Below are 144,179 nucleotides of genomic sequence, written 5' to 3'. Positions count from 1 at the left end.
CAGTTCCCCACGTGTTGCAGGAATGCTTTTTGGCTACTTATTAGTCACAGCTGAGTTCCTCCCCAGGAAGTGCCCTCCGGGGAAGTAACTGCCTCACCTAAGGGGACACACTCGCCTGGGGGTGGCTGGCGTCTTTGACTCATCAGGAGTGGCATAAAAAGGCCCGGTTTCCTGCTTCAGTTCTGGGCCACTGGGTGGGACAGTCCCAACTCTAAAATTCCCACTGGGCTTGTTGGAGACCTTTGATAAGACTGCGTGATGTTGTCAGTTCCCCCAGTGGCCCATCCTGCTTCCTTCATTCCCTCAGGACCCCAGTAGACCTCCTGCTGCCAAACCTCCATCTCTGTCTGTTTCTTGAGGCTTCAACCTAAGATCATTGGTGCCAGAAACGAGCTGAAGAGAAAACTAGCGATGTTCTGGCAATGTTTAAGAACTGGCTTTATGGGGCTACGTGGGTGGGGTGGGGAGCAACTTAATTTGTAGCGTTAGTCAACTTCCATGGTATAAATACTCCCACCTTGGAAGATTTCAAGCTACCGACTTGACCTTACTGGATGGAGAGTCCAGAGGAAAAGCACGTCGTCCCTTCCCAAGAGAGGGGGTGAGCCAGCTCCAGCACTCTGCTGGGAGCAGCAGCCTCCCAGATAGGCCTGGGGTCTTGATGACTCACCATGAACAGGATGTGGGTGATGATGACTCCATCCAGGTGGTAGGTGAAGTGCTCATGGCTCCAGGCCTTTTGTGGCCCTGCAGTTATTATGCTCCCCTCTGCCCCTAACCCCTTGGCCAGCTGTGATGGGCTGTGGGTGGAAAGCACAGCAGGGCATTATCCCAGGCACTATCCCAGGTGTTTGTATGATTGGGGCAAGCAGTGATTGTAAGAACAGTAGAGTGTGTTGGCTACTCTTGAGTCCCATGGATGGACTGGAGAGAGAAAATGAGGAACTAAAGTGTATTTAACCCCTAGTTTGAGTAGAAGTGTGATCAAGCACCTCCTTGTCTGCATATAAAGAGACCTTCACCTCCTGCATCCTAAGAGCAGTGAAAGACCAAGTACAAGGCCAAGGATTGTTTATATTATGACTGTTCTATGGTGACTTTTGGGCTTCAGGGCAGAGATAAGCAGGCACAAAGAGGAGTCCCTATCCTGGCGAGGGCAGTTGAGCTGTTTACCAGGGCATGTTAAGGCGACTGCTGCACCACATAGGCTCCCAGTGATCTGCTGGGACATCTTTTGGTGGTCACTTCCTTGCCTGGTTTTGATTGGACACAGAGAAGTGCTATACTCCTACCTGAGCAAGCCATGGACTTCAGAAGCAGAATTCCCTCAAGGTTGAGGTTTAGGTCACCCCTCCAGATAAGCCACCTGGCCAAGTGCAGATGCTAGCCCAGGATATGAGAATCTAGAATGGGTAGTACAGAAGATGGTGGATGTCAGTATGGCCCTAGGTATAGCAGAAGGGGCTGGAGTTTGTTCTACTAACCTTTCTATTGATTCCCTCCCGCAAAAAGGCCAAACAGATTCTATGAGGAGTTCTTCCAAGGTGGGGTGCACTTACTATAAGGAGTAAATGAATTTGGTTTGATCAGAGCATGCTGGATAGAGTCTGTGGTGGAAGGTCCAGATGCTGGAGTGCTAACCTTCATTCCCCCCACAGCTGCAGGAATCAGAGTTGGCTGCTGATAACTCACTATGATTTCTTCCCCAGTAATGTGGCCTTAGCAGAAGGTAGCTGTCTTGCCCATATATGCTTCTTTCTTAGGGGCATTCTGCATGTAATAGCCGGTCACTAGAGGGTCATAGGGCTTAGCCCTCTTGCCTTAATCTGAGATAATTCTGTAGGACCATTTTTGCTCTACAGCTGCCATGGTGTTGGTTGAATCTTTTCTTCTGAATGCATCACAAACCAGTCCTTCCCTCATTCCCTCCTCGTTGCCATCCTGAGAGCCCTCTCCAATAAACTTCCCACACTCAAATCTGCACCTCAAACTGTGGAATCTGAACTAATACATGACTTAAGAAAATAAAATTTCTGGAATTATGCAGCCTAGGAAGTTCAAACGTTGAGGTAAATCTAAATTGGTTCTAAGACCTAAAAGAGTTAAGTTCAGTAGAGGAGAACAGAAGCTGATAATGCATGGGTAGTAGAGGAAACCTTATGGAAACACTCTAATGATTGCTTTTTGTGTCCTGTGAGCTAGGGGGCTGACAGGACTGGGGGGAGGAGTTGTACAGGTTGGAAGATCAGGAGAAGGTATAAAATAGTTGTCTAGGAAACTGAGAGGTACATGTGTACAGATGTAGAATGGACTGTTGGGGGTAAGCAGGAGTGGGATTTTGTCAAGAGAACATAATGAGGGACAAGGGATTGATCATAACTTTCTTAGTTATGTCATGAAGCTCATTGTAAAATTCTGCTTTTGTGATATTTGTACTAATTGAAATTTACATTGTCAAGAGGGACGTAATCTTTCATGATAGCTGACTGGGTTAATGGATAGTGGCGCTGAAACTGTACTGAGGATTCTGGAGGAAATAAACTGGAATGTTCTCAGAGTAGGATAAATTAAGTTGGGATTATCTAAGGATTATAGACATATATGACAGCACAGCCGATATATAGACATATATGTCTACATAGCCAACATATAGACATGTAGGACAGTGGGAGTGAGAAGATGGATGTAGAAAGATATTCACTCTTCATTTAGTAATAAACATTTATTGTAGACAAGATCAAGAAACTGAGGAGATTGAGTATTAAATCTGCCTGAATACTGGGGTTGGATATAGTGTTAGAGTAAGAGGCATCCTAGAAATATAAAGACCTATAAACCTTTGAAGAAAGCTTTTCCTAGCTTTATTGAGATATATAGTAGACATATAGCATCATTTAAGGTGTACAATGAGATGATGTCATATACATATTTATTGTGAAATGATTCTCACAGTAAGTTAATACATCCTCTCCCTTTTCTTTTTTTGTGGTGAAATCTTTAAAGACCTAGTCTCTTAGCAACTTTCAAATATAAAATAGTGTCATTAACTATAGGCACCATGATCTACATTACATCTCCAGAACTTATTTTATAACTGGAGTTTAGTAAAAACCCTTTGCGGACCCATACATATGTCCACAACCACCAGTGTCTTTGGTTTCTAGGGTTCGTTTTTAGATTCCACAAAGGATATCATATACTGTTTGTCTCCCTCTACCTTGTTTGACTTAGAGTAATGTCCTGAAGGTTCATCCATGTTGTTGCAAATACAGGGTTTCCCTCTTTTTTATGACTGAATAATATTCCACTGTGTATGGGTACATCTTTATCTGCTGATCCACCACTGGACACTTACATTGTTTCCATGTCTTGGCTATTATTAAAAATATTGAATGAACACTGAGATGCAGATACTTCCTTGAGATTATTTCATTCTCTTTGAATATACACACATAAATACAGAAGTGGAACTGCTGGATTGAATGGTAGCTCTAGTTTTAATTATCTGAGAATCAGCCATACTGTTTTCCATAATGGTTTCTAATTTACATTGTCACAAGTAGTATACGATGGTTCCCTTTTCTCCACATCCTTACTAGTGTTTATCTCTTCTTCATAGTCTGTTTATTAGCTGATACCGCATTGTGGCTTTGATTGGCACATCCCTGATAATTAGTGATGTTGAGCATCTTTTTGTGGTCCAGTTGGCTTTCTGTATGTCTTAGAAAAATCCCTATTCAGGTCCATCACACTTTTTACGTGGGATTATTCATTTTTGTTACTGAATGGTATGGGTTTCTTTTATATTTTTGATATTAACTTTGATATTTTCCTTTTTCATTGAATTGTTTCCTTTGTGCAAAGTGTTCAGAACAATGTAGTCCCACATGTTTATTTTTGGTTTTGTTGCTTGTGCCTTTGGTCCAAAAATTCATTGCCAAGACCAGTTTCATGGAGCTTATTCCTTATGTTTTCATCTAGAAGTCTGACTATTCCAGATCTTACATTAAGTCTTCAGTCTATCTTAAGATAATTTATGTGATGTAAGTATAGTGGCCCAGTTTCACTCTTTTGTGTATGACTGTTTTTCCAAACACCACTTACTAAAGAAACTATCTTTACTCCATTGAGTATTTAGTCATACATACATGGGTTTCCTTCTGGGCTCTCTGCTCTGTTCCATTGGTCTTTGTTTTTATGCCAGTAGTCTTGTTTTGATTACCACAGCTTTGCTGTACAGTTTGAAATCAGGAAGTGTAATACCTCTAGCTTTGTTATTTCTCAAGATTACTTTGGCTACTTGGGTTCTTTTGTGGTTCCATATACATTTAATTTTTTTTTCTATTTCTATGAAAAATGACATCATAATCTAGATTCAGATTGCATTGAATCTATAGATGGATTTGGGCAGTATGGATATTTTAAAAATTCTTCCAACCTATGACCCCAAGATATATTGTCATTTATTTGTGTCGTCTTCAGTTTCTTTCACCAGCGTCTTAAAGTTTTGAGGGTACAGATTTTTTACCAGCTTGGTTAAGTTTATTTCTAACCACTTGTGACCTCTATTAATGACCCTGAAATGTCAAGCTATGGCAAAAGGCATAAATCAATTGATATGAAATGTTTTAAGAGTGGAATTTTTCTTTCAATTAGATTTGTGACTGTAAACAGGTAGTGAAAAAGCATGAGAACTTCCTGTTCATTGTTGAAATTATGTACTTGAAAGCATATACAATCTTGGCCAAGTTAGAGTCAAAGTTATATTTTTAGAAAATACTTGAGCTCCTTTAATATTATCCTTTTCCATTTCTGTTTCTGTTTCCTCGTTAATGCGTCAATGTGTTTTCATGTATTTTCATATATAGTGTATTTAATACCAAAATACCATCCTTAAATAAAGTTAAAATCAGGAAACAACCACATGATTGACTCTATAATAATTTTTCAGAATCTTGGCCTCAAGTACAAATAGCACAAAATGTTATCTTTAGACTGTGCCTTTTCAATGAGTTGCTCTTCTCATCATTGAAAATATTTTCATTCTTTTAACTAATTAACTTCCATTTTTCAATAGCTGTTGCTTTTATGATGTGATAACCTCCACGGATTACAATTATTTTCTCATCTGGAATCCAGGTAGTTGTTTAGGTCTCTGTGAAAAGCTCATCATTTTCATCCCCCAAGGGCAGTTCTGCAGATGACTTGTACCTTGATAACTGGGTTGACATAGTCTGATGATAATGATAATCACAAACTAAAAAAACTGTGGGGAAAGTCACTTAGTTCAGGCACATGATGCAGAAGTATTCCTCCTTTCAAATGGCTTTCTCCTTTCCCATGAAAAAAGATGAACAAGAATGATCCTTTTGGAGTGTCTGCCAACAGTATTCTACTCTTCAAGTAAATTTTAGGTACTTGGAGATACACCAACATATGGAGTTACTCTACATGTTTAGCTTGCTTTTAGTCACAAGAATACTATGTAATCGTAGTTTCTACATGTAAATTTCCAATCGCGCTTTCTCATGTAAATTTTCCAATAGTAGTATAAACTTGGGGCTAACAATATGTTATAAAATCACTAATAATATGAAGTTTTTTTTTGCTTATGTCTTTGAAACAGCACCATTTAAAAAGCACACCGTAGGACTCTGCCTCTGGAAAGAAGCAGATCTACTTTCCCCTATTTCTCTCTGTAAGGATAACTAAAAATCATAACCCATACATAAAAAACAAACTCAGAAAAGTGGAGAAAAGCTAGGAAACTTGGGTCCCAAGGATTAACACAGGAGTGTCTCCCTTGGGTTTTCTTTTAGTGTCCAATACCCCAGACTTGGAGATGGCGAAGCTGGCAACCGCCAGCAGGTATGGACAAAACACCACCACCAGCTCAGTGAAAGTCTCCTCTCTCTAGCCAAAGGACCAGGAAAGGGGCAGCCTAGCAAGAAACCTTTTAGACAATAACTGCTCTACTCTAGCCAAAGACCACAGGAAAAGTTGTGACTCCACTCCCACAACTATGCCAATAAATGTTGAGCGGGCAGCCTACACCAGGAGGCATCATGGTATTGGAGGCTCAGATTCAGTACTGGATTTCCTTTCCTTCTAACAATTTTGTGAACTATTTAGTGGGGTCTGGGGCCAGCTCAGGTCTCCTTAAGAAAGTGAGAAAGCCATGGTACTCCTCTCTTTCCAACTTGGCATTCATAGCTACGGTACATTTGGCCAATGAAGAAAAAAAAAATAAAAATTCCAAATTTTATTTTAACTGTCTCCAAAACAAAAATCTCAATAGTCACAATACCTATACCTGAAATCACTATTACATATAAAAGAAGTCCAAAAATATATTTTTTTCTCTAAAAAATTGGTTGCAAGCCACATGAGGTGAAACAGAACAAAATGGCTGCTCATATATTCAGCAAATCCACTGGGGTTCAACAAGACCCATTTCTTCTTGAGTCATCAGCCCATTTCTAAAGTGTATTTGAAGCTTTCCTTAAAAGGTCATCATATATAAATCTTAATGTTGTGGTTTCTCAAGCTGTTATGGAATATCTGACATGTCCTCGTACATTATTTTCAAAAGATTCATGACAGTACTTGCTTGTAGATGCTCTCATACTAGCAATCTCAGAAAACCTTTTATTATTGGGAATTTTAATGTAACCACAGATAAAATCATTGTTATACTTGTGTGTGCATGGAGATCTTATTAGTGATATTATATTAAACACAGAAGAAAAAAATAAAGACTAAGAACTCATTCTAGTAACAGTGAAGTGAAGAGAAAAAGATCGGTTGGGTGGGCTTCTTAGGCAAAAATTCATCATTAAAGTCTCTCATTTCCCATCACTGACATTTCTTTGCCCTTCTTTAGGAAAATGAACTGTATAAGTGTATTATATATGCTGATCACATTTATGGGTAGTTGGAAACTTGAAATTTTATGCCACCTACTTTGCCTAAATTGCACTGCATATTCCTTTATTTTCTATAAAATCTGATATGAGTCAATGGAAAATCTACTTATCACCATTGTTTATTTATTATATGGGGGGCTTTATTCACTTATTTTAATTATGTTCAGTTGGCCAGCATACAGTACCTCATTAGTTTTTGATGTAGTGTCCAAGGATTCATTAGTTGTGTATAATACCCAATGCTCATCACAACATGTGCCCTTTTAAAGATTTTATTTATTTATTTGACAGAGAGAGAGAGTACAAGCAGGTGGAGTGTCAGGGAGAGGGAGAGAGAGACTCCCTGGTGAGCAGGGAGCCCAACGTGGGGCTCGATCCCAGGACCCTGGGACCATGACCTGACCCGAAGGCAGATGCTTAACCGACCGAGCCACCCAGGTGCCTCTTGGGGGGTCCCTTTAAAGATGGTATCAGGGAACTCCACTGAGGTAATAAAATGCCTAAAATTTGGCCCCACAACTTTGCCTAGCAACAAGTATTTTCACACTGTTTCTCTAATTACTTTATCCTTAGTCCTGAAAGTTGACTTGGGGGCATTCATTATGCATACTTTCTCTCTTTCACCTTCACACACTTCCCAAACTTAGTCCTTTTTCAAGTCTTATTTTCTTAGATGAAGTTACATAGAAATATGTACAAAATCTGTACAAAAGGTTCCCAAGACATTACTCCTCCATAAACTAATGAAACACTGAGCTTTCATGCTCTGTAATATTCATTCTTCCACAGCAGAGAAATCCACTCTTAAAAATTAATAAAATATTAGGGAAAAGCTTATAACTTACAGAATACCTCAAAGTGGTATTTTTTTCTTAGTCTTGTTGAATTTTCATTTAAAAGTAAATTTATGGGAGCTCCTGGGTGGCTGAGTCGTTAAGCATCTGCCTTTGGCTCAGGTCATGATCCCACGGTCCTGGGATCTACCCCCACATCAGGCTCCCTGCTCGACAGGGTGTCTGCTTCTCCCTCTCCCACTCCCCCTGCTTGTGTTTCCTCTCTTGCTGTCTCTGTCAAACAAATAAATCTTTTTAAAAAATTTAAAAAATAAAAGATTTATGAATGACAGCCTTGGCACATATGAAGAACAAATTATCACTTTTAACAAGCTGCCTGAGGCCACACAGTATTCTGGAAAGAAATGAGGAAGGTATCTGGGAATCCGTGTTTTAGTTGTGTCTCCCACACTTGCCTGAGACTGATCACCATTAAGTCAACCTTTGTGCTTCCGTTTCCTGGTAAACTTGATAATGTACACTCTGCTAATCTCCTACAGATTTAAAACAAATCAGTGCCTGTTGGTATCGTTGGCACCATTGTGAGTACTTGACATGTGTGGCAGCATAAAATTATAAAGACTAATGTGTTCCTCACTTCTCGCATTTTTAGTTCCTGTCTCCTTTCCCTGCCTGCTTCTCAAATTCAGGGAGCGGGTGTGTGGGTGGTGATGTGTGCTGATCTGTTCTTACTGCCTCAGGGTAGGATTCTTGTAGGAATACAAGGAATCTGAGGAGTTTTTGTTTTTTTAATGCAGACTTTTGAACCCTCAAGGTAAAGCACATGTCATTGAGGAAAACCTTTACTTGGACTTCCCCCACCGTCCAAGTTTTTATTTAAATTCCAGCGGGTTACCATACAAAGCGATACTAGTTTCAGGAGTTGAATTCAGCAATTCATCACGTACAACACCTGTGCCCATCACAGCAAGTGTCCTCCCTAGTACCCATCACTGTTAGACCCATCCCCCACCCGCTTCCCCTCCAGTAGCCACCAGTTTGTTCTCTGGAGTTAAGAGCCTGTTTCTCGGTTTGCTTCACTCTCCCCCCCCCCCCCGTCCCATTCTCTCTTTCCCCTATGTTCGTTGGTTTTCTTTCTTAAATTCCACATATGATTGAAATCATATGGTATCTGGCTTTCTCCGACTTACTTAGCTCAGCATAGTACTGTCTAGCTCCATCCACATTGTTGCACATGGCAAGATTTTTATGACTAGTGTTCCGTTGTATATACACACCATATTTCCTTTATCCACTCATCAGTAGGGCATTTGGGCTCTTTTCATAGTTTGGCTGTATTTTATAAAGCTGCTATAAACATCAGTCAGTATTTTTGTGTTCTTTGGGTAAATGCCTAGTAGTGAGTTTTAATCTGTATTTATTGAATCATAAGAGCCAAGGTTCCCGACCTAAACAATAAACAGCTTGCAGGAAGAGCTAGGTTGTGGCTAGGATTTTCCCCTGATCACTGAGATCATGATTAAGAGTCCATGGGCTCCACGAAGGAAGATAAATTGGAGATGGAAGAAGTGCACATTGGGGCTTCTGAGTAGCTCAGCTGGTTAAGCATCTGACTCGATTTTGGCTCAGGTCATGAGCTCAGGATCCTGAGATGGAGCCCTGTGTCAAGTTCCACACTCAGCAGGGAATCTGCTTGAGATTTTCTCTCTCCCTTGCCCTTCGCCCCTCTGGACTCTCTGTCAAATAAATCTTTTTAAAAGGGCACATTGAGTGTATCTATAGAGGAACCATCTATGTCCTTCACCTCCTCCCCACATTAGCCTTTCATGGCTCAGCTTTGAGTTGAGCAGATACAAGCTTTCAACTTCACAAAAGTGAATCAGCAGCATGTGGGTATTCCTGACTTGTGCCCCTCTCTTGAAGTTTGGAAAGGGAGGCATCACTTGTTGAGACAGAAAAACCTTGATCAAATCTATTTCTTCTGTGTTTCATCAACTGCTTCATCTCTGTGCTTCTCAAAATTCCAAAAAAGGATAGGATTGGCTGGAAATAAGGTCAAAGTCAAAGGAAGATGTAAGTGTAGAGTCAAAGTCAAGGAAGATGTAAATCACATTGACTAGCAGCCAGAAAATACTGGGAAGACCGCCATCTTGGCACCTGTCAGTATGTTTGGCTGATCACGTCCAAGGATTGGAAAACATAGTAATTCAGAGGTTTCAACATGAACAGATATCAATATCTGGGAACAGGTGTTCTCTCCTAATGCCAAGACGTTATGTAAACTCCTCATGTCTAAGATGTTACTTAGTTGAATTTAAAGTCAAGTGTGACTGAATTCCTCCATAGTTGGCCAATCTTTACTTTTGTCATCAGATACATATTGCCTCAAAAGATAAAATCATATAGAAAAATACTTCATTTTTGGCATTACTGAATAAATGGAATGAAATTCATGTCAATGACCCATGCATTACTTTAATGTCTGCAATAGTTACAAAGAAAATCTTATTCCCATTTTTAAATTGAGAATCTGGGACGCATTGGTTAAGAAACTTGCCCAAGTTCACATAGATCACATATGGCAAAACTGGGAGTCAAAATTAGATATGCCTAATTATGGAGGTCTCCTATTCAAAAGAAATAATGAACACGGTATAATTTTCAAATAATGTACTATAATATAATGTAAGTTAATCCCATATACTTATCACAAAGTTATTGAGGCAACCTGTGCCTCAAAGGACACCAGTAACAGGGGAAAGAGTAAACAAGGAGCCTACAGGGTGTTAGTTTGCTGGCGGTGCTATAACAAAATACTGGATGGCTTAAATAACACACATCTATTTTCTCACAATCCTGGAGGCCAGAAGTCCAAGATCAAGGTGTTTGAAAGTTCGTTGTCTTCTAAGGCCTCTCCGTGTGGCTTCATATGGCTGCCTTCTCTCTATGTCTTCACATGGTCTTTCAACTGTGTACTAATCTTCTCCTCTAAAAGGATACCAGTCCTGTCTCTAAATATGGTCACATTCTCAGGAACTACAAGTGAGGATCTATTGAGAATCCATTTCCTAACTTCTGTAGTGCTGAGAAAAAAGCATTAAACTATTTTAACTGCATTTCACAATTTGAATTGTATTAATTATTATACCATAACTTTGGGAATAATTTCATTGCCTTTGCTATATGTGTGGCTATCTTTCTTAAAGTATTAGCATTTTATATTGTCTAGTAATCTCAAAGTAGAAATCTAAGGAAAGCAAAGAGCATGAATCTCTACAGACTTGTAATAACTGAATTATTTCTTGAATGAATCTACATTCTTCACCCCCAACACCAATACAGTGGGTTTCCATGTGACTGAAATAGGAAAGGACTACAGGCAAAGAGTGACAGAGGAATTTGAGGGAATTGGTAAATGAAAGCAGACGAGTATCCCCCCCTCAAAAAAATTAAGAAAATTTATATTCTTTATTCATGTGAATCTAATTACTACTTGCCTGTATTCATCTTTAGTTTAAATTATGGTACATCTTGGGGTCATCCATGAAAACACAATTTTCTCACTACTAGATTCCCTTGCAATGGAGAAGTTAACTTTCAACTCCAGCTTGAGCTAGAATCCTACAGTTCTGTTGGGCTTAAGGTAACTTAATCACATATGTGCATAATTGTTGCTCTATAAGAAGCTGGTGGCAAGAGCATGCCAGATGCTTCTGTCTAGTTCCTGCTTTGTAAGAACATTCAAACATCATTTCTTGGCTTGTGAATCAGAGACCATGAATCCACAGAGGCGGCTGATATCCAAAAGAGATTCCCACACGTTTTACTTCCATGGATCCATTCATTATTCAAGTTTGAGACACACTAGTTGATGGCCAAAGATTTTTTTCCACATATCAAAACTGTTACTTTGATATCTTTCTCCAACTTCTTTTTTTGCCATAGGGATCATTTTAAAGATATCAGTATTTGTTTTGAAGAAACTTCCCTCTCTAGAATGACCCTCCTTTTTAGAATCTTTTCTGATTTAATTTATTTTAACAAATGTTTATCTGTGTATTCATATTCCTATAGTATAAATCTACTAAATACATTTATGTGACAATCCATTTGTTTTCTGATGTGAAACAAACTGCTATATACAGTTTAACAGAAAATTCACTAAGCTTCAGTGAATTTATTTTTATTCCAGTCATAAATAGGAAAAAGTTGTAATATACTACTGATTGTGTATTGCTTTATGTGTTTGCTTGTCACCCTCTGCCTTGAGGGCTTCAACGTAGAACTCTGTTGGGTGCTGAGATGTACACAGATTCAGAAGAATAATAGAACAATAAGATATGCAAAGATTTGTATTAGAATGTCTGTAATGTAGTTGCTAATGAAAATAGAGCTGATGAGATTTTGGAACAATAGGATACCATTTTTGAAGTATATACCATAACAAAATACAGTTTTTCAAGAATATTACATCAAAATGTTAACTCAGAGTAGTTGGCAATAGAATTAGTGTGAGTTTGAAATTTATTTGTTATTTTCTGAATGTTTGGTAATCAAGTTATAGTCCTTGTAACTTGGTTCACTATGAAAATAGTTTCTGTAGAAAATATGACCTTCCTCATAGAGGTAAGAGATCAGTAAGGTGAACAGGAATGAGACCTGTTGTCCCAAAAGGGGACTGGCACCAAGAAAGCATTGTGTTGGGATCAGTGAAGGAGTACTGGATATTGGGGGGGGGGTGTGGAGGGTCCAGTCCAGACTTACTGAAATCTGGAGAGTAGTAGAACATTCCTACTGGGATTTTGGTGGAAAGAGGGGAGAATTCTGCTCGTGATCTGGAAGGTAACACTGTAAATGCTTTGGCAGAGAAGACAGCCTAAGCAGTGTTTTAGGAACATTATTCTACTTTTGGTATTTAAGTTGAATTAGTGACAAACGGGAATGAGGAGGCTGGATAAAGTAATGCTCAGTTCTTTTTTTTTCTTTTTTAAGATTTTGTTTATTTATTTGACAGAGAGAGATCACAAGTAGAACAGGGGCAGGCAGAGAGAAAGGGGGAAGCAGGCTCCCTGCCAAGCGGAAAGCCCGATGCGGGGCTCGATCCCAGGACCCTGAGATCATGACCTGAGCCGAAGGCAGAGGCTTAACCCACTGAGCCACCCAGGCGCTCCTGCTCAGTTGTTCTTATAGGAATAAAAAATATTTGATGATGAACACAAACTAATTTGAGAATTAAGCCAGCTTTACTGAGTATAAAGAAGAAAAGTACCCATCGGGTATACTACAGTCTTCCTGAAGGAAAGAACTACGTGTTTCTCTGCATACCCTATAAAAAGCCGCTTATTTATAGATGAGTTAGTTTCTCTATACTAGGTCTTCCTTAAATAAAGACTTAGTCATCTAAACTAGTTTTAAGAACTGGTAAAACTTCCATATTAACTTTTTGATTGTCAAAACACTTTTGTGACTGGTACTTTGGCGTATTAGTAATTAGGCAGTTGAAATACAGCTCTTAGTCCAAGAGGAATGCGAAGTGGCTGGAATTCTTTTAGTGGAAATACATTGTGGTCAATTAAAAGAAGTGAGCAAAGCGTCAAAGGATTTGGATAAGGCGTACAGATAGGAAAAGCATTCCCATTTACCTCTTGTCAGCTCGTTTGAGACTTAATGAGTATGACCACTCAGTCTTTAAAAGGCCATTGATTTATTAGAGGTCATAATTCTGATTTTTAAATTCACCTACATTTCTAAAAGTTAGAAAATATCCAAGAATTCTTTAAACTTTAATGGTGGAATAAAATTTTAGAGTCCTCCTCAGTAGTGGATTCCCCCAATCCTTTAAGCTTTCTTTTCTTTCTTTCTTTCTTCACCCCGCTCGCTACCCTCCCACCGCTTGCCAAATCCTCCAATGATAGAAACCAGCCCCATGCTTCCAAATTTCTGGAATAGTTGCAGATGAGTTGATTTAAAATGCCAGCTTTCTCTTCTGGTCTCGTGTAATTATTTTGGTGGTAGTTTTGATACTTAGTGCTTTTGAATCCACTTGTGAGAGAAATGCAGCTTTTTTCACTTTTGCTTTTTTGGAGAAAATGCACTGAAGCATGGGAAGCTTTTCTGTTATTTCTTAGTTGTTTTTTGGTTTTTGATTTTTTTGTATCAATGGGGGAAGAAAACACAAAAATCCTGGAAACATCTGTTTTCCTTCAAGTCTCTGACTTTCCATGTCCATTCCTCAGTTATTACCAACAACTGATTATAAAGTGGGTGATTTTTTTCTAGGAAGCTCTGTACAGAAGAACAGGAATTTTAAAAAGCTTGGGGATATGATGTTTCTGAACCCATGAGATAATGCACTTGGGACTGACAAGCAATTCTCAGCTCTTAACAAACTGAACCATGACCTGGGTTAACTTGCTGTTTGGAGATGCTTTGCTCATTTCACTAAGCTGTCCTTCTGCATTTGGAGGTAGAAACATTTGGAAGATGTGAAGGTAGCATTGTGGTCCATGGCTTAGTATAGGACTTGGGTCACTTGTTCTGTCTTAGGAGACAGTTATTCTGGAATTTTCCTAATCCTGCCGTGAACTTATTTAACAAATCCTGAGGAACTATTGAAATTATTCTCAAATTTCATCTGCAAAATGGTTACATATACACTTATCTAAATCATTGGAATTTTCTGATCTGACAAATACAGGTAGTAGGAACTTTATAACTTAATAGAGAAAGAGATTTGATTAGTGCTGGCATATACGTTCCTTAGAAATAGGATTGTTATAAAATTAACAGCACTTTTCCAGAGCTTAATGGCATTACACTTGAAATCAAATGTGCCAGAAGTATATTATTTTTTTCTTGTATGTACCAGATTCGCCTACTAAATATACACTAACTGGTATAGCCCAACTCTATGAACACTGCTATACTCAGAATTTTCAGTGCTCTTCTGCTGGTGGCATAGCGCTCTTAGTTTGAGTATTGCAAAAATTTGACCTATATGGATTGTAAAAGGGTACTGAGAAATATGCTGAGCATCTAAGGTGATGGGGTGGGAATAAATTCTTATAGCCCACCTGCAATTTTGCAGAAGAAAGATAGAGTTTGGGGATTTCTTTTCAGTGCCCACTATGCACAAAGCATAGAACTAGATTTGTTTTACATTTATTAGCTCAGTTAATTCTCACAAAAACCCTAGGGGATGTGTATTGTTTTCTCCTTTTCCTTTCCAAACATAGAACTCGGGGTTCAGTGTGACAAATGGTGAGGTCTGTTGTCACAGAGTTGGTAAGGGGCAGAAGCGGAACTCTAAATTCACTTGTGCCTCTGACATCAGACCATGTTGAAGGCCATGTTGAAGCCATCTAAATAGGGAGGGATAGGGGATTTCTTATTTTTAGTTTTTTTTTGTTGATTTAACAATGCAGTTCCACTGATGTTGGCTAATCATAAGCTAAGTTCCAAGGTGACCTCAGTGACCTTCTACCACCAGTGTTCCTCCCTTGATTATGCTACCTTATATGGCAAAATGGATTTTTCAGATGCTAGGATTACTGATCATTTCACCTTAAAATAGGTTAAACCCACTCCGATCATTTTCTGATCATCTGACACTCATTAAGTTTCTTGACAAGGTCAAAGAAGAGTGAGTAAGTGCCAGAGGGATTCTTTGTGAGAAGAGTTCATGGCCATTAAGAGATGGGGAGTCCCCGAGGCCGGGACCTGCAAGTGGCCTCTGCGAGGCACTGAATTGTGTCAATGAGGCGAAGAAGCTTGGGAGCAGACTCTTCCCAGAATCTTCAGATGGAGTCTGCCTGGCCGACACCACGAGGGCAGCCTGTTAGCTCCTCACAGAGCAGCAAGCCTTCCAGGTTCCTGACCCATAGGAAGATGAGCTGGTCAGTGGGTGTTTTAAAGCTGCTCAGGTTTTGGTAATCACTTCTGTGGCGAGAGGGAACTAATATGTTGAGTGAATGGTCAACTGTGCCCTTGACACAGTTCCTAATCTTGACCTTGGCTGCGCACTTGGATAACACCATCACTTCCCCATCCTTCAGCCTGAGCAGATGCCCTCACATTGTCTGAGCAGGTTGACTTGTGCCAGCCGGAACAGTGAATCAGTTCTGCCCCCTGTTAGTCTTCCTACATGTTGTTCAAAGGAGAACAGGGTCTGGTCTAAAACCTGCACTTTCTTGTACGCATGAATAAGGAGCCCTGTTTTTCCGAAGAGTTGTAAAGTCCTACTGGAAGCCCAGTGCTGCCTGTAAAACACACACGCGCGTCTGTGTTTGTGGAGGAGACAAGTCACCACAGGAAAAGCATCTTGTGTACTCTTAAGAATAAAAAATGCTTTGAATCCATTGGAAAATCTGGCAACTTCGCTCTAAAGTCTTGTTTTTATTAACATGGTTTGGGCTGGACCTTTCTTTGATAATTTAAAATTCCTTTCCACTCTCCCTCCTCCCTGCCTCCAACCCCCATGCCTAAAACATTATTGGTATTTTGGCAAATCCGGCGGGCTTAGAAACAAACTTCTTGCTGACATTTTGTCAAGCATCTGTCTGACCCAAAAATATGTTGATGGGTCTGCTCTCCCCACGCTGCTCTTGGGCACGTACTGGGTTCTGCCTTGCAACCCTGAGCTGCATGTGGTTCGAGGAGCACTCACTGCCCTCCAGGTGCCTTTGCAGGGGCTGCCTACCCTCACGGAGGCCAACTGCTGCTTGCAAGCTACAGCCTCGGCCGTGGTGCCCTCTACCACCTCTGCAACCGTCTGGAGTCCCTCTCCCTTCGCTTGAGTTTTTTTGTTACAAGACCATCCATATTTACTACTGTGAGGCAGCAGTAATTGTGTTACAGTCACTGAGTCTATGGGTCAGGAGTTCAGATGGGGGGTAGCAGGGATGGCCGGTGTCTAGTGTGAGGCCTGGGGCCTCCGTGGAGGGAGTTTCAAGTGTCTGAGGCCTGGAATTATCTTGAGGCTCTTTAACTCACATGTCTGGTGTCTGGGTTGGTATGACTCAAAGGCTGGGCTCGGCGGGGACTGGTGACTGGCAGCCACTCATGACCTCCCTGTGTGGGTCGTGGTCCATGTGGCACCATGGCTGGGTTCTTTGAGGCCACAGCAGGGAGGCAGTGCCTGGAGTGAGTGTTGCGAATGACCAGGCCCATAAGGGCAGCACGGTATTCGGCCCAGGTGGAAAGTCCTAGAGTGTCCCTGCACTGTGCTTTCTTGCTTCAAGCCACCAGAAACCCACCTAGGTTTGGAGACAGGGCACAGGGACTAGATGGTGCTTCTTGATGGGAGGGTAGCCAGGCACACTTCAGTAAAGCATCTTGGACAGGATCTATGTAGCTGCCTTCTTTAGGAAATAGAGCATGCCCCTGTTCACCCTCGGGGACACAGCCATTCACGGTCCACGACACGCACCATAGTCACTGTCTCTCAAGACCCCAAAACTACTCCTCTTTTTAGTTTCCACCTCAGGCTCAAGGCCCAGCATCTTGTTGTCTAAATGGAGCAGCATGTAGGTAAGACACCAGGAATCCAGTTTCTCAAGTGTGGGGTCTCTCAGTTTGAACTGTGAACAGGAGAGACAGGTTACGTGCTCCCAAAGCTGCAGATATACAGTGGGTAAGCAGATTGGGATAACAGTAGCAGACTCTCCTAGGCAGCAGTAGACCTACTGTCCCAGAACAACTCGGAAATGGCAGGGACTAAGATACCAGTCCCTGGAATAAGGATTAGACGTACACCCTGAGACATGTTTCTATGACTTGTGGGTCTGTCCTGGGTTCTTTGTTCAACCCCCGGATCATACTTTCTCATAAACCATAGCTTATGTGCAGCTAAGCAGAGTTTTAGTTACTTTTGATTGTATCTTCTATCTTGTCTGTAGTTTAAGGATTTAAGTTTTGGGTTTTTATTTATTTATTTATTTTCCATTTTGTCTTGCCTGGGCAGTTTAGTCCCAATAAAGACAGTTTCTCTAAGGACTTTGTGGGTTCATTATATGACAGTTTATGAACTTAGCTCTTTAGATAGAATCCATATTCACAAATCTCTTGGAGACAAGCCCATTTCTACTTTGGGTTCCTTGTGTGACTTCTGTGGAATAACATCCTTAAGATTTTTAGAAACCCTGATTTTTCTTAAAAGTCTCTCTCTCTCTCTCTTTTTTTTTTTTTTAAAGATTTTATTTATTTATTTGACAGGGAGAGGTACAGTGAGGAAGGGAACATAAACTGTGCAAATGAAAGGGAGAAGCAAGCTTCCCGCGGAGCAGGGAGCCCGATGTGGGGCTCAATCCCAGGATCCTGAGATCATGACCAGAGCTAAAGGCTCAGGCTTGAGTTTGGGTCATGACCCCGGGGTCCTGGGATCAAATTCTGCATCGGGCTCCCTGCTGCATGGGGTGTTTGCTGCTTCATCTCCCTCTCCTACTCCCCCTACTCGTGCTCTCTCACTCTCTCAAATAAATAAATAAAATCTTAAAAAAAAAAATAACCCAAAACCCAGCAACAGACATCGATTCTCTCTCCGTTCAGGAGGACCAGTCTACAGTCAGTGTAACTGGGCAAAATCAAGGCGTGGGCAGGGCCGCGTTTCCTCTGAAAGTTCTGGTGGAGAACCAGCTGCTTGCTTCTCCCAGGGGCATGGCTTGTGGCCGTGCTGACCAGGGCCTCCACATGTGGTTTCTCCACGGCTCAGACTTCTCACAGGCTGGAAGCAGAGCTCCGGAAAGCCCCCTGAGAGAGGGTGTCTGGTCACCATGCACCCAGACTTAAGGGCCTGGGGGACAAGGACAAAGCGCAGCTGAGAGTCTGTGAGACGAGCAGTGTCACTGAGGCCTTCCTGGGAGAAAGCAGCGTGCCTCAACCCTGCTTCTGTGTCTGGGGAAGTGTTTACAGTATGTGCTGAATTAGGGTTTGGGTTTTTTTATTTTTTTTTCTTTTTGCCTGTTTCTGGGTCCCTATCTAAGGTCCACCTGTCTTTAGAAGAAGGGACAGAGGAGCCCAGCAGATCCAGCTTTCACAGTGAACGAAAGCTTACCTTCATTTGTAGAGTAAATCTAGGCACCAAAACAACGTGCAGATAGCTCATGGGAAATGACTTGAATCTACATTAGGGAGTCAAAAAAATATAGTGTATGTGTTTTTCACTCAACAGCTGGGTAGTTAACAATGAACTTGAGAGCCAGGGGCCCCGCGTTACATCCTCCTGATATCATGTATGATCTCTGTAGTTTAAGGAAGTTTGTTTAACCATTCTGTGCCTCAGTGTCCTCTTTTCTAAAGTGGAGATAACATTACCTACCTCATATGATATTGTGGGGATTAAAGTATTATCCATATGCAAAGCACATAGAACAGTATAAGAAGTAGCAAATAATTGTTTCTACTAAAAATGCAATTTTAAATATTCTTGTCACACATTGTTATGAAGAGACATACACAGGTAGCCTTCCCCAACACACTATAAAAGCCTTAAACTTCTATCCAGTACTTCCTGGTGAACCAAATAACTATGGAAAATCTTGGGTGCCATCATGAATATTTAAGGGCTAAGCATTCATAGAAGGATTGCCTGACATAAAATTTGAAAAGTCACTGAGGAAAAAGAAATATTTTATAAAAGATGTATGTATTTATTTGAGAGAGAGACAGACTGAAGGTCAGTGGGGGAGGGGGCAGAGGAGAGAGAGTCTGAAGTGGAGCCTGATGCAGGGATTGATCTCACAACCTAGAGATCACAACCTGAACCAAAACCAAGTTGAGTCAGACACTAAACCGATTGCACCACCCAGTTGCCCTGGAAAAAGAAATATTTTTAAAAATACCCAAATCCTATCCTTTTTTTGCCTCAATAATTTTCTACAAGGTGGAATTTTGGGGAGACCTGAATAACTCCCCAAGATGCTTGGAAGCATTTCCCCCTTCATTTATTCTTTAGAATCTTTTTTGTTTTTAAACTAATTAGTGGAATCAGCTTCCTGTTTTCAAACCATGACATGTAAGGAGGGTTGGAATGTTACAATACAGTTATTTGCCAGTTTGCATCTGCAGGAAGTACGTTGAGAGTTTACCGTGGAGAGAAGAGGGAAATAGATGATATATTTATTTGGAATATTGTCCTTCCTTGCAACATTGAAGGAATTCTCCCTTTACAGACTCAAATTAGAACCATCTTAAGAAACCATACAGCCTTTTTTGAAAATGAGAAGTGAAAATTATTCTGGAATATCACACGAATGGATTGAAGAAAAAAGTACAGGGTGGGAAGGGCCATGGTAAGCCCCAGAATTTCCAAACACAAGGACTGACTCTCTAAGCACTTAGATGAAGCTTTTCCTTTCATAGGAAGTTGGCCTCAGCCTTTTCTGGGTGTATTTTTGGACTGTCAAGACTGGGATGACTAATGAGTGGTTTGCTCATGGCTTTCGACCTGTGGCAACCCTGGCTGGCTCAGACTCCAGCACCCCCACAGCGACATGTTCATGTCATCCGTGCCCTTTCATGGAGGGATGATTCCCCCTCTCTCAGCGCCCCTGCCCCTGTCTTCAATATGTGAGCATCCTCCATATGGAAGTCTCTTGGTTGTCCCACAGGGACCGATTAGTCACCTTGTCACCCTCATAAAGACATGGTTGCCCAGTGAAATAGGTACAAAAGAGATCTGTGACCAGAGGTAGTTTTGAGACTTCTTGTCTTCATCAGTGCTGTCATTTTTGTCCGGTGGAGGATGCCAGGAGTGTTGTGTTTTCAGCCGGGGCTGCTTGCACAGTGCATCACGCCCAGGCAGTCCCCACCCCCTACGCGTGTTCTTGATTTGTACAGTATCTACGGACACATGGGTTACCGTCTCTGGTTGCCATGAGTATCACTATGGCTGTAAACTTGCTGGGTAGTGTGTGACCTTTGAGATGCTCCCTGTGGGCTTCACAGTTAAAACTCTGTGCAGCGGAAAGTGAACATTGTTTTCCCTGGTTTGTAATGGCATGGGAGGAAGATGAGAGCTCTCACATGATTATTCAGGATTTGGCAGATTCTTGAGCTGGATTTTAAGTGATTAGGGGAAAAAAGACTTTTTTGAGAAAATACTGCTTCATCATCCCTCGAATGCTCTCGTACTCTGAGCAGCTCTAATATGCATGTGAACGTATCAATGTGGTCAATATTTTTGAGCCGTTAGAAACTCTTATTTCTCTTTAGCTTTGAAAGGAGGTTGTACCAGGGGACATTTGACTTGCTGCCTGGATAGAAACCCCTAACCCTGAAAATGTTCTGTGCACGTCACAGTACTCTCTGTATCACCAAGGACAGCACTGATTTCCCTGCCTCCACTTTGAATGTTGCAGCCTTCCTAGAGGGAGCACAGTTGGTTATCTGTATCTAACTGACAAAAAATCCAAGATGTGGGAGAAATAATGAGTCATTTTGTCTTCAGAATATGTGCTTTTAACCATAAGCTTCTTGTTCTCCAAATCTGTAAATTAGAAAAATTGTAATTACAGTATGAGGATTTCTGAAAAAGTTTTAAAAAATTGTGTAAGGTGCCAAGTGGGAAGCCCTAGATATAGCAGGTATTGCACTTTAAGAAAGAAAGAAAGAAAGAAAGAAAGTCTGCAAAAACTTGATTGAGATGAAAAGGTGCCTGAATTTAGTAAGTTTCTATATTACCTAAAATGAAAGAATTGATTTGCCCCATACATACTACACTTTGAAAAGCCAACACAATTCTGGTTCTCTTCTCCTGAGTTCAGAGTTACTTACAGCAGGAATTAGCCCGTTACTCCTTACGTGGTGATTATGTGATGACATTAGGTCACTGTCTTTTACTGAACATTTTGTGTATATTATGACTGTTTCAAGGACTGAAGTTTCATGAATCAAATATATTTTTTTCTCTAAAATTTGGCTATGAAATGATGGTCTAAAATTACTTATCTTCTGCCCATTTCTACCTCCAACCTTTTTGTTGTTGTTTTTGTTTTTGTTTTTTGCCTCCAGTAGGCTAAAAGCCATGGTAATCTACAGGAAATAGAATGTAGGTAAGGCTTTGGCTCTTTGGGGATTCTGACACAGAGACATGAGGGATCTCTTACTTGTTGGCTACTCAGTTGACTGAACAGTAACATCTTAGTTTGGGGAGAAAGATTAAAAAGCTGAGCATGTTTGGGGGGTGCCTGAGTGGCTCAGTGGGTTAAAGCCTCTGCTTTTGGCTCAGGTCACAATCCCAGTGTCCTGGGATCGAGTCCCGCATAGGGCTCTCTGCTCAGCGGGGAGCCTGCTTCCCCCTCTCTCTCTCTCTGCCTGCCTCTCTGCCTACTTGTGATCTCTGTCAAATGAATAAATAAATAAATCTTAAAAGAAAAAAGCAGAGCATGTTGAAAATGGCCAAGTTTTCTGAGATCTATGGGAAAATCTGTATTAGTCCCATGTTACTGATCTGACTCTCAAAAGCCAAAAATGGAGCTGAATCTTCCTTATCTTGAGTTTAGGGAAGGTAAATTTCCTCCAGGTGTTTCTGCACAGACAACTCCCTACCTACCAATAGGAATTTTTTAAAAATGTGATTTCTCAATTAAACAACTGAGTAGATAAATTGCAAGAGAGAACACGATCACCTTTGAAGCTTAAATTATTTGACTGGAAGATCAGGTGCAAAAGTATTTCAAAACCCAGAAAAAAAATTTGAAAATTGAAAAAAATTTGAAAATCATGAGGGAAAAAGGAAACACATCTGAGATGATAGATTTGAGAAGACAAATATATTGCTGATAAGAATTGTAAAGAAAATATAAAATGCCAAAGACAAAATAATGTTGTATTAGATGTCCACTGCTGTGTAATTAATTATCTCTAAACTAAGTGGCTTAAAATGATTTTATTATCTCATAGCTTCTGTGCGGGGAGGCCAGGGAACCTTAGCAGGGTAGTATTATGGCTCAGTCTATCAAGAGATTACCGTCAAATCAGGTGTCAAGGCTGCAGTGTCTGAACTTGACTGTTGCCCAAGCTTCCATGTTCAAGCAAATTCGTGGCCTAGAGAGAATGAAAGAGTGGGCAAGTGCTCCATAGAGGAGCCAAAGTCTTACAACCTTATCTAGGAAGTGACATACCATCATTTGCACTGTACGCTGTAACAGAGATGTCTTGGCACAGTCTTTGAGGGAACTCCACAGGAGTGTGAATACCAGGAAGTGGGGACCATTGGGGGCCATCTTCAAGACTGCCTACAATGAAAATTATAGAAGGAAAACCTCTAGAATTGAAGGAAACTTGAATCTAGAATTTCAAAGCTCTCAGTCGATTACAGGCTGGTTAAGAAAGCATGCACGTATATTCTGCCAAAACCAAATGAGCGACAAGGTTAAACTCATTTATTACTACAAAGAGAAAAACATCAAACTGACCAGAGACTGACTTTTGCAAAAATGCAGACTAGAAGACTGGGGTCATATCTACAGATGAGTGAGAAAGAAGAAAGGACCACAACTCCAAAGTTGTAGATCACTAAAGTAGCATACACTTAAATAAAATAGGAACAGGAGTTTAGAATGTATATTACTCATTTATCCCGTGAGAAAAACAATTGAGAAAATACATTAACCAATAACCAGAGGAAGTATTATACAGAATTCAAGATCTGGGAAGATAAAGAAGAAAGGAAACAGAAACATGGTAGCATGCAGGGTCATGAGAATATGTGATACCAGTGGAAAGGAAGGGCTCCTGCAAGGGGAGCATAGAACACTCCGTAGTTTGGTAACAGCCTCCGAATTTCTGTGGTTTTCTACAATAAAAACTTAGTCCTCACTTGATTATGCTAATCCTCTTCACCTTGGATGACTCTCCCAGAGAGCTGACCTCTGTCAGGCCTTCTGATTTCAAGCCACTTCAGTTCTGGGACTCTACCATCTTAAGTGCTTTTCCATGATTTTTCGGGGAGAGGTAGAGAGAGGCTATAAAAAAGGGCACAAAAGCTTTCTGCTGACTCTGCTTAGAAATGCTCTGCATGACTTATACCTACATTTCATTGGGTCAGACATGTTCTGTGGCCTCAACGGAGTGCAGGGGAGCTGGAAGTGAAATCCAGAAGACAAAGGACAGCTATGTGTGGATGAGCTCGAAGCCGGGCCATGGTACCCTTAAGCGATCTTAGCAAACATGGGGGTAAGAAATGGAGGTCAATGTACCCCTGGGGATAGAAATATAGGTTTATAAAAAATTAAAAATTAAAAATTAAAAAAAAAAGAAAAGAAATGGAGGTCAAATGCAGTCATGGGAAAAGGCAAGAAAATGAGTAAGAGGTTAGATATAAATTATTTTAAAGTTGTCTTCTAATTGATAAGGGCAGGGGAATACTCTGTCTTCATTAAAGAAGGGAGTTTTTATCTTGCCTTCATATAAATGCATCTTCTCTCTATGAGAGCAGAAAAAGCAAAGCCTAACAATAAGTAGAACGGACAGTTGAACTGGATTTCGCCTGTTGTATGAACAAAAATAACCGAGTAAGTGACTATAGAATTAATAATAGAGCAAGGTAGAAAAATGAAATCAGTTATATAAGACATTAAATTAAATGTGAGAAATCAAAACTCTTACATTAAAAGAAAAAAAACCTATAGGCTATTTTCAAGAAACAAACATAAGTGGATCAAGAAATATTAAAAATAGAGAGGCGGTTATAAACTCCTCAAAGAGTGGAGATGACAATGTCAGACGATGTAGTTCTTTAAAAAGGCCAAACGGTATAAAGGGGATATTTGTGTAAAACATCCCCATTCCAGTTTACTAAAAATCACTTCCCTGTAATGGACAGAAACGCCTTCTTCATAATTAAACAAGTGGTGGAAATCAGTCATTAACACTGTGCATTGACTGTGTCACAAATTGGTGCCAGATGCTTGCATTGAACTTGTTTTCATCTTGCAGATGTTCTCATCCTAAGCGCTCTGATACCCTGGTGTGATGCTCTTTGACGTGGTAGATGGCTTGGAGTATGAGATTTCCCACATAGAAATAAGATGGCTGTTTTTGACCAGTATTTCAATGTACTCAATGCCATACATGATAAAAAAAATATACCAACGTTCTTCATTTGCCAAGTGTCTGGCTCTTGAACAGGACTTTAAACTGACACTCCAGTCCAGTGACAAAGGCCCTATACATCAGGGCTCAAGACAGTCAAACCTCCCAAATATGAACGGCATCCGTCCTTGTTTCTTCAGTGGTTCAGCTCTCTCGGACTTTCCATGGCTTGACCAGAAATTCAGTTGTAACAATTTAGTTGCTAATTGAATCAGACTTTGTGTTCCACACAATGGTTCTATGGGGCAAATGCATCGAAAACAGGAAACATTTAAAAGAAACCCATTCCATTAGTCTGCTGCAGCCGAGATCTTTTTTTTTTTTTTTTTAAAGATATGATCTCAGAAGTTCACTTGTTGAGTTTACTTGGCTATGGAAAAAACCATTGCAGAGAATATGAAATTACATGGAAATATCTGGTTTAATATAAATGGAATTGTGTGGTGCAGAAGCTCACGAGGCCATGGGGGATGAAAGCTGTTTTGTTACTGACAGGCAGACAAGGTCCGCAGGCCACGCAAGAAGAAGCCAAGTCCATCAGGCAGAGTGGGGGACTGACAGCCGGGCCGGAGCCTTGACTAGGACACAAGATGGGGAAGGTGTTGTCGGTGGTACTGAAAAGTACACCTGGCAAAACTTTCAGGCAGAAAATTCATCAGATTCCTTTGGCGATAAAGCAAAAAAAATGGCAGACTGCATTTAATATTTCCAAGTGGAATAAATTAACCTTTGAATATTTTATTTCTGTCTAAGGGACAAACACATACACACAAACTGAAATAATGGTTAGAGATGTATTAAAAATGGTATCTAAAAGCAAGCTTCACCCCTTCAGACCACTTGAAGCAGATGGGCGCGTGAAGGGGCAGATGTCTCGGAAGTTTTCATGGAAGGTTAAAATCCAAAAAGAAGACAACAAGGTAAGAGAGAAAAACAGAATTTGAGATCATTTCTGTTATGGTCCTTCCTTTCAAATAGGACTATTGTTCATAACATTGTGTGAAGAAAAATACGTGGAAGGCTGCCAGGAATAATGTTTTAGATTTGCTCCATTACCCACAACTTCTTTGACTTCTGTTTGGAAACGATAAACGGTATTGTAACCTGAAAGGCCATTTCTGGTTCAGAGAGGCTGGAGGCTGTGTTCCTATTCCTTTATTATTATTTTTTAAATTCCCAATAGCATAAGCTTCTACCAGATATCTTTCAGCTTTTAACCAGACGCATTGTTTTGAAGTCTGCTAGGGATGAGCTTAGAGCTGCCACTTTGGGGTTGAGATGGAGGAGTAGGGTCAGGAAAAGAGAAAAAAAGACTAGAGATTTGTAAACATGTGGCTTGATGTTTTTATTCTTATGTACTTAGGGACAGTCTTCTTGGATGTGGAAGAGTGACTTTTTAAAAAGTCATAGTCCATAGTTTGAAACCTTTTAAAAACACAGGTGTCTATTTTGGTGACCGAAAGAATTGCTTTTTTCAAGCTTATGCAATTATGTGATCCAAACTTCCTTATCTCAGCATTGTAAGTTACTAGATGAAATGGATGGACGCGTATTTATTCAGTGTCTCCTACTGGAAGTAACCATAATATGTGGGAAAATGAATATGAAATATAAGAAAACTGAATGTTTTGAAATTGCTCAGACAAGGAGAGTTAACTTTAAAAAAGTTGCCCAGGAGCATCTTGGTGACTTGGTTAAGCATCTGCCTTCAGCTCAGGTAATCATCCCATAGTCTTGGCATCTGAGATCCTGCTTTGGACTCCCTGTTCAGTGGGGAGCCTGCTTCCCCCTCTCTCTCTGCCTGCCACTCCTCCTGCTTGTGCTCTCTCTCTCTCTCTGTGTCAAAGAAATAAAATCTTAAGTCAAATTTAAGAATTTGTCCAATTAGGTCTGCATAAGCCAATGATCAATGTTTCAAGCTCCTATGAAATGTGGCAGAAGAATATTATTTTGGGGGATTGCTTTGCAAGTGACTTTAATTTCTCAATTCCCTTTAATGAAGTAAAAGCTAAAACAAAGCACTGCAGGTAATGTATATGCAGGAAAGCCAATAGTCGACTCCAAAGATAACACTTTGTTCTTGTAACAAAAGTCCAGTGAATTAGTGTACACGCACATAAAAAATTTATATTTAAAGCATGATTATATTCTTAATAATCTTCACTTTAACTTCTTCAACTAACCAGTAACCCAGTATGACTTCTAGTTATCTGTGGTAGGACTCTTCTGCTCCAGTAGATTTTAATCTTTAGATGCAAATTATACTACAAGCAGAGTTGAAAGACCCTTATTATTTTAATGTCTCTATTTTGGACAATGCAAACGAAAAACCTCATACATTCCATACCTAACGCTGAACTCCATGTCAAGGGACAAGTGTGATTTGACAAAGGACCTCAACTGAGATTTTGTTCCCGTTTGCATTCAGAGATGCTGTTACCACCCTCCCCGCCCCGCACTTAATTCTCCTTCTACCCAAACTGTTTTTTATTTTAACAGAGATTTTGTAATTTTATCTGAAGACCAATAACCCAAAATGCCATCAAAAGGGGAGAAGTTATTCTTATATTTTCCTTCTTAGAAGGCAGGTTCACAAGGACTCTTGAAGGGTTACCTGGTTGGTGACAGACAAGCTGCCAGTCCACAGGGTGGGAGAGATTGTAGGATGAGGCCTTTTTGACTGTGTTCCCATGAACATCACAGACTCAAGAGGCAAAGGGACTTGGGGATAAAATGCCACCTGCCTGGTGAGCAGGGCGCCCCTTCCTTCTCTCAACTTTGTAACAAAATTCTAATGAAGACCCTCTCCTCCCCGCTAGAGCCTCCCCCCTCCCAATCGATCCATGATGTGTAGAGTCTAGGAGGAATTTGTCCACACTAGAGGGTTGAAATAGAGCTTTTAAAAAGCTGATGATGGGCCAGTGTTTTGCTTTCTGAAGTAAAGCAGTGAAGAGGACCTCAGTAAAATGGCAAGTCCCAGTGTAATTCTCCCACAGTGTGACAGGTGGCTTGAGAGATCACCAAGGGCTGAGGCAGCTTTCCTCTCCTGCCTTGGTGCCAGGTTTGATGTGGGAACATCATTAGCGGGGCTAATGCTCTCTTCTCCTTCCATCTACATACATCATTTGGAGATTACAACTTCCAGAAAGTGCCGGTCAGGAGGTTGTGGGGTGATGGTGTCTTCAGAGAGAATCCCCGTGACTCCCAAGAACTAAAAAATGTTCAGAAAAGAAATGAAGGATGCTTGCTGTGCCTATCAAAACTTAAAAATAATTTAGGCTAAAATATCACAGCACTGATGAAAGAATCAAAAACAGATGGATTAAAAGAAGCAGATGGTCTTGGAAGCAATCAACAGTTCATAAGAAAATAAGGCATAATAATGCATACATAGGAAAAGAATGCCATAGCAGAACTCACATGAAGAAATAATTATTTAAAAGTATTGGTAGGGCAGTTGGGTAAATGTTTTGGGTAAAAGTTTAATTAAACCACACCCTATAATTTCTGTTGGTTTAGGAAATTGGATTTTGTAAATACTATTCAGAAACCATTAGTTTTATAATGAGATTTTAAAAAGAGGGAATGATTGGTATTTTATGTCCTATATTCTCTAGCAAACTTAGTTGTAAGTTTGTTTTTTCTCTGGATAATTATACTTCCTTAGGCTAGATATTCTACTACTCTATAGATTTCATATTCTAAGAATAGAGCATGTCCAGTATAATTCTCATTGGTGTTACTGTGTGAAGGAGACACAGAATGTGCCTACCAAGAAATCAAGGTCATTGTTGTGGAGAAGGAAAAGAGGCATGACAGGTTTGCCTGTAGACCTTTTCCCCACATGGAGAAGAGAGACAGGTTCATATCCCAGCTTCAGTCTTATGGTGCTTTGTAGATGTTCCTCTGTGATTAATGACACCATTTTCTCAATAATTGGCATAATTCTGAAATAAAGGGAAGGAGGCTATGCATAAAGGACATGAAAAATAGCAAATAGAAAAAAGGTTTGAGTCTATAAAATTTAAAAAAATACGTAAACTATATAAACTATAATAGTAGGCTAAAAACAAATAAAAATTTATGAACAAGTAGATAATCAAAATTAAATTAGTATTGCTATTTAAAGAACTCATACAATTTGATAAGTCAAGTAACCGAATAATAATTGACCAAGAATAAGATTGTCTTGGAGAAATAATACACAAAGGTGTATTCTATTTCACTATTGATCAAAAGAACTTCAGATCAAAATAACTTAAGGTATCTTTTCCACCTACAAATTAGCTGAGATTCTTTTAAAGATAACATTTGTCTGGTTGCAAGAAAACTTACAGCTCTCTCAGAATGGGAGCAGGAGAACTAAAGGCCACATCTTTCTAGAGAATGATGTTGGAACTATGTACCAAGATCCCTAGAAGATTAACAAATTTGACCCATAGATTTTACCAACAGGAATGAGCTTAACTAGTCTCTCTCTCTCAAAATAAATAAATCTTTAAAAAAAATAAAGCAAATAGAGACTAATTCTCAAAGATCTTGTGGAATTAGACTAAGCAAATCAGTCTTTCTGCAAAGGAGTAAACAAATATGGGGAAAAATGAAATAGGTTTTTATTTTATGATATGTTGAATTCTTTTTTTTTTTTTAAGATTTTATTTATTTATTTATTTGACAGAGAGAGAGAGAGAGAGAGAGAGAGATCACAAGTAGGCAGAGAGGCAGGCAGAGAGAGAGGAGGAAGCAGGCTCCCCGCTGAGCAGAGAGCCTGATGTGGGGCTCAATCCCAGGACCCTGGGACCATGACCTGAGCTGAAGGCAGAGGCTTTAACCCACTGAGCCACCCAAGTGCCCCAATCTGTTGAATTCTAAAATGGGACACACACACAGTGAGGTGTTGAATAAATGCTTGAGTGTCCTTTACATGCAGAAACCTTTGTTAGGGACTTTGTATACATTGTAGCATAGAGCAGCACTGACAACCAGGGTTCAGAGCTGAGGTTTAGAGAGGGCATATGGTCCCACAGCTTTGGAGGAGTGTTAGACTTTGAACTCTTCCTGCTAGCCCTAAGGAAATTCTGTCAGAAGAGCTCATTTTGGGCAATCTATTTTTGCATTTCATGTTGACAAAACAAGATATGTGAAAGTGCTTGGGAAATACAGTTTAAAACACTCCTATTTCCGCTATGTAGATATTTTCCCAAAATAAGATGGCTTATAATTTTGGATAGATATCTAGCCACCTTAAAACTGTGAAATCTAGCCTGCAAGGGTTTTGATAGTCTAATCAAAATTTGTATAGATGGAGTGTTTTATTCCAAGGCCAACATGTGGAGGGGGAATTATTATAGATGAGTGTTAGGTGATTACAGTAAAATAAAAGTATCACATGAAAGTTGAATTTTGTTAATGATACTTAGGCTTTCTTGGGCTTTGCAATATACGGAGAATGGTCCTATTTTACTTTTGCTTATTAGGATTTTTATGTTATATGTGCACACCCTTTTTGGTTTGATGATTTTTATAGTTTTATTTTTATTTTATTTTTAAAGATTTTATTTATTTGACAGAGACACAGTGAGAGAGGGAACACAAGCAGGAGTAGAGAGAGAGGGAGAAGTAGGCTTCCGCTGAGCGGGGAGCCTGATGCAGGGCTCGATCCCAGGACCTTGGGATCATGCCCTGAACCGAAGGCAGACGCTTAACAACTGAGCCACCCAAATGCCCCTATAGTTTAGTTTTTAAATTACGACCTCCCCCTTTCCCTAGGCTCGCAGAATTTTATACTTTAACCTGTAACCTTTTTCAACAAACTATGCTTTGAACTACACTGACTGAAACTTTTGTTGTTCATCTTTTATAAAAGGTACTCTGTATTTCAATAGATCTCTATAAATTTATTTTCTTTTGAAGAAAGAAAGAGTAAAAAAAATTAAATTCAAATCTTCTAGAAATACATGAGAATTCCCCACACAGCTATGTCTGAGTCATGGTATTTTTTTTCCAACAGCTGTTTAATAGTTACATCTAATCTTATAAGCAAGTTGTATGTTCAGGACACATTGTGGCCTCCTTTGTTCAGTGTAAAACACAGGAGCATTATGTTTTGCTCAGTGACATTTTCCAGATCCTATTGCTTTTAGAAATTGCAGTAAGAATTCTCTCATAGTTAGTGTTTGAAAATTGCTTACTTAAACTGAATTTCTCAGGTTTATGAGCAAAGTGCAGTTTCTTAACAATGAAGGAAATTCACACCAAAATGATAAGAGAAATTCTTAATCAAGTCGAAATTTGAATAACACATCTATTTCCAGTCTGGTGCCATTAATATTTAGATGCTTTTAAATTCTCTCACATTTGTTTCCTTTCTGTATTTTTAAATAAATTTTAAAGATTAAGTTAAAACTCCTTTATTCTCAGAATATTTATCTTGCTCTTTCACAGCCTCTAGACTTTGTGTGCCTCTTTACATATTAAAGGGGAAAGAGTTGGAATTGATGTATTTGAAGTACAAGTTTCATGACCTCATTTGACAAAAAGTATGATTGAATTCCAAAATGTGTTACGACATTGTTTTATATAATCACAAGTGGTGACGAATTAAGGTTCTAAAATTTGACAGTTGGTTGAGTCCTGACATTTACTCAGTTTGCTGTCTTAGAACTTTGTGGCAATTTGTAAATGAGGCTGAATTTCTGGACACTTTAATTCTGATTAAAAAGGATTTGGCATTTGGAACTTCCAGAGCTTGTGGGAATTACTTATTGAGGGCTTATTGTGGATCAAGCACTCTTCTAAACAGGAACATATTTGGCAGTTCTGCAGCCAGCAATCAAGGAATTAAAGAATTTCTCTTGGAAATCAACAACTGTGGCCTTGATTCTTGGTCCCAGTGCCGAATGGGGCCATGAGCTCACATCTTCTACTTGGAAAACCAGTTATAGATCGCCACGGTTACCACTTGAGTTCCTTCTGCCAATTTAATAACCAGATTAGCAATATATGAAAGCAGCAGGCAGCTCTGTATAAACTCACTACAGTAGGAAGCATCTTGATGTATCAGCTCTCTTGGCAAATAAATTTAAGACCCGTGCTGGGAGCAAAGTATATGCAAGTATTTTACATATTTATACATACAAGTATAAATACAGCATTTTGTCAGCTTTACTTTCAAGTAGTTTGTCAGTTTTACCTACAACTCAGTGGAGCTATCACTCAAAAACCCTCAGCTGGAAGTTCAAGTATATCTTGGATGTTCTTGAATTTGTTATTCTCTCGGAAGACCTTGTTTGCTCTGCTTGCCTACCAACATCCAGTACTATTCAGGCACTCTGCCTTAAAATAATTACTTTTTTGGTCTCAAAATGTTTGATTTGTATTTGACTCTTTCTTGCCAATTAAAATTTGTGCATAAAGAGGAATTTCAGTGGAGAGAATTATGTTCCCTCCGAATTTGTATGTTGAAGTCCTGACTCCCAGTGTTTGAAGATGAAGTCTTTAGGGTGAAGACTAAGGGTAAAAGAGGTCATAAGAGTGGAACCCTGGTCTGCTAAGGCTGGGTCCTCGTGTGAAGAGACACTAGAGATCTTGTTTTCCCCACATGTACACAGAGGAAAGACGGTATGAGGACAGAGAAGAGAGAAGGCGACCATCTCCAAGCGAGGCAGAAGTTTCACTGGAAATTCCCAGAAACAACATTGGTGGTACCTTGATGGCACTTCCAGCCTCCCAGAAGTGAGGAGATAAATTGCTGTTGTGTGGCCACCCACACTGTGTAGTGTTACAGCAGCTGAGCTGACGGGGACAGGGCAACGTGTGTTTCTAAGGGGATGAGCTTCCACTTGGCTCCTGACAGAGAATTCGGTGCATCTAGATGAGTTTTCTGTCTGCGGATTCCAAGTCTTTGGGAAGGTACTCTTCGCAAGGGGAGAGAGAATCGAGGCATATGAATTTGGTCCAAGAGTGGCAGCTCATGGCTGGAGGAGACGGGCTGATGATACGTCATGATCGCATGGCGCTGCGGCCTGGTCTGAAGCTATCGAAGAGGTCGTTGTTTCTAGCAAGGGACCATGAGAGAGAGTCTCAGGCAGGTTCCACGCCCAGCGCGGAGCCAGCCTGGGGCTCCATCTCAGGACCCTGAGGTCCTCCCTGAGCCGGAATCAAGAGCCAGACACTTAACTGACTGAGTTCCCCGGGAGGCCCTCAAGTAATTACCCCCCAAAATCGGAATGAGAATCGTTCCCCTGAATCCCGCTGTGAGCATTGCTTTGGCGGGGACATTTTGCCTGGGGGTCAAGACCTTTCCTCCTGTCCCGATGAGAGCGCAGGGACCACACGGGTTGCTGAACGTGCTTGTTTCCCCCCCAGGAGGGGCTCACGCGCTGCAGAGCTGCTGGCGCCGCCTCAGCCCCCGCGGCTCCTGTGGGAGACGACGGCTGTGGCAGAGCACGGGAGCGTGTTCAGGTAAGTCCGAGACGAAGCCGCCTCTTTGCTCCCGTTCCGGAAGTACCTCACACGCCGCGGGACTGGTCTGCCCCCGAGGCCCTCGCTCCCTCCTGATCTCCTCAGCCCGACGGCGAACGCGCGCTGGCGTCCGTCTGTGTGAGACCCCGCGTGTGTCCTGGCCGGTGAGTCGTCGCGGGGACACAGAGCGTGTCCGTGGCTCACACTCGGGCCGCGCGGTCACGGAACGTGTTACTTAGAAAGCAAACACGGTGAGAGTCTCAGGCGACCTGGAAGTCAGGCAACAGCATCTGTCGGAGAAGAGGAAAATCTCTGTTTTCCCGAGATCTTCTCCAGAGAGTCTCCCCCATTAAGCCACTGAGGTGGCCTCAGGGTGCCCCGCGCACGAGCCATGACGGACGTTCTTTCTTGCCGGACGGGGTGGTCCCGCGGACTCGGACGGGAAACGCCCAAGGGACCGTCGCGGTGGGCGTTCGTCACGCGCGCTGGGCAGCTCCCCGCGCCGTCCAAGGGCGCCTCAGCAGACCACGCGGCTTTGCGTCGGCCATTCCCGGCCACGACCTCAGGAGCTTCCCCGCGCGCGTCAGGGCCCACCCCGCCCTCCCCGTCACTGCCCCGCCGGCCCGGAGACCCTTCCTTTCTTCTCTTTTTCCTACAATTCTAGTGTGGCTGCTTTTTGTCGGTTCTTTACCTTTCTGATGGTTTCTCGGCTTTCTTCTTTTTTTGGGTTATGTTCAGTGAGCCAACGTGTTAGTGTTTGATTAGTTTATAGATATTCGCCAACCTCATTCGTTTCCGACGTAGCGCGCACCAGCCCATCAGTCGCACCCAGAGCCCATCCCCCACGTACCCTCCCTGATGCCCATCCCCCACGTACCCTCCCCGACCCCCCCCCCCCCCCCCCCCCGGCCACCCTTCCAGCCGCCCTCAGGTCGCTTCCTGGAGTCCGGAGCACTCAGGGTTGATGTCCTTCTCGGATTTGTCCCATTCAGCCTGTCCCTTCTGTTCTCGCCTTTCCTTGACTTCCCTCCTCCCTCCTTGGCCTGCCTCCCGTGAGCAGTTCCAGAAGCTGGTCTGCGTCTTCCACGTGCCGTGTATCTGCAGGGAGCGTCGGCTTCAGAAATAGCTGTTTTAAGACAGTGGCTCTTACTTGTGTAATCTGTCTGTGCAACCCTTGCACTAGCATCAGAGGAAGCGGGGGGTGTCTGCTGGGACACGCTCACCTGCGCGCTTTCCCCTGCCCCGACAGCTTCCCTGAGTAGCGGCTGCCGGAAACATGGGCCGCGCAGACATCCGGGCCGGAGTAAGGAACAGGACTTCCGGGTCACTGTTTCCGGCACATAGGAGAGAAAGGGGACAAAATAGTGCCTTGAGAAAAAGTCTATCCTAGAAAGGAGATAGGAAATATAAAGAATGGGACATATTAGAAGACACGTTTGCCACACACACAGCAGGGTAGACTTCGCAATCTTGATGGCAAGAAATCTTCATATGACACTAATACTGAAGAGAAGGTTTTTTTTTTTTAAATTTTAAAAAGATTTTATTTATTTATTTGACAGACAGAGATCATAAGTCGGCAGAGAGGCAGGCAGAGAGAGAGAGGGGGAAGCTGAGCCAAAGGCAGGGGCTTAACCCACTGAGCTGCCCAGGCACCCTGAGAAGTTTGTTTTTAACCTAAACATGTCAGCGACAAAGGTTTATTTGTGGAGGTGTGATGATAATCTCAAATTTCCACTGAATTCAAATATATACATTTGAACATAAGATTAATTTTTTTTTTATTAAAGATTTTATTTATTTTGGAGAAAGAAAGCAAAAGCAAAAGCATGGGGGGAGGGGCATAGGGAGAGGGAGAAACAAGCTTCCCACTGAGCAGGGAACCCAGTGTGGGGCTTAATCCCAGGACCCTGGGGTCATGACCTGAGCTGAAGGCAGGTGTTTAGACAATAGAGCCACCCAGGTACCCCAGGAAGATTAATTTTTAAAAAGATGTAGAATATGTGTAGCTGCTTTAAAATGAGAAAAAAATATCTGTGACTTCAACAGCACATTACAAATATTATTATAAAGTCATATAAAGTAGTGTTGAATATACAAGAAACATTTTTTTCTTTTAAAAGTATTTATAAATCTGGAGTTCGCACATGGGTCAGTCACGTCTCATGGAGCCCGATGTATACTCAGCCCCAGTGGGTGAGTCCATGAGCAGCATCTGAGAATTCTGAGCTGTGCACTTGTAGATAATGTGGACGCCAGGTCCCAGTGGTGTAGGCCCAGTACCTAATCAGATCCTGTGGTTGGAACTGCAGATGGCATTGACACTGAAGCCAATCTCTCTGTCAGTGGCTCTGCCTAGGTGACATAGGGTATTTGTGCATCTGATTGAGGTTCGGGACCAATGCACAGGGAGTCTTAAGTTTTGCTTTCTGGTGGAGAGTTGCTCAGTTTTGTTTTTTCAAGGTAATTACTCCTTTTAGCAGTAGAGACTTTCCAAAGTCTCCATGTGTGACTACCTTTGAGATGAAGAAATCAGGAATAATGCTGCTTTGAGCTATCTAAGTTACTTAGAATTTAAGTAGAATAAGAATTAGAATTATGGCATGAGGGAGACAGGATTTTTCATGTATAATTTTATACATGAAACATTAAAAAAAATTTCCTCTTAAGGGGAGGGGGGGTCACTGATTTCAAGAATAGAGCTTACTAAACATTTAAGAAATATTTTTAAAAACACTAAAAAAAAGTGTTCCTTTTAATGGGGTCACTAATCTCAAGAATGGGGCTTCCCTGAAGTTCTTAGAAATGTTCTATGTGTGTGTTTTGCCCCCTCTTATGTAGTTTACTATAAACTTTGTGACTTCAGAGGTGGGACTGCATACACAATTTTATTCAAGCCCTTCTTTCATAGGGCAAGAAATGGAGACCCAGAAGGTGTTGGTGATTGGCTTAGGGGCACAGCAGAAAAGGCAAGACTAAAAACCTGGCACCTAATTCCTAATCCAGTGCTCCTTCTGCTACAGCATGATTTTTAGGGCAGTGAGTTGTGAACTATGGAACAAAGTGAAAAAAAGAAAGCCGTGAAACGTAGGTTTAATTTTTGTTTTTCAAACCATCACACCCATTTGCACTTCCACAAGCTACCAGGTAGTCATTCCCCACTTAAAAAATATCCTTAATATATACTGAAACTTCAAATGTGAACAGAAAATGTCAGAATTACTTTATGAAACATGTCACTGACTTCCTTAGATTGTTCTCTGGTTACACGCTCTGCCTTTTAGGGGACACTACTAGATTTATTCAGAACTTTCTAGAATTCGTCTCTATAAAAATGAGACCTGTTCCTGTTCTTTCACTGTAGCAGAGTGAAATGACTTTTCTAAAATGTCCTTTTCATTTGCAGTGCAAAAGGTAAAGTCCCCCAAAAAGCAGCCTTTGAAAAGTCTGCCAGAGAAAGCCCAGATCTGGGGGGAGAGTGCAGTCAGGAAGGTGAAGTGAGGGCAAGAGGTCCTTACTCAGCTCTCTGCCAGCACCTACTCAGTGAACACGGAAGTCACCAGAGCAAGGAGTTTCCTGGGCTTTGGCAAGGTGCTAAAGAAGGCTGTGCATGAGCTCCCCGACCTGCTCTGTCTGCTTCTTCTCCCCCACTGTGAGCGGAGCAGGGACCTGGGAAAGGGGTAAGCAAAAGCCTGTGACCCTTTGTCCTTGCCTTAGAGAAGTGCCTTCTGGGCAGGCCAGTGAATGCCTCTCAAGGTCACCACTCAGACTTCTGGGATGAGTTATATGAGGACAAAAGCTATTTTTAGAAAATCTAACAATGGAATCTATTTCTCTCAAGCCCTTAGAAAATTAAAACTCCCTTCCAAAACAAAATGAAACAAAATCTGGAAGCTAAATGTTATACAATTGCCTTTTTTTAAAAAAAAAATTTTTATTTGTAAGTAATCTTTGTAGCCAATATGGGGGTCATACTTACAGCCCCAAGATCAAGAGTCACATGCTCTACTGACTGAACCAGGCAGGCGCCCCTTCCCATTAGTCTTTTAAACTGAATGGACAGTCTTTGGTATTCTAGACCTAACATTCTGTGTACAAACTTTTAAGATTTCCATATATGTATTAACTGTCTCTGGAGACATCCCGTGTTTTCTCATCTTTATCCTTGAGATTTGGCTGGGTTGGTATGTCAAGACTAATGGAGAGTTTACATTCTCACAGCATTTTTCTTTTTCTTTTTTTTTTTCAGCTTTTTGCTGAATCATGCTTGCTAACATTCTAAATACTTAGTCTTATCTCTAGTCTAAACTAGCACCACAGAATCTCAAATATTATAATTTAGTGAAGTGAGATTTTTTTATGGTTCACATAAAATTGTTTATAAGTATGTCTGGCAATGTATTGTTTTTGTTCATGTTACTTTTGATTTTGGCCAAAATCATATCTCCAGGGACAAATTAAGTGCTATTTTTCTGGCATGCTTCGTGATCTAATTTTTGGTTGAGTGATTTTTTTTTTTTTTTTTTTGGCTTACCCATATATTCTAAGAAACTAATTGTCAACACATACTTTAGATTTTTTTAAAAGCTGATAGTAGTCATTGTGCCAGGTTTTATATTCCTTACATGGCCTCAGGGGCCTGATTTGAAACTTAGAATACATTTTTTCCCCTAAATTTGATAAAAAAATCAATATATTCCCCAGTACCAAAACTGAAAGTGATTAACCAGATTGCTATAACAGATTATATGATGTTTGTTTGCTTACATTCTTGGCTCAAATGTGATGAAAAATGATTGAATTGAATCTCAACTGAATTTCATAGATGGTGACCAGCTTATGCCCTAGGGACTATGCCTCCCCACCAGGTAGAAAGATATTATTTTGATTCCACTTTTCTTTTGGTAATCATCCCTGAGTTAGTTCTTATAGACACATATTGATAAAGCCGTAACTTTGGTCAAATTTAGTTATCTTTTTTCTTTTGTGTTCTTACTATTATTATTATTATTTTCTACTGTGCTTGTGTTTGAAAATGACCTAGACTATGGCTTGAACATAGGATTTACAGTACATAAATTTTCTGCCTAGAGGCTTCAGCCATTCTTACTAAAAAATAGGAAGATGGTCTGTAAATGTTTAATGAGAGAATTTCAGAAAATCATTTTCCCCCCAATATTTGAAAAATCTGACTTTTAAAACTCAATGTTGAAGTTATACAGAGCATATTACTGGACTTCTCTAAACATTAGAGAAGTCCAGTAATATTACATGTAACATTATTTACATGTAATATTACATGTAACATTATTTTAAAAGTCAATATCAGATAAAGGCCTAGTATCCAAAATCTATAAAGAATTATTAAACTCAATACCCAAAGAACAAATAATCCAATCAAGAAATGGGCAGAGGACTTGAACAGACATTTCTGCAAAGAAGACATCCAAATGGCCAACAGACACATGAAAGTGCTCAACATCACTCGGGATCAGGGAAATACAAATCAAAATCACAGTGAGATACCACCTCACACCAGTCAGAATGGCTAAAATGAACAAGTCAGGAAACGACAGATGCTGGCAAGGATGCGGAAAAAGGGGAACCCTCCTACACCGTTGGTGGGAATGCAAGCTGGTGCAGCTACAACAGTATGGCACTTTCTCAAAAAGTTGAAAATAGAGCTACTCTATGACCCAGCAATTGCACTACTGGGTATTTATCCCAAAGATACAAATGTAGTGATCTGAAGGGGCATGTGCACCCCAATGTGTATAGCAGCAATGCTCACAATAGTCAAACTATGGAAAGAGCCCAGATGTCCATTGACAGATGAATGGATAAAGAAGATGTGGGGTCTATATACAATAGAATGTTATGTAGCCATCAAAAATGGAAATTGTGCCATTTGTGATGACATGGATGGAACTAGAGGGTATTATACTAAGTGAAATAAGACAATGAGAGAAAGACAGTTATCATATGATCTTGCTGATATGTGGAATTTGAGAAACAGGGCAGAAGATCATGGGGGAAAAGAGGAAAAATGAAATGGATGAAACCAGAGAGGGAGACAAACTATAAAAGACTCTTAATCTCAGGAAACAAACTGAGGGATGCTGGAATGGAGGGGAGTGGGAGGGCTGGGTGGCTGGGTGATGGACACTGGGGAGGGTCTGTGCTATGCTGAGCGCCGTGAATTGTGTAAGACTGATGACTCACAGACCTGTACCCCGGAAACAAATAATACATTATACGTTAATTTAAAAAATAAATAAATAAGAAATGGGGAAAAAAGAAGAACAACACTTAAAAACATTCTGGTACATGCAACCGTAGGAATGAATATCGAAAACACTGAGTCAAAGTGGCTTCTGTGTCAAAGAATACAAGTACTTGAGAGGACATATATGATTCCATTTCTGTGAGGTTCTCCCACTGGCAAAACTAATCTTGGGTGATAGAAACTGAATCAGAGCTTGCCTCAAGGAGCGAGGGACTGACTGCAAAGAAGTACAAGGAAATTTCCTAGGGTGATAACAATGTCTGTACCTTGATTCAGTGGTGGTTACACAGAGGGTATATATCTGTCAAAACATACCAATCTCTATATGCAAAATGTATGCATAATTACTCCATGTAAATTATACCTCAATAAAATTATTTATTTACTGGAGAGATCACAAGTAGGCAGAGAGGCAGGCAGAGGGGGAGAGGGAAGCAGGCTCCCACTGAGCGGAAAGCCCAATGCGGGGCTCAATTGATCCCAGGACCCTGAGACCACAACCTGAGCTGAAGGCAGAGGCTTAACCCACTGAGCCACCCAGGCGCCCCTAAAATTGATTTTTTAAAATGTGAAAAAAGAAAGTCAATACTGAAAACACTCAGGGCATATTTAAGCCATTGGTCTTTTAAAATATTTGTAAAGAAAACTATCTTACGGCAAAATATGGATACTAATATTCTAAGTAGTCACTGATACCATGTAAAAATGCTTTTGCTATATTTGCAAGCTTTAAGAAGCTCATCTTTATATAGCTCTCTAGAATTTTCTTCTCCTTTCAGGACTTACTGTGTGTATGTGTTGCTGTAGCTGTGTCTTTGTATGTCTTGCTGGTACTTATGCATTCTTTTTTGCTAGCAGCTGGATCGTACCAGCAAGTAATCTTCTATCAATAAGCAAACCACTCATATGGTTATATTTATGCAGGCAAAATATTTGTTCCCAGAGGAAAGTATTTCAGCGTGATGCCCTTTTAAACATGAGACAAGCACTTCAATTGAGTTACTGAAATGTTTCCTTTTTAACCTGTAAGAGCAATTAAACATGATTTCCAGTTTATTTTACATGTGCTGGCTAGGAGTTCATGAAAAGTATTCAGCTCAAAGAAGTATTTCAGGTGGCCAGAGGGATTTAAATACTGGGAAGGATTCTTTTTGAGTAAAATACCTTAAACCATCTTAATTTATACTGAGGGATATTAAATCAAGTGATGAGTCTGAATGATCCCAGGGCACTGAATAATTTCCATCACGTGGTCATGCTAAGCAGAGGAACTTATAAGTTATGTTCCATATTGACTCCCTTGGTTATAAATTCCAATGTGTCATGTGCTAAAACATTTATAATCCTTATATTTATTCAGAGATGAATTTCAATAAAATGTAATAGCAACTGTTGTCCCTCTGGAACTTTCTCTCCTAGGATCACACTTTTTCCTAATAGTCAAAATCTGACATCTGGTTGGAGGAAAGGAGGAAGGGCGGGAGGAGATGAATGTTTTCATATCATCAAGTTTTGCTGATTGTGGAAGATAGTAAGGGACTGATCTTACCAGTTTATAATACAATTTTCATTTTATTTTAAACATTTTGCATGATATAAAAATATTGATCACAGTGAGCTTTACCAATTGTTATTGCTATAAAAATGAATGCAGAAACAATATTTTTAGTGGAAATAAATTATATAGTCATTTTTTTTTTTTTTTTTAATCACAAGAGAAAAACCTCAGCTCTGGTCATTGGCAGAAAAACCAGTCATTAAAAGAGGTCCTTTGCAGACGAGCTCCAGTCCGTTTCTGTAAAGTGATCCACACGGGTCAGCAAACGCTGACTTCTGTCTTTGTGTCCATGGCCCCACAAAGGTCTCTCTGTTCACAGACAGTTCTAATGTGGCAACACAGTTTTCCAAGAGAGAAAACTGACAAACTGGAAAATAGTACAGTCTTAGTTCATATGTGGTCTTTTCCAGTATGAAGGGACACAGCGACATACTTCTTCACTAAATAGAAGTCCTTGGTCACAATGCTTCGGTCGATTTGCACACGGTCTTCTGTAACAACTAGGAAAATGAGGAACACGTTTTTGTTAAAGGCCAAAGCAATGAGTTCATTACGCTACAAATGCAGTTGTTTCCCTAAATTTAAAACAAGAACAAAGTTACTCATTTTATCATAAAATTATTCTTAGGTTTATGTCTTAGTGAAGTTAGTGCTGAGAATTACACAATTTAGGAGGAATGGAAAAGCCTAAAAGCAGTCTTGCTGATAGAACAGATGGGAGACTTGAGATGACGTGAGCTTTAGTTCTTTTGAAGGGCTCTCTGCTTCGAGGATGAAAGGAACATAAAACAGAAAATGTGAAAGTGAGTGTGCAAGGTCTACCGATGTGGTGTAAGCATAGCATCAAGGTCTGCCGATGTGGTGTGAGCGTAGCAGCATGGCAGAGTCCGCAAGCGTCTGGGACTTGCGTGGAACCCAGACCTGCTTGGAAGTCCAGCCATGCTGGCAGGATGTGGTCCTCTGCGGGGGGCGCCGCCCCCACCCCGTCCCTCTGCTGGGCCGGCAGGTGGCTGAGCCCGGGGGGTCCCCCTTCCTCTCCACCTGGGCTGCAGGTGAGAAGAAGGTGGTCTGGGGGGTGGTGGGAGAGAGAGAGTGCCTGCCTGTACCCTAGACTTCCAGCTTCCAGCAGTGGTGAAAGGACATGATCAAACAGCCCCATCGCTTCTGCAAGCAGGAGCTCTCTTTGAAGCAGCTGTGGGAGCGTGAGCGTGTCTGGTGCGAGAAGGGCTGGGTGTCCAGGGAGCCATGCAGGGTGACCCGGCAGGGAGATCAAAAGTGCACGGCAGAGAAACTGCCGATGTGAGTCTGAAGTTTCATTTCTTGTGCTCTAGTAGAAAATAAGGTATATCTAGTTAAAATGTTACTGAGTTTTTTTTTTTTACTTCTAAGTACAGATGCATTATTAGAAGACTTCTGGTATTCCTTTACTAAAAAGATGCAATTCTTAATCATCAGTGAAAGTTGCTGATTTAAGGCAGTGGACAAAAAAATACATAATCTGCCCCCTGCCCCACTTCTGGAATATTAAGAGAAAATGAGTGTACATATTTTTAAAATATTAAATTACTTTTTTTGTTTCAATATATATGTAAACCTGCAAGTATATCCTTAGAAAAATGAACACAGGAAGAGTTTCAGTAAATAGAAAGTCTTCATGAAGCAATGTATACTATTAAGAGAAATACAAAGATCAAAATCTTTTCTCTTAATATAAGAATTCTATAGAAAAATATGATGGCTGGTTAGTCTTATGTAAGCAAAAAATCAGGTATCTCATGGATGACGGCTTTTTCTCTCATTATTGCTTCAGAGTACCTTATAGAGATCCTTTTGTTTCCTTTTTTAGAGGAAAAAAAAATACACACACACACACACACACACACACACACACACATATATATGTGTGTGTGTGTGTGTGTGTGTGTATATATATATATATATTTGGATTTTACTTATTTATTTGACAGAGAGAGAGGAAACAGTAAAAGAGGGAACACAAGGGGAATGGTAGAGAGAGAAGCAGGCTTTCTGCTGAGCAGAGAGCCTGATGCAGGGCTCGATCCCAGACCCTGGGATCACGACCTGAGCCAAAGGCAGAGGCTTAACCAACGGAGCCACTCAGGTGCCCCTGCCCCTCCTTTTTGGAGTATTTTGAGCAACAACTGTATTCCAATTTTTCTTGCATATCCCTACTCGAACTACCAGAAGGATATTTCGAAAATGCAGAGTACTATATCGATACTAAATCTTACCAAAGATTATTAAATCAATTTGTATACTGAACCCTTCTGAGTGAACCTAGATTCAGGGAAGTTCCCTTATGCAATGGCTAACATGTTAGTATGGATGGGTCATTAGAGATAGAAATTGAAATAGGAGCACAAAAGTCATGAGGGTTAAAAAGATGAACATGATGAACATTATGAACATTAATGAAGGTACAAAACTGTAAATAAATTAAAGTCTCAAGTCTGGTGAGCGGTCCGCTGCTGCATGGGCATCTCTAAAGACTGAGCTTGGAAGAAGAGAGCCCGGTGGAGGTGATGAGGCACAGACCGTCTGAAAACTGGGAGGGCAGCCAGAGAAGGAAAACCTATGTCTGCCAAAACAAAGAGAGGGGCTTCAAGAAAAGGAACAGAAAAGACAGGTTACACGAAGACCAACTTGCCCCCCGGATTTGGCTGTGGAGTCTACTAACCCTTGACTAGCACGTTAGCCTGGCATTCTAGGGCCTAAACTCGGTCACAGCTGGTTGGACAAACGAGAGAAGAAAGGGGGGAATGCAAAGGCTGAGTGCCCGGGTCCTCGAGCGACTCTGAAGAGGACAAAGCTTCACTGCCAAAGTGTGTTCAGCACCACGGTAAGATGCTAATAAAACAGAAGTATAGGAACTCCCATCAAGTAAGGGGAAAGAGAAGTAGTTAAAGATGTCAAACGTATCGGAGAGAGAAGGCCTGGCTGGTGGAGTTGTGCTGAAGGAAATGCCCAAATCACAGAGCCCACCCAAACAGCCCACCTCGCAGTCCGATGAAAGAGGAAGTCGTTCAGGGAGTAACACTGGAAGTGTTTGAGGCCAGCAGTCTCATTTTGTTGGTGAAGAAGGGGGCAGAATCGACATTTCAGGAATGTGTCTTGAGTAATCTTTAAAATTACAATTTATTTCTCTAATTCCACTAAATACTTAAATGTTTTTCTAAATACAATTCTACATTTAGTGGCACTCTCCTATCCTCTGTAAATTTTCATACAATTTTCTGCACTTGGAACAGCTGTCTTTTTTTTTTTTTTTTTTAAGATTTTATTTACTTATTTGACAGAGAGAGATCACAAGTAGATGGAGAGTCAGGTAGAGAGAGAGAGAGGGAAGCAGGCTCCCTGGTGAGCAGAGAGCCCGATGCGGGACTCGATCCCAGGACCCTGAGATCATGACCTGAGCCGAAGGCAGCGGCTGAACCCACTGAGCCACCCAGGAGCCCCAGAACAGCTGTCTTATATTACGATGGCATCATAAGTTTTGGTGGAGGCAGGGATGCCATGTTTGGATGTTCTGGAAATCCTCCTCAAGCGACTGTCTTGTGCATCTGTCTCCCAGCCCATGTGAGCACCACCGCCTCAAACTCAGCCTCTGGGATGCGCAGGAGGAGCGCATTCCGGGCTTGGGTCTGGTTTTGGTCCCCAGGGCTCCTTTCACGAGCAAATACAGTCTCAAGGAAATTTCGGTGAGAAAATCAGAGAAGTCATCCTCCAGAACTGACGGGTCTCATTCTAAAAAGCCTCCACCATTTTGGTTGAGGAAACTGTCCTCAGTAAGAGAAAGGAACATACTTTATGAAGATTTCTTACCTGCATGTTTGATGTTGAAATTTCTTTCCTTTCAAGAGGCATTTCTGTGAATTTTCTGTACATTCACAGGCACATTTTCCGGGGTTTAGGGGTTGATGTCTTGGGCAGGTTCTTCTGCATACGCACTGGCATGTGGTTTCGTCAAATTCCCTGTTGGCCCCACAGGAGCTGGGTAAAAGTTTGTTTTTACAGACACACTGGCACGAGTTTCTGTCTAGTTCTTTGTGGGGTCCACAGCTGGAAGGTTGGAGCCCCCCTTTGCAGACACACTGACATGTTTCTTCGTCGAGCTCCTTGTTGGGTCCACAGATGTCATGGAATCCATCTGCAGAGTCTAGACAAAGACAGTCAGACATCTTCAGTATACCTTACTGGTGTGAAACAATTAAAAGCACTGAAAAGCATCTCTATGTTTTTCATTAAAGGGTGTGCACAAACATGAGTCTGTCCCTTTACAAGGAAGTTCAAAACAATAGCAATGTCAAGTAGACAGCATCCTCTCTGGTAGTCTCTTATTCCAGAGCGTAATCATCAGAATATTGTACATGTGGTTTTAATACTAAAATGTTAACCAAAATAGAGGCACTTGGCATTTTGTCTTCAAAGTATCATTCTGCTTAAAATAAATAAATAAATAAATATGATTCTGCTTACCATCTCCAGAATTTGAGGAAAAAATAAAATCTTGCTGAGCCAGGCATCTGCAGAGGTGATTATTCCAGAAGTAGTTTGTGGGGCAAGTCTTGTTTGCAGCTTGGCACCTTGGGAGAGACATAGGAGTTAGCAGTCTAACTGGTGCACAGAAGGCCTCCTCTCTTTTCTTCCCTGTGTATTACAAAGCCGGTACACGCCTGTGAAAAAGCTTTAAAGGGATGCGAGGATATCTGAAATGAAATGTGGAAGTTCCCTCTCCCGAATGTCTCCCTCCCCCACATATGTGGCCAAGTTCTAATCCCAGAGGTGACCACTTTGCGGTATGGTCTAGATCACTACACACTTTGATCTTGTTAAGGCAGGTACCTTTATTTGTATAATCACATGGTGGTTTAGTTGGTGCAAAAAAAAACGGGATAAGCCTCTTCTATTACTCTGAAGCTTCCTTCTTCCACTAAACAGTATATTGTGGATATCTTTGTAGTTCTTTGCAGGATGTCCTGCTTGTTAGTGGTACTAGCCCTCCATGAAATGAATGAGGAGTAATGTCCCGTTGGTCACTGTTGAAACTGCTTCCAGTCTGTGGCTCTTCTAAACAAGTCTACAGGAAACCTCTTTGTACTTTACCTTTCCTGACTTATTTCTGAACCAGAGATATCTATGACTATGAAGGATCTACTGATCCAAAATTTCCACTCGACACTGTGCCAGAAGGGCATCAAAGCCCATGCTTGATGTTACTGCTGCTCTAGTTTTCTCTCCCTTCCTCTCTCCTCTTACATTCTCTTTATCTGTTTTAGTAAAAGTTATGAACATATGGGCTTCCATCCAATACACCAAGTATTCCTCTGCTCCAGCCATCCGACTGCTGGCGCCTGTATGAAATGAGCCTTGTGGAGGACAGCCTTCTCTGTTCTCTGGGGTGAGCAGATGTCGCAAGCCTCATCTTGCCCATTGTCTCCTCTACACCTAGAATCAGCCATTCCTTCAAGAAGCCCTTGTTCTCGGTCGGGAAATGCCACTTGGGATTAGGTTTGCTCAGTGCCAACAGCTTACATGACTACTTAACCTTTTCAGGGCGCAGAGCTACAAAACGCACGTATACCCCACAGAAGGTCTTCCTAGTTGATGTTTGCCCACTAGAATTCTGGGCTCTTAATATCCTTACAGAGTATCTATACACCTCTTACTACCTTATTTTTCAACTGACGTTGCTGCAGGGGAAATAATTGTATCTTTCACACTCAGTATCATGAACAGTATGTGAGGGAAGAGTGCGGAGTTACGCGTCAGGTTGGTAGAACAGAACAGTCACGTGTAGACCTCTTCACAGGTGAACCGAGTGTAAACAAACAGGTCAGGTGCTTTGGATGTTGCTGAGAAAAGTTCCAGAGTCTTACTGTGTGATGACGCCATGCCATGCCTTTAGAAGCCCGCCTGATGCCTCGCATAGTACCCCGGGAAGGACTTTTTGAACCGTGTAAGCACACCTACGGTCGGTAACCACTTTTCCCTTGACAACTGCCCTGAGGATTTATGGACTTTCTCCCACTTGGCAGTCTCTATAGCAGCTCTCAGACCCAGAGAGTCTCTACTTATCCTGCTCAGTGGGAGAATTTGCCTAAAACGCACACCTCTCCACACAACCATGAGTCGCAGTGACTGTCTTCCCCTTATCCCTCCTCCCTTGTAACATTCTTCAAGGACCATGTCTTCAGTCTGATGAAGACCATCTCTTATGGAAAGTTTTCTTGATTTTATAACAAGTTTTTGAATGCTGTGTGTTATTTGCTGTCCCATATCATAAGCTAATAATTTCTCACTGAGCATGCAAATAATCCAAGTAGTCACACATAAAGTAGCCATGTGTTAACAAGCATAGAAATTGTTGGATGATCAAAGAAACAGTGTTTGAGCTTTTTAGATCCTATCACGGTAGCATGTTACTTTTCTACAGGTATTGTGTTTAAGCTCCTTGTAGGAAATGAGTTATGTTTGGGGTTTAATTCTTCCCATTTAAGACAATACAAATTTGTTTGGAATGTATATTTTTGAAAATAGGCTATTGATCTTAAGTAAGAGATACCTGTACATAGTTTAGGAGGAAAAATAAAAACCCAGTCATAGTGCGATTTCCAAATGTAATTTAACATTACTGGGTTTTAAACTTACTTCTTGACATCATACTAATAACTTCCATTAAAATTTTTGTTCCTAACAATCTTTATATTTGCTTAAGTATATATTAGGTATGCCTATATATAATAGTAAGATATTTGCCTCCTGCATATATCATATGCTTTTTTTATAATTTTATTTTTTGAAAATTTATGTGATTTCAGTTAAAATTATGAGAAAATATACATTCAGAGGAGTTCATTCTGATCCATGTCCTCAGCAGGCTGATCCTTTTTGCATTTTCTGGTTTATGTTTTCAGTGTTTCTTTTTATAAATAAAAGAAAATATGTATATATGTATATATCTTTCCCATTCTGTTATCCCAAAGATAGCCTCCCTTACATGCTCTTCTAAACCTTGTTTTTCCAGTTAGCTGTGGGCCTTGGGGAACATTATACCTCCCTAATAATTTTATGTATTCCCAAGAGCAAGTCTTTACTTACCACATATTTTGGTCATTACTGTTTTCTTGGTTAATCATTAATGTACATTGTTCCACAAAAAATTTAGACAGTACTTATCAATTCTCCAAAACCAGTATCATTTTTTTTTTCATTTACCTCCTATTCAAAGCTTTAGTCCCTTCCATCAAATAAGATGCTGTTAGGTTAAGTTATATAATAGTAATGCACTCAATCCCGGCCCAATGCAACTCAGACCACTCTTCGTAAATGAAGGTAGATCCGTTTGGGCTGTGTTGCAAGATTGACACACACATGATTTAAGCGACACACTCCCTTGCTGTAATCAGGAGGCCACAGGCCTATGGTGGCTGCAGAAGGGCGAGATCATTTTGCCAATATGTGATTTCTTCTGCCATTACCTCAGCCAGTGTTCTTCCAGTTGTTACTTGTAACCCATCAGTGGATCACGAAATCAACAATAATGGTTGGGAAATGCATTCATAAACTCAAAGGATGACATGTAATAAAAACTGCTAGAATGCATGTGATATGGATCGCTTTCTGCAGTGACAGTTCAGTTCTCTTTGTGCATATGTTTTTGTTATAAGCACATATAAACAGGCATGTATACGGCCTCACACATATAACCTCCCCGTCCCACATGTGGTGTATGTCTGTCTGTCTGTATGGTAGCAATGTCCAGTGTGTCTGCTTCTTAGTTACAGTCGTTGAAGTTGATAAGCATATCTAAGCTACTTATTTTCATGGGAAAAAGTGTTAAGAATGATCTCAATCTCTAGCCTAAGTGAGACTGGTCCATCCTGAGGTCTTTAACTGCAGGAGAACATGCTAATGTCTCTGTACTGAAGTGAAAGTTGGTTTACAAAATTGTTCAGCCTAAAGGGGTAGGAAAATCATGTCCTATTTCTCATGTCGTGAGGGAGAAGAAAGAGTTCTGTAACATCTCACATCCTTAAAAAGATAAATCCAAAAATATGGACTTTGTGTAGAAACTGATGAACGAATGCATTTCTGAAAATGTCCTACAAAATAACAAGGTATCTAGTGCCTAGTTTTACAGCATTCAGTAATCCCCTAGGATCTGGCTACACCAGCTCTTTTGGTTTTGCACACGCACGCTGAATAAAAATATGGCCTTCAGAATAACAATTTCAGTTGTTATACCTGACATGTTTTTGTCAACATGAACTTTACATTATGGACTAATTATGCTTTGTTCAAGGTGAACCAAATATTTTAATTTCTAAGATTCTTAAAACTTAAATTTCTAGAAAAACATCACTGTAAAAGCTTTGCCAAAACAAACTACTACTTATCAATGTTAACATTTTGAAGTCTTGCTAGATGCCATTTAATGAAGGATACAGATATTTACATAGGATGCATTTTCATAATTACTAAATGAGGTTCCCTGCTCTAAAAGTGAAAGGCAAGTTCTTAGCATAAATCTTCTCATGCAAAAAAAAAAAAAAAAAAAAAAAAAGACATTTCCAGAACAGTATCTTAGAATGAAAGAAAATGTTTCTAATGTGGATAGAAGGTAGCACAATATACTTATCTCCTCCATATTTTCATCTCCAAAGCATTTTTATCCTATTGAAATTTTTCTTCAAGTTCCAAATATTAGTGTGAACATATTAAAATTTTCAAAGAAATTATTTTTGTATACCGTCTTTATAAAATACTGATCCAAAGACGCATTTTGTCTGCAAAGCCATTGCCTATGCAATTATTTGTAAAGTAGATCTGTGTTGAGAATCACATGTAAATAAAGTTTCCTACTTTGCCTTTCCCATCCCTCCCCAGCAAACACAACCACAATCCTGTTTATAATACTTACAAAGGAAAAAGATGCTTTTCTAAGAATTATTTCATTACCTCATTCAACTGGTTAGGTAACTGTTGCTAGTTAGAACTAGAGGATAAAAATGTAAGGGCATACCATTCAAGAATGATGGATTTAATGATTAAAATGATTCTTATCTCACCATTTACCTTTTGAAATTTTGAAAGACTAGTATGTTCCGTGTGATTAAACACTACACACTGGGTAAGAGTTGTTAGCTTCTGTGCTCTGGACACTGTAGCAGGCTGTTTTGTCCATCGTGCTGTTTGGGTTCTTTCATCATCTCTCTACTTTGGCACTAGAGTTTCTACATGCTTGGAAATTCTCTGCCTCCCCTAATCCATATTTAAGGAACGCAGACACACTCCTACATTTTGTTTGGCATTAGTAAGCACTGAGTTGAATGTAATATAGTTTGTAATGTATTTCTCAGTGGAAAAAACCCTCTTCATCTGGATTTGTTTAACTATTTTTGATCCACTTTACTAAATATCTCTTAAAATATTTCATAGATCATTCAAAATGAATGCCAACATTAACTGAATACAAATTCAACTCCTAGCACTCAATGGCTTTTTAAAAATGCAAATTCTTTCTGTGGACATGAACTGTGCTATTAATCAAATGCTCTCATTGGCATCTCTTTTCATAAGGTGTCTCACAGTCACCCAGCTGATTAAAATTCTGCTGATCATTGGTATCTGTAGTACACAGCCCTTTTCCTCAAATAGCTAGCCTGCCTTAAGTCTCCCTAAATGTGGAATGTGATCAGTGATACGAGTCTGAAAGCCTGTACCATGAGCACTCATACATCCCTTCTAAGCACCTTCATATCATTCAATGATCTATCCAGTAAGATGATCTATATTGCATTAAGAAAACCTATACAGGGGCCGGATGGGGGAGGCAGACTCTGACCATGTTAATAGTATCGATAAATATCCGAGTGCATTTTTGATTCCCCAAGTGCCGACTGTTGATGTCATCTGAACTTTCACCCACTGTGATTAACAATCACTCAAACCTGTAATTATATTTTGAAAGAATATCCATCCAGACCCTCTGGCCCAAGACACTTGTCAGAATAGCAGCCGGAAGGGCAATGTTTTCTTTCATTATTAGAGCCACAGAGCCCTAGGTAAAATACTTCAACAGTTTTTTTCCCAAGGACTTTGAATTGCTGTGTTCATCTTGAGTTCCTCATGTATGGCCCTTGAATACACTTGACTCTCTAAGGCAAGGTGTTAGGGGAATCTGGGGAAGGAGGGTAAGAGGTATATGGGAATTCTTTGTACTTTTTGCTGAAATTTTTTCTATAGGCCGAAAACTGCTTTAAAAGGTCTATCAAAAATACTTAGGAAATGACTGATAGATTTGGTCTAACGTAGACATTTCTTAAAAATCATTATCAGTGCATTTTAGTTGAACTTGACATTATGTTGACAAACTCTTTGATCTAATAGTTCCCATGTCTGGGTGACAATGCAGTCACAGCCTCAGAGCAGAGGATACACTGCTGGAATATTCTCAGCCACAGACCTTCTGCTTAATTTCTACCAGTCGGCAAGTCACAGGAATGCTGCGCTTCCAACTGTTCTCTCTTAGAAGGCAGAAGCTAGAGGGTCCAAGGGAAGGAATACTGGACAGCACAGTTAGATTCCTTTTAGAAAAAAATACCCTCCAGGGTCTGGAGACTCTTACTTGAGCTCCATGGGTGAATTCATATCAATAGGTGCTCATTTGAAGGCATTAGATAATATTTAGATAATAACGAACTTTGTTAAAAAGAAAAAAAGAGGATGAACAGACATGAAAATAAAAGTTCAAAAATAATTGTATAGTATCACAGGGGTTTTCAACCTAGAAAGGGGGTATTTTCAGGGCAGAATACAGATGCATGTTTTAAAATACTGGAAAAGTATTTATTTCTGATCAATCAGCACAAGACTATGTTGCAGTTTAACTGGCAGATATGTTACCTTTGCATTTTTGCTCTGATGCAGTTTATTAAATGTATCACGCTATTCTATCTCTATTTTTGGTGAAGCAACAACATATCTTAAAATTAAAAGAAAAGAAGAACATTAAAATGAGAAGAATCCCTCACGGATATTCAAGCTTCTAAGCATTCGGACTGAGGATCTGTTACAGATTAACAAAGACACTGAGCACTCAAGTTCTACTTCAAAGGTTGCCAGGGACATAAATCTACTGTGTTCCTTGGAGAAGAGAAGACTTCTCACACAAATGAAATTTTCCTTAATAAGCCCGAATAACTCAAACTTCTTAGAAGCAAATATGTTTTAGTTGGTGTCTTGGTAAGCAATGTTGACATTTTTGTAAAAGAAATGAAAACCAGTAAACAAATAAAAACAAAGGAGCCTTCAGGCTAGGTTTTTCCATGTTCTCATCTTTTTTCACCCCTTCTTTTCCTCTCTCACCACACCAGGCCTCTCCCCCAAAGACTGATGTAACCTCTTTATCAGGTTGAAATCACCCATGGTTTTTATTTATTATCATTAAAAAAAATTCAAGGTACCCTGGCTCTGCTGAGCACAGTCTTGTCATTTCTCTACCAAAAAACTCCCCACGCTACGCCAATCCCTCTACAGAAAAGGTGAAACTCTTCAGGCTGGTGCTTCCGAAGCACAGGCTTAGCGTTGCCTTTTTAATTTAGTCTCCTCTGGCCTTCACCGATTAACACCCAAATAAATTATTCTCTATCCATTGTCCCCAGAATGTGCTATTTCCTTGAGGAACTCTATGGGACATTGTCAGTGAGAACCAACTGACTAATATATTTGCCCCTGGGTAAAACTCACTTCAAGGCACTTGGATATCAAATGTGACATCTCTCTCTTTTGATTTTACCCTCTTCCTAATAAGTAGCATAGTGCCTTCCCTATAGTAGGTATCACAGAATAAGCATGAACATTCACTCACTCATTCATTCATACAATGGAATATCATACATGTATGGAACGAACAAGCCAGGCCTATAGACCTCAAAATGATGATTACATGTCTAACACATACCATTGAGAGAAAAAAGTAATGTCACCATTTTAACATAAATATTTTAAACAAAGCTGTACTATACATTATTTTTTCCTACGTTAATACATCCGTATGCCATAAAAATGGAAGAGCATGAATGAGAATACAATTTCCAGGCAGTGGTTACCTCTGGGAACAGAGGATGCAGAACGGTGACTGGGGCTTTGAGCTGTATCTTAAGTGAATATGACAAAATGCTTGTTGAATTTCAAGTCAACATATGGAAGAATATATCCATATCCAACAATATGGAAGGATAGATCATTTTGTGAGGTTTTTTTTTTTCCTTGTCCTTTAGTATTTATTTGGAGATTTCTTTTGAAATTTAAAAAAGTTAAAAATGCAGTAATGACTGGATTCCCAGAGGAATGGATTGGCTCCAAATTTAGTCTGAATCTCTGGTTTGCTCCTCTCAGTCGGGTGATGGTGGGGAAAATGACTTAATCCCTCTGATTTGGTTTCTCATATAATAATTGAGAATTTCACCTTCAGAATTCACCCTCTTGTTTCCTCTGCCTCTTTCTCAAGACTGTTGTGCAACGTGGGATATCAATAAACACGTTATCTCCACTTTTTGTCCTTCCGATAATGGAGTCAGTCCTGGTCATTCTTGAGTTTGACCTAATTCTTGATCATCCCACCACTTTTTTCTTTGAATTACTGGTTTTTGCAATCTCCTTTGGATTTCATAATAAACCATTACTAGTCTTAATTTTTCTGGCTGTTCTTAAGTCTCCGGCGCAGAGCACTGTTTCTCCCAGTTTCTTAAGTAGCGATCATCCCCAGTGTCCACTGCTGCTTCTCTTTTAATGGTCTCTATTTTCCTTGTGGGTTCATCTCTTCCAGTGCTCGACCAGCTTCATGCCGGTAGCTACTGAAGAAGTGTGCCCACCTTGGGGCACCTCCAGATCCCAATGCCTATGGAATATTTCACTTTGATTTCTTACAGACACCACAGACACCAATATGTATATTCAAACCAAATTCTTCGTTTCCATTCCATTCTCCCCGTGAACACGCGTTCTGTCTTTGTATCATCCGTGCACTTTCATCCTTAACTTCTGCCTCCGCGTTCTCCCACACACGTGGCCCCCAAGTGCTGGGCTTTCTGAAAAATGTCTTTCCACCTCTTTTTTCTCCATCCCCATTTCCACCACCGTGGGTCTCACCCTTATTATTTCTGTATCAGATTATTTCGTGAGCTGCTTCCATTTTTCCTTCTCCTGTTTTGCTCCTCCAACCCACCTACACAGGTTTCAGGATGTTCTTTCTAGAATATACAATGTAAACATGACAGGTCCGACATGTATCTTCTAATGGCTCTTGAGAAACTTGAAGAAAAAGTCCATCCTTGGCATGGCGGGTGCAATCCTGTGGACTTCTGCAGACCCAGGCTGGTCCTCTCCATCTCCAGCGTGATGGCAGGCATGTGCCCTGCATACACACTTCCTCTGCCACACTAACTCCAGTTCCTTGTTCGCACGACTGACTCGCTTATGGGATTTCTCTAGAGGAGCAATCTTGTGTACGTTCTCTACAGCCTGGCATGGTAGCTGCACCACACAGACACACAGTGACTGTTTGATGAATAACTCAATAAAGCACAGCATTGTGTTTCATGTACTTACTATACTAGATGCAGTTGTGTTTATATTCTGGCACATGAGCTGTTTTAGTTAAGGAAGTATATTATCCATTGTTTTAATATCCCACATCTCTTAGGATGGTGTGGCACACATGTCAGACTCAACATAAATGTCTTATGAATGAATGAATACTACTTTTACCAACGAACAAAATCTAGGGCATCCCTTCTTAATCACAAATGACTCTCTCCATCGAAAGAAACATTCCATGTAAGGGGTCATGGGGACTCTACGGTGTTCAAGCTGATGGAAAATATAAGAGGGAATAATTGGAAGGGAAGAGAATAATCTGTGAGTACGTCAATATGAGTATTGCTATCTAATCTCTTCTCAATATAATCTCTTCCACCTCTGGAATTTGATTATTTTGGCTCTGCTGACATTGAGCCTTGAAAAGTTTTCTTCTTTCTTTTTTTTGATAAATATAGAAATTCCATAAGATATTGGGGAAAACATGGGTTTAAGAGCTATAAGACTTGAATTTTTATTTTTTTTCTAGCACTTTTCTTAGCTGTTAGGTTTGTATGTGCTAATTAACATTTCCAGTGCTCAATTTTCTCATCTGTAAAATGTCTGTAAAAATAGCAGCCAACATTTACTGAATGCTCACTATCAGGCATTAGGCCCTGTGCTAACGCTGAGCAGGGATTACTGATGATGAACATCGCTGCGTCCCAGTGTGTGAGGTGTTGTCCTCCTCATTCTCATTATTGCTCTTATTCTATTACATCCTCACACAGTATCAGATGGGTATGTAATAGAGCATAGTGTCATTGGATAGGTTGGTCACGAGGATTAGGTTATGAAGTTTACACTGCATTATTAATAACACTTTGATTTACGTTTTGTTTTGTAGCTGAGGGAAATGAGTAGCAAAAGGTTTCTAGAAGTTAGTGGAACCCCAAGCAGAAAAGGAATTTCCTAACCAGGAAGCTGTGGGCAGGGTGCACACCCTTCGTCCCCGTGCTCTGGGGCGTGAATCACTGGTGTGGCCTCCTTGTGGGGCTTGTATGAATATGATGTGGGCAGATGCTTGTGCAAAGTGATGTCTAGTGAGCTGCTACTGCTACTACTAATCCAGCTAGAACACGGGTCCTACCTCCTTGACTGTCAGTGCTATGAGGCCAGGAGGAGGCAGGCTCATGCTTGTCCTCTCTCTACTACCTTGCAGCGTTCTTGGCCTGTTTTAGAGACTCAATTATTTTATGAATCACTTATTTTATGAATGATTCATTTAGTGATTGAATTATATTCCTTCATGAATAATATGAAACAAAATGGTGCACTACTTATTTAATCCCCTAATAATGGGCATATGACGCCATGAGAAAGGAATGCCTCGTTTTCATCGTGCTGGTGGCTCCTGAGAGCACGTGGTTGGGGAAGAGCTGTGGCCACGGCTGGGAAATTTCAAACTCCATATGAAGGAGGGTGGGGAAGCTCTCTCCGCTGAGGAATCATGAGAATCTTAAGAGGTTTGACTTAATTACCATAAAGATTTTAAGCAAGCTACCATTTTAAACCTAAATGAATTTCAAATCTATAGTTAGTAAAAGGATCTGTTTCTCTTGCCTTTTCAAAAATCAATTTTTTTTACAAATAATTTGCATAGGATAAAATGCTATTTTAAATTCACCCCCCCCAAATTTATGCACCCATGTAACTATTATCACAATCAACATACAGAACATTTTCTACTACTGCACATCTTCCCTTTGTCCCTTCCAGTCAATCCCTACCACCTGTACCTTCAGGCGACTACTGAAATGCTTTCTCTCAATCTAGATTATATTTGTCTTTTCTAGAGTTCTTATAAATTGAGTATTATAACATGTGTTTTTTAGTTCAGCTTGTGTCACTCAGCTTAATGTTCTGAGATCCGTTCATGTCGTGCACATTAACAGTTCGTTCTGCTTATATCACTCAGTAATGCTCCACTGTACAGACACAGTGCAGTTTGCTTACACACTCCTCTTTGACGGCCATTTGGGTTGCTGATTTGTTGGCTAATGAAGCTTAAGTGAACACTGTTGTGCAAGTTATTGTGTGGGAATATGTTTTTATTTATCTTGGGCAAATACCTAGAAGGCAATTTATGGATTATATTTGTAAGTGTATCTTCAAGTTCATAAGACTCTACCAAGATGTTTTTGCAAAGTGGTTATACCATTTCACATGTCTTTCAGTGATACGTGAGCATCCGACATCCTCTCCAGCACTTGGTTTTGTCATTTCTTAATTTTGGCCATTGTGGCAGCCATTCCTATTAATTTTTAACAAATGGTTTTATAACATAGTTATATATTCATTTTATATAAATTGCCATTATAGTAGTTTTAATTAAATTGTGGGTCAAAATTCATATTGAGTAGAGACCAACATTCAAAGAAAGAGAAATAGAAGAGAAGAGAAATTATCTAAGTGCATCACAGTAAGGCAGACATTCACAATGGAGGCAATGTCACTGTAAGGGAGTAAAAACTGGGTATTGAGGAGGAGGAATCTTGAATCTTGCATTGATTTTTGGCTCTCCAAAACCCAATAAAAACTTCTGAATCAGTATTTAATTTTTATTGGGTTTTATGGGCTGTCATGTGAGCAGCACTGGCCCTGAAGATATGCAAAGAGTATGCAAGATAAGGGCTTTAAAATTATCCTGAAGGGGTGCCTGAGTGGCTCAGTTACTTAAGCTTCTGCCTTCAGCTCAGGTCTGATTCCAGGGTTCTAGGATGGAGCCTTGCATGGCGGGGGGGGGGGGGGTGTTCCTGCTCAGCAGGGAGTCTGTTTCTTCCTGGGCCCCGCCCCCTTCTCATTCCCTTTCTCTCTTAAATAAATAAATAAAATCTTTTAAACAAATAAAATTATAGTGAAGAGAGGGCTGTCACTGAAGTACTTTCTCTGGGCCAAGTGCTCAGTATCAAAATCATTGAGTGACACTGTTTCATGTGTCTGTTAGCCATCTGTATGTCTTCTTTGGAGAAGTGTTTGTTTATGTCTTCTGCCCATAATAATAATAAAAACACAGAATGACAGGTGCTTGTGTGTGCCTGGTGGCTGCCTGGCGGCTGCTGCTTATACTCTGTCTCTGATGCTTTGGTAGTGATGTGAGCTTTGGAAATTTAGTAGAAAGAATTTACATTTTATTACTTAATTCCATAGAATTTATTCAAGTCATAGTATATCACAGGCTGAGAAGAAAGAAGGGGTGACAGTGGGTGTCTAGCAGCTACAGAAGTTACAAGTTGTTTTCGCATAGGAAGCAAAATTACATTCTCTAAAAAATCTGAAACTATTTAAAAGAAATTATTTAAAAACTTATCTTCCTTTTCTTGGAAAAATAACTGTTATGTTTTCCTTAAAAAATGTTTGTACTATTTGTTATTTATATCAATTGGTACTTTCCCAATGGAATTTCATATATTACTACTAAATAAGTTAGCTTAAATGTTTCTCAGCAGAAATTGTAGTTCTAAAATTATGTTCAACGTTAACAGCTTTTCAGTTTCTTTTTTTTTTTTTAAGATTTTATTTATTTATTTGAGAGAGAGCACAAGAAGGGGGAGGGTTAGCGGGAGAAGCAGACTCCCAGCTGAGCAGGGAGCCTGACATGGGACTAGGTCCCCGGACTCCGGGATCATGACCTGAGCCGAAGGCAGATGCATAACAACTGAGCCACCCAAGTGTCCCATAGCTTTTACATTTTCAGTTTAACTTTTAACTATAAAATTTTTTTGTCACTTTTAAGCCTATGTTACATTACCTTTTTTACGTATAAAGCCCAAATATACACATGACACTTACAGAGATATGAATAGGTCTATGGTATTACAATTTTATGAGTGAGGCGATTAGAGAAAAGGTCTATAAAAGAATAGTTCGGAGGTGAAAATGAAAAAAGGGTTGGGTAGCACTACAATCAAGGAAAGTGTTTTAAAATGATATTCTGTTTTACTTTTACGATTCTATATGATTATAACTACATGTAAAGTTACACAGTTATTTCCTTTAAATCTATGCATTATGTATGCTATATGCATATCATATAAACATAGATATTGCATTTCTCATTGTAGATGGTGGTAAAAAAAAGAAACACTGAAAAACACAGATGCATGCATCAGATGTGAACCGTAATGGTAATAATAAATCCGCCCTTCATGCTCTCTCTCACACGCCAGGCTCTGAGCTACCCACCACACGCGCGTGCCGTACTCCATTCGTTCTTCTGCACGTCTTTGTGCTTTTACATGCAAGCAAACTGCAGTTCACACACATAAAGCCCCAGCCTTAAAAAGTGAACTTAGTAGCCAACCGGAATTCGTGCTCAGACCCGGCTCGCTGGAAGGCACAGGCTCTTTCTACTCGTTTTGTCTGTTCTTGCCGTGGACGGTGTAGTAGCTACAGGGATGAGTAAGGATGAAAATCTGGGCAAACACGCCATTGCTACACAACACTGCAGATGACTTCAACACTGCAGAAGTCACTTCATGCAGCGAGCGCGGGTGGTCAGCAGAGTTACTGTTTAGCCCCCGGCTCTGAAGCCTGATGACTTGTCAGGTGTAAAATAAGGGAATCCTGTGAGCAGCTGCCCAGGGGCCTTGGGGCAGGGTGAGCTGAAACGCCGAGGAAAAGGGCTAAAAGCAGAGAAATGGCTCAGGCACTTCATAGCGTGATTAGCTGTGGTGGCTGTGAGCCTGCCCGTACCTCAGGGGCTCGCAGTCCAGGCGCACAGGCCCGTCTACACACCCCCACAAACCCGCGCAAGGAGAAAGCACACACAGGGATCGCTCTGGGCATTCAGGAAGCGGAGACGGCGGTGGTGTCTGGACACGACAGCGCAGGACAGAGACCTTCACCTGAACTCCGAGAGCTGGAACTTCCTTTGGGAAGGCAGATGACAAAGCGCACTTATTTTATGCCAGGGCGAAGAGAAAGGCGATGCGCTGCAGGAAATGAGCTTGGTGTTCAGGGAATGAGACTTTGTGAACCCAGATTCGGTGAGCAATGAGATGTAAAACAAGAAAGGAAGGCTGCTCATGGGACAAGGAGGTGAGACCTTTGTGCTCAATTCCTTTGGGTCGCTGAAAGCCACAGGCAGTTTCTGGTCAGATGAATGGCGTGGTGGCTTTGAAAGCTCAGGGGTGACATTATGCAAGGGCTGGGGAGAGATCCGACCCAAGGGAACGGGTCTGGACACCCCAGCATGAGACCAGGCACACATGCAGAACAGAGCGGACGAGCATGCCAGGGGTGGAAACGAGATACAGGCCTAGGCTGGAGCCCATCTCTCTCGGCCCCCACACCACCTCCCAAATCAACAGTGCTGGTGTGTGACAGCAGGAAAAAAAGCAATTAATGACAACCGTGTGATTTAGAGGTCTCCAAGGATATGAGAGAAAAGTGCTATGAATAATGTAGATGTAAACAGAATAAAGCTTTGATGTTTGTGCCTGTTCTATCCAATATAGTTAAACACACAGCAATATAAGAGATTTCAGGTCCATCTGAAACCTAACTTTGGGAACAGCATGGGGATAATGGCTGAAGCTCTCAGAAGGGAGGCATGGCCACGGGAGCTGGGGACACATGTGTGAGCTGAGTGAGTAAACCTGCACATACAACTTTGGGGTTCTGTCGGTGCTGTGCCCCAAGCAGGGGCCTCAGTTTATGCATAGATGCTGGTAAGGCCTCTGTGTTCCCATGTGAAGGACAGACTTCACTCCAGTTAGGCTAGCCATAGTTTTTTGTGTGTCTCTGGAAAGATGAGGCTCCAATCTGCCACACTAAGTAAAGAAGCCCTGGGGAAAACTACTAACATTATCACATTTATTGTCAAGTCCCCTAAATGCAAGGTTTAAAGAGGTTGGTTGGTTTGTTTTGGTAATATATATGTTTGCACACCGATTTATTTAAAATTTTGTTACAAATGTCAAAGTTTGGTAAGTTTTATGCACACGCATTGGACATCCTGAAAACCAAAGAGCTGCAGCTTCATGTTGGGGCAGAAAGCAGAAAGTTCCTAGATTTTTAATGACAATGTATAACGAGTCATTATAAACTCTTCACAGAGTCAACACTCAATGCTCTAGGCAGGTCCTTCTGTGTGAGCAAGCACAGCATCTGTTGCCCTTTACCAGGCTAAAAAAATATGCAGAGAAAGGAATTTGAATAGCAAATGTTACTTTGAATGTTAATTTGAAGTAATAGTAAGAGAAAATTCTTTCAAGTACTTTAGTGTTTCAGTATTCAATGCTTGCTGAAATAAAAAATATGAAGAAAGGCAACTGGATGCTAATAGATGTAAAATAATTTTTTAAAAATATTTTTTGTTTTGGGTCAGAAATCTTACTGAGGCTTAAATGGCTTTAGCTTTCACGTCAATTGTGAATTTGCACACTTGGTTGCATGGGGGACGAAGAGTGGAGCAATCTGTGTCATCTCATAGAAATACTTGTTTTATGTTGAGAACTACTCTATTAAAAGGACCTCCCTGTCTCAGTTTAATTTTACTTTTGTGCTGCAGTACCAAATTCATCTTCTTTTGTATCGATGCAAAGTATATTATAGCAAATTTCACAAGAATTCTCATAATAAACTGTATTTACTTGAAAACAGTTTTAGCAGAGGATGCAGAAAGCAAAAGCTTTAATTCATACTCACTGTGGTAGTGTTGCTGGCAGGGAACGTCTAATAATGGAATGAACTTGTCTGTAAACATCCAGTTTAGACATGCAGCGGCAAGAAGTATGATTGGCAAAACTGATTGTTACTGGTTTGGGGCCTTGAGAGAGAGGCACTGTGATTTCAAACAACTACAAAGAAGGGACAAAAAGAAGAAAAAATTATATAGATGCTAAAAAATACCTTTATGGTCAATGTTGGAGTCCCCCAAGAGTGAGATTATCTCTTTCTGATAACATAGTGCTCGTTCTGCATGCAGGATGCAGAAGGCTTTCACGATCACACTGTAGAACCTGTTCTGCTTCTAATCAGTATCCTTTATCAGAATAATAAACAGTCCGTTTACTTATCTCATGTCACTATGATAAAGCATATTAGAATTTTGATAACCAGCTAACAATCACGGAGCAGAGATGCAACAAACCACCGTGTTCAGGGAAAAAGAATCTTTCCAGAGTCCCAGATTGTTCCAGGGGTTGTTAAAAAGTGGCACAGATATAAGTATCTTTGTGATAGAAGAGTACAAAGCTATTGGCCATACAACCTAGAGATGTTTGGTGATGTCCTGTTCTATGTAAACTGAATACAGAGACACAAAATACAGAGATGTGAAATCAGTCTTCATTCCAAATTAAATTTCTACCTCAAAGTAGTTTTACATTTGTCCACTCTATCTTATCAATTAATTATGTTCAAAAGAAAAAGAAACACATTCATCACTTAAAGGTTTGTTCCTGCTATTTTGGCAAAGGTGTTATGAAAGTAATAAGCTTAAAATAAGGTGGGACATGATACACAATTGTGGGCTAGAGTCTCAAAATTTCAAGTCTCATTCTGAATGCCTTGTCTATGGGGAACTCTAATTCTCTTGTTTCTTCTCCAAAATTAATGGAATATATAAACAAATTAGTGATTAAGTAAAACTAAGTGGATTTAAATTCCCAGGTTTCTTAAAGTCTGAATTACTAGTAATGATGGTGAAAGTGAAATCTTGGCCATTACTTGCTTGGTAAGATCAGTTTGTAGTCCTGTAACTGTAGCTAAACTGCTTTGGTATTATTGGTGCCTTTTCAGCAATACGAGCCATGCTAAAAATGGTTACAAACTTCAGAGCTTTGTGATTTGGCCAGTCCATATAATTTCAGGCCAACGCTTAAAGATCACTGACAATCTTTAGGGAATTGTATTAGTTGCCAACTTAGTCCTACAGGGAGATTCATGGAAATGAATTTTAAAGAATGAAACACAGAGATAGCTAAATTATAAACTCCACATTTTCTTCATTTGAAATGTATTCATTCTATAGTCACTGAAAAATTCAGCTACTTTTTTTTTTTTTTCTCTAATTCAGCTACTTTCTAAGCACAGGTACTTTAGGCGGAACAAGCCCAGGGTTATGCCCCGACAGGGCATTTTTTAAGAGTAAACCCACTTGTAAGTTGTGTGAACTTGGAAAAGTCATTTAACTTATCTAAGCTGTATATTTCTTTAAAAACCAGTAAACTGAGGAAACATTTGACCCATTGTTCATGGGACTGTTAGAAAAATTACATAAACTAATGTGATATGCATCCTGATTGCCATATCGACGTGTTATTATTTGAATATTGTCTCAAGATTCTAGATGTTCTCCAGAATACTGTCCGTGCTACGTAGATAATCCCAGCATATAACCTCAACATATCCCAGTATTATGACGCTGACCAGTTTCTTCCCTAAAAGGACATTTGTTTATGCAGTTTGGGAGAAACCTTTTATTAGATGAGCTGTCACTGACAGAAGTCCTTTGCACTAGGTAAAACTATTTTAAGAGAGAGAATTGTGTAGTGTCTAAATACACTACAGTTTCTCTGCTTCTTAGAACATTTCTGGACCCTATGTTAAGAACCAGTGCAACAGAAGAAACATAAAGTTATTCCAAAAATAAGCAGTGTTTAATAAATGGCTTATTTAACTTTCATATGTCTAAAGTTTATAAATTCTTTAAACCCCGTAATAGTAGAAATAGTAGGAGGATGTACAGGTCTGCTCATAAAATCTTAGGAATTTATGTCTACTAGGCCATTAGATTTGTGCCAGAGCTTCGGAGAGCCATTTAAAAGGCAACAACGTTAGAGTCGTAGTGGAAGTCCTAGACCCTGACGAGATTACTTGGTGAGACCATGACTGGAAGGTGGAAATGACTAATAATGGAAACCCGGGGAACAGGTGCACTTGAAGGATGAAAAAAGGCAAATGAAGTAGTAAATACGTCGGGGAAGAAGGAAGCCATGCAGATAGAGAGCCAGGAGGGGGTCACTGCTAAGCCGCGGGACTCCGAAGGCAGGGAGGAGCGCTTCACGAAGGTGTCTGTGGCCACAGGGTCGGAGGTCTGGGGCAGTGGAAGTAAGTGTAGGGATGGAATGAAAACAAATGGTACCAAAAGCGGCTCTAAGGGCTCTGGTGGGCTGGGCTATGGGACAGGAGCCGCGGGCAGGGTGGGGATGGAGAGGAGAGAGCCCTCCAGTGACCAGAGGGAACGCTCTTAGATAGCTCAGGTCGGACAGGGGGAGTTTTGCCTGGAGGATGGGAGGTCAGTTATCACTGCAGGGTTTGGCACCGTCTGAAGTGACAGGAAGCAGAAGAGAGCCTGAGCGTGAGGGGTAAGGGGCTTCTGGTGTGGAAGCATGTCTGGTATTCCCCAACCCTGTGCCTCACAGCACCTCCCATGCACCTTTCCTCCCGGACTGCTGCATCCCAGACTCCGTTCTGGCACTTTCTCCTAAGGGCACAGAGATCACAGCAAGTATGGGCAGCCTTCAGCCCCCGCTGGGGGGGGGGGTGCTGGGGGATGATCTCCGCAACCAGGACCTCCCTGTGAGTACCAAGTGCAGACTCAGGAACTGGGGCTTTGAAGAAGGTTCTAGGGAGATCAGAACACTTCAGTGCACATCAGGAAAGCATCTTCCTGAAAATAAGCCTGGTACTAAACTTCCAAGGGGCGGAGGAGAGTTGTGGTCTGTGAACACGCGGACTAAAGGCATAAAGGGACAGGTAAAGAGAGGCTAAAAAAATACATCGCTCAATCAGTCTGCACAGTCACAATCACAGTCAACTAATTTGATCACATTCATAAGCATTAGAACTACAGTACAGGGGAGTCTGGGTGGCTCAGTGGGTTAATCGTCTGCCTTTAACTCAGGTCATGATCCTGGGGTCCTGGGATCGAGCCCCACAACTGGCTCCCTGCCCAGTGGGGAGCCTGCTACTCCCTCCCTCTGTGCCCCTCGCCCTGCTTGTGCTCTCTCTCTGTCTCAAAGAAATAAAATCTTAAAAAAATAAACTACAGTACAATATGAGAGAAAAATGTACTTACAGTTAAATAAATATAAACCCCAAATTTTAACTACTGATGTTTTCTCTTCTTTGAGTCTAAGTAAACTGACCAGTTAAATTCAGTTAATTTCATCAAAAGGAATAAATCTTCTGAAAATTTAAAGTAAAAAAAAAAAATCAATCTAAGACTTTCCTTCTCTTGAAATACATATCTTCCACCTCCAAATTTTTACCTGAATGTTCTACCTAGTTTCTTTAATTCTCTACTTAACTATCAGTGTGGACAAAATTCAAGAGTCCAGAGAAAGATGCCTTAGCCAATATTAAAAGTAGAAAGGTTCTTGATAATTAACCTTTCCTCCTCTACGACCTTCAGGACAAGAGCACGCCATGTGTGTGTGCATCAAGGCACAATTGTATGTATCATGCCTTGTCATATACTGAAGGGGTATCTTTCATTTTCCAAATTCTGTCTGCACTGGTCTTAAGTGAATATATTGATGGACTTCTCTCACTTAAAAGGATTATAAGGTTTCTACTTCCTTTTCAATAAGTATGATAAATTCTGTCTTCCCCCTTACAGATCAGTTTGTGAATTTTGAATAGCTATATTGAATCCCTAAATTACTAAAAATGTCTGCAGGCCCTTTTGCCTAATCAGATAGTGTATGCTTAGAAAATGTAACCTTTTTTGAACTAAAAAATATTAATAATTTGAATCACCATATAAACTCACAAGGTGCCACCAGCAAGCAAGTAAATATACTTTCCAAATATCTAGCGACTTCGCTCCTTTACTAGAGAGAGAGGAAGAACCAAGAGCAGAGTCTGGGCACGTGAGTCTGCACCTGCCCCTTCCTGCTTCTGTGACTGGGAAGAATTCTCTAAATTCCCTTTGCCTCAGTTCTGTTTCCTATAAAAGAGGGATAGTAATGGTGTGATTTCATAGTGGTCTTCTTTGGATGATGATTCTCCTTCAAAAGTGAGTTGAATCTTTGAGGAATTACAGTGTTTTTGTTTAGAATTTTTCCTTCTTTAGTTTTCAGTAACTATTGATTCACTAACTAGCCAAGCGCCCTGCTAGCTTCTCAAGAGCCATCAATGCATAACCCTTGCCACATTCAGCTCTCTCTGTCCCCCCTCTCTCTCATATGTGCACACATGTATATACTACATATACATATATATCCACATAATATACATATACATATATAAATTTACTAGGTTAGGATTTTGAACTATCAAATAGTTTTATCACAAATGCTATTAGCAAGAACCTGCATTTTAACCCTCATGAAATCCATGCTTGCCATTATAGAAAGATCTAAACCAACACAGTAAATAACTGTAATTTTCTCTCAAAAGAGTCAAGGTCTACCCATGCACACCACTGTTGAAACAATCAATAAATTCTTTAAATTTTTATAAAACAAGAATGCTTATACTAGACCGTTTTGTGCCTTAATGGGTGCACACTAGTATTTTCTATTTTGGATTTAAGCTCATAGAGTGCAAAGTTTATGTATTATATTCAGCATGAGCTAATCATTCCTTGTCTATATGTGTACTCAGCCAGTATTAATTGAGGATGATGACATTTATACTTTGATATTTTGAACATGATGATTTTCCTAAGACAGTTTCAGGCTATAAAGTGAACTGTTCTTGAATACATGATAATAGCGTGTACCTAATTTAGGATCTAAGTAGTAATAAAATTCATCATGGAGACTGATGGTGTATGTTTTGCTTATGCCTGTTAGAGCAGTTGCTGGTTTTGAAGAGCAAAAGGTTTATATAAAGATGGCATTTAAATAAGCCTGGAAATGGAGGGAAAAAGTCTGTGTATTCTGTAAAACCTCCACAAACAGGAGAAAACACCAAACATTATCAAATGAGAGGTTCCCAGTTGTTCGTTATCTAGTGGTGTTCCTTCATAAGAATATCTGATAGCCGATTCTCACCAACAAAAATGGACTTCAATAAAGCCACATTTGGAGACAATAGAATTGTTCACGCCAGCATAGCAACAGTCGCAAAGGCAAAGCAACAATCCCTGCTTCTACTTATCTTGCAGGCTATTCAAGAGAAAGGTGTAGAACTTCCTTACTGACAAGATCCTGGATTATTCCTTTGGAATGTGTATGTGGGAACAAATACCAAACCAAAAAAAGGAAAAAAAAAAAAAACAACAAAAAAACCCCCGTCCCCTTTACATATTTTTTAATACCCCCCAACATAGCCAGTTTCTCTTTATAGCATATCTCATTGCTATTTTTAATTTAAATATTCCAGCCCTGAGTCCATTAATGAAGTATCAATGTGTAGCTCCTGGACAGTGTGGTAATAACTGTAAAATGAGAGAGCGACTACATGGCATTTAAAGAAATAATCCCTAAAAATGGGCAAAGGTGAAAACTGAGGGTCCACTACCAGCTTTTCAAGGGAGCATCTGAACCACACGGCCCACCTTCTAGGACCTACAGAACTGAAAGTGGGTCTGGGAAGAACGTAGGACAGCAGATGCTAATGGATTCATGTTTGTACTGAGTTACTTTTTATGAATTATTACACATAAAATGCAGATACAGTGCTGCAATTAAAAACCCCCATTCAGGAGTTTTAGAAATTCTGGATAAAATCTGTACACAGGATAAATACCTTAAGTTGGGAGAAAAGGGTATTTTTAACGGACGCATCTTTTTCTCTTAAGGCAAATGTTACTCTTAAACTCCCGATAACTTGTATTGGTATAGAACATCTGGATAAAACCTGATTTCCAACAACTGTGCCTGCCAGATATTAATTAGCTAAAGATTCCAAACAAATCACATTCCACTTGTTGAATACATCTGAATGCAATCTTTCAGACTGCTGCTCTGCAAAACAGTATCTCTGGGTTGCGTTCCATAGTTGCACATTTTACTTAGGTTTAAATACATGTTGGTAAAAAAAAAGTTTTTTGTGAAGCGCTCAGCTCAACTCAGATATAATCTGGGATGTTTTTGCTAATATATATGCTTGTATTATTTCTTTATAAAACAATACAAAATAGATTAACTTGCTGTTTTTTTTAGAATGGCAACACAGAATTTTAAATCCTGTTGTGCAGGTCCCTGAGAAGAACTAGGGAAGACCCAGCTCCCACTCTGTGCTGGCTCCTTCCACCGGCACTCGTGAACCCAGCAAAGAGGCCGAGGTTCTTTAGCTCCAACTCCAAGATTTCCAAGGAAGCCCCATTGGGTTTGGTAGTTTTTCTTTCTCATTCCTATCTCCCAAAAAACTATGTAAGGTAAATACGAACATTAAAAATAATGTTTTAATCCAAATGTTTGGCTCAAAAGCAGATGACTTTCTTCTGCTTCTCTATTTGAGTCATCAAATAATTTATCTTCTGCAAAATTCACTTTCTCCTTTTCGGTTATATCTCTTAAATATACAACTTCTCATAAGAAAATATACTGAAAGCACATGTTTATGAAAGAGGTCAAAAAGACGCCCAATGTACTTCTCAGAAGCAGATAGCTGGGGGACTTTGAAGCAGTTGTGACCTACTAGTTCGTTCTGGAATGCTTCGTGCATCTGGTTTCACTTTTTGACTAATGGCTGTGGCTTCCTCACACGTTCTGCTAACCTGCCCTTCACTGAGCCCCATAAAACAAATTCTAGGAAGTTTTAATAAAAAACTTGGGTTTTAAAATACTTAAGGTACATTGTCCTTAAAATTTATATGATTCTAGTTGGTAACTTTTGTTGCTAAAGGATATGTCTGGAACTCCTTTAACAAGGCAGAAATTCTTTTTTTTCCCCTACAGAAAATACAGCAATAAGGAACTTCCCCTTTATGTTTGAAAGAGATCCTCCCATGCTCTCCTTTATAGTATATTGAAAATACAGTATATGAAAATAAAATAAAAAATATACATAGGAAAGGTACTACTTAGGTGTAACCTTTTATGAGTTGAAATATAAGCAAAAATGTTAAACACACATGAAAACCTTGCCTTCAGGAGCTTCATGTCTCACTGTCCTTGATGTGCATGTCCATAAAGCCCTGCATTTCTCTTTCACACATTGAGACAACTTTTATTTACTTGACAAATGTTGACTGCCTTTCCCTGCTAACCTTTGTGCTGAGTGCAGGATCTGTTCGTCGCATTAACCCTTTATATGGCAGAGTACGAACAGGTGCTTCACTCCATATGCTTAATTCAATTTAAATTAAAATAATTGCTTTTATCATTAAAAGTGGATTCTTCAGGTAGGAGAAGAGCATGATATTAAGAAGTCAAAAGGAGAAATGGGTGGGACTGTCAGTGACTGAATGTTGGCTTTCCCTTGGCATTGGCTTTTGCTCTTTCTCTCCTGATACGTGAATTCTCTAGGTAGTAACAAGGACACCAGGGCTTCAAACAGCATTTATCAATATGCTGCTTCCTCTTGTGTCTATAGCTGTGGATCCAATCGCCGTGGCAGAACTCTAGAATCACATGCCCAGTCTTCTTCGGCTATCTCTACCCAAATATCACTCTGATTTTTCAAAACACATTCACCTAAATCTGTTCTCTTTTCTTTATTTATGGAATTTAGTGCCTAATGCTTACTATGTGCCAGCAATTTTGCTGTGATCAAGGTTAATGATCAGTCTCCACTGTCATGGAGTTTGGAGCTTAGGGACTAAAGATGTTGGACAGATGAGGTAATGATGCTGACATATGGGCATTAAAGGATGCTGCAGACCACACAGCAGGCTGTCTTAGAGGGTGACCTTCACATCTAGGCCTAAAGAGCAGCAGAAATTCTCGATGAGGTGGGTATTGGAAGCTGCTTGAGGAGATGGTTCCAACACAGAGTATTGTAGTGACCCTATGGAAGGAGGTACTGACAACATTTAAGGAGTAGGTGAATTTAGGTCCTTGTGGAAAGTAGTATTTGGGAGAAAGCAGTGACAACTGGGGCTTCAGATTTAGGCAGCAGCCAGATCATAGCGGGCCTCATAGACCACACTGTAAGGATTGACTTAAAGAAGGCCCCTTAATTAAGGAGAGTGTCGTTCTAAGTATGTCACAGCTTAGAGCGTTTGCATAGATCACTCAGAACACATGCTAGCCTGGGCAGAGACTGACTTCTCATTTAGAAGACAAAAACTCACTCCTGTCATGTGGCCCGTGACTAGGCGGGAGATAGGGAGATACAGGATGGTCACGAGGCTCGCCCACGTGACAGATGAGATCAGCAGGATGATGACCCTGGGTAGATTCTAGCCATGTTTGGAAGGGAGATTTACCTGGAATTATTGACTGGCCTTTTAGTGAAACGGAGAATAACTGCGATTAACCAAAAAGATGGTGGTGTCATGTACAAAGAGAATACTGGAAGAGGCAGAGGGTTATTTACTTGCTTGTCCATCTGTGTGGGTGCAGTGGGCTTGGGGGAACGGGTCATAACTTCAGCATGGTGCACATGAAGCAGGACCCACCAGAGGGGAAGCCAAGTCCCAGGCTGGAGTATGGGAATCAGGAGAGATGTACAACACAAACCAACCACAAGAAGCCAGACCTCAAAAGTTGTATAGGTAAATTCTTATCTTTCCTATGAGCAGATGACTAGGAGGCAGGAGGCAAAATGAATGATTTCAACATTCTAAATCTGCTATAAAAGGCATCCTAAATTCTAGGAAGCCTGGAGGAGCCTGAAAGGATGAAATTCAGTGAGAACTGATTCTGTATAATCAACATGGACTTAGTTTTCTCTTAGAAAAAATATCCTACTTGGGGATACCAGATAATTCCTTTTTACCTACACATACCTTAAATTTAGCACTAAAAGCTCTTCTTAGCCTGGAAGGCTTCTACTTTCTGAAGCCTACAGCCTTCTGACTGACACCTCCAACTTGACAGAAGCTCGTGTGCTGTTGTGCATACACACCTATCCTAGAATAAGTGCCTTCACTCTGCCACCCAGGAAGTCCACATGGGACCTCATCCAGGCACTGGAGGTAATAAATATGCAGTCGTCCCATAGAAACCAGTGGTGAACAGAAGACTACGTTCATTCATTTTTTTACTAAGAATGGTTTTTCGGGGCACCTGGGCGGCTCAGTGGGTTGGGCCTCTGCCTTCGGCCCAGGTCATGATCCCAGAGTCCTGGGATCGAGCCCCGTATCGGGCTCTCTGCTCAGCGGGGAGCCTGCCTCCCCCTCCCTCTCTGCCTGCCTCTCTGCCTACTTCTGATCTCTCTCTGTCAAATAAATAAATTAAAAAAAAATGGTTTTTCTGTTTTCTAAGTTTAGGTTTTTACCTAAGGCAGTCCTGGTGTCATTTGGCACATGTGTAAAATGTGTATTTACTAAGACAATAGTAAGAGGAATAGAATGGTGACTTTTCATGTCAGCTGTGAATAGGAAAAAAAAAAGAGGAGCATTTTCTCCTCCGTTTGTTCAAAAACAGACATTTAAAAAATACTGTTCTGAAATTTATAGCCCATACATTGATTAGGCAATAGGATCAGTTTGTTTAAAAATTACACACATGAGTTAACCAACTATATTACTGTTGGCCTTTAAGGCAGTAGTTTTAAAATCTGTTTCGACAGATAAGGATACCGCCCTTCCTGGGAACTGTGGGATGAGCTCTACGGATGTGTCCATATCTTCACTTCTTTTTCTCTGGTGAGAGGGTCAGTTTTAATGTGCTTCCAAAAGGGGATGTGTGCCAATTCTGTGCCCGACACTCAGGGAACTGGTGAGCAACACAGATGTGTTCTTGGCTTTATGGAGGAGGTGGACATTCATCAAATAATAATGGCTATATTGTTATAAACTAGGATTCTAAGATGAAGGAAGCGCTAGGAGAGAAAAGTATGGGAAACTATAAAGCCTTTAAAAGAAATACATGATACAGTCAATGAGGTCAGAAAAGTCTCCCCCAAGGACTCCTTGAGCCATGTGACAGATCGGAAGGACTGGTACTTCAACAAGGAGAAGACGGGCGGTGAGGGAGACTGACAAGTGTGAGTGAGGACGGCAGGCTAGAGGGGACACTGGTTCCCAGGGACTCAGGAAGTCGACAGCAGTCGGGAGCACCGTAAGTCAAGAACAAGGGGCAGGTAGGTCCCATGGTGCTGTGGAGGAAGGCAGGCACTGAACGTTGTGATAGAGATTTAGGTCTTACTCAACAGCAGCGGGCAATCCCTGAAGGGTTTTATGCTGGAGACTGACACCACCAGATTTGTGTTTTAAAAATATCACATTTAGGGGTCATTAAGGGAGCGCATGGGGATGAGGAGAAATGGAAGTGGGCACACCGAGGGGCATGGCTTTTCTTTAGCTGGAAAGCATGAGAAGCCTGTTGGGCTATAGTGATGGTGGTTGACATGGGGAGTCAAGATACTTAGGGGACAAGACGGACATCTGATGTGGGGACAGGCTGGATGTGTGACAAGAGAAGGGAGTCGGCAGGGAAGACCCCTGTGTTTCTGACTAGCGATGAAGTCACACATCAGGAGGGGAAACCACAAGGCCAGGGTGTTGTCTGGGCTGAGTGCGGTGCTGGGAACTGGGAGCTACTGCACAAAACATCTGAGCATCCGTATCTAAAGAAGATGTACTTTGAAATACGTAATTTCAGTATTAAAATAAGGAACACACCTTAACGCATGAGATGTTAAGGTTAAAATAAGACCTATTTTTTGAAGAAAATTCATTTTAAAACATTTTTTCTATCAACAAGCCATGATAGAAGAATCTGCAGAAGAAATTAGTAAAGAGCAATAAATAGCTTTACATATTATCAACTAGCAACTGATTTTCACCAAGAAAATAAACTAACTCCTACAGAACAAAATTCCAAAATCCTGCTAAAACACTTACTGCTCAGCTTTATACTTTCACAATATGAGCACTTTGAAAATAAAGTTTTATCTAACAACCAAATCCAGTAAGGCATTTTTGAAATGATAAGTAACGAGCTTTTAGTAGATACATTTTATTTGGTGAAATAATTCTTCAAGATCTGTCTTTTGAGGCTACTCTATGTCATCCCATTTTTATTTTTGTTAAAGATTATATATATTAGAGAGAGAGCATGACAAAGGGGAGGCTTAGAGGGAGAAGCAGACTCCTTGCTGAGCAGGGGGGCATGATGTGGAACTCGATCCCAGGACTCCAGGGTCATGACCTGAGCCAAAGGCAGTCGCTTAACCCACTGAGCCACCCAGGCACCCCTGTTATCCCATTTTTAAAAGAGATATAGCCTTTCAGTCTTTGGAAAATGTAACTGGTATAACTAGGCCTTTGAACCTTAAATCGGTATCAACCAAATTGATACCGATTTAAGTCAAACCCCATAATAATGATTTATAGGATACATATCACATTGCTTAATCAAAATATTTAAAAACATGCTAGTAAAGGCATTCCGAAAATGTAATTTCCTCAAACACTCACTTTTATTTTCTCTAACTTTTAAAAAAAATGACATTTCAAGAAACTCAGAAGGCCAAAAATCCTTTTATGGAATTTGGCTTAAATATAAAAGCAGCAACATTTTTAATATTAACATATTTTAAAAAAATGAATGTTAGTTTTTTGGAGGCTATCCTACTGGAATAAATATTTATTTTGATTTTAAAAAAGGATTAAGTTCCAACATTTATTAAAGGATTTTTAAAATCACGTTTTACTTCAGCATTAAGATAAACACATATTATCCAGTAAAACCCGTCAAATTTGTAGTATTTTATTCAGAAGAGCATACACTAAATCTACAGTTTCTTAGCTAACAAATTCCTAATTCCTGTTTGAATTCAGATGGAGGGGTAAGGGCGGGGTGGGGGAGTTTCACTATGCTCAATTTCTACAATTATATGTTACCCTATTAAAATATTAGAATTTTATCAAGCACATAAATGTTATCCCATGACCCACAAACATATATTCTACTGATTGTTTCTACATGCACAAACATATTTAGAATTATGCTGCGTCTCTTGCTAATGCTTGTCGGAAGGAATGCTGTGTCATTGTGCTGGCCTGTAGAAGTTAATCAGGACTAAAGAAATTCCTGGCTGTGCTTAACTCTGAGGATAACAGCATCACTCCTCAGTTTTGTTTTATTTTTTTAAATCTTTAAAGTTTAGGTACAGGTAAGTTGAAGAGAAAATTCAGTTTTATAGTTTATTTTTTGTTTCCTCTTGCAAGTCTTAGTATCTGAAATGGCTTATTCCATCATCAAACGTATGTACAATACAAAGAAATACAATCTATTTTTCCCAAAAAACCAGTGTGGATTGTATATTAAGACAGTGTCTCCAAACCCAGAGCCCAAATGATCATCAGAGCAAAAATCTTAGACATTTCTAACCAGATGAGAAAGCACAGTTGAAGAAACTCAGGTAATCTTAATTTTCATTTTCACTCAGTTGTATTAAAATAGGAGTAGATTTTATTAATGGGATCCAAACTTCCACTCAGCTCCAGTCTCTGTGAGAAGCTTTAATGATATGTATTCCAAGCATAGACACTATTTGACTAAAAATGTTAATTTTTGGTCATTCCACATTGTATCAAGCAAACCTCACCATCACATTTTTAAAATTATTTTGAAGGTCAAAGTATAGTTCTGAATGAAGCCAGATTGCCTGTGTTATTTCAACTCTCAAAAGTAATTGGAAAAGCCTTTCAGGCAAACACAGGTTTGACTTTAGGGAAGTTTGCATTAGCTCAGCCCATAGCCTGGGCTTCTCCTAACATCCCTGTGCAGAGGCCAGTGGCACACAGCGCTTTAAGCCACACTTGGTGGTTGTCCTGGTGGTTATCACAGCTCCTAATGTGCCTTCTGATAGCAGCTTCCTCGCCCACAGGTGACCTCAGTGCAGGGTAGCGCAGCTGAGCCCAAAATCCGGACCCAGACCGAACCCTGAGATAAGTTTCTTGGTTATTATACTAAAAGCTTCACATCTAATGTGATGGGACTTTACGGGTAACTTGAAATATTTGAGATTCAGCGTCAGAATATTTTCTTGGCTTTCTAAGTGGACACAATGAATACACCCCGAGGCCTGGCTTACTTCAGTACCGTCCCCCGGCTGCACAAAACACAGATGTTTCCTCGCATGCTGTGAATTTGTGATTCGTGCCGTAGCTCTAGAATCAGAAGATTTAACTGTTTAAAAGTAATCAATGGCCAAATGACAACATTTAGATCACACACACACACACACACACACACGCGCGCGCACACGCACACGCACACATTCATACGTATGTTGATTTGTTTCCCTTGGCTGGGTCATCAGAGCTCATAAAGCAAGAGTAAGTTTCTCGGAGAGATTAAAGCCTCAACACCCCAGAGTACTGAGAAGTTCCCTTCACTCCCCAAAGACGATATAAACCGCTCAGAAGGGCAGGGGGACCCGCGCCACAGTCAGGGACTGAGCGGGCGGCCCGTGGGGCCAGGGCACCTACCGTCTTGCTGAGGTGGCTTGTGCTGGTGTTCATACACTGTAGGCCCTCGCTGTTACAGCAGCCCCCACATCTGTAGACGGACACACATGGAGGTTTAAAGAAGGTGTTTGTGGCAGCTCCAAACTCCTTCCCCACATCTATACACACCTCACGGGGTACGCACTGAGTTTTTCTCCACTCATTATCAATACCTGTCGGGTCACAGGGAAGGCCGTAAGTTACACAGAAGCCAGTGAGGGCGGCAAGCCCGCAGCGAGTTGGAAGTCACGTTTGATCTCAGATATTCAGACTGAAGTATACTACATGAGGTTAAAAAAAGAAATAGTTGACAGGATTCTAAATTGCCCTGAGGATCGGAATGCAATATAATATTTATTTAATACTGAACAGAGAAGCAAAGGATATTTTCTTAAAAAACGAATTTCTGTAGTCCGGTAACAAGCTAAATTAGGATTATGCTTTCTTAAAACAACACCAATTTTTTCTGTAGCACTTAGGTTTGGTTTTCTTTGCTTCTGAAAATGAAAATTTAATAATACAGATGTTTGCAGGACCTGTGGAGAGACAGTCACGCTCATTTGCTATAGCATGTACTATTTTTGCAGTTTCAAGGCAAAGATAAACAACATGATTGAATTTTTCTTTCTAAACTGAGATGTAAATGAGGAAATTGCTCTGGGTTTGGGCTGAATTCAAAGATCGTTTTCAGGCAGGCTATCTGGCAGCTTTGGGTAACTCACTTGAAATGCAAGGGTGTTTTCCATCAACTGGGACATGTATCCTGAACCAAGTGTCTTCAGGAAAGTCAGATGCTCTCTCTTGGAATTCTGTTTCCAGTGACCCTACAGGCTTAGCTCTAACACTGTGGACTCTTTAAATATTGCATTAGAGATGACGTACTTCTCAAATGTTCTGGCTTCTTTTCCCCAACTTCTTCCTCAAGTAAAACTTTTAGAAGAAAGGATATAAACTATGGGCTATTCAACCTTCAAGCCATTTTGCTTGCATGTCTTTTCAAAATAATTTGCAATCGCAAACCGTGATGGCGATGACTCTCTCCCAACTGAAGGAGTTTTTTTTTTTTTTTTAAAGTAGCCCACCAAGTTATGCTATTGCCCTTTTATGCAGCAAAATTTTTTGTGAGATCTTTCAGTAGCTTTCCAAAAGTCTAGCTCCCAAGCCAGTTACCTGTGAAACAAGGCAATAAGAAGTCTTGGAAAAGATGATTTGGGGGTGATTTAGAAATTAAGCCCTTCTGAATCCGAGTCAGAAAATGTATGTGCAATTATTTTGTAAGATACAGAATATTTAAATGGGGAAACTGACACACTGTGGAAAATACTTCAGGTTTTTAACATTTTGCAATGGAATATCACCTTAATAAAAAAAAATGTGTTGGTAGGCGTGTCCCTTTCTATTTTTATATTTCTAGAATTCCTCTTAACCACTGACAGTGAAATTATAAAATGCTGTATTTTGAAAATCTTCATTCCTATTTTTTTTTTTCCTTTCAGCCCTAAGGCATTTAGTGTTACAAATGCTGAAATTTAAGAACAAAAACAAAACAACAGGCTGGCAGATTTCACTGGGCTGATATATAAAGCTTATCATATATTTTCTTTCCCATACTTACTTTTCAAGATCTCTGCATTATAATGTGCTGCGGCAAATTTTACAGTCTCTTCTGTTCTCGCATTGATGTTGGGCTGTTCTTTGTAACGCTGCCAGCCGCCCTTCCTTAATTGACACTTGTACATTTTCCAGTATTCTGGGTAGAGTACAGTCATGAGCTCGTCCACACTAGACACTGACCGCAACTGTTCCTCCAAATCTTTGCCTGCATACGCCTATCAAAGAAACGTGCATGATCAGTTATCAGATTAAGAGATTTGAAAACAAATGTACTAAAAAACCCTCTAGGTTTAAAGTTATATATGCCAGATCCTTATTAAAAATGTTATTTATTTAAAAAATGTTATTAATTATCCTTGAATTACTTCATTTACTTGGTAAAATTATATTCATATTTTAATTTGAATCAGTACCATGATTAAAAATGAAGTACACACAACCAAATTTATAAAGTATATATTTGATTTTTAAGAATTTTGTGAGACATAATTTTTTTTTATTTTTTAAATTATTTTTATTAACATATAATGTATTATTTATCCCAGGGGTACAGGTCTACGAATCGTCAGGCTTACACACTTCATAGCACTCACCATAGCACATACCTTCCCCAAGTCCATCACCCAGCCACCCTCTCCCTATCCCCTTACCCCTGGCAACCCTCAGTTTGTTTTGTGAGATTAAGAGTCTCTTATGGTTTTGAGACATAATTTTAAAAATAATTTCCAAAGTAGCTTGTTGGATTTATAGTTCTACATAACTGGCAAGTTTTTAAGACTGAGAATGTATTCAAGCCTGTATTATCCTCCAATACATATATACTGAAGTCCGCTCTAAGGCTTTGCTTCGCTTTTAGTTATAAGCATCAGTAAAATATAATGGAGCAGGATGCTTGAAATTAGGAAAGTTTGTTTTACAGAAGCGGCTTTAGAATGAATAATTCCACGAAGGATGGGATTTCAGCAACAGCACCCCAGGTTATATTCTGGCAGAACCTCCAAGTATTTCCAAAAAGCCTGATTGTCAAGATTAATTTTGCTGTGAAAAAGACATGAAACAGTTTGGAGAACATTAATTCTGCTCATAAATAACTGTCCACATTACTGTGTCCAATTAAGTAGACCATCCCATGTTATATTCAGGTAGTTACCATAGATACAAAAAACCCCTCAGTTTTTCTAAACTATTCTTTGAAATTAAGGGAAAATGGGACATTGTTTAACTTCATCTACAAAGTGAAATACAACATGAAATGTTTATTTTACACTGCCTTGCTTTTCCCAGATTTTAAGTCTAAATGTGGGAGGAAATGCTTCGGTCACTGGTTCTTACAGTTTAGCGTGTGCAGGAATCAGCTAGAGAAGTGACCACCCCCACTGGGGGGTCTTGGATGGAGATCAATAGTCTACATTCTGGGGCGTCTGGGTGGCTCAGTGGGTTAAGCTCTGCCTTCGGCTCAGGTCACGATCCCAGGGTCCTGGGATGGAGTCCTGCATCGGGCTCTCTGCTCAGCGGGGAGCCTGCTTCCTCCTCTTTATCTGCCTGCCACTCTGCCTACTTGTGATCTCTGTCTATCAAATAAATAAAAAAAAATAGCCTATATTCTAACAAGTCAGAGTTGGGCAATAAAATTGGATAATACAAGTGTTAATTTTAGGATTTCTCCTTCCTTTATTTATTGTGTCAGTGAAGTATACACTTAATCTCTTTAGGTCTGTGTTCTGAAAATAGGGATATTAATCCATAACCTTCTGGAATTCCTGATATGCCATCTGGCTCTACAAATATAATTCCCTTGAATAGACGGAGGGTGGGGATAGAGAAATCACGGTAAATGAAAGTGACAACATCTCACACAGTTGTCCCGTTGTTTATGAAATATTTGTCTCGGGAAAATCTCATCAATGACACAACATTCAAGAATCAAAAACGTCTTGGAATCTTAAGAGGATTGCAAGTGGAGAGAAAGGCTGCAAAAGTACATGGGTAAATTTTTGGTCATCACTACCTAAAACGCCAACATCACGGATGGGGTTTCCGTCTGTCTCTGCTAGCCTGAAGAGCCCTCAAACAGCAGGAACACCATGGGACTGTGCGACTGGTGGGTCCCTGGGAATCTTTTCCCCACGATTCGGCTGGAATTAAAGTCAAGTCGTGACCTCAGCTGATCACACGAAACTCACAGGAACAGGCAGGAGTGTTCGCTCCGCCAGGAAGAGCTTCAGGACCACACCCACCAGTGTTACATGACAGAAGGAGAAGAACATGCCAAGCCATACGGCACAGAGAGACAGGGGGAAGTGGGGCTTTCAGTGAAATATTATTCAAAATTTTAAGACAAATCAAAATTGTGCTTCACATTTTGTACTTCGAAACTTAGAAAGGGAAAGTAACAATAATTGTATCTAGGACAGAAAATGCCATTACTTGTTAGATAAATAGAAAAATATAAGCATACAATTCACAACAGAAAAAACGCAATATAAAAAAGTGGAAAAAAAGTGCCAACGCCAACCTACAACATAGGAATAGAAAATAAGGTTTTATTTATATTCTTTGGCTGAAAAAAAGGCTTTTTATGTAAACTATCTATATGGTAGAAAATACTGGAAACAATAAAGTAGGGAAACTATTTGGAATATACATGACAGATGGAAATGGACTAATATTCTTAAAATATCTCATGAACATGATAATGACAATAAACAGGTGCTTCAATAGAAAAATGGGCAAAGATCTTAAACTGAAGATTCATTGAGAATAAATATGTTAGTATGTATTTGGCGATGGTAAAAGTGAAGGAAGCCCTAATTTCTTTCAATCCTGGTGGGAATATAAATTTGTAAAGCAATTTAAGGCAAATGTATTATTTCAAATTGGAGAGGGTTGAGTTAAAAACAAGATCTGTTTTAGACAGCAAATTCACTTTGGAATTAAATTTTCCATCCAACAGAAGTGAGACCATCATTATGCCAGATATAAGTACAAACTCATCATGGGGCTATCTATCATATATGAACTTAAAAACAATCTGTACAGACAATTAAAAAAACTGATTAAATAGTACAGAGTACAAACATAAATGTAATAATACAATAACTGAGATATGTAAAGAGGTTCATAAGTGCTTTATGAAGAAGTATACAATTTAGACACAGTACACAGATGTTTATATACGTAGTAAATATTTTTATAAAACCAAATTCACATATAGATTGTATGCATATATTTGCATATATAGACAAGAGTAAAACATATGCAGCTGCATATATATATATATAGATATACCTATCTATATATATATTCTCCAAATTGCAGAATTAAGGTAATTATTATGTCCTTCTTTATAAATTTTTATACTTTAAATTTTATTTTTTAAATTTTTTATTTTATTTTTTTAAGGATTTTATTTATTTATTTGACAGAGATCACAAGGAGGCAGAGAGGCAGACAAAGAGAGAGAGAGAGAGAGAGAGGAGGAAGCAGGCTCCCTGCTGAGCACAGAGCCCGATGCGGGACTTGATACCAGGATCCTGGGATCATGACCTGAGCTGAAGGCAGAGGCTTTAACCCACTGAGCCACCCAGGCGCCCTAAATTTTATTTTTTTTAAAGGTTTTATTTATTTGAAAGAGAAGGTATGAGTGGGGAAAGCGGCAGAGGGAGAGGGAGAAGCAGACTCCCCGCTGAGCAGGGAGCCCAACTCAGGCTCAATCTCAGGACCCTGAGATCATGACCTGAGCCAAAGGCAGACGCTTAACCCACAGAGCCACCCAGGCACCCCTGTATTTCAAATTTTAAATAGTGTACGTATATAAACAACAGAATGGCAGTTTCAAAGTAATTGTCTCTAAATGTACTGGCTCTTATTTCGGCTTTCATTTGCTTTTTTTCCCTTCTGTTTCTATAGAGCATGCTTTTGACATATTAATTTATAGCAAACACTGGCAAAAGCAGAAGTTGTCATAGACAAAATGGTATTAGAATAGCTTGATACTAAGTAGTTAATTTATTTATTCCCATTAGACTTTAATTATTATATCTGTAGAAGAAAAAGAATCCTTAATATCAAAAGACCAGATTTCCACCTTGGCAAAAAGACTTATTTAACTAAGGAAAATTAGATTTTGTTTTTTCAAGTCTCCCTCTATAAAATGGAAATCACAGTATCTTTCTCATAGAATTTTTGTGATGATCCAAATAGACATTTAATACAGAAGTATGTTACACATCTTATAGGTAAGGGTGAATAACTTGTCATTATAACATCTTTAGACGGCAAACGCACAGTACAGATTGTTTTTTAGGTAAACCGAAATTTTTACTCGATTTTGAACTGTAACTCTCAGTATTGTACCAGTTCTGGCATCATATTTCTTTCAATGTGTCTTCTGCATTTTTGTTCTAAATGAGTAACAACCTGGGAATTCAGCACCATCAGCTAAGTGATATGGCCAATGTGTGACTCTGGAGAAGACCCCAATCTTAAAGATAAAACGGTGCCAGTTTACCACGGCACATTCACGTTCACATTCTACTTTTAAGGAATTAGAAGGGGTCCCAGTAAACCTAGAAGGAGTTCTGAACCAGGAACACCCTCAGATCTTTGAATTAGAAGTGTATCTGTGTGAAAGGTTCCTTCTCAAAGCTTTCTCTTTTTTCTTGGTACGATATCCTTAACTCCCAGTGTTCTATTAGTTTTAGGTGTACAACATACTGATTCAAAAATTCTCTATGCTTCTCAGCGGTCACCATGGTAAATGTAGTCACCACCTGTCACTGTACAACTTTATTCTAGTATTACTGTCCACAGGCCCCATGCTAAGGCTTCTATCTCCATGATTTACTTATTTCAAAACTAGAGATCTGTAACTCTTAATCCCTATTTCTATTTCAACCATCTGCATGTGCACCTCACCCCTGGGAACTACCAGCTTGTTCTTGTATTTAAGAGTCTCTTGTTCTGTTTTGGTTTTTTTAGATTCCACAGTTCCATGTAAGTGAAACTGTATGGTAGTTACCTTTCTCTGACTTAGGGTGTTCAGCATAATGCTCTCCAGGTCGAACCATGTTGTTGCAAATGACAAGATCTCACTCTTTTATGGTTCGGGAATATTTCATTGTGTGTAGTTATATGGATGTGTGTGTGTGTGTGTGTGCACACGCGCAACACATGGGTAACTTCCATATCTTGGCTATTATAAATAATGCTACAATAAACATAGGGGTGCACATATCTTCTCAAACTAGTGTTTTCATTTTCTTTAGGTAAAATAGTAAAATTACTGGACCATACAGTATTTCCATTTTTAATGATTTGAGGAATCTCCATACTGTTTGCCACAGTGGCTGCACCAGACTACACTCCCACCAACAGTGCACGACGGTTCCTTTTCTCTGAACCTCACCAACACTTGTTATTTGTCTTTTTGATACTAGCTATTCTGACTGGTATGGGGTGGTATCTCATTGTGGTTTTACTTTACATTTGATCATCATTTGATGATTAGTGATGTTGAATATCTTTTCATGTGTCTGATGGCCATTTGTACGTCTTTAGAAAAATGGCTCTTCAGATCCTCTGCCTATTTATTAATTGGATTGTCTGCTCTTTTCTGGTATTGCATAAGTTGTTTATATAATTGAATATTAATTCTTTATCAAATATATCATTTGCAAGTATCTTCTCCCACTCAGTAAGTTGCATTTTCATTTTGTTGATGACTTTCTTTGCTGCGCCATGGCTTTTTATTTTGTTGTAGTCCCAACAGTTTACTTTTGCTTTTGTTTCTCTTGCTTGAGGAAACATGTCCATAAATATGTTGCTATGGCTGACATCTAAGAGATTACTGCTTACTTTGCTTTTTGCAGTTTTATGGTTTTATGTTTTACACCTAAGTCTCAAATCCATTTTGAGTCTATATTTGTGTCTGGTGTAAGAAAGTGGTTTAGCTTCATTCTTTCCATGTCCAGTTTTCCCAACACCATTTGTTGAAGAGATTTTTTTCACCATTGTATATTTTTGCCTCTTTTGTAATAGGTTAATTGACCATATAAGTGTGGGTTTATTTCTGGACTCTATTCTGTTCCATTGATCCATTATCTCCTTTTTGTGCCAGCACCGTACTGTTTTGGTCACTACTGCTTTATAGTACATCTTGAAACCTGGGGTTATGGTACCTCCAGGTTTGTTCTTGTTTCTCAAGAACATAAAATAGCTTAAGCTATTTTAGGTCTTCTGTGGTTCCATATAAATTTTAGGATTATTTGTTGTAGTTCTGTGAAAAATGCTATCAGTATTTTGATAGGGATTGAACCAAATCTGTAGAATGCTAGGTAGTATAGATATTTTAACAATATTAATGCTTCTACCCCATGAGCATGGAGTGTCTTTCCATTTGTTTGTGTCATCTTCACTTTCTTTCATCAGTGTCATAGTTTATGGAATACAGGTCTTCTCCTTAGTTAAGTTTATTCCTAGGTATTTTATTTCTTTTTGGTACAATTGTAAATGGGATTGTTTTCTTAATTTCTCTTTCTGCTATTTTGTAATTAGTGTATAGAAATGCATCAGATTTCTGTATATTAATTTTATATCCTGTATATTATTTATATTCTGTATATTAATTTTATATTACTGAATTTTGTCATCAGTTCTAGTAGTTTTTTTTTTTTGTGGAGTCTTTAGAGTTTACTTTGGGGGGGTTCTATATATAATATGTCATCTGCAAATTATGATATTTCTTCCTTAACAATTTGGATACCCTTGTTTCTTTCTCTTGTTTGATTGCACTGGTTAGGACTTCCATTACTATGTAGAATACAAGTGTTGAGAGTGGACATCCTTGTCCTTGTCCTTGATCTTAGATAAGATCAAATTGAGAGCTCAGTTTTTTACCACTGAGTATGTTAGCTGTGGGTTTTACATATATAGCCTTTGTTATGTTGAGGTATGTTCCCTCTAAACCCATTTTGTTGAGAGTTTCTTTTCTTTCTTTCTTTCTTTCTTTCTTTTTTTTTTTTTTATCATGAATGGATGTTGTATTATGCCACAGGCTTTTCCTGTATCTATTGAGGTGATCATGCAGTTTTAATCCTTCCTCTTGTTAATGTGGCATATCACATCAACAGATTTGTGAATATTGAAAGACTCTTGAATCCTTGGAATAAATCCCACCTGATTATGGTGAATCATCCTTTTATTGTGTTGTTGAATTTAGTTTGCTAATGTTTTGTTAAGGAATTTTACATCTGTGCTTGGCATCTAAGTCAGAGGTACTGATCTGTCATTTTCTTTTTTTCGTAGTATCTCTGTATTCAGGGTGCTACTGACCTTGTAGAACAAATCTGGAAGTTCTCCTTCCTTTTCTATTTTTTTGGAGTGGTTTGAGAATAGGTATTAACTCTTCAAAGTTTTGGTAGAATTTATTTGTGAAGCCATCTGGCTCCGGGCTTTTGTTTGTTGGAGTCTTTTGATTACTAATTTAATTTTATTACTAGTAATCTCTATGTTCAAATTTCCTACTTCTTATTCAATTCTGGATGATGCATATTTCTAGTAATTTATCCATTTCTTCTGGGTTATCCAATTTGTTGGCAAATATTTTTTCCATAATATCCTTATAATTCTTTGTATTTCTCTGGTATCTGTTTTTATTTCTCCTTCTTCATTTCTGATTTTATTTGAGTCCTTTCTCTTTTTCTCTTGATGAGTCTGGCTGTTTTCGATTTTCTTTATCCTTTCAAGATTCAGCTCTTAGTTTCATTAACTGTAGTATTGTTTTCTTTTGTCTTTTTCTTTCATTTATTTCCATTCTAATATTTAGTGCTTCCTTCCTTCTACTAGCTTTGAGCTTTGTGTGTTCTTTTTCTAGCTCCTTTAGGTGTAAGGTTAGGTTGTTTGAGAGGATTCTTACTTCTTGAGGTAGGAGTGCATCACTATATCTAAATGCTTTCTTGAGTCTTCATGTTCATCAATGTTTTCCAGCACATTGAGGGCCTTTGCTTGAATGTTATATATTCTTTTTATTTTTCCAAAAGAATTTAGTACATCTTACAATAGGAAGGATCTTAAAAATGGATATTCAAATGTAATAAAAACCTTCGAGTAATCTAAAAATGAATATAATTTTGTACTCTATCCTTGGAGGGATCAATTACAAGGGCCCAGTGATGACTCTTATGTAATGTTCAGTCTGTGTGCATTTGCAAACAACCACCTATGTGACATTCCATGGAGGATTTGGGGTGCTATGGAAGTCAAGCTGAGTGTGCAACATCAAAGATGGGGAGCTACCATCAGGAACCAAACTGTTGATAATTCGTGTACCTGAAATACATTCCCTTTTTACCCTAACAGAAGAATTATGACTCCAGAAGTTACATGATGAGAAAGAGTTTTGGGGATTCACCTTCAATCTGTAATTCCCCTAATTATGAAGAATCATAGCATAAACTGAACACCTGAAGTGGCATTGACTATGGATCCTAATCACCTTTACATTTTACACACCTAGCCTGCAAAACCTAGGTTTCTTCCTCCTTCTCTTTGTTGATTAGCGGTTGTTCAGACACCTGCTAGGGACAAATCAAGAAGCCACGTAGGTTGTCCTTCCTCCCCCAAACTGTGACAACCCAGAGAGTCAATGATAAGTAGCAAGTAAGTCACTTAGGATTCATGTTAGTAATAGCCAATGAATGGAAAATTGGTTTTTAGAAAACCCTCCAAATCCAATGTCAATAATCTCTTCAAACAACAATCTTAAATTAATTGCTATGTTGTATCTAGACTTGACACTCATTTGATAATATTATGAAGCTGAAAATTCATGAGGAAATGCATATACTTTAATTATGGGAAATTTTCTTTCACTTAGAAGCATAAATTGTTACCAGAGAATAATAATCAGAATTGAAAGAGTGGGCAAGAGTCCATCCAAGACAGGTTTGATCACACTACTGTATTTTCATGAAATGGCCAAAAATGTCATAGGCAAATCTGTTTGGTTGTCCCATATATCTATATTTTGAGGGAGAGTAGATAAAAAACTTATTGTTCAAACTGGAAAATAAGGGATGTTTGCATTTTTTCCATAAACTGTGTATATTTTATCTTTAAAAGTCTGGCTCAAATTATACTTTATATTTGAAAAGTGTATATTTTTATGGACAATTTCACAAGACAAAGCAAAAAAATTTATTTGGTCAAATTATCAGTTTAATAAAACAAGAAATTTACTAAAAAATTGAAAAGAAAATATTTTTCATATTATTCCCATCATATACATCATTCCTTTGTCCTAAGAAACTAAATTATCTGTAGAGATCAATTTAAGGAAATTATCAAGATCAATAACTCTGTATTACCATTGGGTTTTCTTTCTTTCTTCTTTGAAAATAGGGTCAGATCCAATCATTAGAATAAGTAGTTGCTGAAATTATTGTTTCCCTAATACAGCAGAGGAAATGCTTATTCAGTCCTTCTTCCTTAACAGGGGCAGTTGTATGACAGGTGAACTGTGGGGTGTTCTGTTTCCTTCTGACAACTACCCACACTAGGCAAATTTGTGAATTTTACAGTATATTTTGATTAATGAAAAACACCTTTTAAAAACCAAAATCTGGAAAAGGTGGCAGAATGTAGAGAGCTTTGGATTTGAAAAATCATCCAATACATAGCTGTAAAATTCATTTAAAAAATCACCCTTTAGTAGAGTCATAAATAAATATGTAAGATGAAACGTTATCCTTCTAAGGAATAGGAACTTGTAAACGTTTTATATAAGCTTAGCAAGTCATTCTACCTAATGTTTCAGGGAGGGTTTCAGAGTCAGGTATTTCCCCCCACAGATTAACCATCACCCATGTCTACACCAACCTGATATGCCACAGATAAGTATACCCTGAAAGCAGACATTTACATTTCAGTTTAACACTGGAAGTTTTTTATTGGAAGTTTTAAGTTTCAATTTTTTCCTTAATCCCCTGAAATATTTTATTGTAAATTTTGAAAATAAGGCCATAATAAAGAATGGTATCTTTTTATGTCTATTATTAATAGCATGGATCACTCTTTTTTTTTTCCAAAAAAAGAAAAGTCACTTTTTTAGTTTATCACATATATGAATTAAATTAAAAAATCAAATATTAAAAAAAATCAAATATTTATCTCATTATTTAAGTAGACTCGTAGAAGATATTTTAAATATTCACTTTCAATTGTTATTGTGGAAACAACTTTCTAATTTAATGCCAAAGTAGATAATATATTTGCATAATCCACACAATGGACAAGATAGCTCTATATACACTGACTACTTGCACCCAACACTGAAAACCACTCGCTTCTTATTTTTGAAAGGAATGGGTCTTCCATATAGAATGACAAACTGATCTCAGAACTGTTAATTCCAACCTTTGTCCATGTACAATGGCAAAAAAAGCAGCAGACAGATGAAGTAGAAATCAGGAATGTTTTTACTGACAACAAGGGACCAAGGGACTAAAACCATTCACTCAAGAATGACTGACCAGCAAGGAACTAAAACACATTACTCTAATATTCCAATATTTACATATTGTAGAGCAATGGCTTTAAACCAGGGATGATTGTCCCCGTGGGTCATTTGGCAACATCCACAGACATTTTGACTTTTCAGAACTATGGGGTGATGCTACTGACCCTAGTTAAGTGAAGGCCAAGAACCCTGGCAACCATTCTAAAACGCACAAGACAGCTTCCTAAAGGAAAAAAAAAATGATCCAGGCCAACACTCACTGGTGCTGTTTGCTGGGAAACTGCAGCTGAGTTAGAGTGGGCTTTGCCATATATCAGCCTCTTAAAAATGTGTCAGAAGGTTAAAATTTGCATGCATTTTTCTTTTTAAAATCCCCAGTCAGAACGACTAAATGAATGAATGTATGGTTTTAAAATATCCCTGCAGGTGGACTTAGTAACATTCTCAGAGATTCTTTTTATCTTCCAGGGTAACATCTTTTCTTTTTACACAGGCATTTCTCAAAGCCCTGTTTCCTAAGAAGAGAATGGAGTAGTTTAAACACAGTCTTCCTAGGTGAGTAAATTCAAAACATTTCATAATTATTTTCCTTTGATTGCTTTCATGTTTTCTTTTGAAGATTAATTTCAAAATCAATTTATACATTTTTTTCGATGATGCTCTTTTAGGAGGTTACTTTGAAATTACAGAATGTAGTGAGTTATTATAAGATTTCAGTAAAAGTTTTTCTTTGATATTTTAAAGGCTAATTTATATTACTGCTGCTTAATTCTGGAAGTAATATTAATAATACTTTTAAAAGTCCTTAAAAACATTTACATAAGAAAGTTTATATAATATAATATAATATGTATTATATATATAATATAATATACATAATATTATACATATAATATAGGACACAGTTTCATAAATTGTACAAATTGAACACACCCCTGTAATTGTACCCAGATCAATGATACAGAGTATCAACCACATTCCAGAAACTTTTTTTTTCTCCTCAGTGATTATTGTCTACCAAATATTGCCACTTTGTTATATTTCTGCATTTCTCTTTTCTGCCAACATAGTTTTCAGTCTTTTTCCAATTTTACATAAATGGTATCCAAGAACATATAGTATTTTCTGTTGGGTCCTTTTCTCATGTGTCACTCGTGTCTGTCATCTGAAGCAGCTGGTTTTCCTACTCTCTTGCTTCTCATTGTATGACTTACTGTAATTTATTAATCTAATCTATGCTCAGCGTGTCTTCTGATAGACGTAATATGAATGCAGGGTTGGTCTCTAGAAATACACTAGAAATAGGTTTGGTGGTTCATGAGGTATGCAAATATGGAGAGCTTATAGATAGGGCCAAACGTTTTCTAAAGTAATTGTGCCAATTTATACTCCTGAGGGCTGTGGACAAGAATCCCTAGCTCCTTATCTTTGCCAACAACTAGCAGTTTTGGGTTTTCCATTTTAGCCATTCTGATGGGGTTGTGAGAACACTCGTGCGGTTAATGTGTAGTACGCCTCGATGACCGATGATACTGAGCACTCTCATGTTATGTGGACATTGGGTTATCCTCTTCTAAAAACTGCCAGTTAAAAGCTATTTATTCATCCCTGTTGGCTGTCTTGTCATTGATTGGTAAGAGTTTTTAATGGACTCCGGAAATAAGCCGTTTATCAAATATGTGGATTGTAAGTATCTTCTTCCGGTATGAAACTCATATTCTCTCTCAGTGGTATTTGCTAAAAGAAATTAAAGAAAATCCACATAAATGAAGAGACTTGTCATGTTCACAGACTGGAACATTGTGTTATTAAGTTGATAATCCTCCACATGTTGATCTATAAATTCAACGCAGTTCCAGTAGAATTTCTTACAGAAATTTCAAGCTGATCCTAAAATGTGTGTAAAGAATCTAGAATAACAAATTTTATTTAGAAAAAGAACAACAACCTTGGAGGACTCACATTTTATCAGGTCTCAAACTTTTTACAGTAATCAAGAGAGTCTGATACCAGCTTAAGACTAGACTGATAGATTAGAATACAGAATGCAGAAAGAAACAAGTAAAAAACATTTAGACTGATGATCAATAGATTTTTGACAAAGTTTCCAAGGCAAATAAATGCGGAAGGGGTAGTCTATTCAATAGAAGGTGCTGGAACAATCAGTTAGTTAAATGCCAAAACAGAAACAGTAAAAAACAACCCAAAAAACCCACAAAAAACCCAAAAACAAAAAACAAGAACCAAACCAGAAAACAAAACATCTTAGACCCTTTTTTCTCACAGACTTATAAATCAATACAAAATAGATCATATACCTTAAGGTAAGCATTAAAACTATAAGCATATTAAGACAAAATGTAGTTTTACCTTTGTGAAGTTGGATTAGGTCACAGTATCTTAGATGTGACATCAAAAACATGATTTATAAAAGAAAAACTGTAGGCCAGACTCATCAAAATGGAAACTTTTGTTCTTCTAAAGACATCAGTAGAGGCAGCAGGGTGGTTCAGGGGGTTAAGCCTCTGCCTTTGGTTCAGGTCATGATCTCAGGGTCCTGGGATTGAGGCTTGCATCAGGCTCTCTGCTCAGCAGGGAGTCTACTTCCCATTCTCTCTCTCTGCCTGCCTCTCTGCCTACTTGTGATCTCTCTCTGTCATATAAATAAATAAAATCTTTAAAAAATATTTTAAAAATTAAAGACATCAGTAAGAAAATTAAAAGACAAGCCAAACATAGTGGCAAGATGTTTGAACATCATATTTCTGATAAAGAACTTGTATCCAAAATATACCAAGGTCTTCCAAATAAAAAAAAGAAAGACAACCCAAGTTTTAAAAAGGTGGGAGACAGAAGACTTGAACAGATGTTGGTCCAAAAAAGATATTCAGATGGCTGATAGGTAGTTGAAAAAATGTTAAACATCACTAGTTATTAAGGTAAATTATGCAAATTAAGCCCCAAGTTTTCATTATACACACCCACCAGAATGACTATAATTCAAAAGAATAACATACCAAGTATTGATGAGGAGGAGGAAAAGCTATAACCCCCCATTTTTTTCACATGAATGTAAAATACATACTTTGGGAGCTAGTCTGAGAGTTTCTTAAATAATTAAACATATATTTATATGGCCCAATAATTCCACTGCTAGTGATACGTCCACACAAAGATTTGTATGTCAGTGTTGACAGTCACATTATCCATAATAGCCCAAAACTGGAAAATATTTTACAAACCTAACAACTGGCTAAACATGAGTAAAATGTGTTATATTACATAATGGAACACTACTTAGCAATTAAAAGGAATAAACTACTGATAGATGAATGAACCTCAAAAATAAACATGCTAAGTGAAAAGAGCCAGACACAAAAAACTATGCATGATATAATCCCATTTATAAAGAATTTCTGGAAATTGCAAAACTATAGAAAGGAAACACAGATTGGTGACTGCTTGAGGGTGGGAGCAGGGATTGAGCACAAGGATGCTTTTTGGGGTAGTAAAGATACTATAAAACTGGACTGTGATGGTTGTTATCTATAAATCATTATCTATTTACAGTGAGCAAATTTCATGGTATATGAATTATACTTTAATAAAGCTCTTAAGAATGGAGATTCTTCTCAATACCCTCACTTGTGATGAGCACTGGATGTTATCTGGAAGTGTTTAATCACTACAACTGAAACCAATATTACACTGTGCGTTAACTAACTGAAATTTAAAGAAGAACTTTAAAAAATGAGATTCTTCTCCAAAATGCGGGAATAAGCCACAAAAAAGACCTACAACCCAGGAAATTAGCATTCTCATGCTGGAAAGACATGAAGAGATGTACCTAGGACTTGAAACTTAACTAGTGGCAGAGGCCTCCAGGAGAGAAAAAAGAAAAAAATATGTAATTTCTAAATTAACTGCTATGTTTTGTTACCAATTTTCAGTGGCCTCTTTTACTTATTTTGGAAGGACTGTAGAACATTCGTGGCAGGGCCAAGCAAACAGAAATAAATAATTATTAGTTCTAAAAACCCCCCAAAACTTGTACAAGAAGAAAAGTTACTCAACGATAAATAGTACAGTGCATGATAAAAGAAACAAGGTACATCTACCCTCACATTCGGATAGACTGTAGTTCCTTTATGAAGATGAGTGGATAAGAAGTGTGTGTATGAGATGCAGAGGATGAGTCGATCAAAGGAGGGATACGGATCAGATCCTTATCTTCTATAATAACAAGACAATAAATAAAATCTAAATGCAAAATATCAAGAGAGAGCACTGAAATATGGAGGTAACTATCAATAACAACTATCAAAAGACCTGAAAGAGGTTGTATCTGGAGAATAGGACTTAGGGATATGAAAGGCTGTGGCAGAGGATACTTTTTTCATTAGCAGAGCTGTGATACCATTTTACTGTTAACTCTTCCCATGTATCATTTAATAAAAAGTTAAACTTGCCATCATTCAAGAATTTGGTTGAAAGGCACAACCCAATCTCTGAGCATATGAATCCCACAACAGTTACAGAAAAATCCTCCGTCATACCCATCCAACTTCTCGCCCAGCTTCTATCCCCGATGTTCCCCAACATGAATCTGTACCGAATGGCTCTCCTTGTGCCCAGGTGTAACTGGCCTCATTATGTAGTCGCTCTGTGTCTCCTCAAATTATTTCTTTCCTCTTTTCATCCATGAACATGATACCTATAGTTCAAGACCAGGTTTACCTGTTAATTTCACCCTGAATTTTTCTTTAGCCATTTAAACAAACTTCCATGAACATGTTGGCTCTTGATTATTCACTCTTTCAATGTGCGGCAACTATAGTCCTTGTACTTGCTGAATTCTCTTTGTGTATGAAAAACTATTCTGTTTGTAGACATGGAGATTGGTAAATAGACTGGAGGGCTGTGGAGTGCTAAAATGTAGAATACTTGGTTTATATTAACAAAGTGAGAGAGGGACGTGTCTGTGTGAATACAGAGTTTCTGGCATGAGTGACAAAAGGTGAAGGCAGAATACTATGGGAGGACCAGATCTAGCTGCTAAGAAAGTACAGTGAGCACACAGCCATGGAGAACCTGGCCTGGGAGCTCCCAGAGCTGACACTGAAATTCCAAGCATGAACCAGTGAAATGGCAAAAGGACAGTTCGGAGGAGCTGGTGTCATGAAATTTAATTTAAGGTAAGGGAGTGTTTCTGAAAGGAGGGAATGGCTTAAAATTAAACTTAAATTCTTCTGTATACCTTGTAAGATGACAACCCAAGCCATCAAAAGGCCCAGAGCATGGGCAGTGATCCCTAGCCGAGTGCAGGGCAGAAAACGGGCAGAAAAATAAAAAGCTGATGATTCACTGATGGATGAATTACCCAAGAGAATGGGAATTCTCCTAACCAGTTCTTACTACTTTGTTAAGAGAATACACTGCAGTTTGGAAGCTTGGGTTGGTTTGAGGAACCCTGACTAGGTTCTTAGGGAAGCCAGAAAATATCATTCACAAAATGTGTGACTTGCCAGTTTTCAAGAATAGATTTCAATAGCCACCTCATGTTTTCATAGAATTTATGAAAGTGGAAGGAAAAGGTATGCATAAATAGCTTCCAAATTGCTCAGATAGCCAGGAAGTGAAGCACGGACAGAATAAACACAAAACATATATATTAAAAAAAAAAAAAAAGTCTCAGAGACTTAAAGGTGTAAACCTCACAAAAATTTCTAGAAGAAAATCTTTGTGCTCTTGAGGGAAGCAAAGTGTTTTTTAAATTTAATACCAATAACAGGATACCTAAAATAAAGTAAAATAAAATACAAATTGTATATTTGAAGAAAACTGGAATGTATACTTCTGGAAAGACACAGAAGGCGCACACTGAGAAAAGATACTACCAAAGCACGAATCTGATAAGCACTTGTTTCCAAAATAGAAAGGAACTCTAAAAACTGAATGATAGATACAAAAATGCCCAAAAGATCTATCAGATATTTCACCAAAGAAGAGAAAACAGTTGGCAAATAAGCACATGAAGCAATGTTCAGCATTATTGATTATTAGGGAAATGCTCACTATGGGCTTAATGAGATGCTACTTCACATCAGTTAGAATGGATAAAATTCAAAATATAATACTACATGCTAATAAGGGATAATATTATTATAATAATTGTAATATGGGCGCCTGGGTAGCTCAGTGGGTTAAGCATCTGCCTTTGGCTCAGGTCATGATTCCAGGGTCAGGAATCAAGTCCCACATTGGGCTCCCTGCTTAGCGGGGAGTCTGCTTCTCCCTCTACTCTTCCCCTGTGCTCCTGATCTCGTGATTTTAGCCATTCTAACTGGTGTAAGGTGATATCTCATTGTGGTTTTGATTTGAATTTCCATGATGATTAGTGATGTTGAGCATCATTTCATGTGTCTGTTGGCCATTTGTATGTCTTCTTTGGAAAAATACCTATTCAAGTTCTCTGCCCATTTTAAAAATTGGATTATATATTTCTTTGGCACTGAGCTGCAGAAGTTCTTAATATATTTTGGATATTAACCCTTTAGTAGATATATCATTTGCAAATATCTTCTCTTATACAGTTGGTTACCTTGTTTTTTTACTGATAGTTTCTTTAGCTGCGTAAAAGGTTTTTATTTTGGTATAGTCCTAATAATTTAATTTTGCTTTTGTTTCCCTTGCCAGAGAATACATAGCTACAAAAATATTTCTATGACAATGTCAAAGAAATTACTCTCTGTTTCCTTCTGGGCGTTTTTTGATTTCAGGTTTCAAATTCAGGCCTCTAGCCTACTTTGGATTTCTTTTCATGTGTGGTATAAGAAAGAGGCCCAGTTCGTTCTTTTGCATGCCGCTGTCTAGTTCCCCAAAATCATTTGCTTAAGAGTCTGTTTTTTCCCATTGCGTATTATTGTCTCCTTTGTTGTAGACTGACCATGTAGGTGTTGGCTTATTTCTGAGCTCTCTATGCTATTCCACTAATCTATTTTTTGTGCTGGTCCCATACTGTTTTGATTACTTCAGCTGTGTATTGTATCTTGAAATCGTTCTTTCTCAAGAGTGCTTTGGCTATTTGGGGTCTTTTGTGGTTCCATACCAATTTTAGGATTATTTGTTCCAGTTCTCTGAAAAAAGTATTGTCCGTATTTTGATAGGGACTGCATTAAATCTGTCCACTGTTTTGGGTAATATGAACATTTTAACAATATTGATTTTTCTAACCCATAAAGTTAGCATAGAGTATCTTTCCATTTGTTTGTGTCGTCTTTAATATTTTTCATTGATTTTTGTTTTTTCCTGGATGTTTTATAGTTTTCAGAGTGCAGATCTTTTACCTCCTTGGTTAAGTTTATCCCTTGGTATTTTGTTTTTTGGTGCAGTTGGAAATGAAATTGTTTTCTTAATTTCTTTTTCTGCTACTTCGTTATTATTGTAAAGACATGTGACATATTTCTTTATATTTTGTATCTGGTGACTTTATTGAATTCATTTATCAGTTCTAGTAGATTTTTGGTGAAGTCTTTCAGATTTTCTATATATAGTATCATGTCACCCACGAATAGTGAGTTTTACTTCTTCCTTGCCAACAGGAATGCCTTTTATTTCTTTTTTTGTCTGATTGCACTGGCTAGGACTTCCAGTAATATGCTAAATAAAAGTGGTGAGAGTGGACATCTTTGTCTTATCCTGATTTAGAGGAAAAGCTCCCAGGTTTTTACATTTGAGAATGATATTAGCTGTGGGTTTTTCATATATGTGCTTTATTATGTTAAAGTATGTTCTCTCTAAACCTACTTTGTTAAGAATTTTTAACATGAATGGGTGTTGTACTTTGTCAAATGCTTTTTCTGCATCTTTTGAGATGATCGCTTTGTTTTTATCCTTTCCCTGGTTAGTGCGATGCAGCACAATGACTGATTTGCAAACATTAATATACCCTTGCATCCCTGGAATAAATTCCACTTGATCACGGTTCCAATATTTTCCTTTTAATGTAAATCACTAGCAAGGCAACTATTTCTGATTTTGCTAAAGATGTGATCTCCTGCTGTTGAAGGAGTCACTCCCTGGTTGGAAAGAAAGTATTTCTAGTGGATTTCTCTGTAATGTAGTTTTGTTTATTCTCAATCTGCTGGCAATCTTTTTTTCTTGCAACATACAGTTCTCTCTTCCCTTGGAGCTCCTTTCTACATGACTTTCTGACTGTAAATACATTAAAAAACACCTTTTTAGGGATGTCTACATAGCTTAGTTGGTTAAGTGTCTGCCTTTGGCTCAGGTCATGATCCCAGGGTCCTGGGATTGATTACCGTATTAGGCTCCTTGCTCAGCGGGGAGCCTGCTTCTCCCTCGGCCTCTGCTGCTCTCCTCCTTGTGTTTCTCTCTCTCTCTCTCTGACAAATAAATATATAAAATCTTTAAAAAAAATCTTTTAAATCCTCACATTCTATTAACATTTCCCAAAATAGTCTTTCAGGTACAAATGAAAACTTGTCTTCTTTATCTTCAGGTATTTTTCAAACATTATTCTCTTTTTTCCAGCACTTTTACCTATATTTTTAGGATCGAATGCAAGATTATAAAGTACTTTACCATGGTAAAATTAGTGGTTATGTGTTTTTATTTTCATAATTTTAAATTTGACAATATAGAATAACTTATTATTCAGAATAGCACAAATCTGTCCACCTTTTGGATCTAGAAAGACAAAATTCTGACTTATAGGTCTTTGGCCCAGTTCTAATACTTACACATTATAAAGCAGGAGTGAAAAGGGAAAGAAACAAAATATTAGGAGCTATACACCACCACTACTTTTTCTTTTTCAGCACTGGATGTTTTGGACAGAGGCTCTTAGAGGATGTCTTCCCAGAGATGAAATTCTTATCTTTGCCTGTTTGTTTGTGTAGGAAGAATTCGATGGAGTAAGAGATTGTAAAAAATCATATTCAAGAGCTTCCAAATGCCCATTTCTGAATGGTGACACTTTGAACAGAACGATGCAAAATTTAATCTTGGAGGACCTAACATTGACCTTCAAGTGCAAGGAAACATTTGACCAAATAGCATCACAAAGCTTCAGAGGGGTGCCTCCCATTTGGATCATTTTCTTTTCTTTTCTTTTTTTAAGATTTTATTTATTATTTGACAGAGAGAGAGAGAGAGCGAGAGAGCACGTGCACAAGTAGGCAGAGCAGCAGGCAAAGGGAGAAGGAGAAGCAGATTCCCCACTAGGAGCCTGATGTGGGGCTCGATCCCAGGACCCTAGGATTTCATTCATAAGTGGGATCTAAAAAACAAATCAAGGAACAAATAAAAAGCAGAACTAAACTTACAAATACAGAAACCAAACTGATGGTTGCCAGAGGGGAAGGGAGCTACGGAGTTGGGCAAAATGAATGAAGGGGAGAGGGAAAACAGGCTTCCGTTCTAAGATGAGTAAGTCATGGGAATTAGAGGCGCAGAATAAGGACTATAGTCTATGATGTTGTAAAAACAATGTGTTAGGACAGAAGGTGGTTACACTTGAGGTGAACACGGCATAATGTATAAACTTGTCCGATTACTATGCTGTACATCTGAAACTAATGTAACATTGTGCTACCCATACTCAAATAAAAAATAAGAGATGATATGTGTACAGAATTCAGTTTAATTCTTGGTATACATAATGAACACCACATAGTGTGAAACTATTTTCTCTGAGGCTCCAAGAAAGTGTGCATGCTAAAGTTAAATTTAATAACCTGTAAGGAATGAAAGACTCCATCTTGGATCTATACATTCATTTCAATGAGAACGTCTCTTGTAGTGATTTTTAAAATGTTTCTTCTTTTATGGACTTGTTAAGTAACTCCCAATTGTTTCGACATTTTTCATATTTCTATAAAGGGTGCTGTTCACCAAATTAAAAACAATTCTTAGCTAAACATGTACAGATAGAGGAAAACTACAAAGTAAATATTTATCAATGAGCTACACAAGGAACATAATTAATTAAGTTCTATTTTTTAAAATATTTTATTTATTTATTTGACAGAGATTACAAGTAGGCAGAGAGGCAGGCAGACACTGAGAGGAGGAAGCAGGCTCCCTGCTGAGCAGAGAGTCCAATGTGGGGCTCAATCCCAGGACCCTGGGATCATGACCTGAGCCGAAAGAAGAGGCTTTAACTCACTGAGTCACCCAGGCGCCCCTAATTTTATTTTTAAGGATGCATTTAAAAATGTGTTCTTTCTAGTTCAACAAATGATAATTATTTTTTTAAAAACCATTCTTAAACAAAATATCTTATGTATCAGTGTATAAATTTCAAATAGTCATATAAAACATGCACTATTTGTAAACCGGAGTGGTAGTATTAATTAAGAAACCACCCACTTTGTTGTATTAACTAATAAACACCCTAAAATAAAATGTAAACCAACACTGAAAAAGAAATGTAAACTACCATAAAAACTCATTAATTAAAGGAGGAAGGAAGGAATTATTATAAGTTTGTTTGAAAATATTCTAAAAAAAGATTAATGCAGAATTTATTCAATGTTTCTAAAAAAATTTTGTCTTTCAATGTTCATATAGTTCATGTAATGCACACAGCTAAAAATTATTTGAAAAGGAAAAATACTTTCCTTCACTTTATAAAAAATGCCCCAAATAACGATATAGTGTTCTAAACAGAATAATCATATCATATAGTCCAGTTATAAAACTTTTATAGTATAACTTCACTTTTTTCCCATTAAACTCTCCTTGGAAAAATTACATCAACTCTTCATAATTTTATGATATTTTATTCCTTAGTGGCTACTTAAATACAATACATGATTCCCATAATAAATCATTTCAGATCTATAAGCTTCAGAGGCAGAAAGCACAAAATGAGCAGAAAATGTTTAGGAAATTCTGAGAGATACTTTTCCTCATATTTTCAGTTGATGAATAAAAATGTATTGATTTGGGGGATGATAATAAAGTGAAGAAAAATCTTTCTACTATCAACTTGACGGAATAAAATGCTGGATCTGGGCAAAACATGGAAGGAGACTGCAGCTGGAAATTCAGAGAGAACGGGCTTGAAATTTTTTTAGGAAATACAACAAGATAAGTCACGGGTTGAAGCTTTTAAATCGCGATGCCAGGCAAAAGTGAGGTTATGTTGTGGAATTTCAGTTAACTTTGGAGGGACAGGTAACCCAGGGGAGACTGTGCGTGAAGTCTGAGTCTGGGCCAGACTGTCCTAGCGCGCCGCTGAAATCAGACTTCAAGAGGTTAATGTCACTTTGTGGACTGCCTTATAAAAACAAATCAGACACGAGACTTTTGGTAAATACCACACTTAAATGTCTTGGTGACTTGGTAGTTTCCATACTAATTATTGGTATTAACCAAATTTTTGCAGTTTGATGATATAGTGCTGGCCCTCAAAGAAATTAACCTCAATTGCTAATTAAGCAAGTGCAGGAAAATTTAAGGGGGTCTTCAGCTGGGATCTGTGGTTCTCTGCTTGTTAGCTGCTTGGGGGTTTTGTGTTCAGAGGCTGTTAAAAAGGGTTAGGAATGTGCCAAAACCATAGGTTTCAGATTTGAAATGGTTTTCAGAACACACACACACACACACACACACACACACCTGTCACCTTTTTACAGTACACAGAAAGTCTGATCACAACCAGCCTTCCCTAACAATTGGAATAATTCACATTATTTAAAGAACTTGGCCTCAAACGATTTGGGCTGTTATTATATTTGGAAATATTTAGATCATTTTGAAGGATATGGAGACATTTTCAAAAGTCAATATTTAAAAAATGTCTTCAGCAAAGTTCTCCTCTGTCCCAAGTTCAGGTAATTTTTTTTTCCATTGCACCTCAAACAGTTCTTTACATAGAGTATGACCTCAGGTAATACTTACTGATTGAAACAGACAGCAAGTACTCAACAAATGTTTGTTGCATAAAGTTGGTAATCCATTAATTAATGAGGCCAACGAGAACTCCCTGAATCTGAGAGATAAAACAACAAAGAAACCCAAGGAATAACTATTTCGTTTTACATTCTTAATTTGCCCATGTCACTGTCCAGCGTCACTCAGGGATTGGATCTCTTTGTGTGTGTGCCACGTGGAGCTCAGTTTTAAAGCGAAAGCTCCATTCTGATGAGTTTGTCTTTATGGAAAATCATCATCTTAGAGTAAATCGGGAAGTTAAAGAACAGGAAGTTTTGTGGTTGTTTCACTTGAATCCTAACTTTGTAGCATGAAGGCATTCTTAATAGAAGAAACACACACAGAAAAGAGAATATGTTCATTCCAGCTGGTTTAATTGTTGGAATAATGACTTGTTTTATGGAAGTCATGTGTGTACTCAGGGCTGTGCCAGCCGGACAATCAACATTGATGGAGGTCACACTGGGACGTCCTGCAGGCTCTTTCAAATGTGAGAAATCCAGGCCAGCATCTACTTTGGGGCCTGATTTATCTGCTACGGTTCGTTATCTTTAGGATCACAGCAGTTGGGAAATTGCCAGATTGCTACTGAATTATGCTGTGTATGTGATGTCTTGGACCTCTAGTTCCTAATTTTAAGCTAAGAGAGTACATAGTGTCCCATACATCCTAAAACACTCTGCTGTGAATGATAAAAAAAGATAAAGTGTAACCTTCAGTTGAAAAACCATTTAATGGGTATTTTAAAATTGAGCTGTTCCATACAGCTGTTATTGATTGTACTGTTCATTAAGAAAAAATATTCTGGACTACACCCAAGATCTACAGTAGGGAAAGGAAAGGGGGCATGAGAGTTATTATGCTTTTTCTTGGCAGTTACTACATTTAAGAAGAAAAACCATAACTGATATAGTATTTAATTAATTCTCTTATTTAGTTGAATGTTGTTGTTCTTCTCTTTCTTCATACAGTTCAAGCTCATGGTTTAAGGGAAGGTCATGAGTTTGGGACCAGAGAGACCTTGGTTCCAATCCTAGTTCTTCTATTAACTTTTTCACTTACCTTCAAATAATTATTTGTAATAATTCTGAGTCTCAATTTTATTACATTTAACTGTATTTCATAATAACTATCTTTTGGTCATCCTGAAGATTAAAATACTCAATGTGTTCGTCTTCATGCATTTTTGGGGGGGCACTAATTTTTAAGCTGTAAAATTCTGAAAGCAACTCTATTCTTAATGAATTCTGTTCAAATTCTTCTGTGATTGGTGGTTTAGTCTTGCCCATAATGATGTGAAAGATCAGCAATTAAAATTTATCCCCCCAAAAATATTTACTTGGCAAGAAAGGGGCCAGGTGCTAGGATGGCAGGGGGAAAATGTCTCCTAACTTGAGATGGCAGTGATGCTCCCATCAAAGCATCCACAGTCAGCTAGCCACACAAGAGAGCCCATTTGGGTGTTGGATTGAGGAAAGAGGAAGAATCAGACACTGAAGGCCAGATATATTCAAGGAAGGGCTAGCAATCCAGGGGAATGAGAAGATTAAGAGGGAACTCAAGAAGGAATTCAAAAGGTAGACATGGGCCATGGGGCAAACCCCCTTGTTGAGCACCGCCTCCCATTCTGGACATACAGTCTCTCCCTTCCTGTCCCTGGAAAGGTCCTGTGAACTCCAAGTCCTCTGGACAGAGCAGACAGAGCTTGTTTTCAAAGTATTTATTTCCATTTATCTTATTTCATTATTATTCATTTATTTATTTTTATTTATATTCATACAGAATACAAATGTTGAAAATATTTGGAACAAGAAAATCTAATAAATTTTGTATGTAGCTACTTGATATGCTCTGCTTATTTAAATAAATGAAGTGCAGCCGGGTGGCTTGGTCATTCAGCGTCTGCCTTCGGCTCAGCTCATGATCCCAGGGTCCTGGGATGGAGCCCCACATTGGGCTCCCTGCTTGGCAGGAAGCCTGCTTCTCCCTCTCCCACTCCCCCCTGCTTGTGTTCCCTCTTTTGCAGTGTCTCTGTCAAATAAATAAATAAAATATTTTTAAAAAATAAATAAATGAAAATGATACCCAATTAAAAAAATCACACAACAGAATCATAAAGTGAGGATAAATGATTAAAAGCCTTCTCTGAAAGAGACTAGAAATAGTATGTAGCATGCACAATTATGTAGTCATCACATATGTATAAGTATATAATATGTATAATATATAAGGTAAAATATATTACAATGACATAAAATAATATTTAATATAGTTATTGTATGTGTGTGTGTGTGTGTGTGTGTGTATATATATATATATATATATTTCTCCAGGGTTGAGGATACTTAGTAAGGGCTTTCCAGTAGCAATGGAATATTATTTTATATTTCTTTTTTTTTTAAAGATTTTATTTATTTGAGAGGGAGAGCACAGAGGGAGAAGGAGGCTCCGCACTGAGCAGGGAGCCCAGTGTGGGACTTGACTCCAGGACCCTGGGATCATAACCTGAGCTGAAGGTAGATGCTTAACTCACTGAGCCACCCAGGTGCCCCTTTATTCTCTTTCTACTGTTTTAGTCATATGAATGACAAATGCATGTAGGCATTTAATAGTATATATTACTCAGTGAATTTAAAACATTTACTCGGCAAGCTAAGTAACAGCAACTTTCTAAACATAACATAGCAACAGTGTAAGTGTACAACAAGTACTGTTTCTGACCAACGACTCCACATCTCCACTCTGGGCTTCAGGCCACATAAACTTAACAAAATTTTCATTTCCGAAAATGCTGTCACCATCCTAAAAGGAAAAATTTGCCACAGTTTCAAGAAACCTTTGTTCTTCCATTTTAACTTGAGATATCTTTTCTCAAAAACATTATGTGACTCAAAACTTCTCCTGCTTACAGGATTAATGAAACTTGAATGTAGTAGGAATCCCCATCCTAAGAAAGAAAAGTCACTTTATGTTGAAAATGCTTGTCAGCGATTAATCCTGGATCCTCATTCCTATGGATTCAGGGACTCTGTCTTGCCATCAAGTCATTGGTTACGTAACTATTGCATTGAGCTAAGGTGTATAATACCTGCCTTTATTTTATAAATACGATTGGTGTGAATGGAATCTGAGATGAGTGAGGTTCTGAACTGGAATAAAGAGAATGCTCAGAACATTGAGAGAATTCAGGGCAGCATACACACAATGGAAGCAGACAGAAATACCTTATTTTCTCAGAACGCCAGAAGGCGTTCAGAACCTGAATTATCAAGGTCCTTTTCTTTTCTTTTTTTTTTTTTTTTAAAGATTTTATTTATTTATTTGACAGAGAGAAATCACAAGTAGGTAGAGAGGCAGGCAGAGAGAGAGAGGAGGAAGCAGGCTCCCTGCTGAGCAGAGAGCCCGATGCGGGACTCGATCCCAGGACCCTGAGATCATGACCTGAGCCGAAGGCAGCGGCTTAACCACTGAGCCACCCAGGCGCCCCTCAAGGTCCTTTTCTAAATGAAAAGGTAACTTTCCATTCCCTTCACAGCATAAGGTCCGTATGGGATGGGCCCACAGGGACAGAGCTCAGGAATATGTTACCTCTTTCTTTAAGGCCTTAGGATTAAGTACGATGTTCAGCAGGAATGATTTCAGCATGTCTGCCCCAATATCTTGGCAATCCTCGTGTAAAGTAATAGAGGTGTTGATGGGTAGGACAATCAACTTGTATAAGATTATTTTAATAATTATTAAAATTCTTATTGTTAATGACTAGAATCGGTGCTAGTTGTTTAACAGATACATTATTGCTTCTCCCGTAACGGTACTTCTCTACAAGGTAGAGAATATTAACCTTATTTTATAGCTGTGAACTGAAGTTCAGAGAAGTTAAATAACTTGCCCAGGGTATGCAGCCAGGAAGCAGGAAGATAAGATTCAAATCCATATTCCCATGATGTCACAGCCTGTGCTATTTGCACTGTAGTTCAGTATTTCTATGTCATTCCATAAATCTGTAAACTGTATAATTTTATACTCGCCAGTAGCAGCGCACATTGGGAACTGGGTGTGTCTTACCCTTTCTGTTTCAATCCTTCCCTTGACAACCAACTTTTCTCCAGTCCTGCTGGTGAAAGACATAACTGACTTGGTAAGCATCAGTAACAAGGACCAAGATTTTAAAGACAGACAGCCCTGCGTCGGACACCAGCCACTTCTCCTTGCAGACTTCTGAATGCCACCTTTTCCTTGAGTGCTCTGGGCAGCTTCTCGATTCCCCGCCGTCAGCCCGTTGCTTGGGTACCATAGCTCAAACGCCCACTGCCCACATCCTCAGTCTACCAGTGATTCCAAAGCTTTTGCTAATGAATGTGCAACTCTACAAATATAAAATATATATATTTCTTTGTGTTAAAAATATAAGTTCCTCAGCCTGTTTCCTATAGATACCGACTGATTTGTTCTTTATCACTGGGCCTCATTGCGTGTGGGCAGATCTCTGGCCTACTCTTCCCACAGCCGGCCCTGCAGTGTGGCTAGTCTTACCCAGCCAGGAACCCTGGGGCTGTCTGACTTCCCCACTGCCCACGGAAGCCAGATCTGGTCCCAGGAGCTATGCTGCTAGACCACATCTCAAATAATACTGCAAACGGCCTGGCCTAACAGCTCATGTGGGAAAGTCTGAGTGTGTCAGGTATTCCTAAGTTCATCCAACATCAGAACTGTGATGTCGCACTCAAGTGGCCCGGAAGCCTGCTTGGTCACAGATGGCAGCTGGAGCACTGTTTCCACCTGCCGCCCCTCGTTCCAAGATGCAGGACGGTGATCCAGCTGGGGACGGCAGGGACAGTTAGCACTCTGACAGCCAGGCCAAGGAAGGGACTGTTAGGAGCACTAGAGATGAACTGGGTGAGAAAATATAAATTCAAAGGAAAATAGCTCTTTTTCCACCAACTTATGTGTTCAGATTTGGAAGACATTTTCTTTACCCAGGGAACAGAGCTAGAACCAGTGTGCAAAGGCAAATTTATGGTTCATCTTAAGAAATAATTTTCTAAAATCTAGAGCTTTCCCGTAGTGTAAAGTACGGAGGTCCACACCCAGCAGAAGCAAAGGAACTTGTGAGGGATGGTTCTTGGCCAGAGTGCCCTGGAGAACTTAGTGACACCAGAAGGAGAGACTGGAGGGTATTTTCGATTCAGCAGTCACTGGCCCCTCGCACCCTACCCCCCACCATCTATATGAACAGACAAGTAGCGTGTCTCTAGCTCCCAGAATTAGTGTCCCTCCCCCAACTAAAGTCTGTGCTACTCTTCTGCTCTGTGCTTAGAGAACAGTAACCCGTGCTAGGCCAACGGTGTTCACTCCTCTGTTTCAAAGTCAACAAATACAGAGAGAGAGATGGCCTTTGGAGCCGGACATGTGAATGTAAATATGTCTGAGAGAAAGGTGTGAGATTTTATTGCTGAGATCCAGGACTGGTCGGGAAACTTCCAAAGTCTTGGCTATGCAGTCTTGGTTCTCTGCACTAAAACTGTATCTTTTTTTTTTTTTTTTTTAAAGGAAAAAGAAATCCCTTTTAAATCAGCAGTTGGTAGGAGTCAGTGTCTTACTTGCTAAAATCCCACTTTTGAACATCTCGCCCTCCCTCATAAAATAGAATTCCTAAATATTATGTTTGTTGTTTTTTTTCTCTTGATGCTGTATTTTGTAAGATTCTTCAAGTTAAGGGACAGGGGATAACACTGAAGGCTACAGAGACATTGGTTGGTCGATTCTGTGATGTCTGGGAAGTGTAAAGCAACCAAGAGGAAGTTGGTTACGATAGGAACATTCACAATAACACACACAACATGAAGCCACTATTGAAATTCCAAGCGACCGCAAAAATGATCAAAGGTCACCAGGCATCAGTTATTCATAGAAAACCACTAAAGTAAGGCAGATGCCAGATGTTGATAAACTCTTGTTTGGTTAATTTATTAACCAGATGCAGAAATTTACTTATTGCTCGAGTGCTTGGGACTCGAGACATGCACTTTAGGAATATGCAGACAGGGAGACAAAAAGCTTCCTCTGTACAGCATGGCGTGTGACCGTACGTAATCAACGAGCGGCACCCTTCTGGTCCCATTCCATAATCCAAAGATCTGATATCATGAAAATATGTGATGGGATTGTATCCTGTGACTTTGCATATAAAACCTAACAGCGCAGTTCTATAAGCTTCGAAAACGGAAGCAAAGGCAAATGAGATGCACTTAAAAACCAATCAAGATGGAAACCAATTGAAGTTATTAACTGATTATGTTCTTCTTTTAGGGTGCTGTATTAAAATACACTGATTTGAATTATGTATACACAAATGATGATGCCAGTCTTTTTTCTGAATAGTAAAAATAAAGGCAGAGCTAGAGTACATAAAAAAGCTCCACTATTTTTAAGGGAAATATCACAGTCAGTATTCATTCAGAACTATAGTGAATGTGATTGCAAAGTCTGGGACAGAAGCAGAAATTGGACAAGCACACCATGCAAAGCTTACAATAAAGTTTTATGAAACAGCTTATGATACAGGAAGACGACACAAGGGCCAGGAGGAAGGGAGAAGGTGGCTTAGACCAAGCATTATTTACTTGGCTTTGATCTGCCATGAATTTAACTTCATTTCTATAAAAATATTAAAAACAATTCCTTTGGGATTGCCAAAGGCTTTTTAAATATGTATTGGGGCATTTAATATGTGAACCAAAAATCCTGGAATTTTAAATTATATTAGGAATGCACCAGATTGATTTTGAATTGGATCCCTTTATTTATTTTTTTTTAAAGAATTTATTTATTTATTTGACAGAGATCACAAGCAGGCAGAGAGGCAGGCAGAGTGAGAGGGAGAAGCAGGCTCTCCGCTGAGCAGAGAGCCGAATGAGGGGCTCAATCCCAGGACCCTGAGATCATGACCCGAGCCAAAGGCAGAGGCTTTAACCCACTGAGCCACCCAGGCGCCCCTGGATCCCTTTATGATGTCATGGGTTACCTTACGATTCCATAGGTAAAATTCATTTTAAACTAAGAGAAATTTTTTGTGTGTCTTAGTAACAGCTCATAGATAATTGTTGAGGTGATGAATTATTACTTTAGTATAAAAAAACACACAAGGCAAATCAACATAGAAGTTAGAGCATGGTTCTGGAACAAACACGTATCCGAACCCATGTCTGAGCTTTATGAGGTTAGGGCTATAAAATCTGTATTTGGCTGTTCCTAACTTCATTTAGTCTCCATTTCTTCAGTTATAAAATAAGAACAGTATTTTCCACATATTTGGTTGTTTTGTGAATTAAATGTAAAAAACAATGAGTACAGTGACTGGATGTGTCGGTATGAGATAAGTGGTATGAGTATAGACTGAAAGAAAGAGCAATTAGATAAACACCTGCACATTTCATGTTAATTCTTTCTGTTTTAGTTTCCTTATCTATAAAATAGACTAACAAGATAAGCCCTATTACCCTCTATAACGTTTGATACAGAAATGATTATTAAATATAAAAATGTTATTTTTTGAAAACTTTCATTAAATTGTGTTAAAACTTTTGAACTGGATCTTTGCTGTAAGTTGCCAGGAAAATACGGGGCACAATTTATATGGAGAAACGAGGCGTGAAGAGTAAGTCCTCTTCTGGTGCTGGTGTGGTTTCTATGTCACTCATTCCGGCCCCTGGAATGACCTCCTGACTTTCCATAACCTGAGTGCAAAAGAGAGATCTTCCGGCTGTGAAGACACTAATGACACCAACCACCAGCAGCACCACCACCACCAAAATCACCTTCCGCTCCACTCTGCCACTTTAGGACAGCACAGAGGCATTTAGATACGAAGGGATGAAATGCAGAAAGAATCATTCCTTCTACTCCCTACTAAAATGGAAATTTCGTCTTTTGGCAGTTCAGTTGTTTCACAGAGACGGGCACATTCTCTCATGAACGTTTTCCAGGTAACATGTACTGTGCACAAGCAATTTCACCAGGAACAGTGCTTCTCACACAAAACTCAGAAGCACGACTTTCCCACAGGAGAGCTGGAACGTGGCCAGTAAGAAGCGAGGCCGTGCGGCCAGGGAACTTGGGCCTCCAAGCCCGTGGGCTGGGCTCCTCACCAGCTGGATGGGTGGCTTGGGCCTCTCAGCTTCCTCATTTGTAAAGTGAAGACATGAATACCGATGGTCTGATGTGAATTTAACGACCAGAACGACAGTTGACAGCATATGGCTGATTCAACGAATGGGGCACATTACGATTTACTGATGGACGGCGGGAACTAAGTGCAGGGAATCAGGTCCAAAAGAAGCTGGCAGGGACAGCAAAGACCTGAAATCCCTAAGAGACACTCCGACATACTCGGGGGGGGGGGGGGCTGCCTCTCTTCTCCATCGCCGGGCTGATCCTGCTGAAGCACTGACAGGCTGCAGCTGTGACATTCTTGAGGGCTGTTTGATGGCTGTGCCATCTGTAATCAAACAGCAAATTGTTTATTATTGTTTTGCTCTGAGCTTATTTTTGGTAGGGGCATGAAAAGGCAGGGCGTGTCAAAGAATGATGTATGGGCCACAGAATTAAAAAATCCGCACACCAGCGCCTCACCTCTAGGGCTTAAGAAGAGAGAAGCCTGCGACCCGCCTTACGGAATTCATTAGCTGTGAGTGTTCCTCCCCCACCAGCCCAGGGCAGCCTGGCGTCCTGCTTGGCAGCCGGCTGGTCTGGCCACAGTGAGGATGACCCTTTCATCAGAGCCGGTTCGTCCTTGTGCCCCCAAGGAATCTTTGCTAATATTAAGACAGAGGCAAAGGAAGACTCAGAATGCTCTTTTGCCAATGTTTCGGAAAAACTCGAACAAGAACACAGTTTTATAAGTCATGCTGAAGCAGATGAGGCAGAGTTCAGTACCTAAGAGCTCATCTAAATGTTTTATTCCCATATAAGTGAGCTGTTTAAAAACACTTCTAATTGAGGGACAGAAAAATGCAACTTAAAATGTAGGACAGAAAATTACAATGACGTTGTCACTCTCAGTAAACATCCAATCATGTAATACAGACTTAGGACTTGTTGATTGTAAATCTATTACAATACTTCTTCATTTGATTCAGAAACACTAAAGAATCTCTCATTGGACCAGAAATATGTGGCTTAATTTGTACCTTTTGAGTTCTTGATTTCTGAGATTAAATCTTTTGCACTAGCACTTCCTAACAAAGCCAAGTGAGACTGCCTATACCATCTCGGAGTCTAGAAAGTACTTTTACATGGATTATCTACACTGAACTTTCAATAAACTCCTGAAAGAAGCAAGAATGTTAATACTGTCCCTACATTCCAGAGGACAAACTTAAAGCTAAGAGAAATGAAATGTTAACTGAAACAGACAATAATGAGGCAGAATTCCAAGCCAGTTCTGTTTTTTCAAATTCCAAATTCTTTCCAGTGTTCAAAGCACAGCATTCTTTTTTTCTTTTTTGCCTTTAATTTTACTCATTCATTTATTTATTTTTTTAAGTAGGCTCCACACCCAACATGGGGCTTGAACTCATAAAACCGAGATCAATAGTCATATGCTCTACTGACTGAGCCAGCCTTAAGATGCAAAAAGTCATCATATGAGTCAGGATCTTGTCATGAAAACAGAATCTATTCTAGATGGTTTCCATGGAAGGGATTAAATCTGTGGCCCTTGATGACAAAAACTATGGAACAGTCATGAAGACAAACAGGGAATGTTTAACTCCAGTGTTGGCGAGAGCAAGAAGCCACTCTCACCTCTACAGCGAGGGGTGAAATGAGTGTGGTATTTGAGTCCTAGAAGCAAGATTTATGCGATGGAAGCTAGAGTTGACAGGAGAGGAGACCCCAAAAGGGGAGACATCCTCACTACATAAAACACCAACCTACCACCCCAAAGCAATCGCTGATTGAAATACTATTTACTCTTACAGCTGAAAAAAAGAATAAAATACTTTTTACTTATTTTTTTAAAACTTTTTTTTTTTTTTACAAGATGTATTTATTTACTTATTTGAGAGAGAGCATGAGCAGGGGGCAGTGGCAGAGAGAGAGGGAGATCACAATTTTTAATACAACAGAAAAAAGTTATTAGGTAGATTTTGTCTTTTCATACTTTTACTGAAATATACACTAAAATGTATGGAAGACCCATCTTGCTCCTATTTCAACTCATACCTGATCTTCTTTACGGAAAGCCCAGCATTGTTGACCGTATTCATCTATCTGTCTACCTGAATGAAAATTGCTATGATTTACAGAACACATTTGGTCAACATTTTTCCTTACTTTAGGTGACCCTATGTTTATGTTTAATTAGGTAGCCTATTAGTTTCCCACAGCTGCTGCAGTAAATCACGTGACACAGTGCAACTGCATTATTTTACAGTTTTGGAGATAGGAAGTCCAAAGTGGCTCTCACTGAGCTACAATCAAGGGCTGTGGTTATTTTTAAGAGGCTCTAAAAGGGAATTCATTGTGTTGCCTTTTCCAGCTTCTAGAAGCTGCCCATATCCCTTGGCTTATGTCCCCATTCCTCCTTCAAAGACAGCAGTGCTCAGCAGAGTCTTTCATACCCCCTCACTCTGAACCTGACTCTCCTGCTGCTCCTTTCACTTACGAGGACTCTTCAGATTACATTGGACCCACTGAGATAACCCAGTATAATAATCTTCCCATCTCAGGTTCCTTAATTTCACCAAATCTGCAAAGTCCCCTCTGCCATGGAAAGCAAAATTCCAGGGATTAGCCTGTGGGCATCTTTGGAAGCCATTATTCTGCTGGTCACAGCTAGGTCTGAGTCATCAAAAAACTATGTATTTATACCAGTGGGCTTGGGGTAGATAACTATAAGGAGAAGTACTGACAAGTTTGTTAGGTCACCTGCTGATACCTTATTCTAAAGAGGACTGCTCTATATTAAATAAATATGTAACTTTCTGAAATATACCAACAATTCCTAAAACACGGACTGTTACATGGTTTGCATCAGCATATTCATTGAGAGAAACCAGTTTATTAAAGTATTATCTGTATATTTTATCTTTGCAATTACATCTAAGTCTCTCTGATATTTTAGTTTTCATTCACTCTTCTTCTGTTGGTCCCAATTCATACCGACACATACATGCACGATGCACAGAAATCGCCATATGCATAGGGGTAGTTCAAAAGACCCTGTTAATACCTTGCCTATAGGTCCATGCCCTCACTATTTCAAAAAATCCCTGTCCTACTTCATCTGCATCTGCATTTTACTGCTTGGTGCTTGTTTCTACTGCCAGAACTCATTCTGCCCACAGAGGGCAGTTAGGATATACTGGGAAGTGTGATCTGCAGAGAAGTCCTCAACCAAAGATTAACAAGAAGTTGTGTGCAAATATAAATACCCCAGTTCCCTTGCTCCTTGGCAGGGCTAATGCTGAGGTTCATGTTCCACACTGGTTCCCAGAGTGCCACAGTGGAATGAAACTCCAGATGCCCATAGCTGTAGCATGCTTGAGAAAGTATTATTCATTGGCACCTCTCCCATCCTGTCTCATCTTATCACTTCCTTGTAAGTGTACCCTGGAATCATCTGCTAATTAAACTCCTTGCCTCAAATCCCTCATCTCAATGTCTGCTTCCAGGGAAACCCAATTAATGATCTCATTGATTACACACATATTCATAGTCCTATAACTGTGAATTCCCAGTCCGTGAGTTGCTATCTTTATCATGAACATATTACTGCATCATTGTAAGGCCAGTCTGCTATTTTTAGTTTGGTAATTCAAGTAAACAGATAGGTTTACTTGATAGGTATCTAGTTAATTCATGCATGATTTGTTGTATAAGGACTATATCCCTATGCCAAAGATTATTTTGTAGATACATCCTTTGATATTGTAACATAATAAAATAACTTGGCACAAGGGTGTAACATGGCACAGAGATTGAAGAACACCAGTAAAGTTCTAATGTCTGACAAAGCCAAGTTCAAATTCTGCCTCTGCCACTGAACCTACTGGATGGTTGGGGGCAAGACACTTACCTCTTAAATCTTTGTTTTTTAAAAAAAACTTAAATGACAGTAATAGCATTAAACTTATAAGGATCTCAGAGTTGTGTGAGATTATATTTTCTTATTTAATAAAATGTACTCAATGCTTATAAACACTTTTTGAATGCCAGACATTATTCTGGGTTCCAGGCATTTGACTGTAAACAAAACACTCCAAAGCCCTTAGAGTTTCCAGTAGGGAGAGAGAATCAATCAAGAAATGAAGCAATAAATACAAAGGAGAGTGAATGGTGATGACAGTAAACTGAGGGTCATGATAAAAACCAGGACGGAAGGCTCCTAAAGAATTGGTATTGAAGCTGAAACCTCAACCACAACAAAAGAGCCAGCCATACTTCTCCCGAGAAGAATCTTCCAGGCTCTCTGGAAAGAATGTGTTTACATGGTAGATAAAAAAAGGGTGGGGGGTGGGGATATAGTCTTTTGAAAAGGGATGTAGCAAGGGTGAAGGTGAACAGGTAGTCAGGGGTCATATCTTACTTACAGTCCAAGGTAGGGAGTTTAGATTTTAGTCTGGATGTGATGCGAAGAAGCCACTGGTGGGCTGAGATTTAGGAGTGATATTATCCCATTTACAATTTTAAAAACTCCCTAGCAGCCATGGGTGGATTGGATTTAAAAAGCGTACAGAGTGGACACAGGACAATTGGGTTCGACTGCAATCATCTAAGCAAGGGATAATGACCGCGTACGTTGCAGGATGGAGGCTGAAGCAGAGAGCGATCGATGGACTGGGGACGGACATTAGGGGAAGAGAAGCCTTGAGCTGCCGCTGGATGGCTGCAGGGTTAGGCGATGAGGTAAAATGAAACATCTGGGATGTTTCCCAGATTCATTATGTCAGCTAGGCATAAAGAGCTTTGCTCGATGCCTAGAACATACTGAGCCCTCAGTAAATGGTGGCTACACGATAAGGCTTGATGGGTAGACAAGATAATTTAAATGTAGACCAGTAAAATGAGGAATATAAATGGAAAGAATACGTTAACACGCAGCAGAAATAAGTATATGTATAGAATAATTATTCATTAACAATAAACATTTTTTTCTGGGCACCACTTATAATCCACCCATACAACTGGATACTGAGTGTTAAGAGTTGTAAAGGGACACGCATATGGTACCAGTCTTGATGTTAATATATATTAAGTGCTGGATGAATGGAATAGGCAGTGATGGCCACAGAGGCGTTCAGAAGACAGAGGATCTCTGGATCTGTGACATAAATTCAGAATTTTAATAGAGAAATAACATTATCTACTTCTAATCTAAGTCCTTCAATGCCAGGCATAAGAAATTCGACTGTAATTAATGGTCAGCTTGATCTGTTAACAAGTTTTTAATTTCTTTTAAGATTTTTTATTTATTTATTTTAGAGAGAAAGAGAGAGCAAACTGAGGGAAGGGCAGAAGGAGAGAGAGAGAAAACCTCATGCAGGAGCATGGAGTGCAGTGCAGAGCTCGATCCTGGGGCCCTAAAATCATGACCTGAGCCAAAATAAAAAAGTGAGATGCTTCACTGACCGGGTTACCCAGGTACCCTGTGTTAACAACTACTTTAAACAGACAATAATAGAAAGTAAGACTCACACTGTTCTCTGAATTAAATCACAGATAATTACATTCTTTTTTTATGAGAACATGATTAAATTTTTATTTAATATCACTTTTAATAAATCACAGATAATTAAAGTCTAATGTAAATTCTAAGGTATGTATTACCAAGACCAAAGGACTTGATGGAATATCAAGCAAACAAAAAATTTCTCATGTACTACTTCATATTTTATGCTCTTTATTAATATTTCTTATGATTAGTCATCACGTGAGTTCAATTTTTAAATTCTTTCTTCTAGTTGAACATACATCCCACCAGCTCTTCAGTATTTTCAGCAGGTTTCAATTCTTTTCTCATACATCTTATTCTTGTATAATTACTACTGTGTATAAAGAGCAACAAGCCTCTTTGAGTTCTCTGAAAATTAACCTAATTATAGGCTCAGTATCATTTTATGAAATATTAACTTATTATATTCAATATATTGCATTTTCCTAGATTTCCATAAAAGTGAAAGCATAATTTCACTGGGCATTTTCTGTATTTCATGAAATTATGTGTTCCATGTCTTAGTGCTATCTCTTGTAAGTTTCTTACTCATTTATTCAATAATATACATTTGTTGACCATTCGATTATGTGCAAAAATTCTTTGTTTTTAAACTCTAAGAGGGAAACAGGTGATTTAGGCATGGTCCTCTTAGGGTGAGAAATAAAAATATTCCCATATAACAGCCATTAGAAGAAGGAAGGAAAGACTGGTTACCAAGCAGCAAATAAAACCCATTATATAGCTGAGGTCACATTTTTAGAGGACAGATAAGTGTAGTTGCTTCCATTTTTCTCACTAAGGTTTATTCCTCATCATTCTGAGATGCCACACTTTAGTTACCATGCTGATCCGAAATACTGACAGAGTATCCTGAAGTTAAATCTATTTCCCAGTAGGACTTTCATATTGAGATGGAAAGTATCAAGCATCAGTCACAACAGACACTTCGTAGCGCTAACACATGCACATCTGTTTGATCGCTGGGAAAACCTCCTTCTTGCTGACTGAAGTTGAATTACACGTGGACTTGATCCATTTCAGGGAGGATATATGGCACATCACTAAGTAGCTTCCCAAATGGACACCATTCTGGACTTTCTGCTTTTTCTTGCTCTTTGTAACTTGTCCCCAGAAAATGGGCGCCCTCAAACCCTGGTTATCAAGTAGTACAGTGTATCTGAATTCTCATATCCAAAATCTGAAAGCTTTCAATGACATCCACCTCATGCCCCATACCGTGCTCAAATACCAGACTTTAGTTATACCCAAGCTGCCAGTCTCTTTTCTCCTTAGTGGCTCAGGTTCTAACTCTTCTGCACTTACAGTCTCACATGGCCATTCCTAGAACAGACCCGTGGTTTCTTCATGTATTTGGTCCTGACTGGCACTTGCTCGGTGCTATCCCAACCCTCCTGAGCTCATGACTCTGCATCCACACCCTGGGAGAGCAGAGCCACAATCACTGGTCTTCCAGTTCATTGCTCTTGAATTACATTTTAAATATACTCGATGAGCTTCCTATTGAGAGAACCAGGAGACTCTTGATAAGAAACTTTCTAGGAGGACAATTTTCACTATCATGAAAATGAGCTACCTTTCAAAAAGAGAATAAGTAGAATGTCACAAATGAATTGTAAAAATTCATAAATAAACGAGAAGCTAAAATAGCATCTGAACAATGTAAAAACTCAGTAACTGTGAAACTAAATCCTGAAATTTAGAATTGGCAGGATAAAATTTTCTTCATTTATATTTAGAAATTAAATCTAATAGGCTTCCCCCTTTGAAAACACGTCTGAGATGTGGGGGAAGCCAATTCATTTAGGAGAGTAGGGTGAAAAGGTACTTGTGTATTTGTTTATTTATCACACAGAAAGTGGAAACAGTTAACAGCAAGGAGGGACCAAAACAAAAATGATGTAATGCAGTCATTAAAATCATATTCTTATGGAATAGCTTCTGATAGGAAAAATAGAGATTATGTTTTAAAATTAAGTTATGAAATCGTATTTGAAGCATGGTTTTATTTTTTCCAAATACAGCTTGGGAAAATATAAAGTGAAGTATGGTAAGCACTATTACAGATAGTCATTTTAATATATTTCTGATTTTTAAAAATTACCTACAAAGATCTAATATATATTTATAGAAACAATTCAAAATATAAGGTTATTTTTAATTTAATTTTATGCATACATTTCAAGTAGCTCACTAAGCAATAGTCTTTCCTTTTATAATGGTTCCCAAGGAATTAAAAAAAAAATTCTCCAAGCAAAACTATCTTTTAGTGGTTGGTGGGTTTAAGTAGATTCAATTACAACAGGCTAAAATGTCTTCAGATGTTTTTAGGCACTACTCTCTACATACTTGTAATAAATATTTATCAGCCTACTGACTTAAGACTTTCCAGAGCAGCAGGTAAAGAGGAAATGATATAAGCATTCTACTCTGTAACAAGCTTTTACTGTTTCCTTTTCTTAGCCCACACTCCCCCTCAGAAGTCTACTCCAGCACTTTTCCCATACAACCTCAAGTCCTCTGAGAAACAAGGCATGAAAGAATTTCATTTTCTCTGGCCAGTTTTCTCTGGCCAATTTTTTTCCCATGCCTAGGGTTTGAAAAATTCCTATTTATTCCCCAGAAATTTGCCATTCATTAATGATCTACTGATTCCAAAACAAAGAATTATTTTTTAAAGAATTGAACAAACACCACATTGAGGCAGCTCCAAATGGCATCAATCTCGGTTAGGATGTTGTCTAAGCTTATTACAACTCACAGTACCTGCAATTGTTGTTTCACCGATGGTAAAATCACTCAAAGTCAGCATAAACAAGTCTGGCACACTGCAGGTCTGGCCCAGTTAGCAAGACTACAGCTTCCAGGAAGTTATCTGTTCCCTAAGATGAAAGTCCTGTATTTTCCCGCTATCAAACTAATAAAAGCAAGTGACAATTTCTGATAACAAAAACAAAAACCCACAAAAAACTAGTGTATAATAACAGATATTTTATGGAATTGTCCTAAAATTGCTATGAAATTAAATAACACAAATGAGAAGGAAATGTATTTACCTCCTCTTGCTATATATTTTCCCTCAAATATTCATGAACATTCTAATATAAGTATCTTTAACCTCGTATCAGTGAATGTAAAGACAGCTGATATCATTTGTGGTGCCTATATACACATGTATATGTGAACATATATGGGGGAACAAATAGTTTTTATAGGTGATCCTTAGACCGTAAACAACTGTGTCACATAGTAAGATTATAGGAATGTATAATGTTGAATACTGCATCAGGGACAACAATAGATTAGTGCGTGTGTGTGTGTGTGTGTGTGTGTGGCCTCTGCCTTTGTCAGACAGCTTCCCCGTGCACATTATATACATGCCTATGCAACACTAGAGAAAGAAACATATACTTAGCACGTATGTTAACTATATCTAATGGCACACAGAAATGACAGAGAGGAAGTGCGTGCGGGCTCATCATATGCAGATGGAAGGATCAAAGGGAGAAACACAGAGAGTATAAATGGGATGACAGGAAGTATAAGAATGCAGAGCTGGAAGAAATCATCAGCCCAAGAAGAAAATCTGGTCAGAGAGAGAAAGGTAAGAAAATGAGAAAAAAGGAAAGTCCAACTATCTCTGACCTATGCAATTAGTTTTATTTAGAATAGTAAATTTATTCACTACCTACCTACCTACCTCCACACATATAAAACTGCACATGTGTGTGGACGTGTGTGTGTGTGTGTGAGAGCATCTCCGTATAGAGTGATAATCAAGTAAGAAAGTAAAGATTTCTAGGAAGCCAAAAATGAAAGAGGGAAATCCACAGACTAAGCAAGCACTCAAGTCATATTTACTTTGGGAACAGGTTTGGCTGATGAACTTGGGCTTTGAAATTGACTGTGTGACAGGAGACAGAGCCCAGAATTCTTCCAGTGTTGGGAATCTAAGAGAAAATCCATATTAAGCTAGAAGCCCCAAAGTCTACATTGTCCTTTCAATAAAAGGACAAACTGGGAAAAAAGTTTATGTCCACAGAGACAGCAGGAATTGCCACCTCACCATTTGTTCTGTGTGTAAGAGGGGAAGAAATCTCTTTCTTGTGAGATAGTCACAAAAAAGTCCTCATCCTGGTCTGTGTTCAAAAATAATACACCTGTGCAGTTCAAGGAGCTTTTAACCAAAACTACCTTTGAACGTGGTCTGTATTTATGGTGTCTGGAGGTTCCTAACAAAAATCTGCTCTAAAGAACCTCAACTCACTTCAATAAGTCTCCAAAAAAAAAAAAAAAAAAGAAGAAAAGAGCCCTAAGTGAAAGATCAGAAAACATATTTCCATCCATGGGAAAATACATATTTGGGGCATATTTTGGTAACACAATCTTATTACACTGAAAAATGAGGGGGGATCAAGGAACTACAGGTACACAGGTACAAAATATTAACATGACCTACAGAATATTAACATGACCTACAGAGACTTGACAGAAAGGGAATTAAGAAAAAGGTCTGATTTTCTAATTACAGATGATAAAACTGAGCTTTCAACAGAGAAGTGTTTCAAATAGAGTAAGTGGAATTCAAATCACAAGCCTATCCAAGACTTTGTTCCCTTAGTCCCTAAGCCATCCTAACCAGATAATTATTAAGATGGTTTATTTAGTGAATGGCACTTCCAACCATGTTGGAGCAACTGTGACAAAACAGTGCTTCTGCCCAGAACTAAAACACATGAGATAAAACATAAAACAGCAAACACCTATTTGAATATCTAACTGTAGAGGCAGCCAAGGCTTTGGGTGCCAAGATCTTGGATAGAAAAAACTCCAAGAGGTGGGCTGATGCTACTCTTAGACGTATATACTGGTCCTTGACTGGTGTCCAGGCCAAAAAGAGATTAAAAGTGGAGAGTTCTAGGTCTTTCCAACCTGTTCTGTTGGGTTGGAAAGATGAAACCCTGAGGTTTGGCACTGTGGGGGAAGTCAGGGTTTGAGGGACCCAGATCCTGAAAGAAGGTAAGATAAGGGAAGCGGTCTGACATTTACAGCTTTCCTCTTGTACTTGCTAAATTTTCAAACTGGTCCAGGGCAAGAAGCAAAGCAGCCAAGCGAAAAATATGAAAAGAACAGGATGTTTTCAGCAGTAGCAAAGCACTGAGGAAACCACAGTTGGAGGTGAGGATCTACCAAGGAGGTAGGACCACGCTCCAATGACTCTCCTGAGTCAACTCCACTGGAACACGGGTGAACCAGAGCAGCCTGGGCCACACCCAGACTGCAGACAAGCCACTTGGCATGCCACACTGTCCCTGCACTGCAGTGACCTGTCCCCATTTTAGCGGACTACCAGAGGACAAAGTAAACCCTCTCTGAAAGAATGAGCCTGATTCAGTTATAATTCCTCATATATCATGTCAAGCACTTCGTCAACAATCTTCAACCATACTTACAAATGAAACTAACAAAACAAAAACACAGACAAAGTAAACGATAGAGATAAACCACAGATAAGCCAGATATTGAAATGGGTATTGTAATGTGCTGCGACTAGTATGTTTAAGAAAACAGAAGACAAGGTGAAGAATGTTATCAGGGAAATGGAATTTATTAAAAGAAAACCATGCAGAAATTGGAGAACTGCAAAACATAGTAACTGAAAACAGAGATCTCAGTAGACTGGATTAATGGTATTAGGACAAAGCGAGGACTGGTACACTGGAAAACAGATCAGTAGACAACATCCATCCAGAGGAAATGAGAAGAAAAGCATAACAGACACAGACAATACAGAGATGTGATGTGGAGACAGAGGAGACAGTGAGGAGGTCTAACATACGTTCAGCTGGAGAAGGGAGACTACTGGCCAAAGGAATATCTGAAGGGAGAATCTAGAATTTTCTGAAATAATTAAAAAAGAAATCAAGCTATAGATTGAAGAACTGCCATGAACTTGAAGCATATTAAACCCAAAGGAAGCTACCCTAAGAGTGTAAAAGGACTACTGAAATCCAAAGACAGAAAACCTGAAAAGCCAACAAGGAAAATCATTTCTTGTTTGAAGGAATAAGATTGACATTGGAAATGATGAAAATCAGGACAAGGTGGGGGAAAAAAAATCTTTAAAATATGGAAAGAAAATAAATGCCAACCTAGAGTACTGTTCCCAGAAAAAAGACGATGAAATGCAAGGCAAACATCCTTTGCAATGGCATCAACCTTGTCAACTATCTGGGCACCAATAAGGAAGATGTGCAAGAGCTCTCCACAAAAAAAAAAAAAAAAAAAAAAAAAAAAAAGTTTTTACATAACTGAAATAAAGTTTAAAAGACCAAAATAGAAGGCTGTATATGCCAGTTTTCCTTATGTCAATCTTCGGATTCAATGCAATCCCAGCATATGTAGCCCGGACAATATTAGAAAACAAACCAGAAGTATTTGAGCCATGTATCAAGTCTTTCCATGAAACTACACAATTTAGGAAAATGTTAACACTGGCACTGGACAGAGTAAAATAATAAAACAGACAACTCAGGAAGGAACTGCGTGTGCATAGAGAGAACATTTACAGTAAGGTTTAACACCCAGAAGCAGTGATAAAACATAATACAAAATTAGATATCTAAATAGAAAATATTTATCCTGATGCATACCCCTCTTGCTACACAATATCGATTTCAGGTTGATTATAAATCTGTGAAAGGTAAAACAATAAAGCTTCTTGAAGACTACTTTTATGACACCGGGCAAAGATTTCTTAAACGAGATATAAAAAGCTGCAGAGAGCATCATGGAGTCCCTCCTGCCCCCAGGAGCCCGTGACAAGCAATGACCAAGCACTTAAAGGTGCGGCAGCTAGGACGTATTCTGGGGTCCAGCATCCGCGGACACCCCAGAACTGGTAACAAGCAGGAACAGAGGAGGTCCACAGGGGCCCGCAACCGATTAAATCCCTTTAAAAGGGGGAGTATTTGGGCAGCCAGCTGTCAGACTCCTCAGACAGGACCTTCTTGTCTGACCACTTAGAAAGGGCGGCAGCCTGGGAAGGCTCTGCCGGTGGATCTCCGAGCAGATCCAAGATCCCACCGAGCAGATCCAAGATCCGCTCCGACAAAACAAGCAGCAGGTGCTGAGACCAGATCCGGACCAGACCAGACCCAGGCCATGTCTAGCTGTGTGCCCGCAGACCGACGGCATGTTTGGTTCCTTAACTCCCTACACCCTCCTGTCTGCTTGTGTGTTGTGTGGGTTGTCTTCGGTCCTGCTCTGCGTGCTGGGTAAGAAGCCAGCTTCGGTCACGTGGTGACATGTCGTTGAGTTTGGAGTCCTGAACCTGTGTTACAATGGTGATTAACTTGGCTTCATGGCCAACTAGAGCTGCCGCCGTGGAAAGACACAAGCCATGTGTGTGCCTTCACAGTGTGCTCAGGACAAAAGCATTGACCATAAAAGAAGAAAAAAAGAAAAGTCATTCTACATTAACATTTAGAAACCGTAGCCATTAAATAAAAGAAAAAAGGCCAGCAGTAGGTGGAAGGAAATACTTGCAATTTATATCTTATAAAAGTCTGGTATCTAAATCATATAAAGAGATTCTAAAAATCAATTAAAGAAAAGATATACAGCCAAAACGAAAAATGAGCAAAATATTTGAGCAGGCATTTTACAAAGAGGTTATCCAAATGGGCAAAAAACTTATAAAAATGAGTCCAACTTCATTATAGTCACCATGGAAAGGCAAAATAAAACCACAGTGAAATACCATTACGTAACGACCAGAATGGCTAAAATGGAAAAGGCTGATAATATCAAGTATTTGACTGGGATATGAACAAAAAATGGGGCGGGACATTTATTCTCTTCACTCCCTTCCTTGCCTCAGCACAAGCAGCCCCTCTGTCATGGATTCAGCAGTTTCCCTCACCCTGCCCCTGCGGGACTGAGGTGGTCAGGCCTTCCCCACCATCGCGAAGTCCCTGCGTGTTTCACGCATTTCCACACCTCCTTAAAAGGGGCCAGTCACTAAACTCTTTGAGATGAGAACAGCTCCAGAATCTCATTGCTATTCCTCTGCAGAGAATTTGGTTTCTACTCTGCGCAACATAGGGAACAACTCTGTTGGGCCTTCAGTAGAAGGGGGCTGTGCTGGGACTTGCTTTCTAAAAGGATTATTTTTACTTCTCTGTTGAAAACACTCTTATGAGGGCGTGAAGGGCGGGATCCGAGAGACCAGTGAACAGATCCCTCCTGTAATCTCTGTGAGACCCAGTGGTGGCTCCGATCAGGACAGGAAAGGACATGGTGGTTAGATTCTGGATAGAGTTTGAAGGCTCAGCCAAGCAGATGCCATTCCCAAATATACTTGGGAAAGAAGTCAGGGCGGACCCACTGGATTTTGACTTGTCCCACTTAAAGCACTTTGTTGCCACTGACGGAGTCCGGGAAAGCTGCGGATAGAGCACTGGGACGCGAGTTGAGGGAGAGCATTAGTTCAGTCTTGGAATGTGCGAAATGTGGACCGGCTCTCACCATCTGAACGGAAATGTCAGAGAGGGAGCTGAAAAGAGCGTCCGCTATGTTCTGAAGTTCAAAAGAGGGAACTGGACTAAAGACATAACTTGGGGTATCTGGGACCATGGGACCGGACTGGTTCACCGAGAGAGTGAGCAGAGAGCAGAACACAGGGCATGAGGTGGAGCCGTGGGCACGTCAGTATAAAAAGTTCTGGAAGAAGATGAAAAAAAAAAAATGCAGGAAGAAGCATGGCTGGAAGTTACCAGTTCTCTGCTCTGCACTTGCTCACAGGCTGGTGGGAAGGAGTGTCCCTCGCCACTGGCCATTTCTTAGAGCTTCAAAGAGCACAGTGAGGAGCACCGTTTTGATATGCAAACTAACAAGTCCAGACCCAAACCTCCTCTATCTGGCACTTTCACTCCCCAGGCACTGCTCCTTTGTCTTAACATCCCAAGGCCCGTTACCAGGCAGCCAGGCACCAGCCTTCCAGTTTAGACCCCCTGAGATTTTTAAGACCAGCCAATCCCATCCTGTTCCCCTGCCCCGCCATGGCTTTCCTTTGGAAATTCCAATAAAGGGTCTTAGTCTCTGCTTTCCCCTCACTCCTGCTTCCGGGCTTCTCACCAGAATCTTCCCGTATGGCCAAGCATGGCATGCCACGACCTCCTCCTCTCAGTGGAACAGACTTTGTTTGATTGTGTTTCCCTTGTGACTCCTCTTGTTGCCGTATCTGACTGACTACCACAGAAAGGCACACAGAACAAAAAGTTCTAATAATTGTGCATTGTGCATCTAATAACTGTGCATTAGCAGCATGGAGGTCACTGCTACCTTAAAAACAGCAATGCATTATTTATATTTAATTAGTATGTATTTAGCCAGTAGATACTACATCAATAAACAGATTTTTAAAAAGATTTTATTTATTTGACAGACAGAGATCACAAGTAGGTAGAGAGGTAGGCAGAGAGAGAGGAGGAAGCAGGCTCCCTGCTGAGCAGAGAGCCCAATGCGGGGCTCGATCCCAGGACCCTGGGATCATGACCTGAGTCAAAGGCAGAGGCTTTAACCCACTGAGCCACCCAGGTGGCCTAATAAACAGATATTTAGATGAACTCTATTCTGTTTGTGGGCCTTTGGTGACAAAACCTTAGTTAAGGGCCCTGAAGGCAAGAGTGTGAATTACAGTGTTGCAGGCAAAGACTTTCACAGGTCCTAGAGAGGGAACCAGTGTTTGCAGTTAACGCAGCACAGTGCTTTAAATGAGCTCTCCTCCAGTGCGTAAGGTGCACACCGTTTCCCCCAATTTTTAGTGGAGAACCTGACCCAGACGTGTTAAGATCCTACAGCTACTAGGGCAGTGCTAAATTCAAATTCAATTCTGATCCGAAAGTCCAAATTGTTATACTACACTATGCCCTCCAACAAAATTACAAAATAAAATGATTACAGAAGGCACACTTAAATTATCTGAGAATCAAATCTGGGTCCCTGTACTTCCCCAAATACTATTTCCTGGCAACCTATGCTAAAATAAACAAATAAATAAATAAATAAATTCCATAAAACATTCCTACAAGGCTTGGGAAGAAAATCTACTTAATTAGAAGTTTTCAGGCAACTTTAAAAAAGCTGATAATTATACATGATCTTGAAAAGTAATTCTGAAGTACAAAATTCAACTAACTTTAACAATCAAAATTCCAATTACAACTGATTTTATTCCTCTTTTCCTGTTACATTGAAAATATTTAGAGAAGTTAAACTAAGAAAAAACCAGCTACCTAAAGACTTCAATGAGTATTATTGCTTAAAATCCACAGGCTGTTTTTGTTAAGCTTTGTTTGTAAAAATCTTTTCTAAACACATTTAGCGAGTATATTCAGCTACCAACAAAGTCTCTTTCCAAACATGACAAGTCATTTCCAATGAAAAAGGGTAAATCCTAATATTACCAACATTATTATTGTGGAAAATGTTTAATATATTAGTCACTAGGATGATTTTCTAAATATATTTAGCAGGTTTGTTTGGCTACATATGAAGTCTCTTTTCAAACTTGACTTGTTATTTCCACTGACCTGAATAGGGTATTTCCCTGAGAAAGCAGAATGGCATCAAGTTTCAGTGCAGACTTTCCAAACAGAGAATAAGAATGCATCTAATATGTTGTCAGCTTTGAAATGATCTAATCCTCACGTAGTGTCCTCTGGACCACTGCCCCTGAAAAATCACTGGGCTCCTACTTTAGCAACATTCTTGAATTCGTTGAGTAGGATACAGAGTTCAACTAAAAGCTATGGGCATTCCATTGAAGGTGGTACACATGGAGGCCTGTTACATAATCTTGGTTTTTTGTTTTGTTTTGTTTTTTCCCCATATGATGAGCACCTTCCCACTGCTCCTCTGCCATCCACAGAGCAGCACTGTAGAACATACGAGAAGATGCTCGTATCTGGTAGCGAGGCTCTGCCCCCTCCCTCTGTCTTCTGTGAGGACCATGAAGCTGGGTTTGTACCACTTGCTTTACCCGTCCCGGGAAGCCATCTGAATCACCCATCTCTGTCCTAGGGTTAGTTTTTTATCCTTATCTCGTGGTGTGCTATCTGCAAATCAACACAGTCTAATCGGGATTATGGTATTCTCTCTTATCAGAGCGGCCTGTCATCTGGCAACCGCTGTTCTCCACTCTTCAGACAGATCTGTATGAGGGAAAGGAAGACTGGAAATCTCCATCAATACCAAACTGCCTCACAAATACAGCCGCACGGAGAGGAAACAAGAACACAGTAAGTCTTTGCATCAAGCAGTGGAGATGAATCCATTATTGTCGTCGCTGAAATCGACCTTACTTGGGTATCTTTCAAGAACATAAGCTTCTCCAAGTTTTTCCCTTCTCTGCTACTGCACTTACTTTTGACCCAATGCAATTAGCAACTTTAAGTGCTCACATTCTATAAATGTTTCCTATAAGCACCATCTCTCCAAACTAGATTTTTAAACCTTTTGAAGAGTCGAAGTTCTTACATGATACATTCATATTACTTAAAAATCAGCACTTCAGATAACGTTAACCTTTCGGATAAGTATGTAAAGGACACAGCAACACTGCGGGCATGAAGGGAAAGGTGAGAAATTGGGGGGGGGGTACTAAAAATCATATTTACACGGTGTCATAAACACCGCTACTCAAAATCCACACTTTTCTTCCTTCAAGAGTTCTACTGTTGTTTGAAGTCGCATGTGCCTTATTTCTCAGCCTCTCCTGCAGCTGGACATGGCCAAAGGAGTTCTAGTAAGTGTAAGTGCAAATGTACTAGGGATTTCTGAGAAAGCTACTGCTTTTCTGTTAAGGCACCCACTTCCTGTCTCCTTATTCTTCCTTCCCTGACATCAGACAGGGTGCTGGAGAGGAAGCAGCTCGGGTGCATCTATGAGGGAAGAAAAATAGAAGTTGGTCACTTTGACAGCATAATGGAGCTCCACGCTGCAGGAGTCCTTAACAGCCCATTGGGGAGAAAAATAAACTCTAGTTTCTTTAAACCACTGCAGCTTAAACAGTTTTATTTTTTAAACAGTTTTATTTTTTGTTACATACAGCCAAATCCTACTTTAACAGATACTCTTAAAGTAGCTGCTGAGATCACCAGAGGCCGAAATAAAATTCTTTTAAGGTGTGGCCATAGTAATAAAAAAAATATAGAAATCTGAAAAACAAAAAATACCTCCTTAGCATCAAAGACCAAAAGTACAGAAGCATTAGGAGAAGGAAACAAAAGACAAGTATAAAAGCAAATTTTTTTAAAAAGTGCACAGGCCACTGCAAATAGAAGTGGTAAGCAATGGACGAATGGAATTAATTCTTATTTTGTAGCCAAATTATTAAAATGAGGTTATGTTTAATCTGCTTTACTCAGCAGATGTAAATATGAGGTATTATACTCAAAAGGGCTATTTACAGGAGTGCAGAAAATTCACTTAAAACAAAGACAACCTCATTTCCTTACAATACTAGGTAACTGATAAGCATGTACACTCTGCCTGTGGCATTTACTTGCTCCCAGCACGTGGCTAGGAAAAAAGAAAATAAAAATAAAACCAGTATGTGCATAATATACAGTTGATTTATGACATGCAAATAGTTGTAATTCTTGAATAATTTATAGCATAGGACTGCTTAATATATAATTAATCAAATGATGTTTAATAGGATGAAGCTGAATGTTAAATGTGAATTTTGGTTGATATTGTGAATTATTTGAATTCACTAATAATTGTGAAAATTAACTTTGTAAGTGTTAGGTTTTAAATATGCCAGCAGGTAATATGTAGTTAATAACTTCAGAAACTGAAATTGAAGAATCACTTTTGCTTGAGACTCAGTAACTACATCTAGTTATGCCAGTAGTCTACATATGTGAGGCATGTCAAACTATTCTTCTGGCAAACAATTATCCTGATATAAAATGGCTACACCATGTAAAATAAAAGAATATGAAACTGAAAATTTAAATATCAAAGAAGCAAGAAATGGAAAAATATGACCAATTCTAGAAATTAAAATAATCCCAATAGAAGCTTGGTAAGTAAAAATACACTTCATGGTCCAAATGAAGTCTTGAAGGAATACATTAGAACACATACTTTATTTAATGTTGCTTCCTGCAAATGACAGGTCTTGATTCGTAGCCTCTAGACTGTCAGGTAAGAATATCTTAGATATCAGTCGGTTCAGCCTCAGAGTAGAACCACAATTTAATGATCAGATATGGTCAGAGTGCCTTGAGCATAGATAGGCAGTCCACTGTATGAATGCGGCTAACTCAACACCCAGCAATGCCCCAGATGGCACATAACGTGGCAGAGTGAATTTAAGACATTTACCCACCCTGGAGTGGAGGATAATAAATCCACAGCTTCAAGGGGAAGCCAGTAACCTTCAGGGAGAAGGCCTGTCAAGTATAAAATCTTTAATCATTTCAGATTACTACAGTTTGGCCTGGGGGCTCCAGCTCCATAATTTTATAGCTAAGGGAAAAACAAAAAAACAAAACAAACAAAAAAACCCACAACTCTAACTGAAAGAGACATGTATTGTGTTTAAAAATACACCATTATTAGAAAAAGTAAACTGAGATTCTACAATTAATATTATTTGATGGTATTCTCCCTCGCAAATGTTAAGCTGAAACTCTTCATCCATCTAGAAGGGACTGTATACATTTAAAATTTGTGTTGGACAGAGCTTTCCTTAAGAATGAGTGCCCTGTGTGCTGGCCAATCACATTCTTGGAATCACCTCTAAACATTCCACTGAGTTTTATAATTGCGGTTAAAACCGTCCATGTGGCATCTGTAAGCACTTGTTGACAGATGAGAAGATGGGCCTCAATGCCATGTATTATATTTCCAGCTGCTTTAAATTTAAATTAGCATGCTTTCCTAATTTCCCATCTTGATGCAATGATAACAAATTCAGGCTTGTAAAGGCCTGGAATCAAACACAATTTTTGCACAGTCCAGGTATTTAATTATTCATTAATCTGAATGAAGATATGAAAATATTTTGTTTTCTTGTCACTTCTGAGACTTCTGTCACTTCTGAGACTTCTCATCCAAAACACACACACACTCTCTCTCACTTTCTCTCTCTCTAAATCCTGGGAGAATTTTCTCTCTCTCTTCTTCCTAGCTACCACCTTCCAAACACTGAGAGTTGGTTAGAAGTCACTCCCAAGCTAGTAACACTTCTAACGGTGAGAAGGGACAACACATATAGACTTTCTCCATAGACAAAATTTTTATTTATTTTCAATGTGGTTTCTTAAAGTATTTACAAAATATGAACATAAATAACATTTTAAGAGAATCCATCAGCCATGCAAAAAATGTTGGAAATAAAGATACAAATTATTTTAACTCTAGGGGCAACAGATGGAAGACATCGTGCAAATTTAGAAAGTCACTCCATGGCCACATGCTTACATTAATAATTATACAAATTTTAGTCCATAGAAGTCTAAAAGTGTTCTTTGGATAAGTATAAAGTATTTTTTTAATTATAAGCGATATTTTCGTATTCCCAGGGAAGAAAGCAAAGCAGGAAGAAAAGCAGTGTCTTATCAGAAAAGTGTCTTATCAGAAAACTTACCATAAAAGTTTCTCCATAAATCTTTTCTAGAGTCTGTCTTATATTTCATTGGCCAGAACTATCCTATGGCAATGCTATCTCCAAAGAAAGCTTCGAAGTAAGTTTATAAATCTTAACTGAGTACAAGAAAACTGTCCCATAAAAAAATGAGTCACTATTATATACAACAACTTTGAGCATATAAAAACTTACATCTTAGAATTTTTTAGCTTTGTTTCCCTCAGATATTACTTAATACCTTAAATACTGATGCATGGAAGGTGATTAACTACTTGGTGAACCAATTAATCAATTTCATAAAGAGACAGATACGGATCTAACAGTTACTCTCGGTATACATAAGGTATCCATTTATAGGCAGAATGTGCCTAGACATCTAGTTCTTTGAGTTAACTCTGCTTGAAGCTGTAATTCTAAATAATTCTTCAAATCTAAGAACTTGATGTCTTTTCTGTGTGCAGTTCAAAATGACATACATTTTTATTCTGCCCAAAATTATTGAAATATTGAACTTTAACCAAAATAGTACATACAAAAAAAAAAAAAAAAAAAGAGTGGGGAGCAGAGAACAGTATGACTTTACATGCTGGTGATTTAGCTGTGGCCGACACCGTATTCTCACAGTAGACATATTTGCTGGTGAGTCTGATGACTAAACCATGCTGGGTTACAAAGAATTTCTATTGATATTTGCTTACAATTATAATTGGAAGTGACAAAGAAAATGCCACATACCTACACACACGCAGACAGACACGAAGAAAGCAAGTGAACAGGAACTTCTTCTAGAAAGGAATGCTACCAGAGGGAAAACTATTCCTTAAGATGACCTAAATCGAAGGAGCATTTTTTCCTCCAGCAATCATTAAGCCAGTATTTAGTGCTATGACATTTATTATAATCAGATGTTGATTCAAGTAGGAACTACCCAATTAAATAATTTTGACGAAAGCACCTGGCCCTAAGACCAAGTTATTTTGCTGACAACTAAAGCGTTACAAAGGCTAATGTAAACTACACTCCTCTTTAATTACCAGTCTCATTTAAGCCAACTTTTGATAACCAAACATGACCCAGTTATATTTCAGCTCCAACTCCTGCTGCAAAACATCTGGTCTGATCCAAAACACCCTCATTCCACATGCGTAGGAACTTACCTTCTCAATTTCCCGAGTGTCTCAATTTCAAATATTCTTGTCGTTATAAATCGTAGACAGAGCCTCGAAAATTTTCTGATTTCAAATTGCAGCAAGAGCATAAATCGGCTTAACAAAACTATGATAAATATATACATGTTGCCACCAAAAAAAAAAAAAAAAAGGCACCGAAAGTCTGGAAAAAATTCTGGTTCTTCACTCTAAATGCACATACCATTGACATGCTGTTTATACATGTGTATTTATGGATGCAGAATAGGTACTAAGTTTTCCAAGCCACAAACAGTTAATGGTACATGAAAATTGAAGTGACTGCGATGTAACAGCATCACTTCTGCATCAAAATAGCGGGAAGATCTACAGAGGGGCAAAGACAGCAGAACCTGGAACCTGGTCTTCCAAAACACTGAAGTTCAAATTTAAATTTACTCTAAGAAAATCTACCGTCACTAAAAATGTTAACAATCGTCACAGAATGCCATTTTTATACCATTTATATACTGTAGTACGAGGTGGTGTAAACAATGAAAAACTCTTGGCAAGTGGCAGATGTAGTTATTTTGTAATGAGCAAAAAGTTATCTAAAGTGTTTAAAAATATTTAACTGCAAAATATTCCACTAGAGTAGAAAGATGGACTATAGGAAAAGATTGTATAATTTATCAGAAAGAGTATGTGTCACGTTTCTGAAATTTTGGTTCATAAAAGAATGTTACCGTATCTATCGGCACCCCAAGAGCACATTATCAAGGGAGGTAATTTGCACTGGACTGAAATATTAATCCTTAACCGGGAGTTTCGGTAACTTTCAAAAGAGACCATGATCCTGGAATTACTGCACGTAGGACAGACCTACTCATGTCAGGGGGAAAGCAAAGCACCCAGACGGGAAAAAAAAACGCATTTAACTAACTAAAATGGTAAGAGTTTCAGCTTAGACTTAGAAAACTAGAAATTGTTCTGGAAAAGACTACACATAAGTATGGAAAACAATGTTCATTGTACTGCTCCTGAAATCATGCAACATAGGAGAGTCATGTACCGGTCAGTCTAAATGACACCTATAGTAACAGATATTGAAATCCATGTTTATGCTAGGTTGTGACATTTTGTGAAAAATTGAAAGGTTTTAAACATAAATGTTTAACTGGAACTCTTAAAGTTCAGATGAATAGCAACTGTTTGGCACTTCACAGACATATCTGTTAAAACTCATTTATAACCCATTTGCTACTCAAGCATTTACTTTCTTTTTTTAATATTTATTTATTTGAGAGAGAGAGCACGTGTGCACAAGCGGGGGAGGGTCAGAGGGTGAAGCGGACTCCCTGCTGAGCAGGGAGCCTGATGCTGGACTTGATCCCAGGACTCCGGGACCATGACCTGAGTTGAAGGCAGAGGCTTAACCAACTGAGCCACATAGGCACCCAAAGCAAGCATTTAATACTTAACGTGCCATACACAGTGCATATGGCATAGCCTACAGTTTGTCTGAATATCACAGATTTAATCTCGTACATAAATATTTTAGTGTTTAAGTTAACCACTTTAATTTCGGGGCAGAAAGTCAAATTTATATTGGTCTGCAACAACCCTGGTGGGGAGAAAACCCACAGTTAGCCCTGAGAGGGGCAGAGCTTTAGTGAAGGCAAATCAGGCATGCTTGTTCTCCTTCCTGCCATACTGCAGACACTTTACAGAGGTGTAATAAAGTTAAAATCAAGTTAAAAAAAGAAAAAACTTGGCATATGAAGGCAAAAGTTTAGATATTTTCTGCTAGAGGAAGCTTGAGGCAGTCACACTAACATCACCCCCAGTTTAAGAATGCAGAAGGGCTTACATGGTCAAATAAGCATGGCAGAGAAAGTTAACACTGATTTTAAATATTTTCATCTCTCCCTCACTAGGGTAGGTGTCTCCATATGCTACAGTACGGTAATAGAATTATGTTGTGCTCCTGGGGCCATGACACAAGGGTGCGTTTTTCTAAAGTAAAACAGAATGGGTCTCTAAAAGAGCACGCTCTGCTGCTATGAATGTCTAGGAGGAAAAAAATAATTTGCACAAAATGGTATAACATCATTATTTGCTTAATCTGTGTATCTAAAGCAGCTTCAAATTACCCAATTTTAAGTGTGATGGTCATGACTCATGAGTAATTCTGGCCTTAGTAAAACTCTAATTCGGCATGGATGGCCACCAATTTTTTTTTTTTTTTAAAGCCCTAGGATTCAAAGAGAACAAACAATGATTCACGATTGTCCCCAAATTTAAATGTGGCTCTGAGACAAAAGGATTAGTTTGTTTTTTAGGGAAGTCATAAGTGTCATGACCCATAAGCAAACACGGATCTAAATCAGTATTCCATGTTTCAAAACATAGACTCAGAAGAGGGCATTAAGATGGGCAAAATAACTAAATACACACAACAGATGCAAACAAAAAGAAAGAATTAAAAATATTCCACGCAGGCAAGGATACTGTAGTAAAGTAAACCACGGTGGTTTGGGATGGCCTCACGTCTGGTATTGGAGATTAACCGGCTACTTCCAAGGAATCTGAGTGAGAGGAAGTAACAGTCCCCCTTTCCAGATTATAGGAATTCCACTCAAAGATTAAAGGCAGCTGTGTGGTCGCTCGGGTTAGAGGGAATCGTGGCCATTTTCCTGTTTGTCAAGTTTATCCCCAATTGGTTTTGAGGGGAGGGAAGGGGGCATCAGAAGAAAAGACGCCGTGCAACAACGTAAAGAGAAGAAAATGAACTATTATCTTGAGGAAAGCTTATAGGGCTCTTACCAACACATCTCTTAGTAAGATAATTATTTGTGCCATCAGAAAAAAAAAAAAGGCATTAAACCTTTGAACACTAGTTGGCTGAGAAAGGGATAAGCAGTCAGCCTCCCCCACTCCCGGCCAGTTCCCAGGAGTGTGGCCCTTCTCCCAGGGGCACCCATTCATATATGTGAGAAGCTTCCAGAACAACCACAATGTGAAACGTGTTCTTTCCTTTTAGAAACTTTTCATCTATTTCAAGTACTTCACATCGGAAGTCTTATTAATTTCACGAATGTTTCCTCCACACAGAAAGGAATATTAAATATGCGATGTTATTTTAATCTTGTTTCTGACCAAAAAACACAAGTATGGTACTTTTAACAGAAAAAAAAAAAAAAAAACCTAGCACGAGAATAAAAATGACTGTGAAGAGAAAATGACATTACACTTTAAATTTGAAAATGGAGTGGAACTTAAAATATAAAGTGCATTTTATATCATGGCATACAGTTCTAGTCCTATAATAAAGATACGGAAAATTAGTTTAAAACAAGATGACAGCAGTATCTGCAGATAGATTTGTATAGGTAATCCACATGTATATGTATGGATTTGTATAGATGATGTATTATCTAATTCTTTATTCACTTACAAATAGGCTGAAAATCTAGTGTTTGCCTTATCTTTTGGTCTAGATTGAGTCAGAAATGCATTTTCAGTTTAGAACTATGGTTTCTGATCAAAAGTTCCTAAAATACTTCAACTAACATCTGTATTTGAACCTAAGGAAGTAAACTTTCAAGATGTTATTGAAGAAATAACATATTGTTAGCTCTTGAAGAGCCAGAATCTGTCTATACCACTCATTTTGAATTTCCTCTTCCTTGTCTGCTCGCCACCTCCTACACTGCCCACTCCCATCACCATCCAGTTTCTGCACCAAGAAAGTCACAGTGTTTACTGACCGTCTGGTGAACCAGTAAACAGAACCGTCAAACAAAATCAACTCCTATGACACACGAGGGCACTCAAGTAAATCAGACATGCCCAAGAAGTAAAGTATCTACTCCATGATTCATCTCAACGATGGCACAGACTTTGCTGGTTCCCATTCTGGAAGAATGCCCCAAAGAAGCAGGACAATTACGTTTTTCTAAACAAATCTACACAAGTTTACCTCTTGTGTTTAACATTCTACCATTATATTTTCTTTGTTGAAATGGTATTTTTAATATTTTAGATCTTCTGGAATGGTTTCCCTGTAAATTTAGAATGGATATTTTTATTTCTCTTATGCCAATTAATAATATTCAGACTTGAGAGGTTTACACACTGAAGTAGCAACATCAGTCTGTTTCTTTAATAGAGATGTAAATTTTAGAGTATGTAAGCTTTGGGGCGCCTGGGTGGCTCAGTCTGTCAAGCGTCTGCCTTCAGCTCAGCTCATGGTCCTGCGGTCCTGGGATGGAGCCCTGCATCGGGGACTCTGGGTCCCCTGCTCAGCGGGGGGTCTGCTTCTCCCTCTCCCCAGGCTCATGCTCACTCACGCTCTCTCTCTCGATCTTTCTCTCTTAAGTACATAAAGAAAACCTTAAAAAAAACATAAAGCATTAAAGCTTTGAAGTATTCAGGATGAGGTCATATGAAATTATATGGCATTATAACACTCCTGTGTGGACCAGAATCCTTTTCAGCTATGACTTAAGTACAGGGCACTTCAGGGGATGACCATCACCACCTACCAGAGCTGTCACACTCACGGAAAGACACAAACCCAGGCACACGGGAGATGTGGACACACATTCTAAGTCAATCTACAACACGTAGCCTCCATGCACTGAGGGGTTTAACACCGTGGATTTTCCCCAACTTTCTCCAAATCAAATATCAATATTACCTCCCCTTTCCATATTTAGGAAATCAGGAAAATTGTCAGTAAGCTTATAGTACAAATGTAATAAATTAGGTGGAAGGTGCTGGAGAATCACTCTGAAGACTATCACAGTTACTTCAAATGTCTAGGACCACAGTACTTAGGTCTGTGATTTTTTTTGATGATGAAACCTATCTATTTAACAAAAATTGACAGAATTTGATACCTCATTTCTGCTTCTCCCTTGCCTAGTCTTACTGTTGGTAGGAATATTTGCAAGCAGATTTTTTAAAAAGAATTGCTGGGGTGCCTGGCTGGCTCAGTTGATGGAGCATGTGATTCTTGATCTCAGGGTCTTGAGTTCAAGCCCCACACTGGGGATAGAGGCTTCTTTAAAAAAAAAAAAAAAAGGGAACTGCTAGACTGCTAGGACATCTCAAGGTTATCAATCTCTCTCCCACCCTCACTTTCTAGCTCTTTAATTGCTAGCTGAACTCCAAATCAGTGTATAGGCTATAGGGAATATAATATCATATATTCTGACTTATTTTTTTATTCTCTTTCAGTGGATGTCCAAAAATAATTAGCTAGGTGAGAAAGAATACATAAGCCACGGCTGGCAGTCTGAAGTGTGACTAAGTTTGGGGGGGGGAAGCGGAGAAAGGGGGGCAGAATGTGTGTGTGTGTGTGTGTGTGTGTGTTTGTAACTAATCATGACCACTGTTTACACTGCTTGCTTTGTTTGGAATGTGAGCCATAATAGAAAAAATGTCTGTTATTAATATATTTTACAAATGTTTCCAGATAGTGCAGTGATGGGTGCTTACATAAGTCCGCAGTGGTCTTCACTATCCATCAGACATAATCAGGAGCATATACTGGAGCTCAGATGCCGTCTATGGGTGGCCCATGGGATGAAAAGAGCTAGGCGGTGACAGAGGCTTCAAGGAAGGCTGCAGTTGAAAATGGCTCCGGGGAAGCTTGTGGCCAGCTTCTACTTCTCTTTTTTAGACACTTCTGCACAATGATACCCAATTAAGCTCCTTAAGACACCATTTCAGCCTATCACACGAGAATCTGCAGTGGTCCTACTGCTTTCAGCCAGTTCCAAAGTTAGGTCCTGCTCCTTGGTTTCTTACACCTTCCACAAGATTCCCCTTGGTTTCCCTTACCAGCTCTGGACTCCTCAGCCAAAGCGGTCCACTCCCCACTCACCTCCCCAAATCCCTCTTGACAGCACTGGCCTTCCTGCCTCTCTGCTTTGCTCTCGATACCCCAGATGCCCCCTCCTTTGTTTCTGTAACCAGCATCCACTTGTTTTCTGCCGCTGCCAGAACGCCAGTCCAGCCTTTCCATGCTTGTCCATGCAGCCACCAGGGGCTTCCCCAACAATTTCTGGTAAATCAGGAGACTTGCTTACAACAGCTCTGACACTGTCTGCATTTACGGTGTAGCCCATTTTTGGTATTTTAAGTGAGTAAGCTTCTCGTTCCTCACGAAGGATCACATGCTTGTTACAGACAGGAATTGTCCTGCACTGTATGCCTCACTCACCGCATTGTCATTTCCTGCTTAGGGTCAAAGCTGCTGTGGGTGAGAATTCATTAAAATGCTCCTGAACTGTCGTAGATTCGAGTAGGAGAATTTGGAGTCAGAAATCCACAAATCTCATGTGGAGTTAGCCTATCACCATGGCATCCTTCCTGAGTCCCTCAGTTTCCCCTCCGGGTGGTCAATGAGATGATCAGGGGAGTGGGGGAAGCCTTTGGGAAAGAACTGCTCTTCTATCCAAACCCGTACCCCCGCCCTGGGGGCCGCGCTAACTTCAGATCACAGAATCCTTCAGGAAACTCAGTGCCCACATATACATTTTATACGTAACCAATATACAACCAACTCCTGGCAAGGCTGATCTCATCAGTAAATACATTACTATGTCTTTAATGAAATTAGAAATATGCAAAGTTAGATGATAAATACTATAAAGAACCTTTTGTTAGAGCAGATCAGGGTTACAGCACCAAGTAATTTATGAAAATGAGCTTTTGGATTTCAGAACTGCACCAATGCCCCCTCACATTTGAAAGCCACTGGTGCACGATCAGTACCAGGACATAGCAAGAATGTACCAGTGATAGGCATCTCAAGGCATCCATTTGATTGACTTCATGATGGATGCCCAGTAATAAAGACAAAGTCTTCTTTCTCTTACAGTTAAACTACAAACTCTGAAAAAGAGTGAGTTGACTAATGATCTGAATAATTTACATGAGGGAATTTCAGAAGAAACAATTAAACTGACTATAATATTTACTGTAAATTTTTGAATGACATTGTAAGTTCAATGAACTATCATCATTCAATGAACTATCAAGTCTTTTTCTAATGTGAAAAATCAATGATACCTTAATTCACAATTTATACAGAGCTGAACTCACAAATGTGCCTTCTGCAACAACTGTAGGACTAGGGAGTAGTTACAGAATGACCACCGACCGGAAATAATGTAGCTGGTACAAGATGCAACAATGCATGCCTGGGAGCCCAAGGACCTGAATGCTTCTACCAACCACAGTTCGTTCTTTCCAAACCCAGTTATTCCTGAAAGGTCACTGGGCATAGGTAAAACCATAATCTTTCCACCGAAGTTGTATTAGTGCAACTTAGATAGGAATTCTGGTTAGAATTCTTGTTATGCACGCATTCTTGCAAGGCTACTAGGGACTCAGGTCATGTATGACCACCTTTTCATTGGAGGGGGCACCATATGGTAAGGCTTGGAGGAAAGTACAAGTTTATTTCAGAGTTGTCCAATTGTAAGGGAACTGGGGCTCAAATAAATGTAACCGGATTAGGCCCCATGCGCAGAGTCCCTCTTCTCTCTGCCTTCTTGTGCACAGCTACCACTTGCAGGAAGAAAAGACTATCTATGGTCATGGGCCTTTCACAGATCCGGAAGGCCCAAACCCATGGTCACACTTTTCTAAAATAAGTGCTGCAAAAGCTTTTTTTAAAAAGAGAAACTAAAGAAAGAAAGCCCTATCCCCGCTCCCGGCTAAGTCATTCGAGTCTTGGGCTTATTATCTTTAATGAAATAAAATAACATCCATCTCAGAAAGACGTAATGAAAAACAAACTGAACTTGAACAGCTCTTGGCACAGTGCAGGGCACACAGAGATGCTGAGGATGTTACCGAGAAGACCTAAAGATCATGTGAATGCCTACTCAATATACAGACGTCTGCACGGTCCCCAGGGAGTGATCTGAACCTGTAAATACCCCGATAGCTGCCAAAAACACCAGTGCCAGGGGCACAGCAACCTTCTGTGCTCTCCCACCAGCCTCTGAGTCCCAAAACATCCTAGAAAGAGCTGTGAGACAGAACTCCTGGTTGCTGCCATGTTGGTCAGGAGGCCAAGACCTTCACCTCAAGAGCCGCTGACCCAAAAGGGCAGAAAGCAGTGTCCCCAGTCCACCACCTTCCACTGTCTCAGGTCAACTTGGACAGCCAAGAAAAGAGACCCACCAGCCCTAAAGCTGTGCGACCGATACCAAGAAGTGCTTCCTACAAAGCAAAGTTGATGATAATCAATTCTTGAACAAATGACTGTTCATCAGGTGTCCTGAATTCAGAAGAACAAACTCCAAGAAGTGAAACCCAAATCAAAGAGGAATTGAGCTCTTTTATGTCCCAAACCATAGATAACCAGCATCACTCAGAGCCTCAGACAAAACACTTAATCGTACACTGTAAGGTAATTCATAATCGTAAAAACTGTAGACGTGCCATTGAAGCGTAGATGCTTGGGAAAAGGGGACAAAACCCCAGTCCTTCCATTATGTCATCCTTTGCCCTCCTCAGAAAGGGGCTCTTAGGGAGTGAAACTCTGGGCCTCCGACATAAATCGATGTGGAGTGAAGTGAAGACAAGGAAGTTCATGGGTTTCCACTTTCACAGACATTTCATATTTCCCTACTATTGAACCCCTTTCTAAAGACTGCTGCCAGAGAGTACGGACATCTGCAGAACATCCGAGAAATGTCACGGGTCCTGCGACGTGAAGCACAGAGAAGGCCGCAAGTCAATGACTCTGTATTATAGTTGCGCTTAGAGCCCAATAATTCAGTGGAGTAAAATTTACCTCTCCATTTTCAATGCAGAGCGGTAGGATATGCAGACTGTTAATTTTCCTTTCAGGATTGTAATAGTACTTGTCAAATGCTCACATACTTTAAGGATATTACACAGTTTAAGTCCTGTTGATCCAAGGCAATGATTTTCCTCCAATGGGATGTTAATTTGTAAAGCTTATTTTGCTTCTCCGAAGAGTTTTTAGACTAGTAAAATCTTTTTTTTTTTTTTAAAGATTTTATTTATTTATTTGACAGACAGAGATCACAAGTAGGCAGAGAGGCAGGCAGAGAGAGAGGAGGAAGCAGGCTCCCTGCTGAGCAGAGAGCCCGATATGGGACTCGATCCCAGGACCCTGAGATCATGACCTGAGCCGAAGGCAGCGGCTTAATCCACTGAGCCACCCAGGCGCCCCTAGACTAGTAAAATCTTAAGCAATTTACAGAAGCATGCTGTCGTCAGCCACATGGATCCCTGAAAACCGGTCTCTGCTCTTCTCCGCAGGGCCCCAAACCTGCAAGGACCCACGCTGCCCTACGATGAAAGTACGGATGCCAAGGTTCGTTTCTTCTTCTCCCTCATCTTTCTGGTGAATGAGTCCACAAATCTATGGGTTCTTTCTCTGTGACAGCTTTGACTTCTGCTCCTGCTGCCTCAACTCTGCTCTACATATCACTTCCCTTCTAGAATACTGTTGTTGCTTCTTCACTAGACCATGTCCCCAGCAAGTCTTTAAGACTTGTAATCAGTCCCAGAATGATTTCAAAACTTCTCTTATTACCTGTGTCTTTCAGGTGCTCAGAGCATGAATCACCCTCCATAACTCACCTTCAAGTGTCTTAGGTCATTCGTGACGTGACCACAACCATTTCTAAAAACTTACTCATAGTTAAGATTCTTCACTGTTATTCTATATAACCCCTTGCCTTCTCACCTTCTCACCCCATCCATGACCCAAATGGGATCCCCATGCTTGATATAGTCTAGTCATGTGCTGGAAATTCTCACCCAAGTTACAGCCCAAGTTCTGCCTCTTGCCAAGGCACTCCAGGCCACGTGGATGACTCTCTTGTGCAAACTTCAGGACACAGACGATGCTCTGGGACTATTCCTTCAATACCTCACAGTATTTTTTGTGCTTAAGTCTTTATTTTTTCTATCTGAGCTGTATGCTCCCCGAAAAGAGGAAAAATGGCTTACGTCTTTTAAGATACCCCCTGCCTAACAGATTACCCTGCAAACTCAACAGTTACATAAAGAAGATGGCAAAACCCATGAAATTAGTCATTGTTACATACCGTAGTTCAGTGATTCTAAAACTGTCATTATGCATGAGAATGACTTAGGATGTTAGTATAAATGTATATTCCAAGGGCCAAACCTAGAGATTTGGTTGGTCTCAGGCAAGGGGAAAAAATTTAAAGACCTCTAGGGAATTCTAATATAGTTAACCCACACATGTTTTGTTGAAAAACATCATCACTGATTAATTTGAAACAGTAAACACAAATAAAACAAGTACAAAAGTATGGAGAATTATAAACAGTGGAGAAAGAAAATCTGGCATGTTGTAAACTGGTTACCATTATTAGGAAGTTTTTTGTGATAGTAAGCATAAACCATAAGTTCTTTTACTATTTTAATTTAAAACAGCTATTCTCATTAAAGCAATTAGTGTTAAGATTAAAATAATCTTTTTTTTGCATTTAAATTGTAAAGTAGGGTTATTTAAAGTTATTTATGTAAAACAAAATAAGTTATATTTGCTTATTCAATCATACTTGATCTAGATTATTCTCTTAATTGAGACATTATAAACCTTTAAGCCTTCTTTTGTGGATTTTGATCTTTAACACAGGCATGTGCAACATAAGACATGTTCTCCTTGAATTCATTGCTCTAAAATATATAAAGACCTAAGTATTTATACTCCCTGCTAACCCCTTTTTGGAATAAAAGTATAGTACTTGTAATTCTTTTTTCATGATAAATAATTTTTTTTTCTTTTAAAATAAAAACTCCTCAACTCCAACCAATCAGAGTGAATGCTATACAATCTCATGTTGGCAAATCTAGCAATTGTATTTAGCAATCTAGTGCTGTTGCCAGGTTTTGCAGGTTTTTGAGTTAGACGATAATTTTAAATAGTTCCTCTTAATTTTAATTATATAATATATAATATTATAATACTTTAATTATATAATTTTAATTATATAATAGGCAGTACTTTGCCTGCCATACTTTTCTCATGTTGGCTTGCTTGTACTAATATCCTTCAGGGAAACATTCTGGGATCTGTTAGTAAGTCACATAACCAGGAAAAGAGGAACCTGATAAATAAAAATATAAGTCAAGGGACAAGGGAGTCTTGTTCATATGCGCTTGAATGTATATGATATATATGTTTGTACATGCTTGTTCACGTTTGGGGGAAGTGTGGTGAAAGACTTGATGGCTAAGCTCGGTTTATAGTTTGTGAGCTGTTTTGTATTTTTTTTTAAAACACTATAAAAATACTTCCTAAGTGTCAATTACCCAAACTCTGCATTTATCGAAGATTTTGTATATTTAGTGTCTCTTATCTACCTTCTGAAATCTCTTCTTGGGGTCGGGTTTCTGTACCACATAGGACGTTAACAATCAGTTCCTCTCCCAGCTTTACCTCCTCATGAGCCACTTGTTTAGGCCACTAGGGAGAGACATGGAGTCTCTGGACCATGTCTCTTGGGAATCTCATGGCAAGGAACCAAAAACTTCAAGAAAGGCATTAATGACGCTTGCCCCGTCAAGCTTCCACTCAACCAATGAGGAACATTTTGGTGCAGAAATAATATACTGTCTTAGGGGCTGCAGAACTCAGAGACTTAAAATGATGTTTCGAGTGGAAGAGAGTCCCTGTCACATACAGAATATCAACTCACATTCACCATACAGGATATAAAAGATGGCTAAATATGAAAAGCAAATAAAAGCACGTGAAGATTTTTACAGCCAAAGAAAGATTTGATTACATCACCGAAGAAGATGATTTTGAAGATGAAAAATAACTTTAACCTCCAAAGGCACACCCACACAAAACAAACATGCATGTGCACACATGGGCCCAGTCCTTCAAGACTGGCCCAGCAGTGAGTGACTCCCACACAGGCTTTTGGCTTATCAGGAAAGACTTCTCATTTTACTTCCTTCTTCACCCTTTCCTCCTGCAAACTCAAGTAAGTTACCACAGGTAATAACCTGCTCTCAAGAGGTTCCCTGATCTCTTTCACCAGCCACCTGAGTGTTGCCTTACTAAGTCATACTTTTAATAATTTGACTTTGCAGAGACAGAAAGTGAACAGATATCATGAAACCCAAGGCATTCAAATTACAGGAAGTGTAACTGGGTCTAATGTTACGTTTTTCAAGGCATTTAAACACAGGGAGACATTCTCATGATAATAGTTCTACCAACCTTAAGTATCTGTGTTGAAAATTATTTTACAAATCACATAATACACTCTTCTGTAATTTGACATTTTTTTTTCCTCCCAAGGTTTTCTTTCCCTGGACCCATATATAATTACAAATTCTGTTGTTGTTTTTTTAAGATAATTTGTCCCCCAAATTTAAAGTTTAAAGGTAGTTTGATTTTTTTTTTAATTAGTCTTCTGCATCGTAAAACGTTATTTCAAAATATAACTGTGGAGGCAATTCAATTCCTACACATTCAACATATGTTCATCAAGTCACCTCCCAGCTGACAGTCACACACCCCTGGCCAAGGGGTGAAATAAAGCACTGCATTCTGGACCCAGTCAGGGGCTCTGCAGGCCTTTGAAAGGAGGCGTTCCACAGTCTGTGGAATACAAAACTTCTCCGGGAGTTCCCAAACTCCGTTCAGCACACTAGCCATCCTTATGACAGAGCTGAACGTTTTACGTACACATTTTGGAAGAGCACAAGCAGGCACAGATACAGTCACTCCTGTTTGAAAATCAGAATATCTCAAAAGTACCGTGGCAACATTTTCTGGCAAAGGGTTAAACCCTCTTTTACTTAATAAAACTATCCACCTTACTTTTCAGTACTTTAGCGCATTTCAGAAACGCAGAGTTTATGAAGCTGTAAAGTCTTGCCTGACTGTGGTCTACAAGCGATCGTGCTGCAGCCCACCTTTGCCCAGCTTCTCCAGGGGAATCTCAAGTCTTGATCCCAAGCCGGTGACTACATTCCTTTTACACTTTCCCTAAAAACGCCCGGTGCTCCGAGTAAGAGCAACGCTCCGGGAAAACAAACCTCGGCCGACCGGTCGCCCCAGCCCCCGGAGCTGCGTGGGCGCCCACTGATCTGATGCGGGAAGAGGCGAGCCGTCCCGACCGGACGAACCCGGGCTCCCCCGAGCCGCGCGCCCCGCGAGGGCTCCAGCCCGCCGGGTGCACCGCGGGGACCGCTCCCGGCAGGTTGCAATCTGCACCAGCCGCCGCCTCTGCGGCCGCCGCTTTCTCCGGACGTGGCTTCCCGACTTAGCAACAACTGCACTGCAAGAAAACCAGGAGAAGAAAACTTTTCTCCGAGGAAGCGTGCGGGCAGCTCGGTTAAGTCTGGATGCAACGCCCAGAAGGTGGAACAGCACCCCACGCTCGGCGCGGCTCCCGGGTCCCCGGGACCCCCGACACCGCAGCGCCCCCCGCACTCGCCCCCAGGCCGGCCCCGGCGCGCGCGGCCCCGCACCTACCTGGGCCTCGTCCGCGTCCGGCTCCGCGTCGGAGAAGCCGAGTCCCGATTCGAAGGCGGCGGCGGCGGCGGCGGCGGGCGCGTCGCGCGGACCCGGGAGCAGCGCAGCGGCGAGCAGGGAACACGCCAGAGAGAAGAAGCCCAGCAAGTGCATGGTGGAAGGACCCGGAGCGCGGCGGCCGGGCCGCGGTGGGGGCGGGGGGGGCGCGGCGCCCCCGCGACGCTGCGCTCCCTCCGCGCGGAGCCGCCGGCGACCCCCGAGGGCGGCCGGAGGCGGCGGCAGCGGCCCGCGGCTCGGCGCTCCCCACGCGGCGCGGCGCGGTCCCGGCCAGTGCCGGGGAGGGGCGCGCGGTCAGGTAAAAGCCTCACAGGAAACCGGACGTCCGAGCTCCCCGCATTCGGGGCCGGCGAGGTGAGGCGAGGGCGAGGGCGAGCGGGGACGGCGCCTCGGTTCGCCTTTCTGTTTTCGCTTTCCGGCACGAGGGGGGCAAAGCCGACCCCCTCGGCGCTGCTCGGCCCCTCCGACCCCCCCGAGCCCGCGGCCCCCTCCTCCCTCCCCTCCCCTTCCCCGGTGCAGCGAGCGGCGGCCGGGAGGAGGGCGGCGGGGCGCCGCGCGGCCAGGCCGGGGAGCTCGGCGGCGCGGGCGGCTCCGGAGCGCGGGGCGAGCGGCGGCGGCGGCGGGCGCAGGGGCAGGGCATGGCTGACGCGCCCTCTGCCTGCGCTTATGTGAGAGAAAGCGGCCGAGGGAGGGAGCGTGCCGAGCCCGGCCGCCCTCCCCTCTCACTTTCCCTCGGAAGCGCTCCTCGCGCGCCCCGCGGCCCGCGCCTCCGCCCCGGCGCCCCGCGTCCCCTCCCCTCTCCCCTCCCCCTCCCGGGAGCGCGGCCCGGGGGGCAAGTTGGGCGGGGGCCGGCGGGCGGCGCGGGGCCGGGCGGAGCGCGCCTGGGTCGGCGTCCCGGGGAAGGCCGGCCGACCCTTTGTCCTCGGCCGCAGCCCGGCTCCGGCCCCGCGCCCGGCGCGCCTCGAACCCGGCGCCCCCGCTCGAGGTTCGCCAGCCGTCCCGGAGTTTCAGGAGGTCCGAGGGCGAGTCCTCACAATGGCGGGGACCCCGCCGCGGGCCCCTCTTTCCCTGCCTCTGGGTCGCTTCGTGTGCCGCCGAGCACCCCGGGAGAGCTCAGAGGGCAGGGCGGGCTATCGGGGCGAGTGCTGAGGAGCCCCTCGGATCCCGGACTTTGGGCGGGTGGGGAACGTAGAGCCTCAGGCTTCAAGGAGAGGAAAGACACGCACTGTCAGTTTCTGCAGGGAAGTTGGGTTTCAGGGAGAAAGGGAGTGATCAAGAGACACGTGTGCTGTTCACAGCGTGGAAAGTGACATCTGCAGAAAAGTCACTGCATTTCCCCCATTGGAAAGTCACGATGTGGCGCCGATCGCATGGGCTGTCTCCCTCTCTGGGGCTGCCTGGACACGTCGCCGGTGACCCCGATGCTGGGTTTCCCGAGCTACTTTTAAATACACGGATCAAAGAGTCTTGGACAGAGAAGAGACTTCGTTACCTGATTCAACTCTCCAAGTTCTGAACCCCCACCCCCACCCCATTACATACTAGAAGGCTCAAATATCTTCAGGACAGGGAGTCCTCTGCCTTTTGAAAATCAACATTGCCAAAAAGCATTTCCTTCCACGTATCCATTGCTTTCGACTTCTGGACTTTACACAATCAATCTAATCTAACTTCCACATGTGAGTTCTTCGACTATTTTGAAAACATCTGTCCTGTTCTCCCTATGCTAGCT

At 39.8% G+C, this 144,179-nt stretch overlaps 1 protein-coding gene across 1 annotated transcript; it reads right to left on the bottom strand.

Moving 5' to 3' along the window:
- Positions 1-41,112: 41,112 nt before the first annotated feature.
- VEGFC (vascular endothelial growth factor C) lies at positions 41,113-142,639 on the bottom strand. Its single transcript, XM_082715827.1, has 7 exons — positions 142,391-142,639; positions 76,863-77,076; positions 75,230-75,420; positions 61,429-61,580; positions 45,616-45,722; positions 44,962-45,295; positions 41,113-41,618 (listed from the first exon to the last, which is right to left on the bottom strand). Exons 1-7 carry the CDS (start codon positions 142,541-142,543, stop codon positions 41,504-41,506), a joined length of 1,266 nt encoding a protein of 421 aa, XP_082571953.1. The 5' UTR covers positions 142,544-142,639; the 3' UTR covers positions 41,113-41,503.
- Between the last annotated feature and the right edge of the window lie 1,540 nt (positions 142,640-144,179).

Source organism: Mustela nivalis (genome assembly GCF_964662115.1).
Source record: "Mustela nivalis genome assembly, chromosome: 20".
NCBI classification, from domain to species: domain Eukaryota; kingdom Metazoa; phylum Chordata; class Mammalia; order Carnivora; family Mustelidae; genus Mustela; species Mustela nivalis.
Note: the sequence above shows the minus strand (reverse complement) of the source record. Positions and strands in the feature narration are given on the sequence as shown.

What these genes read in the sequence shown, in the direction of transcription:
- VEGFC (XM_082715827.1), bottom strand. Translation starts at nt 142,543, where the DNA reads ATGCACTTGCTGGGCTTCTTCTCTCTGGCGTGTTCCCTGCTCGCCGCT. An exon ending in TAATGCAGAGATCTTGAAAA is followed by an intron (nt 75,421 to 76,862) that starts GTAAGTATGGGA and finishes GTGACCCGACAG; the next exon opens with GTATTGATAATGAGTGGAGA. An exon ending in CTGCCAGCAACACTACCACA is followed by an intron (nt 45,723 to 61,428) that starts GTGAGTATGAAT and finishes GTCTCTCCCAAG; the next exon opens with GTGCCAAGCTGCAAACAAGA.